This window comes from Diadema antillarum, unplaced genomic scaffold (genome assembly GCF_040938485.1).
Source record: "Diadema antillarum isolate AM-2024a unplaced genomic scaffold, OU_Dant_1.0 seq00000454_RagTag, whole genome shotgun sequence".
NCBI lineage: Eukaryota > Metazoa > Echinodermata > Echinoidea > Diadematoida > Diadematidae > Diadema > Diadema antillarum.
In genome coordinates, this window is record NW_027271426.1 from 1,113,728 (window position 1) to 1,257,906 (window position 144,179).

Below are 144,179 nucleotides of genomic sequence, written 5' to 3' on the forward strand. Positions count from 1 at the left end.
GCGAAAATTTCTAGGTTTACAGTAGTCACTTCCACAGCATCAGTTAGATCAACCTACAGTCTTGGGAACACTTCAGTGAAATAGCTGACACTGCCATCAGTGCCGATGGGAATTCATCGGTCAATTATTAATCAGGGTGTCAAAAATCGCAATATAAATGAGAAATTATGGTTTCTATGATTAAAGGTCAGTTCCACATTCATTACAGTCTGTAATCGTCCAGTGGAGCTGTCGGCCATGCATCTCCTGAGGCTAGCGGCTAACCCTGGATGCAGGAGAACCCAGTGGCAGTGGGCGTATCCGTGGTGCAGACTGACCAAACGTGAAGCAAGGGACCAATCACGTGGCCAGTGCCGGGAGCTGAGTCTGTCATCATGGCAACAGAAGACAAAGGCAGTCATCTTCGACCTTGGTGGAGTCCTAGTGGCCAAACCGTATCCCATCTTTGCAGGTAAAGTTCAGGCTTACTGACAAACTTATAATGTGATGGCATATAGTGCACTTTCTATGTCATTTGTTGTTGTTATTAATTATTATTATTATTATTATTATTATTATTAATATTATTATTATTATTATTATTATTATTATTATCATTAGCACTATCACTATCATTATCATTTTTATTATAATTATCATTCTATTATTATCATCACTACTACTGTAAAAGCTGAGTTTTCGCAAGGGTTTAATTTTCATAAATTATGCGAACCATTGTCGAACTGTGAATTTAATAACACGCGAAAATGTTGCCATGTGCTAGGATAACTACTGTAGTAAGTGCACTTACAATAGCCCCGGTGTCAGTTCACAAATTAACAGCATCTTGCGAAAATGTCTGCTTAGCGCTACCTCCTCATTCGTGAAACTATTTGTATGCAAAAATGGCAGCTTATACAGTATTATCAACACCATTACCATCGATTACATCATTTTTTGTCAATGTATAATAACTGCAACTCCTCCTCTGCAAAGTGATTATTCCTGTATCAGTGAATATTTCCTGCATTTTATTTTATGATGAATACATCTCTGTGTTATCATTTCAAACTAGAGCAATTTGCGTGTACAACTGTATAAATAAATCCACTGTTGATGGGGATACCTTGGTTTCTCATGCATTCACTTTATATGCCATTAGAATAATGCCCTTCATTTACATTTTGATGAAATCCACCAATCTTGACTACATTGTACTTGCCAAGGATAAGCCACAACTTTTAAAGGGGAACTTATCCTGAAATTATACATGCGGCTTCAGCGAGTGCAGCAATAACAGGAAAACACATCAGTGAAGTTTGAAGGAAATTGGATTTTAACCATTCAAAGGTTGAGAATTTTCGTATTTTAAGTACCGGTACTAGATTCATGTGCGTCATCACTGGCAAAGAGAACTTATTAAAAACAATTTGTGACAATAGCAGTGGAACAGTAGAGAGAAAATGCAAAGACATTTTCCCTTAAAAGAAAATAAAAGTACAGATTCCCAGGATTTATTACTGAGATATGAGGGTGATGAAATTCCCCTGCCTTTTTCGATAAATGGAGACCGTACATGTAGGTAGAATAAGAAGTTATGAATTTTCATCTTTTTCACTAAATCCATGTTAAATGCGTCATCACTGTATGAGAAGGCTTCAATAGTACATGCAGAGACTCCAACCCAAAGCACCTTCTGATCTGGAGATTCTCCTGCCTGAAACCCCTAGCAAACGGGAGATTCCAAGTTGATGTGTGCGAAGCGCGAAGTTCTTAGGGTTCTACATGCTCCCTGGTGCTATCTAAGACTTATTTTTTCAACATACAATAGCAAATAAGTAAGAAATCCTTTCCAACGGGAGACACAGAGCCAGGGCGGGAGAAATTAAATCTCAAGCGGGAGAACGGGAGATTTTGCAAAAAATGGGTTTTCGGCGGGAGATCTCCCGTTGATAGTGGGAGAGTTGGAGTCTCTGGTCCATGATGGCAAAGTACTGAAACAATGTAGAAAAATTATGAAGAGAATTACACAATATGTTTTATGTGAAGTACAAGTACAAGTACATACAGTGTATATTCCCTGAAGGCTTATTGGTGATGAGATATATAATATATTATACAGTATGATGGTACTATCAGGTAAATAATATTCCCCCTACCTCCACTGTTATCACTGTATGAACAAAACAAAACAAAAAAACAAAACAAAACAAAAATGTACTTCCCAAATGTGTTAAAGGACAAGTTCACCTTCACAGACTTGTGGGTTGAGTGAAAGCAGAAATATTTGTAGAACACATCAGTGAGAGTTTAAGGAAAATCGGACAATCCGTTCAAAAGTTGTGAATTTTTGAAGTTTCTGCTCAGTCACGGCTGGATGAGAAGATTACTATAGCTTGTGATGTCACATGTGTACAACGTTATAGAGAAAGAATAAAGAAAATGCAACATGTTTTCATTTTTCTCGCATAACAAAAAAACACTCGACTTCTCTCTTTCAGAAGGCGGGGGGGGGGGGGATAATATTACCCTTAACATACGTCATAACAACTAAAAAAATGTGCACTTTTTTCAAAAAATAAAGTTTAGTGAAATTCTCTTTTTATTTTCCTTATATCGTTGTATGCATGTGACATCATACACTGTAGTAGTCTTCTCTTCCAGCAGTGACTGCACAGATACTATAAAAATTCATAACTTTTGAACGGATTGTCCAATTTTCCCCAAACTTTCACTGATGTATTCTACTAATATTGTTGCCTTCACTCAATTCACATATGAAGGTGGACTTGTCCTTTAATGACTCTCCATCAGTAATTTCGGTTTAATTTTTAAACTTTATAGGGTCTGTGAGATGTTGCCTGCCAGTTGATTCCTTAATTTGAAAAAAAAAAAGAGAGAAAAATTGCATTGCCAATTTTTCTCTCACCTGCCATGTTCATGCTACCTGGTATCAGAACCAGTGTGCTGTAAAACCAGGAATGTCCGCGTGCATTTAATTTCGCGAATCTCGTGAGCGCCAAGATTCGCGAAATTGAAATGCACACAAAATTTCTGGTCTACACTATATGCATTGAACGCCAGTGGCAATTCGCAATAATTTCATGCCACAAAAATGCTGTTAACTCCAATTTACGAAGATTTTGTGCCGCGAATATATCATGTTTTACAGTAATACACACTCCCCTCTCAGGAAGTGAGTCATTTAGATTTACTAGCACACCTTGGGGTGCCAATATTCTTGTTTTTTCACATTCAGCAATAAGTTGTGTCAAGATGCTTTTGATCTTCAAGGCAGGAATTTTTATGCCTCCGCCACGAAGTGGGGCCGGAGGCATTATGTTTTCGGGTTGTCAGTCCGTCTGTCCGTCCGTCCGCTTTCGTTTACGCGATAACTTGAGTAATATTTACTGGAATTTTACCAAACTTGGTCCAAGTATGAAGTATGATAGGGCAATTATTTGACTAGATTTTGGGTGAAATCGGCTAAAGGTCAAAGGTCAAGGTCAAATCATGAAATTGTATCCGTTTACGCGATAACTCAAGACTGGATAGAGCAAATTTCACCAAACTTTGTTGGAGGATGATGTATGATGGGACAATTAGTTGATTAGTTTTTCAGTGAAATCGGACAGAGGTCAAAGGTCAAAGATCAAGGTCAAATCCTAAAATTTATCTGTTTACGTGATAACTCAACACTGGATGAAACAGCTTTCACCAAACTTGATCCAAGGATGATTTATGATGGGACAATTAGTTGAGTAGATTTTTGTGACATTGGCAAGAGGTTAAAGGTCAAAAGGTCAAGGTCAAATGCTACAAATGGTGCAATTTCCCCCATATCTATGCAATGCCCAAAGGTATTTTCTTGAAACTTGGTGTGGACATGTACTACTATACTGCGTAAAGATTCTCCAGAGAGAGTTTCATGTCATAAGGTCAAAGGTTAGGTGAAAATGTTGCAATATCACTTTTCTCGCAAATGGTTCAATTGATGTATCTTCGTGGAACTTGGTACATACTTATGTACTGACTGGCAGAGATTATCTAGGGAATTTAGGGGTCATGGGTCAATAGTCAGGGGTCAAGGTCAACTCCTCAAAATTTTACTATTTCCCTCATCCTCTTATACTAGTAATGCAATGCTTGCATTATTAGTTTCAAAACTTAATATATGCATTACCTAATGGAGATTCTCTGGGAGTTTTCCAGCCAGAAGGTCAAAGGTCAAAGGTTAAGGGTCAAAGGCCAGGTTTCAATCCCCCCCCCCCCCCAAAAAAAAAAAAAAAAAAAATCCATTTTGTACCGTTATTACACTCTTTCTTCATACCTTGGAAATTACTCAATGCATAAACTTATAAAAAGGTCTGTCAGAATTCAAGTAAAAATTCTCAATTCCCCAAATATGTACCTTCACTCTTAGAAAATTAAAGCAAACCCAGTTCAAGACATTTCTGACAAACCTGTCATTTCAGTATTTTACCAGTTATGTGAAACTGTCATGGATCACACATTGTGAAGACATTGTACTATACGCCTATTGGGAGAATTATGCATTATGGCGGAGGCATCAGTCGCCATAGCGACATTTCTAGTTTGTATTTATGACCGATCCCCATCGCTTCTAGGTAATTGCCCATCAACCCAGTTTTACGAGCTTGCTTGCTAAAAGCATGTTATCCTTTGAGGAAGTCAGCTTCTGACAGATATCCTTAAGTTTACCAAACAATTTGGGATTTTGAGGATTTGCATTTAAAGAGTTGATTACCTAGCTTAAGTGACATTTGCTGTAAGTGCAGAATATTTTGCTACAGTGTGTGTGGAAATTTGAGCACGTTTTTGGTGTGTGATGCCGCCATGCAAACAACAATCTTTAGATATTTTCTTTATTACATAGAGATGGACTGCATAATTACACTGTCATGAATTGTAATACTTTTGAATATCGGTACTGTAAAACATGATATATTCGCGGCATGAATTTTTCGCGAATTGGAGCCGACGGCCTTTTTTGCGGCATGAAATTTTTGTGAACTGCCACTGGCATTCAATGCATATATAGTGTAGACAAGATCTTTCGCGTGCATTTTAATTTGTGACCCGCTACAACAAAATGATCCTAAAGTCGGGTGAGGTCGATTATTTGAAAATTGCATGACACAATTCCCTAATCTTTCTGCTTTAAAATGATATGTAACACATCTTATAAAAATAATCGGCTGTGGAGATATCGATGTTTAAAAGAGAGCATGTCGAGACGTCTGGGAAATCACTGTTTCGAGAAAAGCGGCCTAAAAGTTCTCCTTGCGACGCAATCACGATCAAGGGACACGCCGTCAGTATTCACCTCCGGACAACAGAAGGTAAGCCCTAGCAACCCCCGAAATGCTTATTCAAACACAGCGTCGGCGGTCTCCTCACCGACCAATCAGTGACCAGGATGCCAGGAGAAGCGGCTGGGCATAGCGCACCCCGCCAGCACGCACCAGTCGACTGGGCAGTGTGCGAGCTTCACGCTTCGGTTAGCGGCAAGCAGCAAACTGACCAATGAGATCACTCTGGTCGTTGTTAGGGGCGGAGCCTATCTGTGGCGCTCAATCCAAATGTTTGAACCAGTTTCTGCTTCGTTGAAACGCCAAAAAACATGGCCCAGAACAACGCTATTTTTTGGTCTTTCCTTTCATCATTTTGCTTCAAAATTTCGACAGACAATAGAAGACATGTCAGACTCTAATTGTATGTCAAATTCAGAAAATGGTAAGTTTTGACCAATTTTGATGCTCTGACTTCAAACTCGATTTTCACGGCTTTGACCGTGCGCGACTTTAGGACCATTTTGTTGTAGCGGGTCACATTTCGCGAATCTGGGCGCTCACGAAATTTGCGAAATTAAATTCATGCAAACATTCCTCGTTTTACAGTATATTTTCTTTAGGTCAATTCGGATCACTTGACCAAGTGCAATATTGTAGATCAGGTAATTGTTTCCACATTCATCATAGTTATCTCATGAAGATATGAAGTCCCCCCCCCCCAATCTCCAATATTTAATTCAAACAGAAATTTCCAAGATGCATTCCCAGTGGTGGATAAGCCCAAACGTTTACTGATTATTCCAGATATATAGCACCAAGGAAACTGCCCCCCCTTTCAGATGGTAAAAGAATCTCTCTTGTTATCATGACTTTGATATTGAGATATTTCTTGCATCTGAAAGCAAATTATTGTAATCATGAGTGTAGACTCTAGATTTTCAAATCGAGGTCTCAATTTGCAGTGTGCACTTCCCGTCTGATCTCCAGAACATGACAGGAAGGGGAGCATACAATTGTAGCTCAACCCAACTTTTACTTCAGTCCAGAGGCTATGCAAAATGTAATTTAATCTCCCTGTGCTGCACTGGCTTTCGCAAGCTTTGCAATTTTGATGAACAGGTCAGGAAGCATGTTGTACGACATGTACATGTACGTGTACTGCTAAAACTCAGATCATGATTGCAGGCATGATTAATAAACATGATTACGAGAGAGATTCTTGGTGGAAAAATGAGCGAAGAAAATGGGATTCCATCGGGATTCGAACCCGAGACCTCCAGATACTTGCCGGCTGCTCTGTCATCTGAAAGAGCTTCATTCTTTACATACGAGCATCTGATCATTTGTTAACTGAAATCAGGATTACAATCATGATTCATGGAGATGACTACAAGCTGGATTCTTCTTTTGTCAGAAAGAGCTCTAAAACACTTCAGCAAAAGACTGATTCAATGCACAAGATATCGTTTGCACTATCTATTCACTATAAAATAATGTACATTCTGATGCATAGAACACTGTGCATGGGTTGTGCGTTCCTTTGTGGTAGGAACAAGCAGTGCTATAGACTTAGATTTAAAGTGTGTTTCCTAATTAAACCCTAATATGTGTGCAAATCTGTTGAAATAATTTTTTTCATGATTTGTTGCTTCGCCATTTGTTTTTCTTTTCGTTTAATGATATCTGTTGCCTACACTGATTAGCAGACAAACTGACCATTGTGCTGATCAGTCAAAAGCAGTAATGACCGGCCTTTTTGTCAGTCAATTTATGAACGCATGAAAATTCAACCAAGGCAAGAAATGAGATTATATTCATACCCCATAATGTTTTGCTGTAGTGCAAGGTAAATTTATAATGCATTGCTTCTATAATGCACACTATGTGCCAATGTTAATTTGTTTGCAAACGTGGTCGGTTGAAAGATATTGGATGATGTGAATAGACCCAAGTATGACCGATACAAGAGAGAAAAAAAATCATTAGATTAAATGAAAAATTTTCATCATAGATAAAAAGCCTTGAGCTGGTCAATAGGAACTGAAGAACGTCATGTTTTTAAATCATTTTGCATGGTATTTTTAGCAAAACAGATAGACAGTTTCAAATCTAAATGGACTGGCTGTCATTGTTTGACATAATGAATATAAATCTAACAGCTCTTCCAGCAGTGGCTTTGGTTCTGTTTGTTAAAGATGGAAATGACAGCACGAGACTGACGTTGATTCCGTCCATTTGTGTTTGTCCAGAGTACGAGGCGATGAAAGGAATTCCCAACGGGGCAGTGAAGGACATCATCGTGGCGGCAGGAAGCGCCGGCTCTTTCAGACAGCTTGAGCGAGGGCGCCTCACGGCGGAAACGTTTGGGGCGGCTTTCAGCAAGGAGGGCAAAGAGCTGGTGAGTCACGTGTGGATGTGCGTGCTCAGACCCTATTAAGATCGAATCGATGTTGATAGGGGCTGATATAAAGGCTATTGGAGGATGTGTTACAATTGTAAATAGAACCCTTCCCCCCTTTAAAAAAAAAAAACTGCAACAACTGTCCTTTTAGATCTCCACCCTAAATGAACTCTTAATGTATGTATTATTGTCCAGAAGCAACTACATGTATGTCCTGATTATGAAATATCAATTAGCAAGTGCAGTGCCTTTAAGAATTGGCCACAGAGAACCAACAAAATGCATTTCTTTCCTCCATTTTGTTTTTAAGATTTTCTCTTCGTTTGGCATATATATGCATCAAGTAGGCCCTATGTCATGCCCATTATAGTGTGTGTGTGTGTGTGTGTGTTTAAGTGTGTTTGTGTGTGAGTATTCATGAACATGTATTTTTACATTGAGTTGAATTTTCGCAAGAAGTAGTGTCCATAGAGTACATAATGTGTACACACAGTACAATGTATAATATACCCTGGTGTTCATATCTCACAAAATATTGTCACCTGTAACGTAACCGCAATAGGCGTGGCTTTATCACACCGAAGCTGAAAGTAGTGGGCTACTGTGGTTTGTAAATACAGCCAATGTGTGTGTTTTCATTGGCCACAAATTGACAATTATTTTGTAAGTGGTTAATTTTCTGGTCCAGGAGTATCAGTCCGCTTGGGAAATTAGCCCACTTGGGAAATTAGACTGAATTTTACGCATCAGCATGCATACTTTGCATCATTATCTGGCTACCAGCTCAGCGTCTGGTTTCGAAAGTGGTTTCTCCAGTTTGATGGGATCAAAAAAATTTGGGGCTGATGGAGATGCAACCCAAATCACATGCTAATTCACAAAGTGGTGTGCTATTTCACCGTACTGGACTGATATTTTGGAGGAAATTTTCCTGATCAAATAGCTCCTGTTTGTGTCTTCATCGCATAAATAGCAGGTCAATTTGACATCTGGCTAATTTCCTAACCACAAAATAGTGCGCTGTTTTGAAAAACTTTGGTCTGACGAAAGACAGGCCTGATGTATGATGTCCCTTTATTATTTGAAAGTGATAACTTTTCTCTCGGAGAAGGAATTAATTACAATTGTATACTTATTTCTCATTCTGTCACTGTTGGTTGTGAGCGGCAAACTCAGTCACTTTCACCATGAAAGAAATACAATCTTTACAAACTATGTACGGATGGCATAATATACTGTCGCACTACAGTTGGCTTGTACATACTCTGAAAAATAGCATTATGAAAGGTGTTGCCAAGAAGTCGAGCAGAATACTGAAATTCATTGTATAGTATGTGTAGGTGACCTCAACAAACTGTTGAGCAGGAAGGTAGTGAATGGCACGATTGCTTCCTAGTGCCTTTAAAAAAAGAGAGAGAGAGAAAATAAAGGATAACATACACGTCGAACAGCCAAAGAGGAATGGTGAAAGGAGGAATTTTCAGGAATCTGGAACTGAAGATGAGATGCACTCGTGTAGAGTTCATTTACAGGATTTTTGTTGTTGTTGTTGTTTTTAATGCCAGTAGCATCATATAAAGATGAATGTTGGTTTCTCTTGTAGGCTTCGAGATGTGATTTTGCCTTTAAGATCCGTAGCCAGTGACACCAGTAATAGAGTTACTTGCTTTGTGGGTGAAAAACTCCTCTCTTGGGAAACTTCCTTCTGATAAATGACAATGATGGATGAAAATTGCCACAGCATACCTTTGTAAGACATCGAAGGCAAAAAAAGAAAAGAAGAGTTTTCAGAAGGGCTCAAAATTCACTTGCAATACCTCGAAGGAGTCTACCAAGAATCTTGTTTGGCTGATGTGATGTGCCACGATAATGAGTTGTTTTGGAGTACAGTATTTTGAGATCTAAAGTGTAAAATTGTTATACGAATGTAGTGCTTTCCCTGTTCAGCCATTGGAAGGTAGACCATTAAGTGATGATTGATCGTGCCTTAAATAGTAATCATATTTTCCAACATGCTGCAGGTTTTTCACTTTAATAGGGTGGAAAGATCAGTGGATACTGCTGTTGCCCGATTTGCCGATTATCAATAATCAATTAAAAAGAATTAAGTATCAACAGTGGTTAGGTGTGCTCTGAGACTGTAGTAATTCTGGGGAACGTTTTCGACTTCCGTTTTGCATTTTTGCCATTACCTATACTGAAATCATGGTAGCATAACATTATTTCACACATTTCTTATGCATTTACATTGCATGTGTACATTTTGGAGCAAAAATTGAAAGTTCTGCAGGCATATATATGAGAATCATGTTTCCCTTTGAATAATGCAAAGTGTTCTTAATTTTATTCTTTAAATTAGGGCTGACTGTTTTTCCCCCACAATAAATGTGTTAAATTTGCCGAAAAATTTCCCCGTAAAGGCACATTTTGTCATGTTGCATTGGATGTGACTGTAGTGCTCTCTTTGTTTGCTTAGAATTTTGTAAAAAATGTAAAAATTGCATGCCGCTTATGGTTCCCTGATTTAAGACCGCAGACATGACCGCGTCTGCAATTTGTCAGACAATGTTCCAGAATTGCTCGAGTTTGCTAGATGTGAGTGAGTGTGGCAGCGCTAGTAGTAACCGGTTTGTTGAGAAGTACAATATCAAAACGGATGTGTGAAAAAACAACCAAATTATAAAACACTCGAAAGAGCTGATGTGCACCGGTCAAGTTGAGGAAAACCTTCGCTTTCTATATCAAAATACATTGTCTTGTTCACAATAGACCTTGGTAGCACCTCCATTCTTATTATAGGAACTCTGTCACCTTCGTCATCACGTATTGCAAAGCTTTTGGGATCTATAAAGGTCATGCTGCTGTATGATATAGACCATGCTTCCTTGGTGTGGAAGGATTGTTATTTTTTTGTCAAGATTGACATCTTCGTGTAAAGGCCTTCTTGCGCAAAAGGTCATACTGTTCATGGACTTTCTGACAGGAAATGCAGTGCACTCGGGTGTGGGGGGGGGGGGGAGGAATTGCCAGCAATGTGAAGTACTATTAAGATTTCAGCTACTTAATTTATTAGTTGACTGTCCTTCGCACTATTAAACGCACTGAGTATGAAGGTAAAGATATTCAATACTTGATAGGGAAATTTTCAGTTCATTATGATGGAAGATGGAACAGTTGGGGGGGGGGGGATCACTGCCTCAAGATCATTTGTGACTGTGCATCACAAAACCAACAACAACAAACAAATGAGGACTCAAAACAAGTGAAGCAGGTCAACCTAGTCAAGGGCAATTCCATGAGATTGGTGTCATGGGGTGAAAAAATAAATTGTTACGTTGAAACTTGCCACCTATTTTATTTTGTTCAGTATACGTCTGGGCATGTGGAACAGCCATTTTTTACACTAATATACCTCCAGAATGGCAGATATTACACTTTAAAGTCAAATTACATTTTCATTGAGAATTACATTGGAAATGTACTTGAATGATTAAGTTGAATCCATAGAATATAAAAGAATGGTATGGATTTGATTTGTTGATTTTTATGATGTATTGGGTATCAGTTACTAGTTGTCAGTGAGGAAAAAATGATCCGTATCCCCATGAATTGGTAGAATGCATACTGCCAAACTGCTAAAACTAATGTAAAGTGAGTAACGAAAATACTCAAATAGTTTCATATCTTAATATTCCCTTGGATTTAAAAAGTGCCAATGGAAATTCTCTTCATACTGCCTCTACCTAATATGAAAAATGGTGAAAGAGTTGTGTACATGCAGTTGTATTATAATGAGAGAGGTTCAAAAATTGTAACGTGAGTAACAATGTAACGTGAGTAACAAGGGTGTAACGTGAGTAACGACAAAAAAATCACGAAATACAAATATATTTCTACACCAATGACAGCAAAATTTTTTTGTGTGACTTGAGTAAGCTGAGGGAGCATAAAGAGAGTATGGTCTTGTAAATAACCTTACATGACCTTGCTTGAATTGGTTGTTATCTAATAGGCTAAACACAATTGCTATCCAAAGAAAATCTTGATTGGCAAGCTAAACAAACCAGATGTGGCTAATAATCATGGAAATTATATATTTTTTTTTTGATAAGTTCTAAGCCTTATATTATATCGTTCAGATATCAGCTATGGATAACTTTAAATCCCTTTTAGAGCCAACTTGATTTTTTTTTTAATGCTTAAGGTTGTAATTTGTACAATTTGGGGTATTGGTTAGTGGAGCAATCATAAGACAAATGGGAATTAATGTTGCATCTCGATGCAATTTACAAATGAATTGTAAGCATAATAGATTAACAAAAATCTGTTATATCTGATGTAACTTTGAGCAAGAGTTGGCATTGTCTCTTTTTACAATGCCATTTTTATTTTTTTTTTGAGTGGGGGGGGGGTTAACAATAATCATTTTCTGGCAGCTGGTAAATACACATACAGTTTTATGTGTGTCTAAGACATTTACAAGAATTGTCAGTGTTACAGCTTTTCATACATTATTCTCTGGGATTATCAACCCCAAATAATATGACAATTGCTTAACTACAATAACCTACTCAAAGTTAGAATTCACCATTACCGGTACCAGAAGATACAAGAATATTTTTGGGTTAAGAGGTAGATCAGTTAAGACTGTACATAGCAGGGCTGCCAAACTAGAGTGAGAATTTGGAGTGAAGTGTGAGTAAGCAAGCGACTAATCGAAGTGACAGTGGTGGGGAGGGGGTTGGGGATGGTGTGGAAGGGGGTTGGGGATGGTGTGGAAGGGGGTTGTCTCCCCTCCCCCCCCCCCCCCCCCCCCCCTTTACACTGGAGTGAACTTCATCAATTTTGCATTTTAACTGGTGGATTTGGTGCATACTCTAGTAAAGATTTCAACACATGCCATAGAGAAGATTTGCCAGTGGGAAAATCTCGAAAGTTTGGGCATGGGCATAATTGCATGTTCGGATAATCACGAATTTTAGGGACATTACTTTTTTTTCTTTTTACATGCTGTTTTGGGGGTTAAGTGTGAGAATTCTTTTATAAGAGATAGTTAATATTTGATGAATTGCGTGAGTCTCATGCTAATTGCACGAGAGTTGGCAGCCCTGACATAGAGAAGAAAGTCCACACTGGTAACAGTAGCTGGATGAAATTTGTAGACATATGTACTGTACATATTTCTAAAGTAGTTTACAATTTATGAAATCAAGTGTTCCACTCATGATTAAGACTACTTACATTTAAGTTCCTGTGAAAGGGAATAGAAGGATAATATTTTAATTCACTGCATGAACTAGTATCTACTATTTTATATTTTCTTGCATTCGGTTTATAGTGGTTACTCGGATTCTGATAAAAGTAAAGTATGTGGAATATATGACCGTATGATAGTGGGAAAAGTATGAAAGAGTGCCAATATTGTTTTATTTTAGGGACAAAATATCTGTAGAGGTTAGATATATCAAAAGTATTTAGTTTCCAGCTAATTCTCGTGGTCAGTTATGTGGTAGTGATTATGAGCTAATATGTAACGTGAGTAACGTGTAACGTGAGTAACGACGATTTTGCTATCGCTGTCAAATATTTCCAATGCTCTCAAAATTTTGACCCCCTATATTTGAGTACCCCAACATGAGTTATATAAATCATACAACAGTTGTTTGAAATACTGCCCAGTATGAGGACACTTTTTGAATAAAGGCATGTTGGCTTTTTATGTCGTCCCAAAAAATGTAACGTGAGTAACGAAAGTATTTTGTCTTTATTTCCGGTATGGATGTGGTTAGTAAAATTCTATTAATATTGCATGGTAGACTAAGGACGTGTGCATCTATTGTACAACAGAGAGTATGTCAAACCTTCCAGTATAAAAAATATGACAATTACAATATGCAGAGACGCCTAAAAAGTGTAACGTGAGTAACGTGGAATTGCCCTCAAGCTTGAGTTTTTCATGTTTTCTGAAAGAGCAATTCTTCTATATCACTCAAAAGTTTATGATCACAAAACAAATGGGAAATTGCATTTTTAGCAGCTTTTCTAAAATAACGTTTTTGTAGAATAGTGTAATTTGGTATACATGTCTTAGGGGATTCTTTTCATTTCTTGAAGATCCTGTAAAAATTCTTCACCTTCAACACCTACAAACTTCTGAAAGGATGGTGCTACTGCTTTGAAAGTTGGTATTTGTCATGGACAGAATGTGTTAATATAGCATGCTCAGCTTAATCTGAGTATCCCATCATTGTTCTTGCTATGGTGTATGATACAGCCCATTTTGTTTTTGTTTTTGTTTTTGTTTCATTCATTGCACAGAGCATGGCAAGTGCTTAAATAGACTCTTGATACTTGAGAACCTATTTTTCTCAGTACACACTTTACTACAGTGTGTGTCTTCATTCCAGTATTTAGATACATGTACATTGTAGGTTAGGAAAGTCCACTTGTATTGAGTTATCATCAAAGCTTAAAATCTTCTTTTTCAGAATGTGCCATTATCTTAAAGTCAATACCTGGTGATTTTTTTTTTTGTTTTTGTTTTTGTTTTATGATGCAGGGTCACATTTGCTCCTTTTCTTTCATTTGTGGCATCATGGCTCTTGTTTCAGAGATCACACACACACACACACACACACACACACACACACACACACACACTCAAAAAGAAGTCCATACCTAGAAGATAAAAAAAAAATGGTAGATAATATGAATAGAAAAGTGATAGATCCTGGGCATCACATGCCAAAATCTAGAGAAATTTGAGAACATCTAGTTACGGTTTGGGAGAGTTGTTTGATATGTTTGATATCCTAAAACTTGTGGTACTCTAAATTTATAGCAGTCTCGTGAATCAAGCAGCAACCTGATATAAGCTGTTATTTTCGCGAGGGTTTAATATTTCGCGAATTTCGCGATTCACAGTTGGATCGCAAATTCAACAACACGTGAAAATGTCTCCATGCGTCCTGTTAATAGTACATTAACGTAAGTGTCAGCGTCAGTTCGCGAAAACAACATCTCGCGAAAATGTCTATGGCCTCGTCATTCGCGAAAATATCTGTAAGCGAAAATAACAGCGTATACAGTAATTGTACCAATGTTGAAAAAAGTTCATCCCTTTACATTTTGCTTCACTTACTAAAAGAGAATGTATGTCTGAAAATTCCAAACATACCCTTGATGACCCCTTCCATATTTTATTCTGTCGTTTCCATGATGCTCATAATTCTGCAGCATTTTTCCCATTTCTGTAGTGCAGGCGCTCTACTTTAAAAAAAATATATCCAATACGTACTTTGTGGTAATCCAACCACCCGACAATGTATAGTAGATGCCTCAGTTTTTTGCTTTTTTAAAGCCTTCTACCATTATCTCAGCTTTTTAGACATTTATGTGCAGTTATTTATTCAGTAGTGGAAGTCATTTTCAAGACTTTTATAATAGTAATGCTCATCTTTACCAAATTTAATGTACCTTTGTGACAAGTGCTCCATTCATGTGCTCTAATGGTGCATTCAAACTTCATATTTAAAGCCCATTTGTTTTGGGGAGCTTTTGGTTTAGCATAAACTTAGCCTTTATGAATGGCTAACCTTAAAATTTTTAATTCACATGCTGCTCTTTATTCGCAGACCTGTATGACAAGTTTTAGATTTTGTGGTATTCTTTTGTCTACGTTTTTACTCTTAAAACTGCTGCAGCTCGGAATCGACTCCAATTTCTCCGACCTGCTCCCCTTCTTCGAGTCCCGCATCACGAGACCATTCCCCGAGATGCTGGACGCGGTCCGCTGCATTCGCGGCGAGGGTCTGAAGACGGCCGTCCTCTCCAACATCTGGCGGTACGAGGGCCAGGAGCTGGCCCCCCTGCCCATTGACCGGTCACTCTTCGATGTGGTGAGTCATATTTGTGAGGACTACTGGCCAGTGCTTTCATTTTGCATCATTTGAGACCCTGGGCACCGTTTTATGGAAGTTGTCGGCTCTGACAAGTTTTATAGCAAAGTCAGCTTGTCTTCAATGTGTATATAAAAGGAGCGATCATGCTTTGATAAGAACTTATACACGTTGTATATATCTGATGAGTCAGTTGACAGTAAAGAGGCTGTTTGTTTGTACAAGTGTGTCGTGTAGCTATAATTCATTTGAAGTGTTTCTTCGTTCAAAATATGTACTCTTGGCTTATTCATATTTACAGTGAAAGAATGTGATATTTTGTGTGGTATTTCAGAATTTGAACACAATATGCACTGCTAAAAAGCCTCGCGAAGTAAGACATGGAATACTGTACCATTATTTTTGAGTGGGGATTTAAATTTTGCACAAAATACACATGTATGTGAGCTTTGAGTGTGAATTGTGTCTTAAAATACCATCCAACACACTGCAGTGTACTTCTGACATGATTGGACACACTTCCTCTCCTTTCTCGGGAAATATGCACATGCACAGTGCTTACCTTAATAGATAGGTGTTCTTTTCGGGTATTATATTTGGAGTGAGAACAATACCAGCTGAAATACTGCGGTATCAATTACCCCGCAGTATTTCACACGTGACAACGGTGATGAAAAATAACTGTGGTATCTTATGCCACATGTGGTAACTCTGATGTGACAGTATACAAATGATAACTGCTATGAGGGGCACAGTTAAAATTATGGGCCCAAGGTTCGCTTCGGGCATAGTTATGGTTTTCACATCACCAAGGGCCTACATAATTTTAACTCTGCCCCGAATATCAAGCTGTCATTATTTGTTTATATACTGAAAATGTTGATTCCGAAATATAGATACCGTAGCATTCGTAATCAACGCTGTTCGACAGCGTGACGGTCGTATCATTGATACGTACATAATGAGTGACCTATGTGTATGGGGTTGCGACTGTCTGTCTCCAAACGTATTTACAGGGCACAGTTAATCAACTGTGCTCCGGGCACAGTAAATCATGACGTCATTTTGATCAACAATGGGGCACAGCTATTTTCATGACCCCCTTTTAACCAATCAAATGAGAGGATTCTATATGAGGTATATAATACCTTCTGTTAGGTAACAACACCACCTCTCATGGTGATCCTTTTCATACCTGGCGTGCTATGTTTGACTTCCCTGCCTGTTTATCTTATGGTGATGTGAACTAATTTAGCCTCTGGACAAACTGGTGGTTATGCTGATCATGAGTACAACAGGATATCACACACTAATAAAACAGTCAGACCTGTTTACAGGGACTGCTCAAAGGAAGCAATATATGCAGTCTTTGGACACAATGTTCCTTGTGCAACCATTTTTTCTGTTTTTTTAAATAATTTTTACAAGGTTTCTATCACATTGTAACAAACATACAATGTGAAAACTGTAGTTGTGTGCTGTGGTACTGTGTATTCTGTTGTGCATACACAAACACCTGCTCTCAAGTGTTTGAGAGTTTTACAGAGTTCATCCTGTACAGGTCATGCAGAGGAAGGATTCTTTACACAAAAATCTGCCATTCCACAAATTATTGGGAGGAATACGGAGGGGGGGGGGGGGGGGGGGGTCAAAACCCCAGGAATGTTTGAGGACAAAAAAAGTTTGAAAGTTTTGTGTTCAGTTCTGTCCTTATTTGTCAAAGAAGTTTTAATTGATCTACAAATTCCTCCTCTTAAATCAGTTTCTTTAAAAGGCTTGCAGACTTTCTATCATGCTTCTCAACATACTATAAAATGAGGAATGTTTGCAGTTGCATGCATTTTAATTTCGCAAGAGCCCAAATGCATGTGGAAGTTCCTGTCTAATCTATACGCATTGAATGTGAGAGGCAAATCACGAAAATCTCATGCTGCGAAAAAGGCCGTGGGTTCCAATTCGCCAAAATTTTGTGCCGCTAAAATATTGTGTTTTACAGTATTTATGCCAAAAGATGCATTTTGCAATCCAAAGATCTCCACTTTTAAGTGAGGATCATATTCTAAATTCAAAGTTCACTGCCTCCTTTTATATGTCTGATACAACCACTCAATCATAGAATTCAGCCCTCAGGTGACTTTCGGCATAATTTTAGTAGCTGATGCAGAGCTTAAACACATTTTCAATTGCAACTCAAATTATATCCTTGCTTGCCTAAGAAAAAAAAAAAACACTGTTTAATATCACCCAGGATTTCCCTTTTTACTGCTATATCTGTCTTTTTTTTTCTTTTGAAATCATCTTACTGATAGTCTTCGTAAAAAGTTATTTATGGCTTGACATGTTTTTAAAAAAGAATCTTTTCTGTCATTCTATCTTTTCCTGACATGTTATTTTTTATCATGTTCAGTATAAAATTAGAGTAATTTTTTTTTATTCTTTTGTTTTTGTGTGTACATATACTTGTGTGGTTGTGAGTTTTTGAACATCGCCTTTCAAATATCTTTCTATTGATTGGTATTAGTTTTTGATATCTGGAATATTGTAGAATGATACAATCTTGTACTCTGTAATGAGTTTGTAAGCATGTGCGCCATGTTTTCAGTATTCAGAACAGCTGGATCAGACAATACACAAAAGATATTAACTCTGATTCCAATGTGTTTACTTTTGATAGCAGTGCAAATACTAGGTGTTTCAAAAAACGTTTCCCACTTTTGATCATTAATAATTCTGAAACTGTTCATTCGATAAAACTGTCATTGATATGAGTAATAGCTGAATAGTGTACAATTTTGTTGGAGGTAATTTGAATGTGAAAGCATAAATCAGTTTCATTAAATCTAAGATTGATTTTGAAGTAAGGTTTCAGATTTTGGTCAAATTTTAACCCTCTGTACAAAAATGAACTTTACACAGAAACCAATGATGTGTATGTGAGTGTGTGCTGACAATGGCCCTGAACAATGGACATGCCTGAACCACCTGTTGACTATGCGTCAGTCAGTCTCGTGCTCCCAGGCACATGAATGCTTAATCAATAATTCATGTTGATTGCCCTGGGCACTGCTAGTCTGGATTTATGCACGGTAAAGGGTAAAATGCATGCACATGGAAAAAGTAAGCACATGTTTCCATATGTGCTTGCAAACACCACATTTCATTCCAGCTGGCAATCATTTTCAAATTTTGCTTCATATATCACTAAATTTGGGATTTTATAATTAAGCATAAATGATCTAAAGTTCCTCATTTTTATAAAACTGTCTATGTATACTAATTAAATAGTCTGACAAATTTTCGCTTTTTGGATAAAAAGAGATCATTTTTGGTAAAGAGTTCAGCAGCATTTATCATTGGGGGGATTTGTTTCACAGTAGATTTGTTTAAGGCTCCATATACACAAGAGCGTATAGTCTAATTGATTTTCTTTGCTTCCTGTCACCATGTTTACGATAGAACAGAAGGTATTCATTGTAATTTCGTTTTTCAGAAGTAGGGAGAGCACTGTCGCGACTCAAAGACAGTATCGGCAGGTGTTTGACTTTACACAGATACTGCCAGAGCCTGAATAAAGACTAGTTGTGACAGTGGAATTTCTCATGAGTGAATAATGAAGCATTCAAACCCTGGCCATTGTTCAGGACCATTGTCAGGGTGTTAACCACACACTCCCATACACACCCATTGACCCCTGTGCAAAGTGAAATTTTGTACAGAGGGTTGAAAATAGAGCAAAATCTGGAACCTAACTGTGAAATTAATCATGGATTTCATGAAACTGATTTATGCTTTCATATTTAAACCACCTTCAACCAAATTGTACAGTATTCAACTATCACTCATATCAATGACAGTGTTATCTAATATATAGTTTTTGAATTATTAAGAATCAAAAGTGGGAAATATTTTTTGAAACACCTAGTACAACTTGCACATGGCATAGGAACATGACCATGCACATGTTTAAAATCATGTTAGTGCTTGTGCTAGTACATTGTAATTAATACAAGTATTGTGAATGTTTGCTTCATTCAAATGATCGTTGAATTATCTTGATAGGAATGTATACATCGTACTTTGTTGTATTCCGGGCAGTTGTCCATGCTTTTGTGTAGATTTGTAGCATACTTGTTTTCAATGCAGAAGTGCAAATTTTGCTTCCTGAAAATGAGTGAATGATACCAATTTCTCCATCCGTTGCTGGACTCTACGATTGTGAATTTAATCACCTGCAAAATTGTTGCCAAAAAAACAACAACCAAAAGCATAGACTTGCTAAATATATGGTGGCTACAATACTAAACGATATGCCCCCCCTCCCCCCCCCCCCCCCCCCCAAAAAAAAAAATACTATCAGATTTCTGCGTTGATAACTTCCTATATGATAAATGTCTGAATGCTATTTCAGGATCAAAAAAGTATGACATCTTTTCTACGTATTGCAGAAACTCCATTTAATTTGCTGAAGTGGTCACAGAGAAATGTGAATCGTTGTGAAGCATGTTGTGGATGTGATCCTTCCATGTTTAGTGCTTGGATGCTCTTGGAACTGCATTCTAATGCATGAACACAATGGACAGAACTTGGAGCGAAGGGATTCCTGACACGCTCTACAAAAATCCTCATATCTCTTTGACCACTGAAGCAAATCGGATGGGTTTTCTGCAAGATGTGGGCAATAAGTTAAATACAGTAGTTTCGTATCCTGAAATTGTATTTGGATTGATTCACTATTTTAATGTCATCATTGCGGAGGGTACCATTGTAATTTTTTGGGGGGACGTACAGTATTCTATTGTGAGGTGTGGTTAGAGTGAGGTGGTTCATTACGTTGCCACATACACGAGAAGGCAAGAGCCAAGAAAGGACAGGCACTGAATTTGTTCTCTGCTACAGGTTTTTACTTTGCCATTTTTTTTTTTTCGACGAAAAGTTTTGACATCCATGTCATACATGCATGGACTCTTTCACAGTATGGTAATTTTTGCACATTTCGCAAAACATGCACCTAGCATGAAAATTAAAGCATGCAAACAGTTTTGCTTCATATGGGATACTAGTTCATATTCTAATTTTGTGGAAATGAAACATGCGATACTCACTTCAGCCAGCCGAGTGCAAAACATTGCTCCTGCGAAAGTATCCACTTTTGCAGTCCTTCAAGACTTTTCCACTCAGGAAATTTACTGCCATAAAACTGTTAAAGGGGAGATCCAGTCCAAAAATTGAGTTAGTCTGACAAAAAAAGAGTAAAATCTAACAAGTTCATTGGTAAAAATTTGACTGAAATCGGATGAAAAATAAGGAAGTTATGAAATGTTGAAGCTTTGCTAATGTCTGCAAAACAGTTCCTTAAAATGACAGATTTTTTTCCCCACCATCAATCAAATAGCAGATTCATAATACACAATATGTACCTTGTCCCTGGAGCCTCTTTGTGAGGTGTCTATAATTTAGTACTCTACATGATGTGCAAGAAGCTTTTTGAATAGTTGATATTGCAAAATTTGTAAGTCTCGCATTTGTGAGACCTAAAAAAAAAAGAGATTTTCTCTTAGATCTGAAATTACATGCATATTCTCTTGTAATGACTTTTTCCTCCCACCAAACATTAAAAAAAAATGTGACTTGCCTTCCACAGCATGAAGTGTCTGAGCAAAGAAGATGTCATGTACCTGACTTTCATTATACGCTCTCTTTTTTTTTTCTCCAGCCCTAATGGACATTTTGGCAAGGCCATCATTTTTTTTCGTGTTTTTTTTTTTTTCCTTTTCCCCTGCCAATTCCACACCCAAGCAACTTGCCCATCAGTTTAATACTTGGGTAGTTTTAGTTTGAAAAGCAGGGGATAATGGACATGTGATGTGGTGTTGTAGTTCTCTTGATCTTCCCTACACATGTTGCATCCTTGACTACAAGTATGTACGTGTCTGTCAACAGGCTTAAGTTAAAATTTTCACACCTCCCCCTAACACACACACACACACACACACGCATACACACACACATATTTCCTAGAGTACCGGGGTGTCAAAAATACAATATAACAGATACTGTGTGTTTGAGTGCAGTCATTAAAGGCTACTTCTAGCGAATTGCTCTTGACTATTTTTTTTTCTTTTTTTACTGTATGCTTTCCATTTTCTGTCGGCTGCCATGGCAACCACCTCTTAGAAGTTTGACGATCCCTCAATCTGCATTTTCCACATCACCACACTTGAAATTCTGTAGGCAAAGTACCAGATACCTGAGATTTACCGACAACCCCCCCCCCCCACTTCTTTTGAGAACAAATGACTAAAATATCACAAGTTAGATTTTATAGTATGCACTTTTCTTTGGTGATGATTTGATTGACAGTTGTACATCCGGAGGTATAAATGGACATAATTCCTGCTGTGTGTATGATGTTTCTACCACAGGAAAAAAATAAACAAGATATTTTCTTAATTTTTTATACAGTCATCCTTGCCTATTTAAGTTGAATCTGTTTGGACTGAAGAAAATTTGACTTATAAATGAGGTATTAAAATCAATAGAATATAAAGAGAAGCGGATTGGAAAAGACCTTCGACTTTAATAGGCGATTATTCGACTGTGTCCGAGGTCGATTTAAGCAAGGTTAACTGTATGAGGTTTGACAATTAAAGCTCCTCTTCTCACATCTCCCTTCACTGCAAGTACATGTATGAAACTGACTGTGAATTAAAGTCAATACACTGTACTGTAAAAGTGGGCATTTTCGCGGTGTTGAAATTTTCGCGCATTTCGCGCAACCAGAAACTAGCGCAAAAATAAAAGCACTCAAATGTTTTTGCTTGCCATTTATGTTCCTGTGCGCGATGTCTTGATTCCGCGGAATTAAAAACACGCGAAACTCTTCTTACCCGGCCAAGCGTGAAAAATTAGTCGCGCGAAAATATCCACTTTTACAGTATATGCCAATTTATTTTGCTTTAAACCTAGAAAATCATATAGTGCACGGACTGACAGGTGAACAGTTATGCTGTGTGTAACATTCACCAACAGACTGAAGCTGAACATTCACTAGTATCTGCCAGCATCAGCATCTGCATTATGTGTTTCTGCATTTCCTTTTACCATTTTGTTTGTCCAAGATTATTCATTTTTTAAAAACAAAATAAAGCTTTGACAGTGATGTGGCATAACACTTTAAAAAATTCCCATGGTATATAGTCTTTTTAAAATACTTCATGATCGTCATTCATATGGCATTGAAACTCAGTCTTTAAGTACTGTTCTCAAGTGTAAATATTTTCAAAATTTGGGTCGCGACCCGGGTCGCATACATTTGATTCACCGGTCTCACTGTAAAAAATTTCGAAACGTGGGTCGCGATTATTTTGAAGGTGGTGTGCATAGTACATGAATAATGGTATGCTGACTACATCACAATGCCAATTTGATATGCCATTGCCTCCCACAGCTGCTAAAAATAGCAAGAAGCACCACATGCAGTGCATTGTGGGATATGGATTTTTACTTCTTCTTTTTTTGCAGCACTGTTCTCACTGTACAACTTCACATCCATTGCAAGCAAAAAAAAAAATGCACAAATTTTGTGATTTTTCTGTTCAAACAGTAAAACTTATTATTTATATTTGGGTTGCAATCCTTATTGTAACCGGAAATAATGCATCATTTTTAATGCAAAGAGAATAGTACTTTTATGCCTTCTTTCAGGCACATTTACAGAGGAATGGAAAATGAATGCAGGGCAATTGATTTCCCATAAAGTGAGAATGTTTGTAAATTTTATGCTTAGATTAGTTTAGATTTGAATAGTAATCTATCAAATGAATCCTATTGTCACCTCTTCATGGAGTTTAGAGTGATGGTACAGTTCCGATTGAGATGGGGTTTCAGGTTTCCAGCGTTTTTTGATGATGATTCTTTTGAGATAATGAGAAACCTCTTATGAAATATGAAAGAGCATGAAGAGAGTTGGCATATAATTCTGATAGGAATTCAAAGTTTGTTTGATGAAAATTGGCTGAGATATGCAAACCAAAGTGATCCTAACAAAAGGTGGGACCCACCTTTTATAAGGGTCGCTTTGTTTTACTTTGTTTTAAATATCTCAGCTATTTCAGAACTGATTTTCATCAAATAAACTTCAAATGAATTCCTCCTGGAATTGTATGCCTTTTAACATTACATAAAGTGGTTTATGATTTCGTGCAAAAAAGTTAAAAGCTGAATCCTCACCTCGACCAATACTTTACCATCATTAAAAAAAAAAATCTTCTTTGGTCTATTGAAAAAAGAAAAATATGCTACTTGGCTTTTACAGTCTCTAGTTTTCTCAGCCAAGTTTAAAGAAGACTGTCAGTTGATCTGCAAGAAGGGTGTAATGTATATAGATCCTCTCATAGGGCTTGTTTGAAGTTTCCCTTCACTTCAAAATCAGGGGGAAAAAAAGCAGGGTGATCCTGCAATGAATGTTTCATTTTCTGCTCCGGAGAATTTTTTTTTACTGGTAAAAAAACCCAAAACAAAACAAACAAGTGCACAGACAAAGCCAAAAGCTGTTGTAGTACATGTACCTCTAAACTTCAATTGTAGCAGATTCAATATTGTATTAGTGTCGTTTGAAGAACCACCCGAGGTGGAAGATTTTGTGGGGGTTTAAACAAGCCATGTCGGCATATTAAGTACTCTGGTCGTACTTCAGATGCAAGAGGGTGATTGATAAGGTGCTTAGTTTCTGTCCCTTGAGGCAGAAACAAGGACTGTCAGCAGATAATGCTCACTAATCCACACTCAAATACAGACTCATCTTCATTTTTTTTAACACTTTTAATAAATATGTCCTGCAAATCCCTCTTCTCTGGTATGGGAATGTGAGCAGAACAAAAAAAAAAAAAAATGACAAATGGCAAGTAGCTTGCCATTTTTTCTCCCCTTCTAAAACTTTCAATTATCCATATTATGCTTTATTTCCCGAAGCTTGCCAAGCTGATTTTTATTCATTCGAATGTATTTGATTTTACTTTTGATGAATTCTCCAGTCCCTCTTTAAGGAATCATAGAAAATTAATTGCTGTGAAATTATGAGAAGCAAATCTCACATCCATGTGTGACAGTGTAGAGTGCAATCACACGATTATGTCAAAGTAGATATATTATAGTTCATAGCATTTTCCTCTGTCAGTTAGCAACAGGGCTTCCATGCTCATTGTAAACCTTGACCTCCACTAAGCAGCTTATTTCCACCTCTGTTCATATCTATGCTCGAAGGGATAGTATATTTTTGGTTTGAGATGGGGCATCAGGCTTCCACCTTTTTTTGTGTGTGAAATAGTGAAAAACCAGAGGCGTGAATTTTCTTCAATTTGTCTCCCTCTTCACATGAAATTTGTAAGATCGCAACTGCTGATCTGTTAATTTAACAAACATGTTGGAGAAAAGGAACCACGGGACTCTAACCTGTCATCTACTGCTTTCCGGGCAGCGACACTACCACCAGGCTATGGAATGGTTGCCAGCAGTGGCATGATGAACTTGAAATTGAAATACTTGTGTGAGACTGTCATCACACATTGTCAAGACCTACAATCTGTACCATAGACCTACTGTAGTAGGAGAATTATGCATGATGGCGGAAGCATACCAATCGCCATAGTGACATTTCTAGTTTTTCCTCTCTCTTTTTTTGTTTGTTTGTCATGAAGAGCCAAAAGTGTGTATGTGTGTGTGTGTGTGTGTGTGTGTGTGCTGCAATGCCCCACCCCCACCCCCATTCCACATACCCTACCTCATTCTACCTGTTTGACTAATGATGATGATGATGGTAGTGAGGACAAAAGTGATGTTCAATATGCTCACAGTACACACATTTGCTACTGGTTTGCAGCGTCAATAACATAACATAAAGGAAAATATTGCAACCATTTAACCCCGACATGAGAAAAAAAAAATTAACAAAACTCAAAGAATTGCACATATTTTTTTTCCTATGTATCTTCTGTTTGTTTACAATTTGTTTGTTTTGTGTTTTTTTTTTCATGTTACGTATTATTCTATCCCATCTTGAACAAGTATATCCGTCACTTCAGAGTAAATTTCTATAATTTTTAGAAAAAAGCTTTTCATCTAAAAACCTCTGAGAAAGCAGTGTTAAGATGACACACCAGGCTCTTAGCCATGCTTTAGATCGAGATTATACCCATGGGGCTGGCGTGGACTTTTGCTTTTATTTCTATTCCCGGGGAGGATCCGTTTTAGACTGTGATATGATGGCGGGATGAATTTGTGAGTGTGGTGACCTGGCAAATTAAGAATGAGATGACAAGGGTAGGATAATACCTACTCAAGGCATCCCAAATGATTGATGAACACTGGCACGCCTTGCTGTACTCTCAAAGAGTTCGTCTGTATGCGTGCAAATCCCCAACATGATCATGCATATTAATTGACAATGACCTGAGAAATGCTTTGTTCTCAACTTCAGTGCAGTTTCCTTCAAACCTCTTACCCAGAATGAACAAAAGATTTTGTTTTTGTTTTTGGATTTTTTTTTTTCCAAAAGAGGATGCATTTAAGATTGATGCGCATTTTGTGCAATAAAAAAAAAAACAGTGCGAAAATAAGAACACACGTTATTTTTTTGCTTGTGTAACACTATTGATTTTATGGTTTTATTCTGCAGAATTTGAAACATGCAAATATCATCTTACCCACCTGAGTGTAAAAAAAAAAAAAAAAAAATTACTTGCACAAAGATTTTCATCTTTTACCATAGTGGAAAAAATATGGCAATGGTACCTGAAGCTGCATCAAACACTGATGAAGAATTATGTGTTTTTTTTTCTAAATTCTTGTATGTAACTTCTTTGAATGCATGGAGCATCATGGTAAAGTTAGCGAAGAGTGAGAAAGAGAGGTTTGCTATACTGAAGATTAAAGGACAAGTCCACCTTCATATGCATATAAGGATTAAGGGAATGCAGCAATTATTAGTAGAACACATCAGTGAAAGTTTGAGGAAAATTGGACAATCCGTTCAAAAGTTACGAATATTTTAACCCGTTGAGGACGAGTCCCGAGTATACTCAGGCAAGCATCTACACTGTATGGGAAATGCGTGTTGTAGCATAATCAAACCGTCCTCAACGGGTTAAGTACGATCTGTGCAGTTACTGCTGGAAGAGAAGACTACTACAGTGTATGATGTCACATGCGTACAACTATATAAGGAAAATAAAAAGAGAATTTCACAAAACTTTACTTTTTGAATAAAGTGCACATTTCTTCGACTTGCTACTGACGTATGTTAAGGGTAATATCATTCCCCCTGCCTTCTGAAAAAGAGAAGTCGAGTGTTCTTTTTTTATGCGAGAAAAATGGAAATATGTTGAATTTTCTTTATTCTTTCTTGATATCGTTGTACTCATGTGACATCACAAGCTATAGTAGTCTTTTCATCCAGCCGTGACTGAGCAGAAACTTCAAAACTTCATAACTTTTTAACGGATTGTCCGATTTTCCTCAAACTCTCACTGATGTGTTCTCCTAACATTGCTGCATTCACTCAACCCACATGTCTATGAAGGTGAGCTTGTCCTTTAAGTGGGCAGCTCATGGGGGCTTATCATGTGCAGGCTGCACCCTGATAATCACTTTGCTTGTCGTTTTGGAAACTCATCGGCTGGTTGCCAGTTTGGGAGCCTCATTGAGCCCCAGCAGTGGCTATTGCAGACTGATCAGGGATATGTCTCATCAAACTCGTCTTGTGTCTCGAAGGAGCATGAGGCGGGGGAGGCACACAAAATGACCAAATCCCCTGAGCTTCCAAGAGATTTGAATATGCAGCGGTCATCACCATGTTCAACGTGGCGTGTTGGCAATAAGTAGAATAATGATGGCACTTTTTTCAAATAGTACACCAGGCCTTGCTTTCACACGGGTACTGACAGTGCTGAATATGACCCATAATTTTAATGATGTACCAAGAGAATCATGCTTCAAATTAAGCATTCTTGCTGTATGTGAATGCAAGCTGGAATCACAGACGGTGATTTGAAATTATAACTCCAATCATGTTACAAATGACAGTCCAGAGGTGTTTTCCAATCACGTTTCGCTGGAATTACGAAGCTCAACAGTTGTGTGAATGGATTGACCTCCAGTCGTGTTTTGTTGGGTGGAGCATATGGTGTTGACCTTTCAACCACCTCTACAGAAAGACTGCATTCTTCAAATGCTCGCGCTGCAACTTCAAAGCGCATGCTACTTACAGCTCAAGAGTGATTGATGATAACTCAGAAAGGAGCCACACCTCCTTCCCCCCCCCCCCCGAAATTCAAAATGGCAGAATCTGCAAAGCCTTCCTCAGTCGCGTGAAGAAATGATGATTCAAATCGTAATTGCAATTGCGTTTGTAATTCGGCATTCGTGATGGCGTGAAAACCTCCCCAGCAATTCAGCTGTAGTGGAAAAGGAAGTATTAAAGACGAGTATGGAGTAGTGATGTAGCAAGTCGTTTGTATGCAGAATCCTCAAAAGTGTGACAGCAACGGTAAACACACCAGGAGCTGGCTGTAGTCAGTGGTGGATCCAGGGCAGGGTGCACCGGGCGCACGCCCCCCTTTTATTTTCTTCGTTAAAACAAAAGACATAAGAAGAAACAATGGGGGAGCGCATGCGCCCCCCCCCCCCTTTTTAATTTTGTAAAGGCGCCTCCCCTTTACGGAATTCCTGGATCCGCCCCTGGTAGTGGAAGGGAAAAGGCTAATATGTTTGTTTCATAAACATCCTGGTATTATGTGCCGACGTAGTGTTTGAGTTCGTCACCTGTAGCCCGAGGGCAGATTGTTCGTTGCAACCATTATGGAAAGTTCTGGAAAATGCCATCCTGTCATAGAACACTTAGTCAGATAGAAAGGGAAGCATCACTTGATGAGCCATGCTACCATTATTTTTCTGCTTCACAAAGATCACAGTGTGGGGTTGCATGTATCTAAGAGTAGGTTGAAAGATTAAGGTGTGCTAATGGACTGAGTGGCTATGCATACTTGGAATGAATCTTCTTTGCAAGAGTGGCATTAAGGTACCACTTTTTTTTTTTTTTTTTTTAATTCCCAGTAGACAACCATCTGTTTTTAACTTTGTTTAATGAAGAAAAGTTATGAAAACATATGAGTTAGCACTATTAAAGGGGCCCTGAAATCCCTCGCCATGTCTTTTGTTAGTCACATTAATATGACAGAAACATGCAAGTTATGCTGAGTCGAGGGGAAGGTGCATTCCAATGTCTTTTGTTAAACATTTCAGCACTTTAGCAATAATTGACAGATGATGTCATCTCAAGAATATGAATATTGATTGGTTTGGAAGGATTTTTTGTGGGCATTCCCAAGTAATCTGAAGAAAAATAAAAGAAAAAATCATCAAAAATATATGGATTGTTTCTAGATATTCGTTTCACCGCAAAAGTGATGTTGAAGGTATTATAAATCAACACAGATCAACATGCATTTGGATTTCAGGGCCCTAGTGAAACCTACAGCAGTAGAATTTTGAAGCAGTATGCAGGGTTTGCGGTTGCAGCAGGATGGATGCACCATTAAAAAGAACCCTGACTGAAATTGAAAAGGGAACCAGTATGTTATGTCTGTAAAATTCATTTCCAGATACAAGTGTAAGTACATGTAATGCATTTTATTTTTGAAAAGCCCCACAGTATGAAGATGTAAAGGGTACTCTGTGTTGTTATGGGTATTCATCCACTTCTGTCACTTCACAATGCCAGCTAAGGGTAATAATAATGGCAGGGCCCTCTAGTAGAGCAGTGGCAATACTGAAGAGGCTACCCTGGATAAAGAAGACCCTTTGATTGTTGTTGTTGTTGTTGTTGTTGTTGTTGTTGTTGTTGTTGTTGTTGTTGTTGTTGTTGTTGTTGTTGTTGTTATTGTTGTAAGTTGTTGTCATCGTCGTCGTCATCGCTGTCTTCATTGCTGTCGTCATCATTATCATTGTCATTATTATCATCATCATCATCATCATCATCATCATCATTACAGAAGTACATTATGTGTTGTTGACTGTTGCTGTTGCTGTTCTATTCGTTAGTTTTTATGTTGAGAGAATACCCTGGTAATGATTTTCTTCATCGAGTCTCTGGCACATACAGCATGGCATATTTTACTGCATTGATTGCTTGTAGCATTGTGTAGATATAATCTTATGAGCATACATATTAAGCGTACATTGTATTCTTCAAATTCATTAAATTCTTCCATCGAGATGTTTTCATGCAACTGATTGACAAATTGCCCTACATCAGCATAATTACGCAGTACCCGTTGCATGCAGTAAGGATTAGAACCGACACTTGCTGTCGGGCAGAAGTTCGGTGGTCTAGTGGAGATGATGCCTGTCCAGAGATCAGAAGGTCGTAGGTCCGAATCTGCTCGAGTATCGTACCCCCATGATTTCTTTTATCATGGCTACGTACTGCTGAAAGACTGATCAATTCAGTGCCTCAATACATCGATGTAGGGCAATTTGTCAGTCAGTTTCATTGTATTCTTGCATTCAGTGTATTTTTGACATTCAGGATCCAATTGTTATGATCGTCTTCTCAGATCATTGAGTCATGCTGTGTGGGGTACGCCAAGCCTGACCCAGAAATCTACCACCTGTGCCTGGAGCAGCTGGGCATGGCAGCTGATGAGGTGGTCTTCCTGGACGACCTGAAGGACAACATCAAAGGTGCCAAAGCGGCTGGTATCAAGGCAATAGAGGTGAGAGGGAGAGGTTATCCCGTTGAGGACGAGTCCCGAGTATGCTCGGGCAGGTGTCTGTGGGAAATGCATTGTGTAGCAAAATCAGCCCGTCCTCAACAGGTTAATTTAGTCTCTCTTTTGTGTGTGTTTGTGTGTGGATGTCATACATTGTAGAACCAATGAGCTATTCGCAAAAACTTAGTAAGCCCTGGGGATGGTGTTACGTTCATGTTGCATGAAGTATTTTCTAGATGTTTTGTTGGCTCTGCTGCCTCATTGGTGCTTTTTCTGAGGTTTAAATCTACCTTCATATTTTACTAGAGAATGTCTGATTTACGCTTTAATTAGGAAAGTATGTACAAAAGAGTATGCTTATTGTAAATATTGTGTTGTCATTTTGCCACGTGAGTACAGGGCTATAGGCACTAACTTGTTTGCCTGATGTCCCGTTTGGGCCACTAAAATCCTTGAATTTGACATTTTGGTGGCCTGAAATAGAAATGCAAAATTAAAATTAGGTATAAAAACTTATACCACTAGGCCACTGCTAATGTTGAACCATATGGAATACACATACCCTTTAGTGTGTAGTATAGGGGCATTGACTTTGTTCAAGAGAAGAATATAATGTAGAATGGATCACTTTCAAGTTTGGTGTAAATGTGAGAAAACAGTCAAAGTCTGAATAATGTGAATGGATGGTTTATATGCCCCGAGACATGCGATTTTAATCTCCTGTAGGTGGACGACACGGAACAAGGCATCAGAGATCTCCAGAAGCACCTTCAGTTCCCCATCCAGGGTTTCCAGCCGGGGACCACGTCCGTCCGCAAAGGCCTGGAGCTGGACGAGGCCAGCCTGAAGGGGTACCTGGCCTCCCTGGGCGTGGCGTCCAGCGATGGCGCCCTCACCGTCCGCAAGTTCAAGCACGGCCAGTCCAACCCGACGTACTTCCTGCGGTGCGGCGGGCGAGAGCTGGTCCTGCGGAAGAAGCCGCCGGGAAAGCTGCTCCCGATGGCCCACATGGTGGAGAGGGAATACGAGGTGATGAAGGCACTGGGTGGGGCTGGGGTACCTGTCCCTCCCCTCCTGGGACTCTGCGAGGATGACAGGTGAGCATATAGGGCTTGGGACTTGGATGGATAGATATGATCAGAGGTTCTGTTGTATAATGGTGATTGCAGATGACAAAAGATAAGAAAAGAACTCTTGGTCTCGTATACCCAGGGGAGTCTTCCATTATCACCACCCCAACTTTTGCATGATGTCCTTATTTTAAGGAGAATAAAACTCAAGTATATGATCATATGTCGATTAGGGAATGAACCCATATTTACTAGTAGAACACATCAGTAAAGTTGGAGGAAAATCGGACAGTCTGTAGGCCATGACTTGATCAGAAAACTCTCAACGCTTTGTGATGTCACATATGAACAATCGTGGAAAGAAAATACTGTAAAGAAAAGTCAGCATTTTTTAACTTTTCTAGCATAGTGAAAAAGCATTTGACTTACCTCTTTCAGAAAGCAGGAGGAACGATTTTATGCTAGCTGTCAGTAACAAGTCAAGGAACTCAGTACCTTTTATAAAAAAATGAAAGTTTAAGGAATTTTCTTCTCATATTCTTCATTATATCTTTGTTCATATGTGACATCAGAAACCAGTAGTCTTCTCATCCAGTTGTAAATGGCTTCACTGAAACATGTAAATTCTGAACTATTGAAGAAATCGTCAGATTTTCCTTAAAGACCTAATAAAATGGTTTAGGCGTTTTTTTCTCAATAATGTAATAATATTAAATGTTAAATTCTAAGTAATTCTATGGTTGTGCGGGTCTTTTTACTGTTCTGAATTTTGTTCTATATTTGTTAACATAATGGATGCAATTTCCTCGGTTTCGGAAAACTTGCTATACTTTCGCCGCATGCGGCGCACTATCACTTCTAAATTGTGATGACGTCTAAGAACGGAGTCGTTCACGACCAGTACTGTCTAGCCGTAGCCAGCGAGCTGGCAAGGCTATGCTAGCGCGCGCAGCGCAGCGACAGCCGGCGGCCGGCGGCTGCACTGGCTAGCGCTGGCGGGGGAGCGAGCTAGCGAGCGCATAGCAGGTGCTGCGCTGCACTATTGTCATTGGCTAAGCCTTTAGACAAAAGAATATTTAATGAACTGTATCGGATTTAATACTGCCAATAATACAGATTACAACTGTGGTACGCTTGGATATCCATTATTTTCGGCAAACTCGTGAGATAGGCCCCACCACTGCGTGTCTGTACTAATAGATACTACGGCGACTCGCCTGTTTAAATACTCATGAATTCAGCCCCACCGTGTGGCGTTCATCTCGGTAGGTAAGCACGGCGGTGGGGCTGCCTTCCACAGTCAATACTCGTGAATGCGGCGAAAATGACTTCATAATATGGCCCTCGACTAATTTAACGGCCAATTTAACCATACAACCCTACCTACAAACCCTAAACCCAAGGAGGACCTACCCTTGCTTGCTATATAAACGCACACGGGTACGGTGCACGCGCACTGCGGTGGGGCCTATTTCACGATAGCCCCACCACCACTGCGTGTCTGTACTAATACTACGGCGACTCGCCTGCTTTATAGGCCTAGACCTACTCGTGAATCCAGCCCCACCGTGGCATTCATCGGTAGACCAAGCACGGCGTTTGGGCTTCCTTCCACAGTATGATTTTTAGCATAAAACAAAAACTACTCGACCAAAATTGACGATCATTCTTGGTATCGTTTTTCTTAGAAAATGGCGCATCTAAATTACTGATAACAAATATTGCAGAAACTGACTATGGTATGGGAAACTGGTTAGGCCTTTTTTTTTTTTAGCTCACCTGAGCCAAAGGCTCAAGTGAGCTATTGCGATCGCCCTTCGTCCGGCGTCCGTCGTGCGTCGTGCGTCGTCCGTCGTCCGTCGTCCGTCGTGCGTCGTGCGTAAACTTTTTACATTTTCATCTTCTTCTTGAAAACCCCAAGACCGATTTTCATCAAACTTGGCAGGTAGCATCCCTAGGGGGTTAGGAACTCAATTTGTTAAAATGGGCACCATACCCCACCCAGGGGGCCCCCAGGGGGGCCCAAACCCCCCAAAATTAAGGAATCTGTAAAAATCTTCTTCTCTAGAACCAGAAGTGATAGAGCTAAGTTAATACTATGAGTTAGTACATTGATGACTGTAGTTTCAAGTTTGTTCATGGCAGAATCAGGGGTGCCCCCCTTGGGACCCAGGGGAGGGGGGTGGGGAAGGGTTCTAATGGGGCCTAAATTGTACATTTTCATCTTCTTCTTGAGAACCCCATGACCCATTTTCACCAAACTTGGCAGGTAGCATCCCTAGGGGGTTAGGAACTCAATTTGTTAAAATGGGCACCATGCCCCACCCAGGGGGCCCTCAGGGGGCCCAAGCCCCCCAAAATTAAAGATTCTGCAAAAATCTTCTTCTCTAGAACCAGAAGTGATAGTGCTTAGTTAATACTATGAGTTAGTACATTGATGACTGTAGTTTCAAGTTTGTTCATGGCAGAATCAGGGGTGCCCCCCTTGGGACCCAGGGGAGGGGGTGAGGAGGGGTCCTAATGGGGCCTAAATTGTACATTTTTATCGTCTTCTTGAGAACCCCATGACCCATTTTCACCAAACTTGGCAGGTAGCATCCCTAGGGGGTTAGCATCTCAATTTGTTAAAATGGGCACCATGCCCCACCCAGGGGGCCCCCAGGGGTCCCAAACCCCCCAAATGAAGGAATCTTTATAAATCTTCTCTAGAATCAGAAGTTATAGAGCTGAGATAATACTATGAGTGATTACATTAATGACTGTAGTTTCAAGTTTGTTCATAGGAGATCCAGGGGTGCCCCTCTTGGGTAGGGGGGGGGGGGGTGGTTGGAAGGGTCCAAATGGGGGCCTGAATTGTACATTTTCATCTTCTTCCTGAAAACCTCATGATGGATTTTTGTCAAACTTGGCAGGTAGCATCCCTAGGGGGTCAGGATCTCAATTTATCAAAATGGGCACCATGCCCCACCCAGAGGGCCCCAGGGGGCCCCAATCCCCCCAAATTAAGGAATCTTAAAAACAAATTGGGCCTTTATTGTACATTTTCATCTTCTACTTGAGAATGCCTGGTCAAATTTTGGTAGAGCTGTGAATAATTTAGGTTAGTGACTGCGTGAAAGGTGAACTTGCGATACTCAGGTGAGCGCTAGACCCGCGGGTCTCTTGTTTTTTTTAGCCACGACCCACCTTGTAACAACATATCCCCCAAATAGGCGTTAGAGTGTAGCCTCTGTTTTTACTACTACCAAAGATTCTGCTATTACTACTTACTAGTCTACTAGACCTAGTGCCGTAGTGGTAATAGTACTACTACTAGTAGTAGTACTAGTAGACTACTACTACTAGTAGACTACTATAACTACTAACATTGTTAGTAGACTGCTACTAGATCTACTACTAGACTACTACTAGTAGTTTAACTTGTAAGCGCCGGCCGACGGGCCAGGCCACGGCCGGGACGCTCCCGCTTGCTTGCTGCGGCCGGAGTAGCCGCTCACTTTGTGAGCAAGCTGGGTCTGTTCTTCTAATCTATTTACTAGACGAACAGTTACAACTTACAATGTCAATCATGTAGAATACAGTACACGTATATCATTTCTAACGTTAAACTATATGGGGCATACCAGACATACCACTCTGTATTTCCCAGGCGATCGTTTCCGTGAGGTCTATTCTCGGGCTTGGTGCCATGTTCTTTATACGCTCTTGCACTGGCAGCAAGGGAGATGCAGCCCCACGATAACGTTCTGGTTCATCGGCTGCCTCTCCCTCCCCATCTTCCCCTTCAACTTCATGTGCCTCCTCTTCTTCTCCGCTATCGTCAGAGCTGCAGTCTTCATCATCATCATCAATGTCGAAGTTTACCCATATAGGGGAAGACATTATGCTCGAGGTACCAGGTATCTGTGCAAGCTAACTTAGTGATAATGTACGTGGTAATGCGTACATGTCGACAGTCAGTTGGTCGACCGGGAGCGCACATCCCGCGGGGCCCGGGCCTGGCCGGGCTAGCTATCGTGTACGCGCGTGTACCAAGTTAGTAATCTGAGTGCTTGTGCTGAGCGGCGTCTGCTAACTTGAGCACAACTCCGTGCTTATACGTCATCAATCGGTTCAGGGGTGTTGGTCACGTGACTATCTTTTTCGCAAAAGCTGTAACGGGGTCCTCCAAAAATGTGATATTTGGGGGAGTTTCTAAAAGCGACAAAAACCGGAACGACACTGATAACATATTTACATTGATAATCATGACATATATTTTACATTTCTTTTGCATATTAAAACATTTTGCAAGCATTTTATTAGGTCTTTAAACATCCATCGCTGACGTGTTTAACTAATATCAATCCACTTGTGCGTGTATGATGCAATCTTGTTGCCAGTGTCCTGGGAACGCCGTTCTACGTGATGGAGTACGTGGGTGGCAGAGTGTTCGAGGATCCCACCCTGCCCGGGATGAGCGTTGCCGAGAGACGCGACATCTACCGTGCCATGGTAGACGTGCTCTGCAAGATCCACTCGGTGAACATGAAGGAGGTGGGACTAGGGAACTATGGAAAACATGGTGAGTGCCTTTGCAGGAATATGCTGACTTCACCATTCCTCTTTCCTCTTATCACCATCACTCCATCCTTCATCATTATCATCATTTGACATCCATTTTTCTCACTCTGTGGTTCTAGTCTTTTTATTCCCCTCATGGTCTTTAGTCTAGGCTGCTCAGTCTATGATATCCATGTGGATGAGACCAGGGCCGTGTGGCATAAAAAGATGCAATCAAACGTAAATCAGACAATCAAACATAAGTCGGATATGTATCAGCCAATCAGAATTTAGTATTCAGAGACTTATGTTTGATGTTCTGACTTATGTTTGATCCAAACTTTTATGCAGCAGGGCCACGATAATTTAATGTCCTGTGGAGGTGTCTCTTCTCAGCCCTCGCAGGGTTCACTGTTAGGTATTGAACTACTGACCGAGAGGTGTGTAGCCCTTTTGTAGCCAGTGGCCTTCAGCTCTCCCCACCATATACGCATAACACACAGAGACTCCAACTCTCCTGCTTTTGGCGGGAAAAATCCCGCTTTGAGGCCATTTTCTCAAAAGCTCCCGTTTTCCTGCTCGAGTTTGAATTTCTCCCGCTCTAAGCCTTGTGTCTTGTGCTTCAGATGTATTTTCTTCTTCTAAGAGATTCAGCATTTTCCCGCCCAACATTACTTTCATCGTAAATGTTTAAAGATATGGGTAAGATAATACCGGAGAGCATCTACAACCCTAGAGCTTGCAGCACCCTTCAGCAAGCCGTGGACTCCAGCCGCGAGCAGGGGACATTGCACTTCACGCTCATGATGTGGGCTACGTTTACACAATATTGTGTTGGCCCATGTTCGTACAATCAGAGTCTCCAGAGGTTTCAGGCAGGAGAATCTTCCATTTTGATTAAAGATACTTTGGGTTGGAGTCTCTGTACCACCTCAGTCTTAGGGCAAGGACCCAAAAGTCTCAGTATTTTAAAAATCATAAATGTCATCTTCTCTGGATCCAGAAGAGGTATAGCCAGGTTTTCAGGTTGGTTGGATTATTTCTGTGAAGTATAATTTTACATGGCAGTGGACCAAAATTAGAGACTCAGTAGTGTTGGGAGTCATAGGTGGCCCGATTCATTCGCTGTCCGCCGGGGTACATTCGCTAACTGCAAACAGCACAGGTTAGCGAATATATGCATCAAGGCATACCCTCATCGGTATTGGTAGACTCCACTTGAAATTCTTTGGCTGTGTGTGTACTTGCACAAAGATCGGTGATAAAGCTAATTATACAATTCGTTACAGGGATTCTTGAATATATCCAAGTCGGGCCAGCCTTGCCCACTCCGTGGTATCCCCATGCTTCTGGTTTTTAAGCCCCCAAGAGAGGTATCTGTATAACAAACTGGGGAGCATGGGGTCCCAAGGACGTTTGTTGTAAATCCTTCTAAATCGTAGACTCTTACGTGTTCATCATTCAATTCCTGGAGCATATTTTTTTGTCTCTGTCTTGGATTTCACTTGTCAGTTCTCTCTCTCTCTCTCTCTCTCTGCTGTTCTGTACTGGTGATTTATTGCTGAAAACATTTAGAGGTAAAAAGAATGATAAGGTCTTCTTGTCCAGTGCTGAAAAAAAAAAAAAAAAACATGATTGTACTTGTTAAACTCTTTTGTCAGATTGAAAGGAGAAACGCATAAAGCAAGACAAAATTACAAATTTACTGCAGTCATGATCTGGATATTTTAGCAAGTTGAAGTACAGTTGAACCTCTCTTATCCGGCCTCCCTTTATCCGGATCTCTATTATACGGACGCAATCTCGCCATGATTTTTTTTTTTAAATAATTACGGGAGGAGAGGGGGATTCCCAACTCCTTGAGAACTCCTACACAAACACACATGAATTACATAAACTTGATACATTTCTTAATAATTATTTAGGTAAATCATCCCAAGAATTTATAAAAGAAAATTATTTCATTCTTGCAAACACGAACCTCTATTTTGGGGTCTGTTACTGAGTGTAACAATGAAAAGGTTGCAGTATACACATTACTACATGTGGTACTACAATGGGCTACATCAGTACATGTGTGTGTATATGTACATGTATAAAGCATTGAGTCTCCCGTATCCGGCCAAATCCCTTATCCGGATGAGCCCCGGTCCCGACATGTCCGGATACGAGAGGTTCAACTGTAATTCATCTTACAGCTAAAAGACTCATGTTTGGGACCCCCCCCCCCCCCCCCCCCCCCCCACACACACACACACACACACACACATTTTTATGATCTTGTCTTGGTTATTTGAGAGTTTGATCATTTTTTTTTCTTTCTTTGGTGAAGTCACGTAACGAAAAGCTTTTCATGTTTAAGAGTATACGACGTGTATGTCGTTCACCTTTGGAATATTCATAAATATACAGAAACTTGGGTGTTAGTGTATCAAGAGACAGTTTCCCTGATGAAAAATGGTGTCTCGAGTGTGAGGCTGTGGTAAATCCATTTTAGCGTCTGAATCAAATCTTTCAAGCATTAGATCAAGTCAGAAATGGATGTGTCATTATTATTAAATCAGAACATGAGGTCTACCTACTGTGTGTACATCTGTGTTAATGCCTGTCAGATCTTGAATGAGGAGCTGCCCTAGAATACCAGGTGTGCACATTTCTGTGCCTCTTATTTTTTTTTTTTTTTTTTTGTCATTCAGCTGTGTGCAAACCAACGTGAATATTAAAGGATCCCCGTCTGCATATGATTAGAGATTGAAAAGTGGTGATCTCCTATGATGGATGCCTTCTTCAAAAGCAGCCACACATCAGTACCCACAGGCCGGTGCCAGTGAGATTATAAAGAGCTATATTTGAACTAGAAGACTGCCACTGAGAAAACACTGACAAAAAAAAAAAGGAAAAAGAGAAAAGATTTGCAAAGGAGTTGTTTTTTATTGTACAAGTATCAAAGGACTTGTCCTTTTAGGTGTAAAGATTTTAAGCAAGCACTTGCTTTCCACCTCGTAGATTATCCCCGGCTTGCTATCAATTATGCTTGTCAGTACTGTCTATATATGTGACCCTGCATCACAAAACAAACAGAAAGTCGCCAGACATGAAATTGTAGTTAAGAGCATATTCTGAAAGAGCAGACTTTAAGCTTTAAAATGATGTACAACTCAAGTCAAATGGACTCTCCAACCTATCTAAATATTGGAGAGAAAGCACACACTCAGGAAAAGTGTGAACTGAGAAAAGAGGCTCTGAAATACAGTGTCTATTCAAGCGTTTAAACCTTTACCAGCTGTGCTAGCTGTGCGATGAATGGGACAAAAAGAAAACATGATGTAAACCAGCGGAGTAACAACAATGAAGGGATTATCAGATGTAACTGAAATTGAGCATGCCTTATTAACACATTCTGTCCATAATTAATGCCAACTTTCAAAGCAGTAGCATCATCCTTTCAAAAGTTGTAAGAGTTGAAAGTGAAGAGTGTGTACAAGGTTTTTAAGAAATGAAGAGGGGACTCTAAAGGCACACCTATTCACACTATTCTACCAAAAAATGTTCAAGATAAACTGCTAAAAAACACACTTCCTGCCCGTTTTATGATTCCAAATTTTAGCATAATGTAGAAGAAGACTTGCTCTTTCAGAAAATATGAAAAAGTCAAGAACGGCTAGGTTGACCCATTTCACCTATTTTCAGTCTTCACACAAAATCAGTGTGTGCGACTTTTTGTTCGTTTTGTGATGCATGGTCACATATTGTCTGTTTAAATGTTTTTTGTATGTGCTATTACTCCCCTGTAAATTTAATAATTTCTGTCATTTAATGTGATCATTTATGCCCTGTTTGCCAGAATTATTATGGAAAGGAATTTTCATTCTAATTCACATTCAAACTGAAAATTTGGCAGCAAAGTTTGGCAGCAAGTCCCAGGGTCAAAATCTTGGCAAGGCAGTCTTTAGAAGAATTGTAATTTTCAATATTATTCCTTTTTGTCAGTCTGCAGCTACACGTGTACATGGTGCAAGTCCGCATTCAGAGCTGCTGAACATGAATCAAGCATTTTTTTTTTCTTGGCATGCATTTAAATTGACCGTTATTAATTGCTCTTATTTTCATGCTCGTTGTTGCTGAATGACGTCAACATTTTGTTACAGTGATGATTAGTACTGCATTTGGACTGAGAGAGTCACTTGCACTGATTTGATTACTATTGCTCATATGTATATGATGCTGTCTTTCATACTCCCCATGTCCCACATGCTCTGACAAGATATTTGTACTTTGTGTTTTTTGAAACTGTAATGTAGACAATTACTGTACTGTGCAGTCAGTAAGATTTTGTTGTTGTTGTTGTTCTAACACTGTTTATAGGCAAAAACAAAAATGATAATGATAATGATAATTGCTGGCAGTGAACAATTATTTTTGCCCCAGAAATTAAACGCTCGAATCATCAGTCCCATCTTCGCATGTTATGTTTCATATCGCATGGAATGTCATTCACAGGCCTTGGAGTAATCACACGGCTCACACACAGCATCGTGAATATCACATGGCAAAATGTTCCCCCATTCACAGTGAAAGATATGTCTTGAAGGCCACTGTCATTTGATGGCTTTTTATGTAGTGGTCTAGGTTGGCAGGGTGCATGAAGCTCACATGGCTTGAAGCTGGCAGTCACCTCTGGCATATACAGTATGTCCACAAAAAAAAAAAAAAAATACAATCAGATTTCGCAATGATAACTTCCAATGTGATTAAACTGTCTGAATGCTTTTTCAGGGTCTTCAAATACAACATCTTACAATTTAGCTATATTTTGCAGAAAAATCCATTCAATTTGGTTATTAAAGTATTCACAGAGAAATGTGGATCATTGTTATAAAGCTTGATATGGGTCTGATTCTTCCAAGTTTAGCACCTGGATGCTCTTGGAACTGCCTATTAATGTGGGAACACAATAGACAGAACTTGCAGGGAATGGACTCCTGACATGCTCTACGAAACCACTAATTTCTCTCTGAACACAGAAGCAAATTGGATGGGGTTTTCTTTAAGATGTGGGTAGTAAGTTATAGTTTCATACCCTGAAATTGTATTTGAATTGATTCACTATTTTTAAAGTTATCATTGTGGAGGGTCCCGTTGTAATTTTTTTTTTTTTTTTTTTTGGGGGGGGGGGGACATATGGTATGTAGACTAGAATGGCCAAGGTTTGGTGGAGCACCTGGTTTGGTTTAGCTGCACATTTGTCATATAATTACCTTTTTAGCCACAGCTGATGGAGGGAAGAGGAGAGAAGAAGAAGAGATCTCTAGAAGTGATGGACAATTCTTTTTTTTCCAGTGGTTCAGTCTTTTCCATCCCTTTATTTAGCTCTTATTGTCGTTCTTACAAAGTATGCATTGTTTCTCTTATAAATGCTATGCATTCAGCCATACTGTACATGTATTTTGTGCTACTGTAAAACCAGAAAAGTTGGCACACATTTTGATTTCATGAATTTCACGAGAGTCGAGATTCACGAAATTAGAATGCAGCCTGCAAAAGTTCTTGCCTACATTACGTGCACTGAATGCCAGTGACAATTCGTGATAATTTCATGGCAGGAAAAAAGTTGTCAGCTCCAATTCACACAAATTTCATGTCGTGAAAATATTTTGCTTCACAGTATGGTCCTACTTAACTTCTTTATTCATATGCTTTGTATTATGTATTGCCTTTTGTTCAGTAGAAATGTAAAGTGATCCAATTGAATTTAATCTTGATTAACTGAATATTAAACAGTAGAGTGTACTAAATTATTTCCTTAGAGATGTGTAATGAATGAGACTTCCAGTTATGATAAAGAGTGTTTAATGGGTGTGCTTACAGTCACATTATTTGATTTCCAAATTCTGCTGTATTCTTTTATCAACCCTTTGATTGACTTTTTCAAGGAAATGGATAAAAATCACATGAGATTTCTCATCTATTTGTTAGTAACATATTATTATTATTATTGTTATTATTATTGTCATTATTATTGTTGTTATTATTATTATTATTATTATTATTATTATTAATTATTATTATTATTATTATTATTATTATTATTAGGTGATACGCTTTTAGCGTATCACCTATTGTGTTTGTCAAAATCTTCCTTTCTTTCTTTTTATTCTTCTTTCTTTCTGGCACATTTTGTGTCGTGAATATCTCAACATTGACATGACGGAATAACATGACATTTTCAGTCAACATGTCTCATGACAATATCTAGCCACAATAAGGTTTTCATGACAGTAACGTATCTATGACGTCATCTAGGCGCCATTTTGTGATTTTCGGACATGTTACATGATCGATCATAACTTCATAACTAAAGGACATTTCTGTATCAATTTCGGTGGACATAAAGTTCAGGTCACGCTCTATCTTACTTTCTAATGCTAATTACCAAGGACATCTTTACGCGCGCGTTCGCGCGCGTCAAACTTTTTAAAGGCTCAAAACAACTTCCCAATGGGAAATCTCGAAGTTTCAGACAATTTTAACCGTTCCGCGCGTAGGCGTCTGTCCGCGTATTTTCGCGCGCAGTGCGCGTAAGCAACATGAAAATGCACATTTTTTGACAGATTTGGATTCCTGATACATTAAGTAACAATATCCATTGATTTTTGATCAATTTTGACCTATAACAAAGGAATGCGCTGGCGTCAAAGTTGAAATTTCGTGTGCGCGTCTATGTGGAAATATAGCGAAAAACATGTCTTTGTTTATTTCGCCACAGCTCTTTAAAACGTCAGGTGACCCTATGTTTTTATTGCATATTACAAAAGCATATGAATTGAAAATAACGTTTCAAGTACCAATATTTCCCTAAATACATTATGACGTCATCATATCATCATCTGAAATCAAAAAAGTGGAATTAATTTTTTTGAGGTACTGTTTCTGACATTCATTTGCTCGTATCTCTGTTGTTTAAGCTCAATATTATCCCAAATTCAGATATGTTGTACTTTGAACATTTGCCTTTCAGGTCCAAGTCATGGTTTGAAATTTGATGACGTCATCATACCTTAAATTGTGATTAAAGGTAAAGATGCAAAATCGGACAAGTTTACGTGTTATGTCTATGGGAGGTGATTTTTTTAAAAACCATACATTGACTTGACAACGTTTAAGCACCTTTATCTCAGATGATTTTGCTTCATTTCCTCTGAAAATTAAGTATGTTGTAGCTGTGACAATAAGCTGCAGTAATCATGCATTTTATTCTTTGAAATCTCCTCATCAGGTTGACAATTTTGCAATTTAAAACTGAAAATGAGAATGGAATGCGGACGAAACGATTCCTGATTCATCTTTCACGTACATAAGTTTACGTTCCTCTAATTTTCTCGTCGAGACGTATGGCCGAGTGGTTAGAGGTGTCGTCACAGAAACGTGAGGTTGCACACGTACGGGTTCGAACCTCACAAGAGCACGAAAGAAAATAATAACTTTTTTTTTACTTTTTTTCTTCAATGGAGTACTACACCTTCGTCCATGTAGAAGTCACGTTCGCATGTAAACACACCTATACGCACACACTCACACAGTATCCCTTTGTTTATCGTTGGAGACTGCATTGCTTCGACTGCTGCAAAATATTGCAGGCTGGGCTTTTCAAGCTGATCATGGTATATTGTAACAAAATGAAATTTGTTCATATCAATTCAGTAACACAATGTAGTCGTGGTTACTTTGTGCTGATTTTATACATGTAAGAAGCTATACATTGTAAAAAAAGGTATTTGAATTGTTCCTTTAAGTCAGTCTTCTGTATTGATGATTATTTGTCAATTAGTGGTTTTTGTGGAGTTTCAGATAATGATAAAAAGTATGTATGATAAGTGCAGCGATACTTTCTACAGTTAGTTCAAAGTTGTGTTACAGAGGTTTGATACATACATTTAGCATTGTGTTTGTGTGTCCACGTGTGTATACAGGTTGGCCATATGGCACATTCTAGACAATAAATCTTAATTAATTAGCAAACGCGATCAGCTATGGAACTGAATATGGTACTAATGTATGATGTTCATGATTCTCATTAAACTGTGACGAGTTTAAAGAGATAGCTTAACTGTGTGTAAAAATAAAGCAATAATAAGGAAATTTTAAGGGAATTTGATAACCATGCCTATAATAATTTCATACAGGTACTAATAGCTGCCTCATATTCGTGTGATTGATCGTCATGTCAATAGCAAACTGACAACGTACGATTAATATATTATACATTAAACAACTGTCTTTCAAATCCATATCGATGTTTTCTAGTTTGATGACGTCATCATACTTTAAATTGTGATAAAAGTAAAGACACAAAATCGGACAAGTTTACGTGTTATGTCTATGGGAGGTGATTTTTTTTTAAACCATGCATTGACTTGACAACGTTTAAGCACCTCTATCTCAGCTGATTTTGCTTCATTTCCTCTGAAACTTTAGTATGTTGTAGCTGAGACAATAAGCTGCAGTAATCATGCATTTTATTCTTTGAAATCTCCTCATCAGATTGACAATTTTGCAGTTTAAAACTGAAAATGAAAATGGAATGTGGACAAAACGATTCCTCATGTATCTTTCACATACATAAGTTTACGTTCCCCATATTTTCTCGTCGAGACGTATGGCCGAGTGGCTAAAGGCGACGTCTCAGAGACGTAAGGTTGCGGGTTAGAACCCCACAAGATCACGAAACAAAATACTTAGCTATTTTACTTTTTTTCTTCAATTTTGTATTACATATTCGTCCATGTAGAAATCATGTACGTATATAAACGCACCTATACACACACACAGACACACACACACACGCCATATCCCTCTTTTTTGTGTGTTGGAGACCACATTGCTTCGACTGCAGCAAAATTTTGCAGGTTGACTTTGTCAAACCGATCATAGTATGTAATGACGACGACTGAGGTGTTGTACTTTGAACAATTGTCTTTCAAGACGATGTCATTGTTTTGTAATTTGATGACGTCATTACACTGAAAATTGTGATTAAAGGCAAGGTATCAAAACCAGCCGATTATAGGTCTTATGTCTGCGGGACGTATTTTTCCCAAGTTGCCAGAAATGGCATAGCGACCTCAGTCGTTACAAGGCCGCTTTTCCGTCTAGCAATGCAATAGATGTTCACACGGCCACGTTGGTTGAGTGGGCATTGACTTTCCCCCTGTTATATCTATACATTGTTTTTTTTTTTGTCTTACCATTTCCGTGGATGACCCGTGGCCGAGTGGTTACAGAAACGGTTTCGCATGTACGCTCAATATAACTTCAAGGTGCCTATATCACATTCTTTTCTTTGTCGATCACAGATGACTGTCATCTGATGACCACAAGCGTATCACCTAACTCGTCCTCAATGTGACGAGTTTTCATGTCTCGTTTTTTATTCTTCTTTCTTTCTGCCACATTTTGTGTCGTCAATATCTCAACAATGACATTACGGAATAACATAACATTTTCAGTCAACATGTCTCATAACAATATCTAGCCACAATAAGGTTTTCATGACAGTAACATATCTATGACGTCATCTAGGCGCCATTTTGTGATTTTCGGACCTTGTCACATGATCGATCATAACTTCATAACTAGATATCATTTCTGTATCATTTTCGGTGGACATAAAGTTCAGGTCAGGCTCTATCTTACGTTTTAACGCTAGTTACCAAGGTCATCATTACACGCGCGTTTGCGCGCGTCAAAATTTTAAAAGGCTCAAAACGACTTCCCAATGGGAAATCTCGAAGTTTCAGACAATTCTAAGCGTTTCAAACATTTTCTCGCGTGCGCGTCCGTCCGCGCAATTTCGCGCGCAGAGGGCGTAACCAACATGAAAATGCAATTTTTTTGACTGATTTGGATTTCTGATACTTTGAGTAACAATATCCATTGATTTCCGATCGATTTTGACCTATAACAAAGGAATGCACTGGCGTCAAAGTTGAAATTCCGCGCGCGCGTCTTTCTGCAAATATAGTGAAAAAACATGTTTTTGTTTATGTCGCCATAGCTCTTTAAATCGTCCATTGACCCTATATTTCTATTGCATATTACAAAAGCATATGAATTGGAAATAACGTTTCAAGTACCAATATTGCCAGGAAAACTCATGACGTCATCATATCATCATCTGAAATCAAAAAAGTGGAATTAATTTTTTTGAGGTACTCTTTCTGACATTCATTTACTCGTATCTCTATTGTTTAAGCTTAATATCACCCCAAATTCAGATATGTTTTACTTTGAACATTTGCCTTTCAAGTCCATGTCATGGTTTTGAAATTTGATGACGTCATCATACTTTAAATTGTGATTAAAGGTAAAGACGCAAAATCGGACAAGTTTACGTGTTATGTCTATGGGAGGTGATTTTTTTAAAAACCACACATTGACTTGACAACGTTTAAGCACCTTTATCTCAGATGATTTTGCTTCATTTCCTCTGAAAATTAAGTATGTTGTAGCTGTGACAATAAGCTGCAGTAATCATGCATTTTATTCTTTGAAATCTCCTCATCAGGTTGACAATTTTGCAATTTAAAACTGAAAATGAGAATGGAATGCGGACGAAACGATTCCTGATTCATCTTTCACGTACATAAGTTTACGTTCCTCTAATTTTCTCGTCGAGACGTATGGCCGAGTGGTTAGAGGTGTCGTCACAGAAACGTGAGGTTGCACACGTACGGGTTCGAACCTCACAAGAGCACGAAAGAATATAATAATTTTTTTTTAATTTTTTTTCTTCAATGGAGTACTACACCTTCGTCCGTGTAGAAGTCACGTTCGCATGTAAACACACCTATACACACACACTCACACAGTATCCCTTTGTTTATCGTTGGAGACTGCATTGCTTCGACTGCTGCAAAATATTGCAGGCTGGGCTTTTCAAGCTGATCATGGTATATTGTAACAAAATGAAATTTGTTCATATCAATTCAGTAACACAATGTAGTCGTGGTTACTTTGTGCTGATTTTATACATGTAAGAAGCTATACATTGTAAAAAAAGGTATTTGAATTGTTCCTTTAAGTCAGTCTTCTGTATTGATGATTATTTGTCAATTAGTGGTTTTTGTGGAGTTTCAGATAATGATAAAAAGTATGTATGATAAGTGCAGCGATACTTTCTACAGTTAGTTCAAAGTTGTGTTACAGAGGTTTGATACATACACATGCCGTCAATCCCTCGTTTGAGGCGAGTCCCCAACCGGGGTGTACCCAAAGTGGGGTGCGTATATTTGTCGTTTGGGAGTTGGGAGTCGAAGTACTTGTACCAGGGAGGTGGAAGAAACGGCCCTGCTTGTCCATTGCAAATAAACTTTCTGCTCAGGCGTGACAAACCTGGAGGCCAAGCCAGGGTTTGATGACTCCAGCAGCTGTCGTATTACGTAAGAGCATGATAAGGATATCTGCCTGTGGCAGACCATTCAAAGTGAACTCAATTTTCTCTATCCTTTTTAAAGTTTTCAATTTTATATTCTATTGAGAAATTCTATGGTCATCCATTTTACATTTCGAACGAAAAAAATTGACCCGTAAATAACGAAAATACAGGAATAAGAAGGAGAGCATTGCCAGTTTGCCGGTGCTATTTGGCAGTGAGTTACAACGGGGAGGTGAGACTACTCCCTGGTTACAATCAGCCTGCTGACTGGATCGTTGAGAAAGCAGCTGTCGTATTACGTAAGAGCATGATAAGGATATCTGCCTGTGGCAGACCATTCAAAGTGAACTCAATTTTCTCTATCCTTTCTAAAGTTTTCAATTTTATATTCTATTGAGAAATTCTATGGTCATCCATTTTACATTTCGAACGAAAAAAATTGACCCGTAAATAACGAAAATACAGGAATAAGAAGGAGAGCATTGCCAGTTTGCCGGTGCTGACAATGTGCTATTTGGCAGTGAGTTACAACGGGGAGATGAGACTACCTCCCTGGTTACAATCAGCCTGCTGACTGGATCATTGAGAAAGAGAGAGAGAGGGAGAGAGAGAGAGAGGGAGAGCGAGGGGGAGAGAGGGAGGGAGAGGGGGGAGAGATGGGGGAGGGAGAAGGGGAGAGCAAAATGGAATGACAATAGTTCCGGTCACTACAGTACAGGCATGCTCTGTTTGCATACGCTGAATGTCTACACTCACACACACACACGTACACACACACACACGCACCATGGAGCTACATGGCCCATGCCAAAACCAAAACAATCTCCTCCTCTCGCGGTGCCCCCCCCCCCCCCTCCTGTGGCGCTGTGGCGATGACTGATGCTTAGATTAGGCCAGGGTCAAGAAACAGGTGTTTTATATCTTTGACTTTAAGTCATTGATTGCCAAGATATGCACTGGCATTATTTACTGGGGTGTAGCCTCTTCAAACGAGAGATTTGCGTCATGATTTAGCATTGTGTTTGTGTGTCCACGTGTGTATACAGGTTGGCCATATGGCACATTCTAGACAATAAATCTTAATTAATTAGCAAACGCGATCAGCTATGGAACTGAATATGGTACTAATGTATGATGTTCATGATTCTCATTAAACTGTGACGAGTTTAAAGAGATAGCTTAACTGTGTGTAAAAATAAAGCAATAATAAGGAAATTTTAAGGGAATTTGATAACCATGCCTATAATAATTTCATACAGGTACTAATAGCTGCCTCATATTCTTGTGATTGCTCGTCATGTCAATAGCAAACTGACAACGTACGATTAATATATTATACATTAAACAACTGTCTTTCAAATCCATAACGATGTTTTCTAGTTTGATGACGTCATCATACTTTAAATTGTGATAAAAGTAAAGACACAAAATCGGACAAGTTTACGTGTTATGTCTATGGGAGGTGATTTTTTTTAAAACCATGCATTGACTTGACAACGTTTAAGCACCTCTATCTCAGCTGATTTTGCCTCATTTCCTCTGAAACTTTAGTATGTTGTAGCTGAGACAATAAGCTGCAGTAATCATGCATTTTATTCTTTGAAATCTCCTCATCAGATTGACAATTTTGCAGTTTAAAACTGAAAATGAAAATGGAATGTGGACAAAACGATTCCTCATGTATCTTTCACATACGTTTACATAAGTTTACGTTCCCCATATTTTCTCGTCGAGACGTATGGCCGAGTGGCTAAAGGCGACGTCTCAGAGACGTAAGGTTGCGGGTTGGAACCCCACAAGATCACGAAACAAAATACTTAGCTATTTTACTTTTTTTTCTTCAATTTTGTATTACATATTCGTCCATGTAGAAATCACGTACGTATATAAACGCACCTATACACACACACAGACACACACACACACGCCATATCCCTCTTTTTTGTGTGTTGGAGACCACATTGCTTCGACTGCAGCACAATTTTGCAGGTTGACTTTGTCAAACCGATCATAGTATGTAATGACGACGACTGAGGTGTTGTACTTTGAACAATTGTCTTTCAAGACGATGTCATTGTTTTGTAATTTGATGACGTCATTACACTGAAAATTGTGATTAAAGGCAAGGTATCAAAACCAGCCGATTATAGGTTTTATGTCTGCGGGACGTATTTTTCCCAAGTTGCCAGAAATGGCATAGCGACCTCAGTCGTTACAAGGCCGCTTTTCCGTCTAGCAATGCAATAGATGTTCACACGGCCACGTTGGTTGAGTGGGCATTGACTTTCCCCCTGTTATATCTATACATTGTTTTTTTTTTGTCTTACCATTTCCGTGGATGACCCGTGGCCGAGTGGTTACAGAAACGGTTTCGCATGTACGCTCAATATAACTTCAAGGTGCCTATATCACATTCTTTTCTTTGTCGATCACAGATGACTGTCATCTGATGACCACAAGCGTATCACCTAACTCGTCCTCAATGTGACGAGTTTTCATGTCTCGTTATTATTATTATTACTACTACTACTACTACTACTACTATTATTATTATTATTTCAATTCTAGTTAATTAATTGTCTCACTCACTCAAATAGTCATGGGTTTATTTCCGAAACAATCAAAGATTGAAATTTTTCAAGTCACCTTTAATGAAATGAAACAATGTACCTATCGATACCACTTCACAAATCTGTGGTGTGCAGGGAACTACGTGGCCAGGCAGGTGAAGACGTGGTCCAAGCAGTACCTCGCCAGCAAGACGCACGAGATCGAGTCCATGAACAAGCTGATGGAGTGGCTGCCGCGGTACACCCCCGAGAGGGACGAGACGACGGTAGTTCACGGAGACTTCAGGTGAGCCACCCCTTCCCCTTCTTGGAGATAAATCCTCTTTAGCGAGGATGAGTAGTTCCTACGTCTTTCTTATCAGATCACAATCATCACACATTCCGGTGTTTTTCTTCTCATTGCCCGGACAAGACCCGTATGAAAAATAAATGTCCATCCCCTGTTGGGGAGCATTGATTTTTTTGCCTGCACTATAATCCGATGAGTGTGTGATCGGTGTGGTGCTTCCGTGTTTGATCCTAGCATTGACGCTTGGAGTGAAAATACGCAGCCGACGCCAGCGTGGCCGTAGGCGGGATCAGTGGACTTTAGAAGAGCAAGCAAACAAACTCTCAACTAATAGTTACAGCGGCATTTCAAAAGAGCGTTGGATTCGACATAAATGTCAGGGGGATCTACTTTTTATATCTTATTCATATGCTTTTCAATTTTGTGTATTCCCACTCAAATCCCTCAACAATGAAAACAAAAATACAGAAATTATACATGCCAATCTGTTGTTAGACAAAAGGACAAGCATGTAGCATGCAAGTGGCAATGTTGTGAAGAAGTTAAAAATGGACTCATCTGAAAAATAAGCCAAGATGATTTGTTTGATCTCATAAAAGCTACCATTAGAAAGCTGATCAGTCTAGTGTGGTGGTATAGAAATAGGGAGAATGAAATAGATGCAGAAAGTGTTTAAAATTTCTCTACATACTACATCTACTTTTTCTTCCTTTTTAAACAAGAAATTTGAATTGCCATTATCCTAACACTCTGCGTAATGGAAGTCTTTAGGCATTTTCACGTGAACCTGATTGTAAAGAAATATCTTAGCCGAAGAGATCAAAGTGAGATCCATTGTAATATGAGATGAGAACTTTGAGAGAATTCCTTGTTTTGCTATCGTCGAGAGCACAAACCCCTTGTTTAATTCTACTTTCAAAAAGTGTAAGAAAAGTTATTATGAAATTTGATCACGGCCACCACGAGTTATCGTAATGTCAATTCATGCGGTAATGCATGGTAATTTTGACACGTTCACAGGGGCATGCGGGGTAAGGTAAGGATAATGTGATGTTAATCATGGTACTAACTCTCGTCTTTGTGGATGTTGGTAGATCAGATTAGTATTGAACACTTGTATGATTTTTCTCAGTTTTGTAGAATTTTATCCATGTTCCAGTCATATGGGATGCATGCATGTATTCATTTTACGAGTAGCGTATATCTAGTTTTGACATTCTGAGAGATTAACTAATTTGTCTCTAAGGAGTTCCTCAGAATTCTTCCATTGCACATTAAGAAATTGAAGAACAGTAATACTGTTAAACCAGAAATATTCGAAGCATGGAATTTTCATGAATTGGAGCCGACTGCCTTTTTCATGGCATTAAATTTTTGCGAATTGCCATTGGCGTTCAATGCATAAAGTGTAGACAAGAACTTTTGCATGCATTTTTAATTTCACAAATCTTGACTCTCCCGAAATTCACGAAATTGAAATGCACACAAAAATTTATGGTTTTGCAGTATGGATCTCCTTTCATGAATGACATTTGTATTGTCTTTTCGAGTGATATAAAAGGATGCAAATGTTTAGCTTTGTTCTGCTAGTTATTTACTCAAGAAAATGAGCTGACCCAGTACTTCGCCAAAAACTCAACAATTAATGATCAGCTTTTTGTATGATTTGATGTGATGAAGAACTTTGTTGATTACTATAATTGATATGAAATTAATGAGGTAACATGAGAAAAGTTAAGTGATATCCCATACATAAATTGACACAAATTGTCAGTTTAAGTACCTTTAATGGGAAATGAAATGCATCTGAACAAATTTCCATATTAAGTTACAAAAAAATGTATTTGTACAAACAAAATCTTGAGTAATATATAACTTATATAATTCTTTATGTAATATATATATACACTGTTATATATTTACTCAAGTGTAATATTGCCATAGATTATGTCTCCCCATGTTTATATCCACATTCGTTTGTGGTAAACTTCAATGTACAATGTCTGTCCATAATATATTCAGAACTGAAATTACCTTTTGTTTTCTGCTGTCCTGGATTGGAGCTGTTCGAAGAAACATAAATTCTTTATAGATAGAAAAAATCACACTACAAATATGTTGACTAAAAATAGTATTAAACATAGTTGTCAGAGAAATTCATTGTAAACATTGCTGTCATCTGTACCACAGATTGTTCTGTTTTCAAATCATCAGCTATTTGAGATAATTTGATACATTGTCGTTTTCTTTTCATCATCGTGCTTGAATGAACTGTGTAGTGTGGTTCTTGTAATTCAGTACATTGTATATTATGTAATCTATTAAAACAGTTTCCTGTTGCCTAATATTTTGTATCTTTCATTTCCAATTAGAAGACATTAATGTGAATTTATGTATTCATCATGTCCTACATGTCAGACAGGTTATTTCTGGCTACATGTATCTGTTTTAATTCAGCATTTCTACTGCTGAACATCATCTTTCAGTTTGTTTTTAAATGTTTCGTCAAATTGGACAATTTATATTGTTTTATGCTAAAGTGACTAGGTAATGAACAACTTGCATTTTTTACATAAATAACTGATCTTCTTGTGGTTATTTGTGATGTAATTACACTTAGAGGGATGGTATAGTATTGGGTGAGGTGATGATTCAGCTTTTACGGTTTGCAAGATATTTAGAAACCATTCCATGAAATGTTAAAGAGTATATGATTCTAAGGGGAATTGATAGCTTATTTGATGAAAATCGGTGGACTGAGATATCCAAAACAATGTGAAAGAAAGAGATCCTAATAAAAGTCGTGGCCTGTCACATGTTATTAGGATTGCTTCTTTTTTTTTTGACATCTCAGCCATTTCAAGGCCAATTTTTATCAAATAAACTGAATTCCAAGTTCTTTCAAGTTCTTTCATATTTCATAAGAGGTTTCTAATTATCTCATAAACACACACACACACAAAGTTGGAAACCTGCAGCCCCATCTAAACCAAAACTGTACCATCCCTTTAAAGGTAACATTTGTCACAAGTTCCCATGAATGTTGTTATCATGGATTGTTAACTGGACTTTGGTTTAATGTGGACAAAATCTTGAGAAATAGGAGAAAATATTATATTGCTTGTATTGATTAATAAGAGGCCTGAAATGGAGCATTACTCCCACTTGTATTAATATAATTTTTATATGATTGCGTGCAATATGTTGCAGTTAGTAAAACTGATGTTCTGTTGACTGTCACAATGATGCTTCAGAGGACAGTAGCATATTAAAGGTGCATAGTCCCGCTAGTGTAGAGGGCGCTGTTGATGATACTGCCGATCACCGTCAGCATTGATAAGAAGATTACCCAAGTTGAGCTGTCATCAAGAGTAAAGTGCGTAGGTGTTGCTAAGTAACGTTGCCTTCGTTGTCTTCTCTGCGCAATGCACAGTCAATAGTAATGCCAGGGTGCGTGCATATGTGCTTGTTATTATGATATCACAAAAGAGGTTTGCTAAAGCTGTCATCCCCCTCAGCCGAATCATGAGCCGAATCATGAGCCGAACTGTGATCAGACCACTGACTACAGTGAATCGGACTTCTTCGGACTTGGGGAAGTGGGCCAAAGCGTAAGCGCTAGAGAGGAGTTGATTGCGTAGGTCTCTATAGGAGACTTGCGCCGTGCGCCCGCGCACGCATTTGACTAAAACACCGGGACCATGCACCTTTAAAGTAAATGATTATGATGTTGGTAAAATAACAATTAAATGGCATTGGCTTGCTAACTTCTCTGATGATATTGATGATAAGAAGAAGTGTATGTAATAGACAAGTACATGGTAAGACTGCTGATAGTATATGATATCATCATTATTACTTGATCTAGGAATACTGTGGTATTGTGGATGGAATGCTGTAAGCTCTCAAATAGGGAACCAGTGGTTCAAGTTGTTCCTGATGCGTGTGTTCATGGGCAGAATGTCAGTAATATCCACAATATTCATCTTGACCCAGGGGTACAGTGGGTGCCTTGTAATTACTGGCTAGGGGTGAAAATAATGGCAGGGCCTCTAGGGATAAACAGTACACCACATAGTTACACTAAAGAAGCTACCTTAGGTAAATATGAAAGTAAAACTTATTGTTCCTGGGAAGACAAGACCAGCTGGTATCTACAAAATGTCAAATGTTCAGTAGAGCAAAAACATGGCGGCCAAAGCACTATATCAAATGGGATAGCCTTTCCTTTGACATGCCATGGTGGCTTCATATTTGGGGTAAGACAGCTAGGATTTGGACAGGACATAACTTAACTTATGATCTGACCTTTGATCAAAAAAAGTCATTTCACCGAAATATGAGAGACAAGGTCTTGTCACCCCAGTTATAATCAGCAACAGAATTTATCACAGTCTCATGTTTATATCCTGATCCAGGCTGGACAACCTGATATTCCACCCGGAGAAGCCGGAAGTATTGGCTGTCTTAGACTGGGAGCTGTCCACGCTTGGTGATCCCATCTCAGATCTTGCCTACTGCTGCCTGCCATACTTCCTACCAGACTCTCCCCTGATAAAAGGTGCACAGTCTCCTCCTTAGCTTTGCCCAAATCTTTCACATGTACCAGTATTATGCACACTCTCTATCAAAGATGTTTATGCCTGTTCTGTATGCTATCTTGCCATATGTTTTTACATGCAATAGCTATATGCCCTGCCTGGTTCCATTACATTAAATTTGCTCCTGGGACAATTGCTTCCATGAAATATCTGCATGCTAATAAAGCCAAACATAAATTCTACCCACGAACATTTACAACCCTAACCCTAATCCTAATCCTCACATCAAACTAAACCTAAAACCCTATCACAGCGCTAACCCTAACCTGAAGTCCTTGGAGAAAATAAGACCAGAGCAATTGTCGCTGGAGCAAATGTTGTGTCACCATCGTGCCCAACCTGGCACATTGTTGCTCCTCCACAGAAACACAACTATCCGAGACACAGTTGTACCCTCTACTAATCAAACCCTGAGTCATGGGGGAATTTTGCCGCAGAAATCTCCTTCTTGTCATCGAATTGGCAACACTGAAATTAGCTGCAAATCCTGTACTGGAGAATTAGACAGAACTGGTGAAGGTTGACTAAGTGCACAAAACAAACCCCCAGTAAGCTAGAATGATTGCCAATTTGAATCAGAAACAGTGATCTTCTCAAATGCATCATTCACAAATTTAACAGAGTGATGAATAGGACAGTCATACTGTTCATTGTGTGATTCTAACGTGGAAGTAAACAACAAATATGTACATGTATATATGTGTGTCCAAACTATGGCCGGAATAAACTTTTTGCTTGCTTGTTTCTTTTACGTCTTGTTGTTGTTGTTGTTAGGTTTCCGTGGCGTGGATATTTCCAGCTTGGGTATACCGTCCATGGATGATGTTACGGCAGCATACTGCGAAAAAAGGGGTCTCCTGCCCATCGACAACCTCGAGTTCTACATGGCCTTCAGCTACTTCCGCATCGCCGCCATTCTCCAAGGCGTTTACAAGCGTTCCACACAAGGTGAGATGACGAGAAAACTTGTAGCCCATGTCAAAGTGAAAAGAAATGACTTCTGATGTCGTAGCGCTGGCAATAACGTATGTATCGAGCGAACCAGCAACACCTTCAAAACAATGGGATGCCAGGGTTGTTTGCGGGACCAGTGAAGTTGTTATTACTGTGTGTGTGTGTGTGTGTGTGTGTGTGTGTGTGTTCCACCTGCTTGCACTACTCGCAAGTGTCGTTGACTTTCTCAATATTTTCCAGTTTACGACCCCACCCCACATTGTCCCACACCACGTGCTGTGCAACGTTTCTTTGCGTCCCCCACCACGTGCTGTGCAACTTTTCTTTGCAGGCTAACACCTCTGATGCGTCATGATGTTGACCGCGCCATTCCACGTGTTTGGCCATGTGGCTGCTCTCACTGGTACAAGTGTATGGTTGTTATTATTCTTGATATTCTTTTCTTTTTTTTGTAATCTCTCGGAATCTCTATTTGTTTTTGTTTTTCTTATGCCTGCTTTCACTTGAAGTACCGTAACTGTCACAGCGTGCAACGTAAAGAGTCTTACAAATCCCTTGGGAAATCGTCATGGCATTTCATTCATTCACTTAGTTATAGTGAGTTGACAAAGTAGTAGGTGATTGATATACACTGTATATGTATGTATATATGTATGTATGTATAAAATTATGTATGTATGTATGTATGTATGTATGTATGTATGTGTGTGTACATGTATGTACATTGTATGTACATGTATGTATGAATGTGTAGAAATCATATCATGTGTGAAAGTGGGGGAAAATACCATCCGCCATTATAAGCCAAGCTTCATTTGGATGGTGGCCACAGGAAGAAAGGGAAGTAAATTCATATCCATTCACACTATACTTCGCGTAACTCTAATTCCAAATTCATATTAACGAAAGCATTGACAAGTATAGCGGTAAAAAAAAAACACCAAAGTTTGTTATTACTGTGCTGGATTGTGGTTGATGTTGGTATTATTGTGTTTTGTGTTTTGCACTTGTGTGTGTTGACAGCGAGAAGGGCACTATTCAACTGTCTGAAAGTAAATGTTATTACTTGCCTTTCTACATCCTAACTATTCATACTTTATATGCAGGATGGATGTGACTGTAAGAGTAATAAAGTTACATCTTATATTTGATGTGGATCTGTATATATGCAAAAAAAAACCACACACACACAAAAAAAAACACACACAACACAATAGCACACACTTTTACATAAATACAAAGCAGAAAAATTAGTTTGAGACACATTATTCTATACAGTGGCTGCTTCTGTGGTAATTTTTTGACAGGTTGTTGATAAAAGCAAAATATTATTAAGTAGAGGGATGAAGGTTGAGGTGTGGATTTTCTTCAAATTGTAAGATCTTACAAATTTTACTTTTTAGAGGGAGGCAAATTGAAGAAAATTCCCACCTTAGGTTATTAATACCGTATATACCATTATTGTCAATATTTCTTGACTTCTAGCACTAATATATCTAATTAAAAATGCTGTCATGGCTCAGTTATGATCATCATAACTGAGCCATTTGGTCAATGACAAGGGCTTAACCTGCTTATTCCAAGTCTTCTAATAACTTCAAGAAAATATAATTTTTTGGTCCATGAAAACTTAAGAGAGAAAGAGTCTGATTTAGTAAGTTTTCACAAAATTTACTTCATGCGCTTGATTTTTACTCAGCCATCCACTCTTCTTGTTGTTCTTTGCTACCATGCCTCTGTTGATAGTTAAAGATAACCACTCTCCCTCTCTTTACGAAATCAAATTTTTGTATCAAGAACAAGATGATATGAAAAGAATGATGGAATATAGAAAGAGAGGAGAAGTTAATGACCAACCCAAGACTGCATCTTCGTGTGAAGTTCTTCTATTGTCCGTCAACACCTGCATCCTGACTTCAATTTGTGAAAAGACTGTGGAGCGTGTGAAGCTAGATGAGTGGGTAACGGCAGGTGTGTCTGTTTTCCCCGCATCCGTCACTTGTTTAGTAGTTTCTCGTCACATAATCACATCACACCTCTTTGGGGTTTTACGTCTCTGTCCGGCGCGGTACTTCTGTCGCCTCAGATTTTGTTGGCATCGACTGAATATCGATTCTTCGTTCTCTCCTTTCTGTCCGTTTCTTTGTTTGTCGGCGAAGATGTTGTGATGGGCAGGACGCTTCCTATAATGAAACATGAAACTTCCCAACTGCATTTTGATAATTTTTTTTTTCTTCACTTTCATAGGATTCAGTTTTCATGACTTGCATAGGTGTGAGCCAATAAAGGCTTAGATACATGCACACAGACAGACAGACAGAACAGACAAACACACACACACTCACACCAATAACATTCACACAATTGAGAGAAAGTAAGTGTATTAGCCACAGTCATCGTAAGCTGTCATTGACCCTCTCATGCTCAGTAGCTCAACACATTGTTGACAAAGAAACATGAAAGTGCAAGATTTTGCTACCAGGTACATAAAAAAAAGATATTCATTGACTTCCAGTTAAATGATACTCAATCAGCGATTCAGTTTGGTATTACTGTACAACAAAGTAAAAATGAATTAAATTCATAACATTTCTGCACTTGGAAATAGAAATTGATAAAGGTAACATTTGAGACACACATTTTGTTTTTCATTTTAACAGATGGAATTACCAACCCTCCCTCCCCCCCCCCCAAAAAAAAGATGAAAAAACAGAATTATATTATATCAAATATGAAACCCATCCCAAATTTGATTCTGCCTAATTACCCTTCATATTGATATACCTTTACAACTACAGTGTATGCAAAATATCAAAACCCCTCCATATTCACATTTCCCTTCCCCTTTTGAATCCAGCCCAATATATGCACAGAGACATACAGACACATATATACACACACACAAACACACACACACACACACACACACACACACGCACGCACACACACACACGCACACATACACACACACGAACACACATACCTGCTCAAACAACATTCACAATATCGAAAAAGTAAGTGTGTTAGGCACAATTATTGTAACATCTCGTTGACCTGTTCATCATCAATAGCTCAACACGCTTTTAGACACACACACACACACAAAAAAATCATTCCCCATTCATCGTGGAAGCTGCCAATTTGACACCTGTTTTACCTTGGAGGTGTTGGGTCAAATGGGTGCCGTCACATGTCACAACATGTGCTTTCCCCCCTTTTTGTTTTTCCTTTGCAAACCTTTCGAAAAATACACATTCTTATTTGTTTTGGTGGTTGTCATGGAGTTTGGATTGCATATTAAAGGTGAGTACTTGTCGAGGAGTTTGGTGGATGTGTGAACGTCAGTAGTGAGTCGGAAAGGTACTCTAAGGAATATTATTCCAAAATATTTCATAGTCTTATTACACACTAGAAATGGACTTGATGTATACTGATGAAACATGAGCAGATGTTAGTATGAGACAGTCTTGAATAAAGGCTAATGTTACTCAATCAAATGACATCCATAGGTTTCGATGATGAGGTACATTGTATATATGAGTGTTACTTCATGCCTAGGCAATTTGTACTATTTGCTCACATCTTTGTAGTTTCCTATACATTTTCTTCGGTAAGTTTAACTTTCCTTTCATTCTCCCAATTCCAACTTGTGTTAAGTTACATATTGTCGCTGGGGTGACAAGACCTTGTACCTGATATTTTGGTGAAAATGACTTTCTTTGATTAATGGCCAGATAATCAGTTCAGTGATGTCCTGTCCAAATCCTAGCTTTCTTACCCCAAAAATTAAGCCACCATGGCATGTAAAATGAAAGGCTACCCCATTTGATATAGTCCTTTGGCTGTCATGTTTTTTTGCTCTCCTGAACATTTGACATTTTGTAGATATGAGGTCTTGTCGCCCCAGCGACGATATATGTCTTAAGGAACAAGTTGAAATTAGAACACTTTTTTTGTTTCTTTAAGTATACTTCTGATGCCCAAACTGTGGAGTGACTCAAAAATTCAGATGGAAATCCTAACCACTGTGAATGTCCATCATTGACATGTCCAGGTCAGGCCAGCTCAGCCAAGGCCAAGGCCGTTGGGGCCCTAGCAGAGAGCATTGCTGACCTTGGCTGGTCTTTTGCCACGCCCACTTCCACGCCCAGTGGCCAGGTGCCCCGCCCAGCCGGACAGCCCGCATCCAGGGGCTTTTCCACCCTGTCACGCCCAAGCTGCATCATGCACACCCCTATCAGACAGTATTCTCAGGGGAGTTCCCCCCAGACAGGTAAAGAGGTTGTGAACTTTGACCCTTCACATTTGGTATCAGATACACGTACATATAGCTATGTTACAGAGGAAGATGAGGAAATATCACATTGTGTAACCAGTGCACGCAGGGACTTAAAGATGCAACTTGGGGAGGAATATATGATTATCAAAACAAGTTAGTCAGAATTCAGAGGCTTCAATGATCACACTGCATGCTAATCTACCAAGAAATTTTGCTTATGACATGCTGATTGGCATAATTGCCAAATAGAAACATGAAAGTAATGATAATAAAAGATGATGATGATGATGCTGATGATAATGATGATAGCAGTAAAAATGTAATTTTGAATATATGGCATTGACTATAATGAAGATAATGATGACATAATAGACTGTAACATTTAGTGCAAAAATGAAAGAACTGTCACTTTCATCAAGAAATACGTTATCGAGTAGAGACGATAAATGTTGTACAAGTCTAATTGTTTGGATGGTTTGCAAAAGTTATGGACCACTGCTTGGTACATGCCGAATTTATCATCAGGGGTTAAAGTCTTGATTTATCTGCCACCAGGACTCCTGGCCTGCACCCCCTCCGCCCTCCCTGAGAGGGTACAAGAGCTCCATGCCCAACTGGTGCAGTTCCTGGACACGCACATCCTCCCCGTGGAGAAAGAGATGGAGGAGTTCTACCTCAATAGCAGCACGTGGGAGTCACACCCACTGATGGAAGAGCTGAAGGTAATTTGACATGATCATGTGCAATCCGTCATCCAAAGCATTTTGGAAAGAGAGCTGGGTGAGACTTGCATCCTGTCGTACCCAAAGTCATGACAACCAAATGCAATGTCAATGGAAGTTTGAGGTGGTGATTTTGAGAGGGTTTAAGTTTGTGTGTCCCTTTTGCAACCCCCAAAAATTAGAATCCTTTCAAAAGCTGATATATCATAGATGTAGGTGACTCATTCCTATCCTCAGAATAGTAAAACATGAAACTTATCTTGTAATAGAGGGGGAATAACTACCAGTACTAAAAGATTTCCGATTAATTTTTGGGACCCTGAGAAAGTTCCATATGCTATTCTAGGTACAGAAGGGGAGCATCTTCTTGAGTAATATGGGGTTAGTTTTCTATTTCTGTTTAAAAACTCTGAGTTGTATTACAGCAAGAGTTCATACACAATGTTGGAGACAGTATTTTTCAACCATGCAAAATTATATGACATTTGCAAAAGGGGATATACAATTTTTTAGTGATGTGTATTATCTTTTGACATACATGTACATGATTTTCATTGATTTCTTTCTTAAACAAAAGATAAAGCAATGAATACGCATCAGCGATGTTGAGAACAGCAACAAAATGATCAGTCGTGATGATGTTTTAGGGGGTAGCTGCAGTTTTGTGCAACATTAATGTTTACATTATTCATTTTCTTCTGTCAAGTGACTGTGTCATCATCATAATCATATAAATTGTTGGCTTTTTACAAAGTTATGTGATAGTTCATGAGCCAGATGATATGCTTTTATTGTTGTCATCATGGTTATCATATTTGATTACATTGTTGTATGTAGTATCACTGTCATCACTATCTTCATATCACAGTCGATGTTGTCGCCACAGTATTTATGATTTACCTCATTTTTTGTCTAATTTTTTCGCCCGGCTACTATTGTTGATTTTTTTTTCTTTCTTTTCTTTCAATGTAGGCCAAGGCTAAGGCCCAAGGGCTGTGGAATCTCTTCCTGCCCATAGAGTCCGACCCAGAGGTCAAGTATGGAGCCGGTCTGACCAACGTGGAGTACGCCCACCTTTGTGAGGTCATGGGTCGTAGTTTATATGCACCAGAGGTACATACAATCTTCTTTTTCTCACTCTTTTCTTTAAGGGTGCAGCTGAATACATACCAGGGATGTTTCACAAAAGATTTAAAGGGATCTTTAAGTTAGGATCACCTTACAATTATTGTATGTCATTTGTTTCCCTATTCACTTTTATTTAATGTTTTCAAAATCCACTTCAAATTGTTACAAAAAATTTACAGAATTTTCCTATGTCACTTCTTTTATTTGTTTACTAATGGCTGCCGGAAAAAGTCTCCAATTTTTTCATTTTCATTTGAACGTTAGAATATCATTGAAGACACACATAGCATACTATCATTTCATGCTGATCTTAACTTAAAGATGGACTTAAATCCTTTTTGAAACACCCTCCAAAACTTTGTTATTTGAATTGTCCGTATGTGTTATTTGAAGCAGATATAACAAGCAAATATGAAGTAGCAAGTTTGTCTTGCCCGCCTTCACAGTACAATGTAACAGTTGTGCTTGCCGTGAGAGATGATGCTGGGACAAACATATGGTGAGTTTGTGTTCTTCCAACACTGACATCTAGACCGAGGGGGATTAGCTTTACCCCACCCACTTTGTAGTCCTTATATTTTTATCATGAACTCGTACTCTGTTACATCTAGACTTAGCATATCAAGTCTCTTTTCTCTCGACATGAATTGTTACAAAGAAGGGATAATATGGAATATCAGTTCGATTTTGAATTGTATTTCATCTTGTTTTGGTTCGCAATCATGTATGATGTTGCTTTATCAGTAGTTATCTGTGTACATGTAAAGTGTACATGTACATCATGCTTTGTTGAATCATTTGCAATGGAGCCTTGGGCTGTGAAGAAAGAGTTTTTATTGAATGGTTGTTATTATCATTCCTCCAGATCTTCAACTGCAGCGCCCCCGATACAGGAAACATGGAGGTCCTGGTGCGATATGGGACAGAGGAGCAGAAGAAGCAGTGGCTGGAGCCGCTCCTAGCGGGTGAAATCCGCTCCTGCTTTGGCATGACAGAACCCGCCGTAAGTACCCCCTCCCATCCCATCCCATCAAGGGGTAGCAGCTGACCCTTTGGCAGGTTTGTCTGACTTAGATTCTCTGCCAACATTGTGTGCAGATGGCATATTTTGTAATAAGACATATTGTGTCGAGCTATTGCTTAAAAGTAGTCAATAGGGAGCTTTAGATTTTTGCGACGGGGACGTTCAGAGGAAAAAAAAACGGTTATGAGCATGTGCAAAAATGGGTATCAAAGTCGATCTATTTATAGCTTGCGTCGTCTGAGTTTTCACTATGCATTCTAGGCTGTTTTTACGTCCACTCAATTCACGATGTAGAGAGCTACTTCATGCACCAATCATATGGGGGCACCATTTTATTTTTTTATAGGTTGCGTCCTAGCGTAATCTAAAGCTACTTTTCAGCACGACGCAGGGAGAGAGGAGAACGTCCAACGCACTCGTCTCAAACGTCAGCGGCGTAAATCTAAAGCTTCCTATTGATTTGAAATGATGAACTTTTGAGGAATAATCATGTTTTGGGATGTTTTGATCTTCTGTTTTTAGTAGAGTTGAGGTGACATACACTATTGTACAACTGTAAGTTACTAGTTTTTGCATTGTAAGGTCAGCTTGAAAAATTAAAAAATGCTGTCAGAAGTCCAGAAATTTAAAAAAATCATGATTTATTCTGGATCCATTCAAAGTTTCAATGACTCTCTGAAGGATTAGGGTATAGCTAACTGATCTTCATGTAGACTATAATGTGATTGATACGTATGTAGTGTGAACATTCCTAGGAGCTTCCGTATGTCAGATTTAATTTCATCCTGACATGTTACCTGATGCATCAAAATGAATAGCAAATGAAAAAAATAAATTCTTGTCAGTAGCATTTTCCATCATTTATTAATTGTAATCAAGAGGCACTGGAGTGAGGCGCTGTTTCTCAAGACATAGTTTCTTCTCTCGCTCAGGTTGCCTCGTCAGATGCCACCAACATCTGCGCCGACATCCAGACCCAGGGGGACGAGCTGGTCCTGAACGGGCGGAAGTGGTGGACCTCGGGTGCCATGAACCCCCGCTGCAAGGTCTGCATCTTCATGGGCAAGTCGGACACCGGTGCCCCGCGGCACCGGCAGCAGTCCATGGTGCTGGTGCCCATGGATGCGCCGGGCGTCACCATCGCGCGCCCGCTGTCGGTGTACGGCTTCTATGACAGACCAGAGGGCCACGCGGAGGTGGTTTTCGACAACGTCAGGGTGCCGGCTGGGAACATGATCCTGGGAGCGGGGCGCGGTTTTGAAATTGCGCAGGTGTGTAGGAGACAGAAACTGTGAGGAGTCATCTTCATTATCTGTATTCTCACGTGCATCCAAGCATCCCAGAGAATTAGATGTTGGCACTCTCATCTTTGCCAAGGATTGGTTAATTCTGTTTGTGATACGTTTACTTCCAAATCAATTGAGAAAATTAATGCATGTGTCTTGTAGATACAAGTTAGTACAATGAACTAATACAGAATGCATGAGCATGTTCTGTAGTTAAGCACAGTCTCTGGGGGGGAATATACAGTAACTTATGGAAGCCATGACTAAAGCACCAAAATACAGATCATGCTAGGAAACCTACTTTTGCCAGGTTTTTTCATTTACATTCTTTGTTAATTTCTGGAGAATGTATCGCAGAGTCAAGAGATGTTATTGTCGCCACAAGATAATATCTGTGAATGTTGATTTTCGTCTTAAAACTGCAAAGTGATTTCAGTGGCGCTGTTGTTTCTGTAGGGTAATATTGTGGATCCTTCCTTCTCAGTGAGTTGCATTGATCAAACAAAAACAACATCAAGCAAAAGCACAAATCAGGAATTGATTAACATTTCTAAACAAATTGCAAAGTTCCCATTGGTTAAAAAGAAGGTTCCTTTACAGTAATATGTAGGCTTTAGGACAGACACACACCCACACGTGTGATGTGGCAGATCTGAAATTTCATAGTCTTGTTTGAAGTATTCTCTGATGGATGAAAGGTCTATCTGTCTGTGTTTGTTTGTAGGGTCGCCTTGGTCCAGGTAGGATACACCACTGTATGAGGCTCATCGGAGCAGCAGAGAGGTCACTGGACCTCATGGTACACAGGGTGAGTCGGCAACGGTCAATACTCTTCTTTCTTACTTTCTTTTTAAACAATATGATACATTATCATCTATATAGAGCGTTTTAGCGGCGCATTAAAAACGCGTATTGTAGTCCGCTCAATTTTTACCGTTCAATATCAGAGCATATTGAACGAAACGCATAGGCCAACGTAATAATTCCCCATAGGCTACCGTTGTTACTTGCTGTTCAAGACAGCATTATTGAAAAAGGACATTATCTGACTCGCTGGTTTTTGTCGAGCCCACCAGAGGTGAGGGGAGACTAAGGGATCGCCTGCGGCGTCTGTCCGTCCGTCGTCCGTCCGTCCGTCGTCTGTCCGTAACGCTATAAAAACGTGAATAACTCTGTACTCTGGGCTTCAATTTGAATCAAACTTTGAGGGAAGAGTGGTCATACAAAGTTGTACCTATAACCAAGTATAAAGGTCACCTCAAGGTCACGGGCAGGGGTCAATGAACTTTTAGGGCCCAATGTTAAGTTTTTAGGGTGCGTTTCGATTATGGGCCATAACTTTTGATCCGTAAGTGTATTTGTGACCAAACTTGGATGGTAGATGTACCTTGGGGAGTTGATGGTCACCACAAGGTCAGAGGTCACAGGCAGGGGTCAATGAACTTTTAGGGCCCAATGTACTGTGCACTTAATTATGACTCCTAACTTTTGATCCATAGGGCCATTTGTGAACAAAATAAAAAAAAAGTGTTGTATGTTTGTGGGCGAGACACATAACAACACTTGCCTTGTTTTACTCTATCATTAAACCAGACGACGAGCAGAGTTGCGTTTGGCAAGACCCTTGCAGAACAAGGAGCCATCCAGCAGGACATTGCCAAGTGTAGGATAGAGATTGAACAGGCCAGACTACTGACCCTCAAGGCAGCCATGATGATGGACAGGGTGGGGAACAAGGTGAGGATTTAACTTTATTAAATCATTTATTATTCATGAAATAATTTATTGCCTCCGCCAAGGGAGGAGGTTATGTTTTTCATTGGCCTTTGTTTGTTTGTTTGTCTGTGTGCAAAATAACTATTAAAAAAATTGGATGAAACGTACAGGAAAGGATGAGAATGACACAAGGAACAGATGATAAAATTTTGGTAGTGATCCGCAATTTTTTATGGATTTTCGATATTTTGGCAGGTGGGGTCAATGAACTTGGAAATTCAAGCTGCGCATTTTTGAGGTTTTCATACGCGCAATAAAGTGTGTGCTCAAGTTTCTGCTAGGGTGAGGTGCCGCGCAGCTGGAAGCTGATGATGTTACAAAAGGCTGCTATATTTGGGAAATCTGCAATTTTTTTTTTCAGCATGCATACAATGTAGGTATGGTTGGAAATCACTGATCTCATTTGGAAAACAAGATCAGTGTGGTGGAAATGAGCTGCTTTGCTCTCAGAGTGCTTCTCTAGCTATTCATTTGGTTATTAGATTAACCACAGTTTGAAAGATTTATATTGTATGACTGATGAATGAATTGTCTGATGTTTGGCTTCTAATTTCATTAAATCCACCTGTCAGTGTAGGTCAACATCTCCTTTAAAAACATGTAATGAGTATAATTAAGCTCTAGAGATACTGGCAGCTTGCAGTAGGTCTGTTTTTTCTTTGATCACTGTATGTACGATGTATGTGCGTATGTATGTATGTATGTATGTATGTATGTATTTATATATGTATGTACGTATGTTTGTAGTTATATATTCATGGACATAGTAAATCAATGATTTAATAATAATGATAATAAATACAATTTATAAAGCACTTATTACAAAGTTTCTAAGCATTGTTTTATTTGCTCATTATTTTCATCAAATTAATTATGCATTCATTTCTTCATTCATAATATGTATGTGATCATTTCATTAAGTCTGTTAGTTGATCAGTTATGAAGAGTCTCATTGTAACACAATAGCAGCTCTTTCAGTGTTATTGAGAAACCTGTCATTCTTCCAGGCCATGTAAATGTATGGTTGAACACATCTCAAAACAAAGTCAGGACAAGGATAAACTAGTATACAAATGTACAATTTCACACAAAAGTGTAGCATTTGTCATTGTCATTACATTATTTTGCCACATGATGCATAAATCTTGTTGCATAGTATGTGTCTTTTGGCCAAAATACTGTACCATCTAGATGATGGTTCCAATGTTGATTTGCCCTTTTTTTAATGAAAATGTAAAAATTTCTTTTGACAGGTTGCTGCCAGGGAGATTGCCATGATCAAGGTCGTTGCCCCCAACATGGCCCTGAGCGTGATCGACCGCGCCATGCAGGCGCACGGCGGGGCCGGCGTCTGCTCGGACTTCCCCCTCTCCCACTTCTACGCCATGGCCCGGTCGCTCCGGCTGGCCGATGGGCCGGACGAGGTCCACAGACAGGCCGTGGCCAGGATGGAGCTGAGGAAGGCAAAGCCCACATGAAATGATTGGTTTCGATTTGAAGCCACACCCTTCTTTTTTTCTGTCTCACTCTCTCTCTCTCTCTTCTCTCTCTCAGTTAACAGCACAAACCAGTGATACATGATTTTAAGTTTGTCTACTGCTGGTGATGTATTGCTCTTGAATCAGGACAATATAAGAAAATCTTAAGACAATTGGTGGTAAGATGGATGTGATGAGATATTAAGCCTGTCTTTAATTTCTTAGGAAATGTAAGGGCAAGCTGAGTATAAAAGTTGTTTTAGGGCCTTACAGGGTGAGCTTCTCAAATAAACCACAAAGCTCTCCATTTACACCTTTTTTCTCTCTTTTTTTTTTACAGTTATCATCATATGCCTCAATCCACATCACAACACATCACATTTGATGATGACAATTATGATTTACAAGTCATCAGTTGAGAAAGATCAGGGCGTTAAGGTGCCGCTGAAGTTATAGATTATAGGAACCTGAATGCCCTTATTTTACTCAACTAACGAAGTTTATACATGGATTTATGATGTCACCGTTTACAGGTGGGAGTGATCAAGTGTAGATTGATTCTTGTTGATTAACGTAAAGGAAGCTTGGACAATTTCTTTTAATGGCATTGAAAAAAAAAAAATATGCAGATAGAGTGTTTGAGGAATAGCTAGTGTCATCACACTCAACTTTACACAGCACAGGAAAATCATGTTTGTGATTCTTCCCACCCCTCCCCCCCCCCCCCCCTCCCCCAGCAATTACTGTAAAAGTGGAAATTTTTGCAATGTGGAAATATTTGCACATTTTTCGCAATATGAAACTAGTGCAAAAATAAAAACACTCAAATATTTTCCTTGCTGTATGTCTTACCATTTTATATTTTGGAATTAAAAACATGCAAAATTCATCTTACTGGACCGGTTGCAAAAACGTTACGTGTGCAAAAATGTTTACTCTTACAGTAGTTTTTTGGTTTTTTTTGTTTTTTGTTTTGTTTTGTTCTGTTTTTTTGTTTTTGTTTTTTGAGGGGGGTGGGGGGGTGGGAGGGAGAATGGGGGAGGTTCATTGGGGACAGAGAATGCTACAGTAGGAGATAGGATGACTATTGATATGAAGATACATTGACTATTGGTATGAAGATATGTCGTGACAGTATGTGTAGGCTACAAGCCTCTCGCCTTTACATGTGCCTTTCCTGAAAGTGCTTTTCAAATTGGACAAGTGTGATCTTAAGTTTTTGAGCGCTTGGAAGGTAGACATGTCTGCAAATGTCAATATTTGTCGACTTCAAAAGGGCTTGTTGACATTTCAGGAAATTAAAGAAATAAAAGAACTGTTTAAAAATTTTGTCACAGGATGGCACTTTGCCAGTGACAATTTGATCAAAATCAGATTAAAGTTAGGGAAATTACGACATTGCGAAATATCGCTAATTTTTGCCCAACAGTTCTCAAACAGGTGATATGAAAATGCAAGTGAGTGAGCTGATGATGACATCTCCTTTGCTCTTTCTGTTCAGACTTCCTTTTAAAGGACAAGTTTACCTTCATAGACATGTGGGCTGAGAGAATGCAGCAATATTAGTAGAGCACATCAGTGAGAGTTTGAGCAAAATCGGACAATCCGTTCAAAAGTTATGAATTTTTGAAGTTTCTGCTCAGTCCCGGCTGGATGAAAAGACTACTATAGCTTGCGATGTCACATGTGTACAACGATATAAAGAAAGAATAAAGAAAATTCAACATATTTCCATTTTTCTCGCATAACAAAAGAACACTAAACTTCTCTCTTTCGGGAGGCAAGGGGAATAGTATTATCCCTAACATACGTCAGTAACAAGTTGAAGAAATGTGCACTTTATTCAAAAAGTAAAGTTTTGTGAAATTCTCTTTTTATTTTCCTTATATTGTTGTACGCATGTGACATCATACACCATAGTAGTCTTCTCATCCAGCAGTAATTGCGCAGACACTTTAAAAATTCATAACTTTTGAACGGATTATCCGATTTTCCTCAAACTTCCACCAATGTGTTTTGCTAATATTGCTGCATTCTCTCAATCCTTATGTATATGAAGGTGGACTTGTCCTTTAACTGATCCAGAATTGCCCTTTTAGGAGCCTGGATTTGAACAAGTGTGTACAGAGAGTTTGAAAAAAAGAGCCTTACTTTGAGCTTACTCAGCCTTCATGATTGTGCCATTGGTGTATGGACTCTGAAATTGTAATTACTGTCAGTTATCTATTAATCTCGATTACATTACTGTCAATGGTTTAATCTTTATAACATTACAAAGCTCACACAGGTGGGTGGTGATGTTGTCTAAAAATAAAATGGAAAAAAAAAGGAGTATGTGATATTGGTGGGCCTTGAAATATTTTGTAGTGGCCAAAGTGGGTTCAAGTAGAAAAAGTTTGAGAACCATGGGCCTAGCACATCATTTTAATAGTAGAAAACCATAAAAAGGCTTATGATATGAAACACAACACGGGAGTACATATGTATTTACCTTGTCGATATCAAGCTTGGTATAGAAACAAAATGATATAATTCTTTTTCAATCAGTGATTAGAGATATTTCAATATTTACGCCGTCAATGGCCTAATCTCATTTTTTATGACAGTCAGTGGTCTAAGGTTTCTACCCACATAGTGGTATGTTAGTAGTGACTGGTCCTTAAAGAAGTTGGCCATGTTATCCATTCATGTAGAGGTATGTCATAGCTGGAATGCCAGTAGTACCTGGTCTGTTGGAACTTGATATCAGGTATTTCATGATTCACATAACATGATATGTTGAAAGTGCCTGATTGAGTGCAAACTTGAATTTTTTTTTTTCTACTCCCATGTGAGGTAGATGAATAGTGATGTACAGAGAAATTTCTTACCCACTTTGAGGTAGCCTAGCACATCATGTTATTAGAAAGCGAGAGGAAGGCCTTATCATATGAAGCACAACATAGCTCAGTATTTACCGTGTAGATATCAAGTTTGGTATAGAAACAAAATGTTGTAATTCTTGTTTAATCAATGATTAGACATATCTTAATATTTACGCTGTGCAATCATACCGTCTGTGATCTCATGAAAATAACGTGTTTGAACCATTATCTGATCTGTTTGTCAGTAAATGAGGTATTTGCTAGTAACATAGTGTAGATATTCAGTGCAACGCAATGCATAATTATATTATGTACATTTGTTCATGTCCTTGAAAGCTTGCACATGGTTCCTCAGTTTGTGCGGGTGTGACTGCATTCAGAAATATTGTAGTATTACGCACTCTTGGCAAGCCCCTTGAAAGCTAACTAGCCTACTCCTTTTCCAACTCAGAATTAAAATTTGTTATTGCTTTGACTGTTTTGTGAAGCAGCAGGTTTTTAAGATTAAGGAAATTGGAAGAAATCATGTTATATTATCTAGCAACTAGTAAGTTTTTGTAAAATTATGTGACAAAGAAAAAGAAAGAAATATGTCTAAAATGAGGAAATGTCACTGAGAAGCAGTACAGTAAAAAGAACAAAAATTATGTTGTACATGCGATGACGAAAAATTTATTAAGTTTGTATTTGTTTCTTTGATTCACATGTCAAGCTCTTTCTCAAATCATGTTAATTAAAGATTATTACTGTTAGTAGGTTTGTTTCCTTGTACGAGTTACATGTAGATAACCACATGTATTTTTGTGAATGCAAGCAAGCTTTTGACATGCTGCAGATTTGATGTTGTTGCTGAAAAAGAAATCATTAGACACTGTTGTCATGGTAACTGCTTCCGGGCAGATGATGCATCACTTAACATAGCCAAGGCTGCCGGGAAGGGGGGGGGGGGGGGGGGGGGCTTGGGTTTTCCATGTTCCCTGTTGCTGTTAAAAACTGCAAAATAAACATTCTGGCAAATGTGTAGATGTATAGAGTATGTCAAATGTTCTTTGCATATAGGGTAGTGTGGCGTTTTCAGTTTGTGATTCATAAATAGACAGGAGCAGGTCGACAATAGCAGGATGATTAAAAAAAAAGTAGTTGTAATTTCTACAGTTATTACTATTATTTTTGTGTATTGCATATGAATATTGCCTGAAGGAACATAAGTATTGGAAAAAGATATAGTAGGGGGAAGAAAAAGTTATTACAAACCTTTTTTTTTTTCGGGGGGGGGGGGTGTTTTATTTATTTTGTTTTTTGCAAACCAGTTTTGTAAATGGACAGTTGCTCCCTAAGAAAGGTGCAAATGATATCAGAAATCCAAAACAGAGAAAGGGACATTGAATAAAGTGAATTATGAGGTGATGCTTGTGGGATGCTGCAATTCAATTCAATTGAAATTCAAAATACTTTGGTATATGTTTGTATTTACCAAAGAGGGGGGAAAAAGAAATGGAGTTCTGTATTCTAATCTCATTTAGATGTGCATGAAACCAAGCCATTGTAGTCTTTGTATGAAATGCACAGGTTATCCATATAGAGAATGTAGTAGTGTCCTTGGATGTCTTGTTCAGTGTTCCGGAGTCATTGGTTTTGTTGATCTGTTTCTCTCACACACACACACACTGTATAGATAATGTTCGCTATTACACTCACAAATTTTGACTAAAGTGCGATGAACTTCACCGATGACCCCATTAGCCTTGTCTGGTGTTGGGTGAGGTTGTCAGTCACGCTCATTGCATTCCATTGTGACAGGAAAAGTTCTCGGAAATTTCTCATACAGGAATACAAGATCACCACACTGGTCTTACATGTACATGCTTTTAATAGCAGGTACAGTTGTACATTTTATGTGCTATTTTATTTTATTGGAGTATGTACTAGTCATATTTTGTATGTTTCTGAGTCAAACCACATTTTATGTGTACAGACATCTACAAATGACTTCCAGTGTTGTTACCCAGTTTGTACTGAATGCCTAGTTCAGAGCAAGAAGGACTTAGCTTTCATGTACTCTATATTGGATGATTTTGCACTTGCTGCCAAGTCTGATGAAAGAAGGTGTGTAGCATGATTGTGCGTGATATGAACACCCTGAAATTCAGGGAAGGAAAGTGGCGAACAAAGTTCTATTGGGTTGGCTTTTTTGTGGTGATGTGTTATAACATGTTTAACATTCCTATGTTGCGAAGTGCTGAATTCTGTCTACTGTTTCTAAGTCTGCAGTGATCCCTGTGACCTGCTACTACCCAGTAATTGCGCCAAGTGCTGCAGTGTGTTTTTTATTTTGTAAAGTCATTCCAGGCGTCAAATTTTGATCCATGTGACATCTCAATTCAAGATGTCCCTGTCAAAAGCGTATCAGTCCTTTCTCTCACTGATAAGATCGATATAGGGCAGTGTGCATCCAGAAGACATAAGCTATTGCAGTGATGTTCAGAAACGTATTGTGTCAAATCTGTCAAACAGCTGCCCTTGTCTACGGTGACCACTTTAACGAATATTTCAAGAGGACACTACAAACTCTCAAAGTTCTGGATGCAACTGATTGACAAATTGCCCTTCTTTGACACAAATAAGCACCGTTTTTTTCAGTGTTTTAGGAATAGCCATGCAAATTCTAATGTTTAACTCGATGCAGCAAAACATCAATTTGAATAAAGTTCTGGATGACGGTCAAAGCTCTTGTGCACAAAGTTCTGGAGGCTAAAACAACCTAGCGCCTGCTATTACTTGCATTACAAAGAATCTTTAATGCAGAACAATGCAGTACTGTAAAACTAGAAACACATCTGCCCCATGAACTTTAATTTGTGAATTGACCTAATGGCCTTTCTTGCAGCATAAAAGTTTTACAAATTGTCACTGGCATTCAGTGCATTGTGTAGACAAAACCTTTCACTGCATTTTACTTTCACGAATCAGGGCTCCTCGCGAAATTCATGAAAGTTTCATGCACGCGAACATTTCTGGTTTTACAGTACATCTTTCCTAAATAATGTCTGTTGAAGCCTACTCTTATTAACCTTTCTCTTTCTTTTTTTGTCAAACTAACAAAAGATATCTGAAATACTTTTAGTTTGTTCATACATTGTAGTGATTGCCATTTATGCCTGTGCTGAACTATGTATTTACCAGGTGTGTTCAGTTTAATACTATAATTATATTTCCAATTGCTGTCTACAGTGATGCAAATGACACGACTGATTTCTGTAATATGTGAAATGCACTGAAGCAGATAAAACTTTGATTCGCCTTGTTCATAATAAATGATCATGAAAATTGATACATAATTGGAGCCTTGGAGTGAATTTTGCAAATGATGTAAATGTTATTTTTGTAATGGGTATGTGAATACTGCAAGATATGTGAATTATTAAAATCTAATTATATCATGATTGATTGGCTGCGAGTATTTCTTCGTGTGCATGCACTCATTGGCCCCGTATTCACAAAGGTGGTTGAATTTTTCATAGTGCATGGTTTATACAAATTTCTTCTGCATAAGTCCATGTGGCAGATTGCAAACACCATTAGACATCCCAAAATAACTGTAACAATAATGTGCCTACGTGGAAGGCATGCCTATTTCACACTTAGTCCACAGACTAAATTTAAACCATGATTTTGATGTACAACCATGTTCCTGGATATGGGTCATTATGTCATGACCATCACAAGTAGGCATCCGAATCGTCAATAACTACAGAATTTTTTTAAATTTCTTCACTGGCCTCTAGTGATTGGCTAATAATTTACAGTTTGGATCACAGTGAGTTGGAAAAGTTTTGTGTTTGTGTGTGCATTGGTATCATAGTGACAAGCTAATACCGTAAAAGTGGATATTTTTGTGATGTGAACATTTTTTCGCTTTTCGCACAACACGAAACAAGCATGAAAATAAAGCATGCATTTTTTTTTTGCTAGTTATATGTAATATAATTTGTAAATCTTTGATCTAAAGGTAGGCATATTGTAGGAATATAACTGCTATAATGTATTTTTAATTCTCTTCACATTCAGTAGTCCTGCAGCGTGAGTGAACTTGCTGTTGTAGTGCAAACCAGTTACATCTAACTGTAGAATGTGCTGCCAAAGCCATTTGCAGTCATGGCAGTGGTAAGCTGAGTGAAGTGCTTGCTCAACTGCCTTGACTGCATGCGAAATTAAAACTCAAAATTCCTCTTACCTGGCAGAGCATGAAATTTTGTGTTTTCACAGTAACTGTAATGTAAACATACCCACATAAAAAGGAGAGGGAAACGAAAGATGAGACTTGTTCTAACAAAAAAAAAAAATACTGTGTTCCATTATTTTTTTTTTCACTCATTGCTTCTATTCTGTTTCTTAGCATGGCATGTACATTGTTTGTGTCAACACACACACTCACATAATACATTAAACACACACACAAACACAAACACTGTAAAAGTGGAAATTTACGCAGTGTGGAAATTTTTGCCCATTTCACGCGACCAAAAACTGCCATGAAAGGAAAAGCACACAAATATTTTTGCTCGTCATATGTAACATTATTTAATGTTTTGATTATGCAGAAGTAAAATACATAAAATTCATCTTACCCAGCACAGCTTGAAAAATTGTGCAAAAGTTTCCACTTTTACAGTATTAATAGCATGGTTATAAGGGGATTGTATAGTTTTGGTTGATATTCGGCTTCTGGTTTCCAACTTTTTTTGTGAGAAATTGAGAAATCTCTCATAGAATTTGAAAGAGCATACAATTCTAAGAGGAATGCAAAGTTTATATGATGAAAATTGGTTTTGAAATGGCTGAGATATCCAAAAACAGAGGTCCTAATAACAGGTGGGTCCCACCTTTTATCAGAACCACTTTGTTGTTTTTTTTGTTTTTTTAAATATCTCAGCCATTTCAAATGCGATTTTCATCAAATAAACTTTGAACTCCTCTTAGAATTGTATGCTTTTTAATATTCTAATAGTGGTTTGTAATTATCTTGCAAAAAGGTAAAATCTGAATCCCCATCTCAACCAAAACCATAATACAATCCCTTTAAAGGTGCCAATGAGTAAAATAATATACAGCAATGAGGCAATAGAGGGAGCTCTTCTCTCTAATCTCAGTGAAAGATTACCATTCACATTTATTCCTGTTCTGAAGCTACAAACATATGTCTGTATTAACAGTTCACACTCTGTGTAGTTGTGTACGTTTTGTTATCCATAAGCACATACATAGAAACATATCATAGAAAATATCTCAAATACATAGTTACCTACATTATTCACACAATCATAAAAACTATATTATATGCAACAGGTTGATATAAAACCGCTTACTATATACAATGTACACATTTAAAGACACTATACACACAAAATATGCATATCAAGAATTACACCAATTTCAGTTGTCCAACAACAGATTCTACCTTTTTTTTATCTCTCTCAATTTGGCTTGTTTGTTGAAAAAAAAAGGCATCAACATTTCTATGTGTATATTACAGATCACACTGCCATAACATGCACAGTAAACGTTACCCGCGTGATTCAAACTAGTGTAAGAGAATGTTGTGCTATCGTAACTTTCCTTTGTATTACTATAGTTCATCAGGGGTCCGTTTCATGAAAGTCTTATGCAGAGACTCCAACCCCAAGCACCTTCTGATCTGGAGATTCTCCCGCCCCAAACCCCTAGCAAACGGGAGACTCCAAGTTGATGTGTGCGAAGTTCCTTGGATTCTAGATGTTCTCTGGTGCTATTTAAGGCTTATTTTTTCAACATACGATAGAAATAAGTAAGAAATCCTTTCCACCGCGAGACACAGAGCCAGGGCGGGAGAAATCAAATCTCAAACGGGAGAACGGGAGATTGTGCAAAAATGGGCTTTCGGCGGGAGATCTCCCGTCGAAAACGGGAGAGTTGGAGTCTCTGCTTATGGGAGACTTTTCGCTCCTAAGACACACTTATGAGAGACTTCATGAAATGGATTTCACTTCTCTACATACAAATGTAGCTACATGTACATACTGGCGACTTTGGCCATTCTGAGATTTATGTGAAGACTTATATGTGATGACTTCATGAAACGGACCCCTGCTTCTTTGTCACACATACCACTTTAACAATACCCATAAAATTTGAGTGTAGTTTACAAAAGTGGGCCCTCTATGTTCGGGTATAGAAATGTCACTGAGAACCCACACTGCCATTCCACAAACAGAGGTAAATTACTAGGTATATGAATCTAAAACTGGATTAGATTTGGGAGATAAATAAAGAAGAAATAGAGAAGAAATAACTGTGGTCCCATATGAGTACAGAGCAGAAGGTCAATGTACAACTGTACTATTATAGAGCTATTTGCTTCAAATTTTTTTGCAGCGACTGAGGTAAGGTGAAAACGAATCAATAACTTTCGATCATCACCTATGACGGGGCCCAAAAAGGGTATGCATTCGGGCACACATCAGCAAGCATACAGTAACTTGTAGTTCCAAAAAAGGCCTATCATAAGAAATTTATCTGGGCATGGGGGCACCGAACTGCTACAACTAATAAGACGATGATCGCTATGTTTTACGTGAGGGGCCCCGACTGGTAATTGGCTCCCATTTTTAATAGGATTACCTACTTCCTTCTGCCTCTAATATCACTACCCCATCACCATCTCGATGCATCTATTTCCCAGTTGTCATTCTCATCATTACCTTTGACTGATACAAACATTTATATGTGTGTGGGGGGGTGGGTGCACACGCATGTGTACTGCATCATTGAGAAAAACAAGCCTAATGTTGTGCAGCGTGAATATCTTAGTCATGTAAATACCCATGAGGTCTGACATACTTTCACACTTTTGAACCCGTCAGCACACAATTGGAGCATATGCAGGTTGTCAAACTATTTTTTTTCCCCCGTCAATTACACAACCTGTTCAGGTACAGTAAATCTGACAAATCTAAAACTGTTGATCTAACACAGTTCTTCTGGCTACCTCACAAAATACCTGCATCCAACAAACTACAATGTATGATATAAGCTCACAACTTGGATGAATTATTGCTGCTAGCAAACCTGGCAACCCTGAACTTGAATAAAAAGGAACAAGGCGGAAATAGAATTTGCAAAAAAAGTATGAATTTTCATCAATATCCCAAAACTGCACTTTTAACAGATGCTGACAGAAATTTGAACACAACGTTGAACGAAACTTCTTCTCTGGAAAAAGAAAAGAAGAAATCTGTATCAAATCAGAAAAGTTCTGCAGGTAAGGGCTAGGAGTTTTGAACAGCTGTACGAGTCAATTCATACATAGAACACAACCAATTCAAATGAAATTGCATTGGTGTTGCATCGGAAATGAATGAATATCTATTCAGAATGTAGCTTGAAAATGCAGTGTGCACTCGACAAATGAGTAGACACTTTTTGGTCTTTTGCGTAAAAATGCACATGTCGTTTTGTCGGTGTTGGGCATTCAACACTTATAGTAACAAACCATGACAGACTCACACAGACAAATAACCATTCTCTATTTTAACAGACTACAATTAGACTCTGGTGAAGTCTACACTGTGTACCTCTAAATGATAAACGGCTAGCACAATAAATACAATTTTCATAGGCCTACAATCGGCTGTTTCCACTGGCCAAGTGACTCAATTTTGTCAAACAACACTGGTTCCGTAGGTTTACAAAATGATACGCCAAATACAAAATGTGGTTGTTCCCATAAAAAAAGAGAAGATATGAATGTTGATGGAACATTTATCAAGGTGTCTTCTACAAGGACACTTAAAAGTTCAATAACAGCGATTAAATCATCATCCTCATTTGATTTCCACTGAAGCAGATCCATTTTGTTTTGTTTGTCTTTACCTCCAAGAGGGAATGGATGACCCACGTATTACCCTTCAATCCCGTTTTCTATCACCGTCCTGAGGGCCGTAATATTTTTTGTGAACTTACACTCGTACTTTAGTCCTCATCTGATTTCTCTTGTCAAGCTACAGCACTTATAGGGTTTGTCACATACAATGTCACAACTGACTGACAAACTGCCCTTCATCGATGTACATGAATAATGATACCCAAAGATATTACTACCGCCTTCCATTCCACTATGATGACCCAATACGTCACTTCACCAGTCAATAACCTCTACCCATACTCTCCACCTTCAGTGAGTCACTATGTGACATTGTAAGGCTTTAATAGCTCCCATACAGACAGATTGATAGCAAAAGGAGTTAATTACGATCAAGCACGGCGCCCTATGCCAAATAGCCCTGTCAAAATTCACACTGATAATCACCCATGAAGATGGATGCTGACAATGTGTCTGCACATCATCCTGACAAATAGTGTCTGGAAATGAAAGGACTAGATTTGGAGTCGATAGCAATTGTAGCCCAACTCTGATGAGGAAATTACTGAATGACACAGTTCAGAGCCTCTTTCAAGGCCTGTGGAATGATGAGCATATCAAACTCTTAAATCTGACACTTATTTCATGATTTGTTCCTCATCATTAAAAAACAAAAACCCCACACAATTTCCAATTTTGTTAATTGCTGAAAATATATAAGAGCACAAAAAGAGAAAACAAAGAGAAAACATGAAAGAAATGGTAAATTTTCTGCCAAGTGTTGGGCTTGACACAAAGGTTACATTTCAAATTAACAAGAGGTATCATTAACAGAGTGTGACCTGCATAAAGACACACTAAAGGAAACACAAACTGCATATCATACTTGTGTGGTGCGGAAGGGTGTGCCCTTTAAACTTCCACAAAACTCTGTGGCACAGTGTTAACCTACAATTGTAATCCTCCACCAGATTCTACAATGCCCATAGACTTTGCATAGAAACAACGAGGTGCTGAGTAGCAATGGGGTTAAGAAAAAAATAAAATGTAACAGGGAACAGTCTAAAAAGAGGTAGATTGTGAGGGGGTCCAGTGATGAAGCTGATACATGACCAGCGTGGAATGTTACACTCTGGAAGATTGAACAACAGTAATTACAAAGAAAGTCTACACAAATTATTGTATTATACATGCCAAACATTTCCAACTTGTCAAAAACATGTAGCACAGACACATAAGTTCATATTCATGAAGGAGGTTTAAACCAGTGCATGGTTTACGCAATTTCTTCTGCGTAAATGTGCGTGACAGATTGCATTAATATGCTAACGGACAACCAACGGAAAACATTTGAATACAAGGGTCAAAATCTTAAACCTGATACAAGCTCTTACGGGCAACCAATGAAGGCTGAATTTTGTATCCGTTGGAGTCCTTTCAGCTGAGAGTCTGGAACTCCAATGAACAAACCATTATTATTATCCAAATGACTAAAAATAAATGCATGCACCGGTTTTTCTGTAGTTTAGTTTTAACAGCGTGCAAATATTTCATGGGAGCAATTGTCGCAGGAGCAAATGTCATGGAACCCTTTTCACATGATGAGTTCCACTTCAACCAAGTTAAGTCACTTTGTCAATGTGCTACAAGCTCTCAGACTGGTAATTACCTGTCCGAGCGAAGTCTTGACAGATCTTTGCACTTTAAAGTGCCCCTCAAGAGGACGTAAAAAATGCGCCCGGGCACTGATTGTGAAAGGACCATTAACCACTCTGATTTGCCCAAGAGGCCTCACTGTCAACATTCATTACACATACCAGAGAAGTTTCTCTTCACATAAAATTGTGAGATGTTATATTTTCCTTCAATGCACAGAAACACCATATCACACATGTCCAGTAATGTACATACATACAGCATTGACGGTGGAGTGCATTTAACAGCACACATAAGATCATTATAGTCTTTGTGCAAGGCACCTTCTTATTTTCTTCCCCTACTATACTAATGATTGGTAACCATTGTTATATGTGGTACACAAGGAAAGGAATAGAAAATACCAAATATCAAAAACATCCCAAAGTACTACACTGGAAGATGATACGTGTGCAGAGGTAACTTTATGTCTCATATGTGTTTCTCTAGATCAGTGGTTTTACCATCAAGGTAACATCTACTACATCAAGGCAACATCTACTCATTGGCATGCTTCCTGTGTCCATGAACACATCATTATTGACCCTTTGGCTAGTGATGGGATCAAAGGTCAAGATCAAAGGCTAACAGAGGTCAAGTCTTCTCAGAATCACAGAAAAACACTATGTAAAAGTGTCTACAGTAACACTGACCTGCCAGCGAAAGGATAGTCGTATAATGACAAAATGACAAAAATACTTCTTCCTTACATAGCAAATCTCCACCAAGAAGTGATCATACTGTACTTCTTTTCATTTCATAGTTGACCTGGTCTTGGGAATGAACTCTGTGCTTACATTGACTTCATACCACACTGGCCAGTCTACTGCTATATGACGCAAATATACTAAATCAATCTACATACGTACTCTTGTGTCCAGATTTCTACTGAGTGCCCACTTATACCTCTGGGTAGACATGAAAACTGTGAATTTAAAGCAAATACTGATGGAAGTGAGAAGTCGGGACATGAACCTGAGGCCCTCTCACTGAAAGCACACACAATGCAACCTCTAGACCACCACGCCTCCAGTGGAGTACAGGCCCATTGAATGGGGCAAAACGACGCAAAGAGATACTTTTACCAGTCTCACTGGCTTGTCATTATACTGGGGAAGAAACATACACAAATGTCAATCCTTGTATACAAGATTGCAAAAGGTGCTAGAAAATGTACAGATCCGAATGTAGACATTTTCCACTGAAATTTACAGAAACCTTTACGCAGTTGTCGAGATCCTCAGCTTATAGATCCTGCAATGCTGTCATTTGATAACAAGCTATGCTGTAAAAGTCAGTGCTTCTGTTACCATGGTTTCGTGTGAGAATTACAGATAGTTGATCCATTTATATATAGGTGTTGGTGTCAACATTTTGCATACCTCACTTCTGCACACAAATATCACACAAGGGTTAAATGAAAGTACATTATGGGCACCTCTGGCCAGGCAGTGAATTTCTGCACAGTCTGCCATATTTATATTTTTCACCTCGAAAAAGAACACAATAAAAATATTACTATCTACTTAATATATATTTTTTAAAAAGGATGAACACACAGTCAGACATCTCTGCTTTGGCTTCATTTGTTCATGGAATGCAGCTTGCTTATCGCAGTTTGCTTTGAGTTGCACTCTATTTGTTATATCAATATACTCTGATAGTCCTCTTTTGAAGGTTCACAATTTATGCTGCCATGCTGTGGGCACAATATATATGCACTACAATGAACTGGTTAAAAGTGACTTTTCCTTTTTGGTCGTATGCAAGGTTGGTATTTTGGCGGATTTTAAACTCGACACATGTATGAACAGCACACTGGGAGGGCAAAAGCTTAATGTATTATCCCTTCAACTCAGTTTTACACTAGTTGCCTCTATCTTTTAGTGACAAATATACCACTAGCACTGTTGTTTTGCTTGTACAGCATACAGAAACAACACAAATTATAATTACTGTTATGAAGAGAACTGCAGCAGATACGGACTAGGATTTCTTTATCTCTCCCCCCCCCCCCCCCAAATCCTCCCAGTAAGTCAGTATTGTGAATGATTCACATCAGCACTGCTTATCATACAGGCAGGCACACAGACTAGATACTTTGCAGTACCTGGCATGTTCAGCAGCACCCAGGGCCAGTCGGGCCACTTATAGGTGACATTCTATTCACTTGGTGAGTGATGCATGCATATCTATCATTCAACGGACATTTTGTCTGGGTTAGTCTTTGTTCAAGGATGTGTGTTACTAATACTTTTAAAATGCTTTGCGATCACATGGAGGTCTGGTGTATGAAGACTAGATGGTATTCTGTCTTCCAGCTTACAGCATTGCTGCTTATAAGCTTTAAAAATATCCAACGAATTGTAGCCAGTCTGTTTCTATGAGATTTGTCTGAGTGACATTTACACATAATGCTGACAACAGCACTGAACATGATATCCAGTCATCACTTCATTCATTCCTTCATATGCTACATTCTTTTCAGTAAAAACATTTACTCTACCAGCCTCCTTGAATGTTCAAGGGGTTACCTGAGCTACTGCCTTCACAAGATATCCTCCACAATCTATCCGTATCATGACTGACAAAAATTTCCACAATTTGGCGCTAGCTCATGCTTTGACCATCCAAAACTAGTATCCTCTTGGCGGTCTTCATCCACAAAACAAAATGTCATCCTGAATATATCACCTCTGTGCCATACTAGAGAAGCTCTGAGGCAGATGCTACCTCTCGATATCAGACATTCACATCTTGTGGCTAGCTGTCTATCTACTACATCTCACATAGACCCCATTCAGTCATCTTTCTTCTCGAGGCTTCTCCTCATTAAGAAAAAAAAAAGAATTCAGCTTGATCATGGCTCAGTGTCAACCGCACCCACCGCCGGTCTTCCTCTCAGCGCTGGACATCGGATCTTGGATCGCTGGCGTTGCTGCCAGCGGCCATCTTGCCCTTCATGATGGAGGCTAGTTTGGGGTCCCGCGGGAGGGAGCGGGTCCTGGTGAGGCTCTTTGGCTTGAGGGTGATGGGCATGGAGCTGTGCTGGACGGGCGCCGCCTTCTTCGCACTGCCGCTCCGCAGTTTGCGCATGCCCACGGTCAGGTCGGTGACCGTCGCGTCGTCCGCCGCGGAGCCCACAGGCGACTTCTGCTTCTGCAGGGCGTGGGCAGGCGGAGTGCTAGAGCTGCGACGGACGCCGGGCACCGTCTTTTTCGTCAGCGAGCTGCGCCGCCTGGCCAGTGGCATGGAGTTCGTCTTTGCATAATCTGAGGTGAGGTCTGGCGAGCTGGAATACTTGTTGTCCGATTCCTTCGCCAACTTCCGTGCGGCTGACCGCCGCTTTGCCGCCCTCTTCTGGGCGGGGCTGAGTATAACGTTGGGTCCGTTCTTGATGACCAGTCCGCTGGTCATTGGGGCAGAGTTGCTTTTCACTTTGCTATCCTTGCGGCCAAGATTGCGGTTGATGTTGTTATTGTTCGAGTTGGCATCCAGCGCATTTTGCGATACACCGTTGGGACTTGAATTGTTCTCGCTTGCTACCGAGCTGCTGTCCTTTGGATGACTGTCCCCCGCATTCTCGCTCCTACTCTCCGTGCTCCCCGATTCACTCTCGTGATCACCTTTCTCTGTGACCTGCACCGCGTCCTTGTCCATGTCGTTGGGCAGCTCGCTTCTATGCCTGTGGGGATTCAAGAAGACGACCAGGACCGTGATGTTGTCGTTCGAGCGGCTGTCTTTCGCCATGGAGACGAGCTTTGTGGCCACTCCGGAGAGGTCGCTGCCAGACTTGATGTAGTCCATGATGGTGCTGCAGGCGTCCTCCGGCGTCACAACGTCCCAGAGGCCATCACAGGCCAGGATGATGCACTCCTCGGTGCCGTCAAGAGGTAGAATGGCAGTGTCTGCATCGCTGGAAACGTATGGCTTGTAGTCCGGATCACCTGCAAATGTACAAGAGAGAAGTGTATGAAAATTCATGGCATTTTCACATCTTTGATGGATGCTCATCAAAACAGATTCCCTCATTTAACCACTGTAAGATCAGCTGTGATAAACAATGGTAACCCACAAATGTCCTGATGTATGGGAGAAGTGTGTACTACATTAAATCTTGGCTATTAACACTCTACTGCTTTGTAATACTTTGTACTAAATCTATTGTGAATTATTGATGATTCACGTAGAACATTTTCTTGAAGAGTATTGGTGGAAGAGCAAAAATAATCCTTAAGAGTTTATGAAGACAAAACAAACTATACACTTCTTCCTTGCTCCATAATTTGTTTTTATCCACTGCAGCCAGCAAAAACAAACAAAACAAAACAAAAACTGTGAAGGAAGATTATTTGACCATCAAAATTTTGAATCCTGTAAGTCTACAGGTTTACAGACAATTCACATTCACAACTTGAATGATTTGCACAGCATCTCAAGCAGACAAGAATGTATGTTTGACATAAAGACTGTATGTGATAAGCTTTTACTCTGTATGTCTGTAAATCTACTTGTCTATTTCTCTTTGGTTATGTGACTGTATCAATAAGGATGAATATTAGCATAATGAAAGAAACTACCGACGAAATTCAATGAAATATGATCTAGCGACAGTTCTGCACTTGAAACAGAGAAACATTGATTAGAGGAGCATACAACAGTGCATCACCCAAGCATTTCACATGAACGTGATTGACAAGCAGTTTTTGACAGCATGCCCCCGCCTTCCGCAGTGAAACGGTGTGAAAGATCAATGTCCGTTACTAGGAAAGCTATCTCATGCATCAGCTGTGCTCTCCACTCATTAGCCTGAGCAAAGGTCAGTCCTCAAGGACGCCGGCCCTTGAACGGCCACGGCGGTCCAGCCAAGGGGCGCTGCACGACTTTGACGCACTGCCAAGTGAATGATAAACTGAACTCTCTCTCTCTCTCAAAGCCTGGCACTGCTGCAGCGAGGAGTGCGAAGTTTGGGATAACCATGGCAAAGACAATAGAGTACCAGAGTGTGATGTCATCACCATTCATCGCCATGGTAACTAGTTCTTAACAACCTCACCTGGCCCGAGTGTTCATGCACGCACCTGGTTCCAACCAAGCTGTAACAAAAGACCTGGGCATCATTACTTTGGTACCCTAGACGAACTCATACAACTTCTTGCTACAAACGTACTTAAGGTGATAGTCCAGAAAGCGTAACGCACAGGCACTTGTCCATTCAGTGTGTTTGACAATTTTTGAGACAGAAAAATCTGCTCTTGCAAAGCCCTAACATTAACCAGAAAATCCCTACATTGATTGGAAGAGTGTGAACCAGTGGGTTAGAGTTCAGGACCATATTAGTCTGCCTATAATACTTGTAGTTTAGCTCCATTTCACACCTGAACAGGCAGGCTTGAAAGAGGGGGGGGGGGGGGGAGGGGAGTAGCGTAGCTACAATGCCACATTGCATGTAGCTTGGTTCCCAGGGCCAGTATGGGAGAGTAAATGCAATCACACAGAATTCTATGTTTAGACATGACAATGAATATCAGGATCTCTTTTATTGATTATTGATTATTCATTTATTCATCTCTCCCTTTTTTTTCTTTTTTCTTTTTCTTTTTCTTTTTTTTTCTTTTTTTTCTTTTTTTGTTTTGTTTTGTTTTGTTTTGTTTTTTTTTTTTTGGGGGGGGGGTAAATTGAAAATAAAACAATAAGAAATGCAATGCCATACTCACTACCATGAGTAGTGATGCATTCACAGAAAATTCTTTGTCTACTCATGATAATGACTGCCTGGATCTGTTCAAGCAACATTCTCATGGTTTTTGCAAAATCACAATAACTACTAGAACATTAAAAAAAAAATAAAAAAAATCTTCACCACCATGTATGAGACAGAGGCCACACTATGTACAATGAACAATTTACAACACTGTGCTGTACAAGTTAGCAGATACTGTCTTGTGCACTATCCCAAACAGTAATACTTTTCTTTTACTTCTACGGCATTCGTACATTTGATAGCAAAGTGCGCAATGGCACTTTTGTTTTTCAGGGAAAGTCATGTGATATGGCAATCGACCAATTGAGTAACAAGAATCTGTTAAGGTGCTGTATGATAGTACATGCATCTAACCACTGATCTCTATGGGAAGTATCTGGATATCTCATTGGCCAATCCCTCCGAAGCCACCGTGCCGCCATCTTGTTACACACATCACCCATACATTTGTGTATGGAGCTCATCGACATCACATGATCTTGGTGACATTCTCTGCTGAAAAATGCCTGCAAGTCCCTAAAATTGTGTGCTGGTAACATGACAGCGTGGCGGCTTCGCTTGTTTGTACAGCATGAACGGACAAATGAGATATCCTGATAAGTCCCACTGGCTTGCTGAGATCTGTGCATTCGACTGACGGCCTTTAGTCCCAGAGACTCCAACTCTCCCGTTTTCGCCGGGAGATCTCCCGCCGAAAGTCCATTTTTGCAAAATCTCCCGTTCTCCCGCTTGAAATTTGATTTCTCCCGCCCTGGCTCTGTGTATCCCGGTGGAAAGAATTTCTTACTTATTGCTATTGTATGTGGAAAAAATAGGCCTTAGATAGCACCAGAGAACATCTAAAACCCTAGGAACTTCGCGCTTCGCACACATTAACTTGGAGTCTCCCGGTTACTAGGAATTTCGGACGGGAGAATCTCCAGATCAGAAGGTGCTTGGGGTTGGAGTCTCTGTAGTCCTACCTATTGATCTTGAGACAGCCAAGCTGCCGTTGACACGCCATGCTCCAAACCACACCACACAGCCTCCTAGCTCCTCTATCCTCTTTTTTTCATCCTGGGAACAAAATGAGAGAGAGAAAAAAAAAAAAGAGGTCAAATGTGCACACATACTGATAGGAAACATCATGCGGCACACAGAGTTACACATAGCATTTAAGCATCTACACAGTCCACTCTTGATTCATCATTGAATTTGTGCATTCAATCTGCAGGACCCATTTCACAACAAGACCAACTTATCTCTAAATTGGTAATAAATCCACCAATCAGCCGTTAACAAAAATATTTTTAAACTTTACAATTGCCATTGTAATTAAACTCATAATGACATTTATTGTAATGATTGCCCCAGAAAAAGATTATGAATGTCACAGTTATGAAAACTTAATGAGGCTCTTGATGAAAGTGGCAATTGACCCATTAAATATTCAATCACCTATAAAAGTATATTGCTAATGGGAAAACAGCTCATAGAGTTGTAAACAAACAAGACAAATCCAACAAAAATAACCATCTCTTTCCACATGAGATACATCATATAACTAGAGAGGGGCCGTCAAAGGCGGCAGACCCACGCCTAAGTACAAAGTCGGGGTAAACATAATGTGCATTCGGTCATCTACCAGAATTCGGCCACTTAATTGCCAGTGTGCTTTATCACCAGCCACTGAGTTCTACCAAAGATCGTACACTGAAGTGTACGATCTTTGGTTCTACAGTCACATCACACGCAAATCACATAATTACACATACGGTATTAACACTCATTCACGTACAGGAAAGTCCTTAAGTCTCCTCCAAAAATCCATCGAAAATCCCAAATTCCACCGTCAAAAGTGCAGAATCGGAGCTTTTCCAAGCGCGCGCGAATTAAGTCCAGTTTTAAGAGTATTGTCTACGCGACGGGTCGCGGAAAAAGCGCTAAAAATCGAGAAATACGCCGTTTTCTTGCGGGATATTTTGATTATAGCAAGCCGAGAGTGTGATGATATCAAAGGTCGTATGAGTGTACGATCTTTGATGGTATCCACAAAAGCAAAAAAGAAAAACAAAATTTACGTACCCCCTAGGCAATTACCCCTATGATTAGTGTCTACGGGAATTATTCAATGCAAGGGTTGAATGCAAATGTCTACTGCACCAGTATTCGGCCACCAACGAGCGCCGCAACGTCGCCGGTGCAATTTTGCACCAACAGTGTAGAGCGCGATGCATTTTCAGCGGCCTTGCACACGCATTGACATTGAGCACGCATATCGTGCAGTGTGACTGCGACCGAGCAAAATGCTCCTCCAACGAAAAAAACAATCAATGTTAATTTGAAAAATCATCAAATATCAAAGGTCGTATGAGTGTACGATCTGTGATGGTATCCACAAAAGCAAAAAAGAAAAACAAAATTTACGTACCCCCTAGGCAATTACCCCTATGATTAGTGTCTACGGGAATTATTCAATGCAAGGGTTGAATGCAAATGTCTACTGCACCAGTATTCGGCCACCAACGAGCGCCGCAACGTCCCCGGTGCAATTTTGCACCAACAGTGTAGAGCGCGATGCATTTTCAGCGGCCTTGCACACGCATTGACATTGAGCACGCATATCGTGCAGTGTGACTGCGACCGAGCAAAATGCTCCTCCAACGAAAAAAACAATCAATGTTAATTTGAAAAATCATCAAAATACGGGCCAGTTTGTGATGACGGAGAACGAACTTTCATAAATCTAGAAGGACATAGTCCCTCAAATAGGCCTAAACGTAAATTTCGGAATTCTTACGAACATTTGAGCAGCGAAGTCGGATCGTTGGGGAGTTTATGTCTTCGTATGGTAGCGGAAAATCGCAAAGTGAGAAACGGGAAATTTTCGAAATGGTCACTATACCATGGGGTCAAAACTTCAAGGTCACACAGAATTTGCAAGGGTCAACCGATTATCACCAAAATCTAATCGATTCTTTCCTGTCATTATCCAAACATTCCCTGAACATTTCGTGCAAATCCGTTTACCCGTTCTCTTGTTATCTTGTACACAAACAAACAAACAAACAAACAAACAAACAAACAAACAAACAAAAAAACAAAAAAACAAACAAACAAACAAACAAACAAACAAACATACGGAACCCTTTACATAACCCCCTGCCGATTTTCATCGGCGTGGGTAATTATGGCACATCAGTGAGGGTATTAGTTAGAATTACCCACACAAGGTACCTTTGGAACAGTCTAACGTGGCAGATACGTTCCAACAAAAAGAGTAGGTCATACAAGAAAGACGAGGAAAGATTTCATATGCGACTTGGGCACACACCTCTCTGTCGGGTTTGTGAGGGTCCATGATGGTGACCGCCTTCCCATCTCGCATCAGCACGGCCTGGGAGTCCCCCAGCCAAGCCAGGTGGACGGTGTCTGGTTCTACTACCACGGCCACGCCCGTGGTGCCACTCCGCAGCCCCTGCAATATTTGCAAAAAGCAACCAAAAATGCAGGATAGGTAGGGTGGGATGCTAAAGATGACTGAGCTTTCGACAGGTAAGCCAGAGTGACCAGGGAGAAATGGCAATAGAGTGTTGGATGAGAAGATACAATGGGAACCATGGTGATGGGCCACACCCATGCCTGGAAGCGAGATTCATTTTGGCAGTGAGGTGATGACGAAAAAGATGAGCCCGCTTTCTGAAGCACAGATAGCCATAAATATAACACTGTAAAACCAGAAATTTTCACATGCATGAAACCTAAACAGTTGCAAATTTTGTGAGGAGCCAAGATTCGCGAAAGTAAAATGCATGCAAAAGTTATCGTCTACACAATACAGTGAATGCCAAAAGGTTCATGCCGTGAAAACAGCTGTTGGCTCCAATTCATGAAGTTTTATGATGCAAATGTTTTTAGTCTTACAGTATCATCCTTTGTCTATGAGTTTGTTCTTTGTCCGTCACATATCAGTAAGGTCACTACTTGGTCAACGTATCACCAGATGTTCTGGCTCTGCTGTTGTTGCTGAGAATAGACCATCAATACAACTGACACAACTTCTAGATAAACTCAAGAGTTTATCTTGAGGTTCTTTTCAGGGGAAATATATTCTGAGCAAGAGTTACTCTACCTACAAATGTATGTTTATAACAGACGCAACAGCTTTAATTCATAAAAGATCTTAAATTAGCAGTCTTTGAAACATATCCATCACCTGATCAAAAGATATTATTAATGACTCATGTGACTCTATATGATATGATATGATATGATATGATGACATTGAATGAACATCACCTTCTGTATCATTAGCCTAATTGTGCATTTTATATTGCTGATCTTCAGCCTTTTTTATGTCAGCTTATACTTGGGCAAGTTTCCAAATGGGTTTATTTGTTTTTTGTGAAGTTGAGTTGATGCAAAGGCATTTTTATCTATAGTGGAGTTTTCCATCAAAGAATAACTTCTATATTTAAAGACCATATAATGTGGTGAGACAAGGTTGGCACGATAGAATTGATTTTCTTTAGCTGCCTACCGGGGTACATTTGAAAACCACGACTGGCGCTATTCTGCTAGAATAGAATAATTACCAATCAGCACATACATGCATCAAAATGTAAGGTACCATTCAACTCTAGTAGAGATTCTCTGGCTTTGTGTGCACTTACAATGTGCATAGAGATCAGAGATACAGCTATAATTTGTATGGGGGACGCAATACGTTAAAGGACAAGTTCACCTTCATAGACATGTGGGTTGAGTGAATGCAGCAATATTAGTAGAACACATCAGTGAGAGTTTGAGCAAAATCGGACGATCCGTTAAAAAGTTATGAATTTTTGAAGTTTCTGCTCAGTCACGGCTGGATGAAAAGACTACTATAGCTTGTGATGTCACATGAGTACAACGATACAAATGTATAAAGAAAGAATAAAGAAAATTCAACATATTTCCATTTTTCTCGCATAACAAAAGAACACTCGACTTCTCTCTTTCAGAAGGCAGGGGGAATAATATTACCCTTAACATACGTCAGTAGCAAGTCGAAGAACTGTGCACTTTATTCAAAAAGTAAAGTTTTGTGAAATTCTCTTTTTATTTTCCTTATATAGTTGTACGCATGTGACATCATACACTGTAGTAGTCTTCTCTTCCCGCAGTGACTGCACAGATACTTAAAATATTTGTAACTTTTGAACGGATTGTCCAATTTCCTCAAACTTTCACTGATGTGTTCTACTAATATTGCTGCATTCTCTCAATCCTTATGTATATGGAGGTGGACTTGTCCTTTAAGGAGATTCTGGAATATAAAGAGTCCGGCCAGCCTTCCTACTGCATGGTATCCAAGCTACCAGGTCTCTAATGTTATATCAATGATTACAGATTCGAAGATATGAAGCACTACTAAATAGACATCACATTTGAAAGTATGAATGAGAACCAGTATGACAAAGCTGTATTTGTAGAAATAAGAGAGGGAAAATAACTGTATTCTTGGAAAGATGTGTGAGAATTTCTCTCACCATGCTATACACTGTTGTGTTTTTTACACGAGTGATACAAAATATCTTTATGACACCAGAAAAAAAAATGGACGTTTTCTTTGAAAACGAATGAGAGAAGTTGTTTCTCTAGAAAAAAAGTGATACATTTGCATGAAGTGATATCTCCAATTCATGGAAAGACAATTAACCCTTTCTACGCCAAGGACTTTAGATTGTGTGTGCAGCACTTCCGGGTTTTCTGAGCAATTAGTGCTCCAATGGTTAATTTGACTTAAAAAACGGGTTCTTTACTTCTCTGCTGGCTTTCTGGATAAAGGCCTCGTCGGTCTCATTGAAGGCTTTCTTCAAGGCGTTGGTGGGGCTCTCCGTGAAGTCTGGCTGGAAAATGGTGTGCAAGTGAAGATGTGCTGCCGCGTAGTATGACGCATCCACGCCACCATGGCCATCGTAGACTGCGTAGAAGGCACGTGGCTTGCCGTCGGGATTCTGATATGACAAAGCAGGCCAGACGAAACAGGTTATCGAAAGAAATTCATTCCAACACTCGGTCTGTTCTATTTCTCTTACTTGTACATTGTCAACCAATAATTAATATGAGATTTTCAGTGTAGACATCTTATAACTATGACTGAACATCTGCGTATAAGTGCTTGAGACTGAGACACAAATCTCTGTTCTACTGCTCCTACACAAGCTCATATGGAATTACATCACTTTTCAACGTGGGAAATGGTCACCATCTCTAGATACTTGAGGCATACAGTACAACTTTTCAGAGTGGGATGAAATATTAGGTAGCATTGGGCACCAGTGAAAGATGTACACTAATTGTTTTGTCAAATATTCACTTCAGCACAGTCTTCTTTTGACATTGATTTGTGTGATAGATGGAGAAAATGATGAGGGCATTACACACTGATATAGTGTTGACGAATGACAAAGGGTGGTATCATCGGGCACACATACCTCCCAGCCAATTTCCTCAAATCTGTGTTAAATTTAAGGCCAGCATTCTTACTGCTGTTATTGTTGTTGTTGTTGTTTGTTTGTTTGTTTGTTTGTTAGTTTGATAGATTCTTGGAAATGATGCATCATCAGAAATTATCAGAAATCTTACACTCCGGAGAATCTGATAATACAGTATCAAAATCAGAAAATCGATGACCCGTTTCTTTACTAACGAATTAGGTGTTCATGGCAGCTGCCCATGGGTTACACATTCTATGGGGTCATGTATTATGTGTATATTATTTATACTATTTCCACAGATTGGCTATTTCACTCCCCTTCGAATACAGGCAGCATTGCGTGTATATATTTGGCATGTGATGTGCGGCTTGTCTTGATCAAACCACAGGAAGAAATTAATCATCCAACTCTGGGACCTGGCTTGCTTCACTCCAGTTCATCGACCCATCACTCGCACGCTGGAAATATTACAAGGGGGAGGGGACTTGAATGATTTCCGGAGGCAGGGGGCCCTGGTACTGTACACGTACTGTCAGAAGTGCCATCAGATTCAAGTAACAAATCCCTTTCGCTATGCGGTTTCAGTCTCTGACCTTGTACACGTATGAAGATAAACCACATTAGGTAGTCAGTGATAGGCATGTTTGTGTTTGTTGCATAGTGCCGTTCTGTTACAAGGAACACGGCTATAATAAACAAAATTTGATACTGAAAGAAAACTGCCGGTGCCCGAGGACTTCATCATAACGGGAGTCACCTGTAAAATATACATCACTGTTGCTAATGCATGCACAGCAATATAATTGTTTCCCTCCCCCCAACACACACATTTGGAATAATACTATCAATTGTGATACTTACCAGAAAGAAATATTAATATCCAATGCAACAATCAAGGCAACAATGAGCTGGAAGTATATGAGTGAAAAGCGTGCACACCTATCTCACTTGGCAATACCAAAGATTTGTTCATAAATGGATGGGGAGGGAGGTGGCATCCAGAGCTCTAGTGTTGGTCAATCAATACCAAAGTATTAAATGCAATGACTTTAATCTGCAAAAGTGGGCAACCTCATGAAAATGTAAAATTTCTCCATACACTTCATCATGATATGGGACTACAGTTGTATCCTCCGTAACACTGGCTCCAGAAGTTGATGGCACCATCACTGACCACCCAATCTCAACTGATGCATTGCATTTGATCTGTTTGGTAACAACATTTTACACTAAAGAGAGGAAAAGTCTGTCACATACATTTTGTAACATTTTGATAAACATTTCCGGGGAGCAGGGTATGGTGCACCCTTCATTCTGCATGCATGACAAAATGTTTCCTCTCCCTAACAACATTAATCTGGTGGGCGGGGCTGTTTGACAGACGACATGTGAGGATTTTCTTTTTTTTTCCCCCCTGTGCAGTCACCTTCAATCTCGACTTGAACATGGAGGTGACGTCTTGCAGGACGACGTGCTTGTCTTCCATCTTCCGCCGCGTGTTCCTGATGGCCTGTAGCGAGATCTGGTGAATCCCCGGGCTGGTCTCCACGGGCGGCATGCTCGCGTTCCACTCCTCGCATATCCTGTGCACCGTGCTGAAGACGAACCGGGCGAACCCGTTGGCCTCTACCACTGTGAGCCGGTGTGGGGTAGGAGGGGGGAGGAGAGGGGGAGGAGATGAGGAAGAGATGGGGAGGAGGGGAGACAAACAGATGGAGGAGAGTGAGGACATGGTGGAAGAATAATACCAAATTCATATATCCTATGCAAACACCATAACTCATTCTTTCTGTATTCGAGAGTTGGTTTCATATGTGGAATGATATTACACAATTAGTGACAAGAAATCTCCCATTTATCATGTTTTTCTTTTATCACTATAAACTCAATTATTATCAATGTATTTTACAGTTGAACATGTGTATGTATTGTATACCAGTAATTGACACCATGTATCTGAAAGATTCTTCTTCTCTCATGCATCCTACATGTACAACTATGTGAATAGACCACTCCTTGTTGTCACCCCTGTAAAACCCTGACTTGCAAACATCTTGCATCACTTAATAACCTCTCTCACTTCTGCACAAATGAATTGAAAGTGCTTTTTTCATTAAAAAAAATTCCTAGCACACTCTACACACACAATTGCAGTCCACATTCGCTTCTGAACTGCTCTCACCTCTTATCTACTGTAATGTACAAAATGTACCTCTACTCGTCTAGTGTGATGAATGGTGACAACCTGGCTTCCTTGCAATATATCAAGACCACGCCGGATCAGCTGGCAGAAGTTCAAGTCATCAGATGTCTGATGTGATTTTCTCAATGACTTTCTCAGTGCCATCGCTATGTAGTAATCACCAATGTACAAATTCAATCAAGGCTCAGCTTCTTAAAGGTACATCCGTGTATGGTACCATTCCTGTTTGTTTTGATTTTTTTTCCCCCTTCCAAGTCTTCTGTATTTTAACTGAAGATGAGGCATGCTATCACAGTATAAAATCTTTGTTTGTAGTATTTTTTCTTGAACACAATAGGCATTATTCTTATTTACCTTGCACTAAAGATGCCAGTACATGGTGTACAATTGTCTTTACAAGCATTTACAATGTGATCAAAGTATGATTGCTGTGAAAAAAAAATGTCAAAATCAATCTTTCAAGCACTGTGTGTGTGAATTTATAAGCACGCAATTGAAGATAATTTCAAATAGAGTAGCTACAAGTACATTTTGTCCCTGAAAAGACCTAATTCAGCTTAGGCACACACACACACACACACACACACACACACACACAAAATGTTTCAAAAGGAATTCTACATTTGTTTATAGACAGACGTACAAAGAAACTACAAAATCTTGTAAGTTATCCTGCTTTTCAATTCTTGTTTTTACCCTGGACATAACCTGGGTCTCCAAGTATATGACTTTTCCACAAATTTTAACATGTTCTACAATCTATAATCAGCAATGTTCAGGTGATGACAGTCCATTGTTTAAATGTTTACTATACAGTCAGAGTTGTTGCCCCTGGAGGTAAAATAGGCAATAGTGACACAACACTGGGTGAAAGACAATAAGGCATGTTGTATTCATATGACTCATCAAGAACACTACACTACATGTACAAAGTATGCTTAGCCTCCGTCAAAGGCTCTCTAGCTGCAGTAATTTTCAAGAGAAGCAGGTAGAGAGTTGTCACATACAAATGTCTGTATGGATGGAGTCAAGCCACAAGCGAGAGGCAAGCCAGAGTGATACCGCCTTCTGAGATCTCTGAATTTTGAACTTACTGTACTGTATGCACTGTTATATTCATGTACAGATATTTTTGTGAATGAGGGTGGGGGGCAGTGTCAAATCAAATGCACATGTAGTTTGCATAAAATGACAGGTCTTGTGGTTATCATACTTAACCACATTCAATTCATGATCATGGAGCAACACCTCAATACAACCACATAATCTTCATGCAATTATACCACATAGAATTCATGGCATCTGGAAAATACAAACTCGTGTATTTCTGGAATTTATAATGAAATGCAGAAAACACTTTCAGTATTAAACCAACGGCAGAAAATACAAATCCTGGAGTGCGCAGAAGTTTCATCGAATGATATAGGCCTATTGAGTGCCTCTAGCAATCAAACTTTTGCAGTTTTATATTCTATCTGCAGCTCTTTGTGAAAGAAGATTGTGAAAGACATGTACCTTGGAAAAAAATTACCGGTAAAACATTGAATGAGAAAACACTCAGTATCTTTTGTGACTATTTCCCTTCCACTTCGCAATACAAATTGTACAGTGAGAATGCACTCCTCAAGAGAGAAATTATGTATGTCGAAAGAACACACTGACACAATGGTAACAGATTTGTGAAATTGTGAGCAATTATGAATAATGGGATATGGGGGGGGGGGGGAAGAAATAGCCAGTGAGAGCCGGCATGTGATTGGTGCAGAGTTGAACTGTTGTGCAAAAACTTATCTCTTACAAGGTCAAAATACCAAGGGGAAAAAACAAAACACAACCCTGACAACGTGTGCACTCATGAAACTCACAATAGGCAGGCTGAGAATAATTGCTTGTAAATATTTCATGGCCAACCTCAAACAAAACCAAAACCAAAACCAAAACAGAACATTGCTCCCATCAAAATCAGGCACGATGCCTAATGTGCAATTTGACTGCACAGGATCATAATTATAGGCTGGTGCTTTTCTCTTTCTGCTTTGGTGCGACAGCACAGGTGGTTGCCATGGCAACAAAACACACACAAAACTTGAATAAACCTGAGAACAATTAGCAACCAGGGTCTGAATTATTACTGCTCCGTCAACAAGTCCACATTTATCTAATTACACGGTTACCCACAGTGTGCCACTTCCGTTTGAACTGCCTTGACTGGGAATGTGAGTCGAAAACAGATCACGTTTGGACCTTATTTTCCTCCAATTTGTAATTGCTATATTTTCATTCTCTCTAATTTAGTCCATCTTTGTCATGGATTTGTGCAAGTGCTTCTATCAAGTAAACAATGCCTGCTGAGATAATCAACTTTCTGAGCCCATTTTGCAATCAGGATTACTGCAATGTATAGTACACATTATTAGGGAGATTATTCAATGACCACTGCTTTATACCACCCATTCCCTTTAAAATACGAATGCACTTTCACAAAATTATTTAGCAGTCAATTACATTGCAGCTTCAGTTCAAGCGTGGAACCGCAGAATCACGTATGGAGCAGCTAATTAATGCATTCATCATCATTTAGGTGCAATTCTACTGAATGTGAAATACGCTCCTGGAGATTGAACATACATACACAGTACATGCGCACCGTAATGCATTGCATACCCACTCAGGTGGCAATCACATTTAGGTCTTTGAAAATGCAAAACACAAACATACATTTGTACCTGGGCAAATCTAATGATCTACACAGGGAATCTTCTTGTACGTTTCCATGTGAACGGCACAATCTTCTTGGCACTGTAGTCACGTCTCACATAATATTTTGCATTTTCAGTATTGCTCGGAATGAAACTTACATTTTCCTTCCTCGTCTCTCTCATCCTCGTAGCTGGAGATGTCTGATGCAAGGACAGCTTCCACCGTTGCCTTGGCGATGGCGGCAGCATAAAGTGGAGGACAGTGGCTGTACATAAACAGAGCAAAAACATTACAGGCTTTAATAGATACCACAGCAACCTGGAAATGATAATAATTTTTTTATATTTATCCAACACTGTCCTTGGTCTTTTTCTTCTCTGCTTTCATTTCATCACCAAATTGGATTGGACGATATTTATATAAAATGTGTAAATGCATTTACCAATCATGTATGTAATTATCTCAGTCTCCACTACCCCCATAACAACACACACAAACACATGCACACTTACACACTAACACAAACAAACATTCAAACAAACAAATATCATTACAAAATAAAAAAGAAGCTAAAATATTTTCATGTCAAACAAATGTGATTGACCAGGAGCTGTAAAGGAAAAGTTAGTATGTTTGGTGCTGAAATAAAGGTACTTTGTATCATGTCCTGTATCATCACAATTCTTTGAGGAAACCAGACAATGAAATTATTAAACAGCCTTTTAAAGGCTGATTGGTGAGATAAGAATTGCAACAATGCAATTAAATTCAATCACACTCAGGCATCTGAGGATACGTCTCTCCTGTTTCATGGCTACCATCCACATCTTGTTTGCCATAATATATAGCATTTGTTGGTTTTTCTTTCGAGCACTACTGTATACGCTATAATTTTCGTGCACATAAATTTTCGCGAATTGCCGCTGTCACACATTTTCGCGAGTGGTTAAATTCGCGATTGGGGGACCAGAGAAAATACGAAGTGGCAAAGAAAGTGTGAATTTTCAACTTACTAGCAAATAAGAATGATACTAGTTATACACTGCATGAAAAAAACTTACCAAACTCTGCGAACTAGTAAGTTAGAATTCAACATTTTTGAAGTGGTTAAGTCCATCGCGCTAGATTTCTGACGAGTGGTCCCCTTGCAATAATGGATTGGCTCTCTACAGTATTCGTAAGTAGACGTGGACGTGCGTAAACAAGCTTAGCCAGTATGGTCTGTTCGGTAAGCCGTGACATGGTATACTAGTACTGAAATGTTCGTATCATCAGGGCAAGGGATTCATTTTGGAAGGTAATATTTTCGCGTGTTGTTAATTTCGCGAATAGCTCCCGACTCGCGAAACTCGCGAAAATAAAACCCACGCGAAATATATAGCGTATACAGTATTTATAGATTTCATTCCATGCTTCTTCAGGGTGCTGCATATTAACCATCCTGGACACTTCACAAGACAGTAAAAGGGCACATTTCAGAGAAACAAATTGGCTGCTGTTTCAACGAGACAATCTTGAGCTGCCATTCAAAGCTGCATTTGATGACTATCACAACCTCGGGTATCCTCATACCCTGTGCTACATGGCGTGTGTATCACCCCTAAATGTAATATAACACTAAATGTAATATTGACCCTAAATGTACTAACAACCCTAAATGTAATACATTTTAATGCTCAATGTAATAATCAAGTCAACCCTAAATGTAATAACAACCCTAAATGTAATATATGTCAACCCTAAATGTAATATCGACCCTAAATGTAATACTTTTTAACCCTAGATGTAATATCGACCCTACATGTAATACATCTTAATGCTAAATGTAATATCGACCCTAAATGTAATACATCTTAACGCTAAATGTAATATCGACCCTAAATGTAATACATCTTAACGCTAAATGTAATAACAACCCTAAAAGTAATACATCTCAACGCTAAATGTAATATCGACCCTATTCAAATGTAATACATCTTAACACTAAATGAAATAACAACCCTAAATGTAATACATTTTAACGCTAAATGTAATAACAATCCTACATGTAATTCATGTCAACCCTATCAAATGTAATACATTTTAACGCTTAATGTAATTACGACCATGAATTTAATACACCTCATTAAAGGGAGTGTAACCAATGCAAAATATCGGGTAAAAGGGGAAGGGAATAAAAGCCGTTGGCTCCAATTTTTCAGTTTCATCCCAAGAATGTTTTTGTTTGTTTGTTTGTTTGTTTTTTGTGTTTTTTTCCCCTGTGAATTAGCATCAGTCAAGTTTGAGCTCATTCTAATAAACATGATACGCATTGTATAACATCCTGACTGAGTAGTACACTACAACTACAGTATGTATGTAATATAAAAAGGGAGATTTTGTTCATTTCTCTTTACCATCACACTATGTCATGCATCAAGCTTCCTGGCATCATCCCATAATACTTCCTACAAATATGTACCCTACTAAAAAAAAAATAAAATAACAAGAATAATTCTTTTCACGATACTGACTCAAAAATACAATATTTCACACTATGGCCTGAAATCAATCTTTAACTACCTGTATAGTATGACATGAGCTGCCATAATACCTAACAAAGAGCTCTTTTGGTTTTGTTTGGCTTGGTCTAGTTTCTATCTTTTCTATCTGTAGTTGTCTTGCTTGTTGTCTGTGGTAACAATAAGGGTCCCTAGGATGATTTTGCGCTCAGGCCAACCTTTAACGCCGTAATATCTGGCAAGGTACCTACCTCATTTCATACTACTAGGTCATCACTGGTAGTGACAGACACAACAAACACACAAACCCCCTGTCTACATAGTCCCCATTCTCAGCCTCAAATCATCGTACTAGATGGTGTACTTTGGTGACATAAATGTCTGTCATATGTGCATCACACCTCTCTTAAAGTGCAGGGTAATGAAAACTTGGCATACAGATGCTGGGTAAAACCCATCCCGTGAAGAAAACAGAAGTTTGTGAAAATGTGCTACATGAAATTGAATGCCTAGAGATATAAAAACCTCTATCGCAACTTTCCAGGCATCTGCTTTCCTACCTATTAGAAGCATGCAACCCCCTTGTTATATTTCATCTCCTCTTTTAAAGGGATGGTACAGTATTGGTAGAGATGAGAATTGGGCCATTAACTTTTTGCGAGATACCATGAAAACACTTATGATATAGTACAGAGCATACCATTTTAATAAGAGGAATTCAAAGTTTATTTGATGAAAATGGGGTTTGGAATGACTGAAACATCCAAAAACAAAGTAAAACAAAGCGATCGTAATAAAGTGTGGGTCCCACACTTTATTAGAATCACTGTTTTTTTTTGATATCTCAGCCATTTCAAAACCAATTTACATCAAATAAACGTTGAATTCCTCATAGAATTACATGCTCTTTCATACTTCATAAGAGGTTTCTCATTATCTCACCTGAAAATGTTAGAAACTTGAAATTAGGTCTCAAGCAAAACTATACGATCCCTTTAAACCAGGAGCAGTTAATTTTTTACTTGCACCAATCACTCTTTACTGTACATACAGTACATTGTACAGTTGTACTTCATCATCTATTGTCAGCTGTAATGACCACACATCCGACCAAATCCCAGCATAGCATGCAGAGTGAGCTGCAACAGGGATTAATTCTTCACGGTTCAAGTACATGTACTCTAGAAGCTTAATGCACTCTTACTAGTCATTTTCCATTTTTACTCCCACAGAATTCACACGTCTATATCTCATTTTCTGTTTCCTAGCATACACAAGACACTTTCAAACTCCTATCATTCACCCTTTGGTCTGACGGTAAAATTATGGAGCACAACATGTATTACAGTGAGTAGATCTTCTAGGCTTATGTGGTATGACTTCATCCCACCCACACATTACAACCGTCTACTCAATTAGCTTACCTGTACCACAAGACTCGAGACACTTCCCTGAAGTGGCAGATGCTACCTACATGACAGATTTTAGAACTGAGTAATCGGCTTGTGTGATTAATTATTGCATTGACGGTTTAAAGGGAGGTACTCTCTAAAGCAAGTGCTCTCACTTTTTCTTTGTAAGAGTATTCTAATATCAGGTTATCAAAGTTTACTGTCGAATATTTTTTGGGGAAATATAGACACAAACTTGACCATGGTTCAGCAGTAAACACTGATACACCATATATTTGGCAAGGTTTTCATTTTCACAAATTTCGTGAGTTCAGTGACATTCGCGAATTTAATAATGCTAAAAAATATTAAGTCTGACCTGGATATGAATGTGACTTGTATGCAATATAATTCTCCATTCACAAAATGTGCTCCCATGATGGTGAATTTAACCACTCGCAAAATTGTCAAGAAGTTCCGATTCGCGAAAAACTTAGACTCGCTAAATAAGTGGCAGTATACAGTATACTCCTTGCAGTGAATGAAATGTAATATCCCTTGCAGAGCTGTGTAAAAAAAAAAAAAAAGTTGCCCTGCAAATAAAAGACCCTTGATGCAATTATGTGTTACACTGTACAAGCATGCTCGTGTGAGAGTAGTGGGAAGGGGGTGTATCTTACAGCTATCCCACTGACGAGCAACTGACTCTAGCCTGAAAATGCCGCCACGGTCGGCTGCTTCTTGCACTGGTACTATTGATCCATAGCCTGTAATGAATCCCTCGTAAAGGTGCTCCTTATGTTTACCCCCCTTGTTGAGATAATCTTCCAGGGTAGACGTTTGCACACATGTACATGTATAACACATCTTGCGATCACCATGCCCTTAATAGCAAGGCAGCTTTGATCTTCTTTGTATGGCACGGTTGTGATGTAATATGGGCTTTCACTCTCTTGTTGAAGGAATGGCTTCGTGACTATTTTTGGTTGCCCCCCTGCATTTTTTTTTCTTCCCCACCAGAAGTGGTGACAAATTCCTCTCCCAGGTAAAGTAATCGCAGCAGAGTAGACCGACATGGGCTTTCAAAACTAACTTGCCCCAGGTGGGGGCACTCTAGGATTTTAGAGGGTATGTCATTGCCACAAGTTGTACCCATACTCTTTACATGTATAAAGCCGTGGTTCTATTAAAGTGAGTTAAACTGTACAAAGCATTCTACCATGACGTTGCAGAACCAATGTGCCATATCTTCTAAAATCACAGTTAGGATATGATATATTACAGCTGCTGCTGCCAATTTGCATCTTACATGGACTTCGAGTGACTGTGAAGCATTAAAGTCACTTGCTTTAGGGTTCAACAAAGACAAGCATTAACGCCACAAGATATAATGTTATGATGCCCTGACAGTCACATTTAACATCTTCTTGTAAACTCAGCAGGTGCAATATCTACAAATGTACTTCATGTCAACTGGATATATTCCCTGGTAAACATACATGTATGACCCCTTTTTAAAAGATGCATTACAACAAAAAATAACACACTATAACCCTATCTTCCTTTCTGTATGAAAAAAAAAAGAAAGTGGTAAAAGGTTCATGTAAATATACTGTACTGTATACGCTATAATTTTCGCGTACATAAATTTTCGCGAATTGCCGCTGTCACACATTTTCGCGAGTGGTTAAATTCGCGATTGGGGACTAGAGAAAATATGAAGTGGCAAAGAAAGTGTGAATTTTCAACTTACTAGCAAATAAGAATGATACTAGTTATACACTGCATGAAAAAGACATGCCAAACTCTGCGAACTAGTAAGTTAGAATTCAACATTTTTGAAGTGGTTAAGTCCATCGCGCTAGATTTCTGACGAGTGGTCCCCTTGCGATAATGGATTGGCTCTCTACAGTATTCATAAGTAGACGTGGACGTGCGTAAACAAGCTTAGCCAGTATGGTCTGTTCGGTAGCCGTGACATGGTATACTAGTACTGAAATGTTCGTATCATCCAGGCAAGGGATTCATTTTGGAAGGTAATATTTTCGCGTGTTGTTAATTTCACGAATAGCTCCCGACTCGCGAAATTCGCGAAAATAAAACCCCCGCGAAATATATAGCGTATACAGTATATGTTTCATAGATAACATGATTCAAAATTCCTATTTTGACCTCGTTATCGGTAATGGCACAGTGATGCATGCTCACACTCGACTGCATACTGTTACGGACAATTCAGATCTAGAATTCAATGAATCCAGAAGTACACAAAAAAAATCCATTGACGAGTAGCGCCACATGTCATGAGCTTTAACAAGAGGGCTTTGGCATACTGCATTAAGCACAGCTATGCAATGCTCTGGTGACTGCATTGTATGATGTATTTAATGGGTTCGCAGCCAATTAGTCAGTGACTACAATGTAGATGAACATGATGGGTCTTTTGTCATGAAATGTTCTACAATGGGCAGTATATTCTTGTATATTCTCTTGTTTAAAAAAACAAAAAAAACAAAAAAAAAAACATCAACAACCAAAAAAAAAATAATAATCCCAAACATATAAAAGGCATGATACATTATCACACCAAATGATAGGAAGATGACAAGCCTATTACATTGCTGGAATAGTGGCTACCACAGAAATGAAAAGTTGTCCCCCATACAGGTGTACCAGAGAGTGTTCTACAGTACCTCAGAAATGCTATTTCAGGGGCGTTAGTGGTCCCTTCCTTTAGCCTGGAGAGGTATAAATAACCTTCCCCCAAAATAGCATTTCAAACTCTCTGGACGGAACATACTACAGATGTGTATATTCCCTCCCCTGCCAGTAAACGTCTTTATAAAGTGTACTACTGCAGCGTGAAAGTTTGCCATCGCAATCTGGAAGGTGTAAATTGCTATGACCAAAAAAAAAAAAATGTGTGTCAAAGTTAATTTGGGGAAGACTTCTTCTCCAAGTTGTGATTTCATGAAAATGTTCCTACTATCTCCTTTCCACCCTCTTTTTTTTTTTAATTTTTGGATTGTCTTATTTCTACCTTTATTTAATAACTTGAAAAGCAATTGCTATCATAGTATACAAATGTATGCATGCACTGCGGTTGTTGTTGTTACTCTTGAATTTAGATTAAATTGTTCGACGTTTTATCATAGGAATAGAAGAAAGTGCATTTGACTGTGTTTCCCTCTTGAAAACCTGTCATGATGCAGTACCAGCATCAGCGCTGATTTACATACAGATATTCAGGCAGGTAGGTAGATGCATCACACATACACATTGTACACACACACACACACACACACACACACATTGAGTTTATTGTATATGACCAGTTATGCCCTATATACATTGTATACATGACAATGAAACACCAGCCATTGGTATTTAGCACTGACCTTTCATTCACTGCAGCTATGGACTGCAGCTCAAGCATTAATCAAAATGACATTGAACTTTATAGATCGGTCTACCCACTGCAGTAATATGCATACACACAAAGTATGCAAATATGCTCTGTGTGTGGTATTTGTTTCATTGTGTATGTAAAGTGTAGACTTGTATACACAGAAATGTGTATCACGTATTGCTGCACTACTGTACCAGTATGTGTGTACATCTATGTGTTTCTCAGCAGTGTCTGTCTGTGCAGAGCTGGCTCTACCTGCACATCACACACAGACCTCCCTGGGCAATATTTCCATTTGTTTACCATGGTTACTAGGGATATGTTTACCGGTCTCCTTGGCAACCAACTGTAAATGAGGAAGGCGGTGCAGCCTGTATGGTATTGACAAAAGGCTTTAGGGGGCTGGCCTGTCCTAGTATCCTAGTGACTTCGTTTTTCTTCTCCCCAGGGTAAACGGGGAAGTGTTTGTAATGCATCCTGGCCACCGACCATGAGAGGTCCCATCTGATGAATTATGAGATCAATTTACAATTTACGGGGTTATGGCCTGTTTATTTGTCCATAATCGTCACAAGGATAGGGATGCTGCCCTCAGTCAGACATGGAAATTAATTCTAACGACTTATCTTTAATCACATGTACGGTGTATGATGTCATCCATGCTTATAACAGGTTCTTCGTGGTAAAATTATTGGTAACATCATTTAAAACGCCATCTAATGTCTGGGCCAGTACTGCATGTGTAGATTTGGTAAAGCCCAGCTGTGGGTGCTCTGAGAAACTCAGCCCCAAATTTTGCTACTAGAGGTTGATCATGTAAACTCTTGTGTTTTCAAAACTGCATGTATATAGATAAAACTATTCAAACATGAATACTGTACATAACTTTACTTACTGTGCATTAAAGGGATTGTATAGTTTTGATTAAGACCTAGCTTAAGGTTTCTATACATTTTGTATTGAGATGAGAAACCTCTTTATGAAATGTGAAAGAGCACGCAATTCAAAGAGGAATTCAACATTTATTCTATGAAAATTGGTTTTCAAATGACTGAGATATCCCAAACAGAGCAATCCCAATAAAAGGTGGGACTCACCTTTTATTATGTACAATCGCTTTTTTTTTTATTTGTTTTTCGATGCCTCAGCCATTCCAAAACCGATTTTCATTAAATAAACTTTAAATTCCTCTTAGAACAGTATATTTTGTACCATTTCACAAGTAGTTTCTTGGTTCTCACAAAAAGTTAAAAACCCAATCCTCATCTCCACCAATACTATACCATCCCTTTAATATGTGCTGAAGCTGCCAGAATGGGCATTGATATTAGATCTCAGTATAAGAATGTAGAGTGGGTTTTCATTGCATTATTGATATTTTTTTTTAAAGAATTTGTGACGTTTCTATGTCAATATACATACTGTAAAACAGGCATAGTATTCTTCTTGCCCTGGTAAACCTTTGCTCCCTCAAGTAAAAGAGGCTTGCCCTACCTACATGTAGCAACAACTAATGAATGCAAAGTGAATTCCTACTTAAGAATCTTAACTGTACAAAGCAGGTGAATAAAATGGTCCATTGGTAAACCACGTAATTTGCTGAATTTCTAGTAAGCATGGAAATTTGTAATAACATTCACTTCATGAAATCTGAACAAATACAGTAGCTACAGAAGCAGGAAGTTCTCACCAACAATTTTGCACATACAGTCTGTAATTTGTATGATCTACAAATTGCATTAAAAAATTGTGTATTACAGGCTACACAACATTTCATTTGATTTCCTACTCAACTCCTTTTACTGGTCCCTTTCTTCCTTCACCCTTTAATTCACACCACACACACAAGTCAATACAGTGTACGTACATACTACAAAATTGTATACACATACATGTACATGTACACACACACAAATACAACACACACTCACAATAACTAAAGGTCACTGGCCCCAAGTTCATTCTCTCATCCCCCAAGAAGCGTATCAGAATACAATCTGTTCATCCAATCAGCATTACAGGGTCCAAGCTGGTGAGGTCAAATTAACCTGAATTCCCTTCCGTTTCAACAAATAAATTATGTCTCCACCCTAAAATTTGGCTCAGTCTCAATAAAGGATAATTCTTCACGACTGAAACACAGCTTTCTAGTACATATATTGACAGTACTTAGTTTTAAAGAATGATGGTATAATTTATGACCAGGCTTTTGTCAGAGCACACCATAAAGTGAAAAACATATAAAAATTCAAAATGTAAACTTCAGGTGATATCAATGTGCTTTCCAAAAATGCATGATTTTACTTCTTGGGGTCCTTTTTATACACAGTCCCTTTCAGTATGGACAGTTACTGATATCAATCAAAAACTATGAAATAATGCCTATTGAAGAAAAACACATTCGCTTGCAAAGCTCTACAAAGTACAAACACTTGTAACACTGAGCCTGGCGGATACTGAAGACACTTGGAAAAGAAGTATATAATTAGAGTACAGGTGTAGGACCTACTTTAATACAGGTGTATGACCTGAAAAAGGAGCATTATAAAATCATGTAGCTAAACATTATGTCTTTTTAAAACCTTAGGAAAATAGCACACACACACACAAAAAAAAAAAGATATTGTAACATTTCACTGTTGCAGGTTTACATGATACTAGTGAATCGATGGCATGCACACAAGGTGAGTAGATAATAGCTGTATTAATAATGGAATATATCGCATTAGTTGTATCATGCATAAGAAAAAACAACTAATGTCACACTTCTCATTCATGCAATATGTTTACATAAAGTGTATGTTCATATTGGAAATGTGACCACTTGAGAAACTGGCTCGCATTCTTAGTGATGATAATTATTATTTACCATTTTCGGTTTTATGGCTTTGCTTGTATACACAGCACTTTCATGTCTAGCTGGGACCAGGGACTGGGTGGCATTCACTGGTATTTGGCCTTTTCTTTTGTCTCCACAATACGGGCAGGATTATGCAAGAGCTCTAGGCAGGTTAGCATACAGTAGGACAAAGGATCAGACAAGAGTGAGTATTCAGAAAAAAGGGTGAACCCCAATCTTGTTCAGCAGATTTGAATCTGGGATATAGTGTACCAGGGGAAGACACGCTACAATATGCTACTAGTACTCTGGTACAGCCATGTCTGGTAAAGTTTATCAAGGTGGGGTATGGTTTGGAAACCACTATATACAGTGTAGTAAAAGTCTGGGAGCTTTCTGTTCTGTTGTAAACTGAGTCTGATATGACGTGGATGAAGGCCTGCATGACAAAACATGGGAAATCATAAAAATATAATTTGAAGAATTTTCCTCATTTTCCACCTGAGACAGAATTTGGAGAAGAAAGGACATGTCAGATTCTAGTAAAAAGTCCTGACCACAAACAAGGCCATTAAAGGGCTGTATCATGCATGGTTTACTTTGACATAAAGCCACAGGGCCCTTTGTCAGACATGCAGGCTGCTACCACAAGCAAAGGGTATAAAGACCTGGTGTATCCTTCCTTCAGATCAATACATGCAGTCGAAGGATAATCCTTTCTTTGAATGCCAGCCCTGCAGTCTACGCAAAACGTGTTGTGCATAAAGAGGGTATATCCGCTTCACCATTGACAACCTGGAGACAAGGTGTTGAAGTCAAGGTGTCAATGTGGAAATGGTTTAGGGGTGCTCTTATGCAGCAGAGCAGACTGGGGTACACCTCCAATGTAATAATTATCTTTCAAAACATTGGGAAAGGGGGACACAGATCCTGGTTAAATGACGTATTGAGGAGATACCCTCATGACGTCAAACACAAATGTATCACGCTTGTGTGGTTTACAAAACAAATGAGTGGGTGGCATCATTTATAGTGACAGGGCATTTACCCATCTCTGAATACTACTCTCTGTAGTACATGTATGTACCTACAACGTAGTATGTCAATATTGGCTGCCTATTACCTAATATTTGTTAATTCATTTTCCGTATATTATCTATGCCATTGGTGGTGAACATCTCCCACACTGCTTCACAAAATACAACAACAACCAAGCAAAAAAAAAAAATACTAACTCTACTTGAGGTACATGTATATCCTGGTCAAGTTACATTACAGACATCATTCAGGCATATTCTTGCCACCTGGTGCACCTCCAATTTCATATAGGGGTCGCACTGTCTCAGGTCACGTTGCATTTGTACATCCCCTATATGTGTACACTTTTTATACTTAAGCTGTATGTATGGTTGAATGACACAGAATGGTGCGTTTTAAGAAGTGTGTGTATCGCGTACTGACGTGTGCACTATTGCAAGGATAATGTTCAGTGTCTGCCAGCATTTTCTATGAGTATGAATTACATGTGTCTGTCCATGAGTGCTCCAATGGTACAAGGTAACATGTGAAAATAAACATTCTTTTTCTGTCTACATGAAGAATGTGATGATATGTGACCCTGCACCTCAAAACAAACAAAAAGTTGCCATACATGTACATGAATTTTTAGTTAAGACCATGTTCTGAAAGAGCAGACTTTAAGCTTTAAAATGATGTATAACTCAAATCAAATGGATTCTTCTAACCTATCTAAATATTGGAAAGAAAGAACAAACTCAGGAAAAGTGTGAACTGAGAAAAGAGGCTCTGAAGTACAGTGTCTATTCAAGCACTTAATCTTTACCAAACCGTGATGGCTGTGCGATGAATGGGACAAAAAACAGGAAGTAATCCACCAGAGTAACAACAATGAAGGGATTATCAGATTAAATTGAAATTAAGCACACCTCATTAACACATTCTGTCCATAATTAATGCCAACTTTCAAAGCAGTAGCACTATCCTTTCAAAAGTTATTAGAGTTGAAAGTGAAGAGTGTGGACAAGGTTTTTCAGAAATGAAGAAGGGATTCTAAAGACACACCTAATCACCCTATTCTACCAAAAATGTTCGAGATAAACTGCTAAAAAAACACACTTTCCTTTCCGTTTTATGATACCAAATTTTAGCATAATGTAAAAGAAGACCCGCTCTTTCAGAAAATATGAAAAAGTCAAGTTCGGCTAGGTTGACCCATTTCACTTATTTTCAGTCCTCACTCAAAATCAGTGTGTGCGACTTTATGTTCGTTTTGAGGTGCACGGTCACATACTGTATACAGTGTACACTATAAAGTGAGTGATTTCTCTTGAAGATTAAAAACAGAAGAAACTCTACAGTATAAAGCATCTTATTCCTTTCTTCCATCTAATAATCCTGAAAAAAAAGTGACACATTGTCTAACAAAGATATACAAGGAATGTGAATGACAATAGGGACCTACAGTACATGGTTATGAACATTTGCAAACTACAATGTACAAATTATAGAAGGCCATGCACTAACAATGCAAATTTATATACACTGTATCCACACTAACCTTCATGCAAATAAACATTTCCCTGTCACTGAAATTAAAAACTAGGTTGAGTCCTTGACATGCCATTTAGACAGAAAGAAAAAAAATCAAAATTTCCTACCATAATTCTTTTAAAAACCAAAACATTCCTGACTACAGCCTACTGCACACAACAAATATTGCGGTGGGATGAGTTACTAACTATTTTGCCAAACATACAAGCTGTACAGGGTACTGTACTAAACTGTAGAGAGTGTAGGGGAAAAACCAGGATAGGATGGCTCTGTGCAATAATAGAGGCAAAGCTGGTGATGGATCACTGACCAACCACTAATGTTTTGTGTCTGTTACCATGGCAACAAGCAGGTTGTCAAAGCAAGGATCCTTGTTGTTGGGCCATGTTGCATCAATTGTAACTACAGCATTTCAGCATCGCGTGCAAGAGATCACTTGCAAAACATCCATTCATATTAGACAGAGAGAGAAAAAAAAAAAAAAAAACACCCAGCAACCATGATGATATTGTTTTGCATCAAGGTACCCCATCTCTGTAGTTTCTAATGTGCTTTTGTCAACTTCTAGTGAAATGTCACTGAAATGTCTTTAGAAGTACCAGGTAATTCTGAAGGAGGAAACACTTGAGTATCATTAGGTCGCATTTCATATTATACACGAGATACATGATGTACACGATATGTACAGTACATGACCAAACAGATCATGTTAAGGGAGAATGCATGATTTGAAACAATGCCAAAGTGTGATGCATGTCCTGGTAGTTTTAAAAAACAATGAATTATAGATCCTTAGAATACAAGTCCATGCTGTTGCAACAATGTTTAAAGGGACTGTACAGTACTGGTTGAGGTGGGGATTAATGTTTTGAACATTCTTAAGTGAGATAATGAGAAACCTCTTATGAAGTATGAAAGAGCATGACATTTTAAGAAGGATTCAACATTTATTTGATGAAAATTGGCTTTGAAATGGCTGAGATATCCAAAGAAGTGATAAAATGCGACAGGCCACGCCTTTTATTAGGATCTCTTTGTTTCACCTTGTTTTTGGATATCTCAGCCATTTCAAAACCGATTTTCATCAAATAAGCTTTTGATACCCTTTCAGAGTTGCATACTCTTTGACATCTCATATAGAGTGGTTCTGAATATCTCGCAAAGCATTAAAAGCTAAATCCTCACCTCGACCAGAACTGTACACACCCTTTAATAGCTTTTATCATGTTGAGGGAAAAACTCTCTTTCTCTCTCTCTCTGTAGAGGATGCACCAAAGGTGCTCCTTGAGAACTTCTCTATTGAGTCACACTGAGAGCAATTAGAAAAAAACACTGAAACTGACTGGGATCGAAAGTTTAAATCAGACCATTTTGACTACAGTGTGAAGTCAACTTGAATGCCTCCACCTTCTCATGCGATCACAGCATTATCATTAGATTGTAGAATACCGGTATGCACTGTTCTTCCTACCATACAATCTTCATTGGATTACTGTACACACTGTTATTTCCGCATACAGATATTTTCGCGAATGAGGAGGTCATAGACTAAGACATTTTCGCGAGATGTTGTTCTCGCAAACCGACTCAGACGCGAACATAAATGCGCTATTACCCTAGCACATGGAGACATTTTAGCATGTTGTTAAATTTGTGATCAACTGAGATTCGCGAAATTTGTGAAAAATAAACATGAAAAGTCCTGGTCAAATTTGACTTCTTCCTAATCACCTGAATAATGAAATATCTCTAACCATTTACAAATCCTTTTTTTCATTTCGTTAATCATTTATTTACAATCTGTAGTTGCCACAGTGAATGCAGTCGAACATGGAAACTACATTATGGGTCAAGGTCATTCAAATACATGTATGACCTGCCAACCAAACAAAAAAGGGGGGTTCTACTTGATTCTGCACAATTGAAATGAAGACAAATTGTAGCTACACATATGTAGGCCTACATTGTACATACTGACTCTACAGATGTACATCCCTTAACAACCATGACAGTCTGTGCAAACATTCGGACTACAGATATGGCAGAGGGTTGTAATGACTCAAGTTCTGAGCCCCAAAGATTAACGGTCTGAATGCACTCGGTGTTCAGGAACACTTTGTAGTTCATTTGTGAGTCATGCATTACTCAATACTACGATTTCTTGTCTCTGTGTGTGTTCTGGAGTCGGGACCCAGCTGCACTGCAAAGATGTGGATAGAGCTGCATATTGGTGAATTTAAAGGCACAATCCTTCTTTTGCAAGCTTTATGTTTCACCCTTCACAAAATTACCTAAAGTACAGTAGTACAGCAGTAATACAGCTCTGTCTATTGTTCACAGAATTTTGTGATGCAATCATCTAAGGATTTCATAAAGTAAAACCTGATATTCCTCTAATAAAATTGCACCCATGGTACAAAATATAGCTTCCAATTGCCTCTAAGAATTTGTATTACAGTAACATCTTTTACTGACAAGAATGCCACTGATGATACAATGTATTACAATTGTATGTGTATGCTTCTACATATTACATCATGATAGGGAAAGGGAATTGCAATCCATGCATTTACTATAATACGCAGGGGTGCACTGTGTACACTGTGCAAAGTCTTTCATTTCTGGTGATGTTTATTGCATCTTCTTATTGTATACTTTACATACTATGATGTAAATTGTGAAAGTGTTCTACAAATTATCAATTTGGTGAATACTCTTGGATAATGATTTGAAAGATTTAAATGAATGTGGCTATGCATTCTGGTGTATAGGCACAATGTACTTTGCATCATTCCAAGCCCTGATTACTTTTGTTTACAGTCTCCATCACATTGTACACATGAGGGCTTCTACATTGTACCTTTAACCCATTGAGGATGGTTTGATTTTGCTACAAATACGTATTTCCAATAGACACCTGCCCGAGTATACTCGGGACTCGTCCTCAACGGGTTAAGTCACACTTTAATACCGGGCTTGCTCTGCTGCTTACAGTACGCTCAAATCACTTCTAGCTTTAATTTCAGGCCCTAGCTCCTGGTGAGTCATCTAGATTTGGCATGCAGCTTGTTCCTATAAAACTACTGCATCACTACACCTACTGAAAATGTACATCAATTATCAGAACTATAGAGAGTACTAGTAGTAGATGGCCAGTGCCAATATGAAGAAAACTGTCAGAAAACAAGGTAAATTAACATATTTTCTTTTGGTTACTTATAAATGAATAGACCACTTGAAAAAAAAAAATAAAGGAAAATAAAACCTAACATTGTAATGCATGTGGATTGAGTAAATGTAGCAATAGAAGAAGACATCAAGTTTGCGAAATGTTGGACAACCTGTCCAAAAGCAATGAATTTTTAAGTTTTGGTGCCGCCATCACTGGATACGAAGACTACAGTACAACAGTTTGTGATGTCACTGCAAAACAATGATTCATACATACACTGTACTTGTGGTACAGAAAATATTAACGAGAATTCAACATATTTTCATCTTTCTAGCATAATGAAAGAGCACTTGACTTACCTCTCTTCTAAAGCAATGAAGGATAATATTACCCTTAACATGGTTGTCAGTAACAAGTTTAGGGACTGCATACAATATGGTGTATAGTACTGTAATTTTCAGAAGAATAAAATTTGGCAGAATTTTCCATTTGATATATCTTCACTGTCAATGTGTTCCACTGACTATGAATATCATATTCCTGTATTCACTCAATCAATGTGTATATTTGAGTTTCATTCCCCTTTAAAACACAAAAAGAAATAAGAACATTATGGAATGTACCATTATAGTTTCACATGTTATTTTCACCAAACAGATCTATGCATGTTGAGATATGCAAAACATTAATCCACAATTATGATAACCCAACTAATCAAACAAAACAAAAAACGACGAAAGGTGATGATGTCATGGTCTCGCGTCTCCCACTGACCTGTACACACAAATCTTCCCTAGAGATTACTTCTTTTCATATCCAATGAAAAAGATTTTAATGAATGTGTCAAATGATTGTTTAGTTGTAATAATGTAACAACTTGGAGACTTCGCCTTCGAAGGAAGAGTGGCTTGAAGTTGCAACCTACAGACACAGTATGCATTCAGTGTATTAACCAAAAATATAACTGATATCTGGTGTGCAAATCGAGAGGGAAATTTGTGAATCTAATGACATCATACAATTTGTATGATACATATTGTACACATCGTTTACAGTACGGTAGTTTGCACATTTGGATGATTCAAAAGTACTCAACAACACTGTTTTGGAAAAAAAAAATTATACAAAACATGCTTTTCAATCTGAATCGACACTCTTGGCAGAACAATATGTACACTGTATTCCATAAACTGTGGGTAGGGCCGACTAGATTAAATATTTATTTGAAAACAATAAAATGACCACCACAATATTTGTAACAACTAACTGTTACAAGTGTTCGTTTTTGTGTGTTTTCGCATTTGTTTTTCAGATTTGTAGAAAACACAAGTGTACACTTGAGAGTAAAAAAAACCAACAACAACAACCAAGATTTGAAAACAATAAAATGACCACCACAATATTTGTAACAACTACAAGTGTTCGTTTTTGTGTGTTTTCGCATTTGTTTTTCAGATTTGTAGAAAACACAAGCGTACACTTGAGAGTAAAAAAAACCAACAACAACAACCAAGACTTCTAGTTCAAGTAGGACCAATATTCTCAACTGCATGCACAGAATAATTAGACAACTCTGACGTTACTGTAAAAAGACACAGCGGCACTACCTCGTCTATGGAAAACACAAGTCACAATTTCCGCATCACACTGTTTATTCATTATAATATTACCACTGTAACCAGGCAGCATTGATTACAGGGCCAATAAAGCCCTCTATCCCGTGCTTCTCAACCTTATTTTGCCCGAGGCCCTATTTATTTAGAGCTGTAGAATGGTATTGGTAGATTGGCATATTGGTAGGGCCCTATCTAAACTGGATTTCTGCTAATTATAAAAAATTAGACGATTTCCAATCCCCTACCTATCCTAAATCCAAATATTTCCCAGTGACCCAGGCGAAAAAAAAAGACAACAACAACAAATACTACACTTCCTCCTTACTATGGACGCAAGAGCCGAATGTCCAACTGAGTATTGTGAAATTTTCTTAAACTTACTTCAATCCAAAGAGATATTCCATGGTCCATTCTATGCACTCGCCTTCGATCTCATCCGGCGTAAGCCGATAGGTTACGAGCCGGAAAGGCAGCGGGTCGTCTGCAGTGATCGGCCCTTTGTGTTTGGCTGTGAATTCTTCAAGAAACAGCTTGAACTTTATCAGTTCGTCTGAAGTCCGCTCCATATTTGTCTGTTTTCTCAGTCGCTGTAGGATGACAGTGATGGCTTCTGCAAGCACGATGGTTCGGCAAACGAAGCTGACTGCTTTTGCTTACCCTCAGAGTGTCTTTCTGTGCTGGATGGTCATGTTCTCGACAATTTTTTGTGTACTTCAGTAGTCTGTAGCAACAATTTTATGTTGCGGATAGCTGTACAAGTGTACAATACACACAACTCGACTCATGAACTGTACTGTCTGTGCGTGCATGTGCACGTATTCTCGTGTCGAAGCTACTTGTCTAGTCTAGCTGCACAAAATCCCCGTTGATATGTCGCACGCACGCTCGCTGTTCTCGCTCCGCCGCTGGTGGTGGTGACTGCGGACCATCGTGAAGCGCGCCGTCTAGAGCCTCCAGCAGGAGAGCTTCGTGGTGAACGCCGGATCGTGAACTCTGCGCAGTACTAGTACTTTGGGGGAGGGGGGGAGGGGGGAGGGGGAGGGGGGAGGGGGGGAGGGGGGAGGGGGGAGGGGGAGCAAACATATCATTTTGCCCGGTAAAAAAATCCAGATGTGGAAAATTTCCTTGCTTTTTTGGTAGAAAAATATCAAAATATTTCACCCAAAGTGTGCACCAGATTGGTGAATTTCAATCCTTAAAATGCAAAATTTCATGCATCCGTGCTGTCCTTTGATTTCCCGTAAATTCAGTACACTCTAGATCGACGAAATTCCGAATATTTCAATGGAAGTTATACACCAGCATATTTCATAACAAGTTGCTGCCATAGCAACTCTTGCTGGAATGGCAATTGTCATGGTAATGACATGAATCCAGCTTCCTGATTGGCTGTTGCTACGAGAAGTTGCTCTTCTGGCAAGAGTTGCCATTAGTATGAAACGGGGCTGTCACTTCAATGAAAAAAATTAAAAAGTTCCCTCCCGTGGGAGGGGATATCTCCCTTCAATCAACCATTTCCCCGCTTTCAATTGCAATAATTCCCTTCATAGATTTAGTAAACATTTGGGATTGACAATTTCATCAAATCCATCCAATATTTTGGTGTTTACGGGAAAATGCATAAGCTCGCTAAAATGACAGGGGCGTCGTTCCTGGAGAGCAAGGGGGCATATCTTGCTTTTTTTTTGAAAGAAAACTGTCCAGATATTTCACCCATGGTGTGTGTCAGGGCCGGCGCAGTGTTTTCAAAAGTGTGGGGGCCCACTTCCGGGTTTCATGAGCTAACAAGCAAAAAAAAAAAAAAAAAAAAAAAAAAAAGGTCCTCAGCTCATCTCTCCCCGTCCCCGTCCACTTCCGGGTTTCTTCAGCTAACAAGCAAAAAAAAAAAAAAAGGTCCTCAGCTTATTCTCTCCCCTCCCATTTTAGTGCCACTTACGTGCTTGAAAAAAGTGTGGGAACCCAAAGTGATGACACCTTATGTATTCCTTTGGTGCACAAAAAGTGTGGGGCCCCGAGCCCCCACGGCTGCGCCGCCCCTGTGTGGTGCAGGACCTGACACCTGATACCAGATCACTGAATTTCAGTCCTGAAAGTGCAAAATCTCCCTCGCATGAGAGGGGGAATAATTAGGCCTATTTCATCAGAGTGTGCACCGTCACTTTATTACAAATTCAAATATCATACAGTGCACAGTGTATGCAGTGAAGTATATATACACGCTGAGCAAGAGCTGAGATACCGCGATTTAAACATTCACATTTCCGACTGTAAATATTTTTTTTTACCTTTTTGATAAGGAAAGAAATTATCATTATCAATATTATCATCATAATCTTCATCGCTGTTGTTAGTTCGTCCGTTCATAAAAAGTAATGATACTGAATATACCTCTGCCACAACTCAAGTAATCAGCAAATAATATTTTGGGTTTATGATGATATTCAATAGGCAGCTATTTACAAAAGTTTAAAGAAGAAATCCATTCCGAACAGTTACGATCAATAATATTTTATAAGAAAGAGGGAAAAAAATCCCCCACAAAACAGAGCAAAAATGATCAAAATTGGATAAGAAATAACAAAGTAATTTAGATGACATTCTGAATTGTCAAACCATTAAAACACTTCTCGACTAGTCGTTACAAACATTCAAATCAGTAAGTTGATGAATGACGTCATGCTGTCACAATTTCTCATGAATTTTGTGTACAGAAATGACAAAGATTTCATATTTCAGCTGTATAAGTACAATTTGGCTTAAAGCACCAAAAATAAAAAAGAACAAAAAATGTTAACTCTGATATATTTTGCTACGGGAATAACCTGCTTTTACCTGTTAGCTATATAAAGATAACAGTTTTTTCTGAATTTCATGTTATGAAATACATGCCATGAGGACATGACATCATCAACTCGCTCATTTGAAAATTCATATAAGGACTTGTCTGGTCAATAAAATTTCACATGTTTTCCGACAAAAATGTGAAATTTCAAGCTATCATATCTCCCTTAAAAAAAAATATTTCTCATTTGTATATCCAATTTTTGTCTAATCTTTTGGAACGTTTTGGAAGGTTCTAGGGAATTCTCTCTCTCTCTCTCTCTCTCTCTTTCTTTTAGAGTTTATTTATTTTTGTGTGGATTTCTTCTTTGATAATTAAAGAGGACGAGACATTTATATTATAGAGCTATGTAGGAGAGATAGGGAGGGAATTAATGAGTTTTACAAATATAACATAGACCTCACATGAGTCCGTGCACATTGTGAATAGTCAAAAGTAACGCTTGTCATGCACACATTCGCATGCAATCAATGCAACATATTTTGTATTGCAATGTTCTTGCTAAAATTTCAGGCGAACGTTTGTTTAGGTGTGCTATAGGCTGCTGTACATCACTACATGATTAAAATTAATGTTTTTCAAGAAACGATGGAACTTCACAGGGGTGTATCCAGGATTTTTTCTGGGGGGGTCGTAACCAAAATTTTTGGACCTTTACCTTTGCGAGGGAGCGGAGCGACCGAGCGGGGGGGAGGGTGTGGGAGGGGGGGTGTCCCCCTTCCACGGTAGGGAGTTTTTGAATTCTATATCCTAAAATGGGGCAATTTGGTGCATACAAAAGTGACTTTTTCGGCATGGCAGTGCAGCTTAGAAATAAGGTAAATTATGGCATACTAAAACTAAGTTATGAAATTTACGAGGTTTTTGACAATTTGCTGGAACACCACCTGGTCATTTTTTTTTTCCTGTTGTAGGCCTATATAGAGTAAAAAGCCCTAAAAAAAATGTCTTTTACAAAAAGTGGACCTCTTGAAAATTTGGGGGGGGGGGGGGGTCGTACGACCCTCCCGACCCCCCCCCCCCCCCCCCCTTGCATACATCCATGCTTCAGAGATCCATGAGCAGGGGCGTATACCTTTTTAAAGGGGGGGGGGGGGGTAAATTTGGGGTAAACAGGCCTACAATGGATCGAGGCACCGAGGCGGTTATCCCCCACCCCCACCCCCCGAAACAATGAAGACGTCATGGATACGTACTACTGCACGTACCCATATTTTCCCATCTTTCATGTCATCTAAGAGATTTCTGTTTAATTATTGCTCAATTCGGGACAATATGTGAAAAAGTGCGAGGAAGCGAGGAAGCGACTCTAAAGCACTAAAGAATTTTCACGTATAAGAATTAACAGCCAAAAAGCGAGATGGACATGTTGTGATCGTAACCCAACTCTCAAACATATTCGTGGATTTATTTACTCCCAACAATGACTTATACTAGAAATAAACGGTTCCATATAGTGATATCTAAAAAGGAAGTCTTGCCCTCAAACCCATCTCGTATTGAACGGAGAACTTTGCACGGTCCCGAACTGTACATAAAATGATGTCCAGTACTTAGGAGCTGATCCGCTGTCAAAATTGGGGGGTGGAGCAAAACTTTGAGGATATCTTTGAAGAGAGAAGTGACTGAGCATATAATTTACTATTACAGGAATAAAGAGAAGGGAGTAAAGCATATAACCCCCTGCCACATTAGGGATTTTTTGCAAGTATAGGCCTACGCATATCAATTACAATGTATGTGTTTTTAAGCATGCTGGGTGCAATTTCAGTCTGACGGTTTTCAGAACCTTGTGGGGACGGGGGGTGGGTGGGGGGTGGAGGCAAAAAAATGGAGGATACGTGCGAGCATGGACGGTAGGGTCCATGGTGCGAGGGAGCGAAGCGCCAGAGAGGCCGATCACGACAGGGAAGTGTTTGGAGGAGAGATATCCCCTTCCACATTTTAGGGATTTTTTTTTGGAATAAGCATAGCAATATTAATATGTTTCTATAAGCATGGTTAATACGTGTTATAACAGTTACAACAATACAAGTACATCCGATAACATGTATAACTTTTTATATTAGTAGTATGTAGAAGTGAAATGATAATGAAAGCAGAGATCTTGGGGCGACATGTTTTGTGGTCATCTTTGCTATGGACGAGTCGCTTACCTAGCGCCTGCCAGTAGATTTCACGCACCCACACAACACACCAAAGATAGCAGCCTAACCAGGCAAGAGGGCCAACGTATGGGGGGGATTGGTTCGCTGTCGTATACTTTACTTTACATGCACAGCACTACAGACTCTACAGCGCGTGTTGAGAAACGAAGCGGTTTCAGAAGGTGAAACAGCGGCGGAAAGGCTGGTCGGTAAGGACGATGTGTAAGAATTTCTCGAACTTGATGTTTCTCTAAATGTAAGTGAATAGATTGGGGGTAATTTCCCTGCAATTCTATGATCGTTAAATTACATCTAAACGTTACTAATATACAGTAACGGCTAGACTGTAGTCAAGTTTAGACAGATCACTGCCCCATGCATGCATGGCCATTGGGCATGGCTGGGCATAGTATGGTATGGTCGATGGTCTACACCGTTAATGAATATTTGTTAGCATGGACACGACGCAACATTTTACTTCGTCAGTTAGATATCTAATTGATAGTGACTAGATCTAGTAACTTTAACACTTTAATAACATTGGAGTTTACACATCTTGTAATCATTGCTACAGCCGTACATCTTTCCATACATACCCACCTTGGGTAACCAAAAAAAAAACAAAATATTAAGTTGGGTTAGGCATAAATTTACGTGTAACTAGAGGTGGGAGTGGAGCTAAATGAATCTAAATTTTAAGGAATATCTCTACTAGCTCGCTCTACTAACTGGAAGAAGACAATTTTATCAGTGACACTGAGTGATAGAGAGACCGAGAGGGAGAACATTGAGAAGGATGGAGAGCAGGAGTGTGCGTGTGTGTGTGTGTAACTGTGTGTGTGTGTCACTGTGTGGTATGTGCACTGCATTTCATGATTTTACCTCACATTTTCGCGTGTGTCCATGAGTCAAGACATCGTTAAGAAGCTGGAGAGCAGTGGAGCATGTTAGAATACCCAAAATATTACCTGTAATTCCTGAAAGAGTCATTTTGACATCAAAACTGTGAGTGGCCCCTACAGTAGGCCCTAAGCTAAGCCTAAATCCCTACCCTGGATCAAATCAGGGGCTTACGTACGGTAGCTGGTTCAGGGGTCATGCAGTTTTGTCTTTTGATCTAAAAAAAAGAAAAAATTGCTCTTGTCTAATTGATATTTTAAATTAGAAATCTACCCTCTACCTTCTGAATTTTATTATATTCTCACAATGACACGTTTCAGCTTCTGTACGACTACAAACGATGTCAGTTAATACGATGCAACTTTGGCCATAAATGCTGAAATCAATAGATATCACCAAGTGCACGGTGAGATGACAAATGCCGCGTCAAAATTCATGCACTTATGTCCGTGACAACGGATACATGTGTATGCCTGGCTTACAACCACATTGTGCTGAAATTAGCCAGCAAATGTGATGAATTGTCAGTAAAGTGGATATTTTCGCGTGGGTAATTTTCCGTGCTTGGGTGGGTACGAGGAATCTCGCGTGTTTTAAATTCCGCAGAATCAATACATAAATAAGTACAACGACACATGTTTGGCAAGCAAAAATATTCACATGCTTTTACGAAAATACTCTTTCCAGAGGTCAGTACTTCACCCGGAAGAAGAATATTCGTGCTAGTTTACAAGGTCTGTATTTCCACTACGTGCTCCTTAACTGTGGGTTGAGTGCAGCAAATTCTCTGCAATAGATGCCATAAAGTTCTTTTTTTTTTCACATAAAGCAATGGAAATTTATGAAAATTGAGTCAAGCAATCAACAAACTTGCCTCTTTTTTTTTTTGCCTCCACAGAACAAAGCTATAAAGAGTTTTGTACAAAAAAAAAAGAAAAGAAATTTATGAAAATTATTCACATTCATGATCCAGTTTGCTCCTTGTAGTCCAGCCAGAAAATGCCATGTGAGTTTTATATTCACTGCTCATATTGGCAAATATTTCTTATTATCTCTATATAGGACGTTTTAGCGGCGCATTAAAAACGCGTATTGTAGTCCGCTCAATTTTTACCGTTCAATATCAGAGCATATTGAACGAAACGCATAGACCAACGTATTAATTCCCCATAGGCTACCGTTGTTACTTGCTGTTCAAGATCACACCATATTCAATTCTGTCTCGTTTATTGCGTGAGCGCTTGCTAAATGCGCAAACAAATTGCTACTAGTGGGCGTCATTTTGTTACATTTCACAAGCGCGCAAACATCTTGCTAGTTGTTTGTTTCATACGCAGTTTTAGGGGCTTCCCCTTTTCAGCGCTGGGATGGGACTGCCGAGTCAACTTCAAAGACGAGTAGAAGCCGGGTAATTTTGTGCAGTTTTTGCTTGCTCTACTTGATTGTATAGATGATAATAATTATATTGGATGGCCTTGATTCATGGAATACCAGGGAATATTGCACTTGTTAGGGTCAATATTGCACTCATCTTCGATTCGTGCAATATTGGCCCTAACTCCTGCAATATTCCCTGGTATCCCATTCATAGCCATCCAATATAATTATAGTAAATATAGTATTTGCCCCAGTTTGCTTGAAATATCATCATCTGTTGCTTTGTTGCAGCCGTTTCACTTCAAAGAGAATAGCTTTAATCAGGGTTTCCTTTGTTTTTTGGGTAGGATAACTTCCACAAAGATGTGTGTGTGCGTGTGGGAGTGAAATAGCTGGGTGAGAAACTGAAATTTGCAGTTACATGTGTATTTGCATAAAATATGTGATTATATGACTGAAGTTCAAAATAGTTTGCTCCGATGTGTGGTCTACACATGCTTTGCATGTTATAAATCTGTAAGGCAACCAGAAATTTTCGCATGGGTTACATTGTATTTCATGAATTTTTGCGAAAGCCGAGATTTGCAAAATTAGAATGCACTGTCAAGTTCTTGTCTACATTATATGCATTGAATGCCAGTGGCAATTTGCAAAACTTTCACGCCGTGAAAATTTCTTGCTTTACACTTACAGTATTCTTCACAGAAAAAAAAACTTTAACAGCCATATATTTATCTCTGTACAGTGGACTCCCATTATAACGAAGTCCTCGGGACTGGCAATTTCTTTCGTTATATCGAAATTTTGTTACAACCGAACAAATAAGCAATTAGAATGATAGAGTGAGAAATGTTGCGGCCTGAATTTTATTTCATTATAACCGTGTTTGTTATAATGGGAGTGCACTGTACTACAGGAAACAGTGTGATCTAAAGTGTAGATTGTGCTTTTCCATGGCCTTGACATGACAACTGCATGACCTGACTCCATTGGGGTAATGGGTTAATGTACTATTGAGGACTCTTCATCAACTTTGACCTTTTCCCTCACATGCAACATACAACCTGTTGATTTGCATTTTTCTGTCTTATTTAGAATGAAACCCAAATATTATTGTGGATCGAGGGAATGCAGCAATGTTAGTAGAACACATCAGCAAACTTTGGGGAAAATCGGACAATTACTTGGAAAAATTAAGTCTCATTACCACCATCACTGTATGAAAGACATCAACATTTGTGACATAACACAACAATAATTTAATTTATGTGGAGAAAATTCAACATATTTTCACTTTCTAGCATAATTAGAGAGCACCTGACTTAATACCTTCATCAGAAAGCAGGAGGAATAATAGTACCGTCAACGTGTGTGAGTAACAGGTCAAGGAATGTGTACTTTTCATTAAAAAAAAAAATTGTTGAATTCTCCTTAAAAACATCATATCATTGTCCTGCAGTGATGTCTATAACTGTATAGTAGTCTTCTCATCCAGAGACGATGGCACCAAAACTTTTAAACAAACTCACAACTTTTCAAATATCAGATTTTCTTCAAATCTTGCTGATGTACAAGGTGTACATATTCTACTAATATTGCTGCATTCACCCAGTTGACATATTTGGATTTCCTTCCCATTTGAGAGTACGGTACATTGTATGTCAGAATGATGTGAAGTTTGTGCACAACCAGCTGCCTTAAATCCCATTGGTACCTTTGGACATGGACAGTGAAGTTAAGGGTTGCCACTACCGTTTGAGGTACTGCAGCGTTGACAAGTGATGTAGGGTGCCCCACCCGTTCCCCCCACGGTAACACAGTCCGCATGCCCTAGGGCCGTGCAACTTGACGATGCAATGAATGTTCACACTCGACTGTACTGTTTTGTCACTAGTTTAGACAGGGTCTTGATGTCTTAGTCAAGTTTGCCAGTGCCTTGTCTTAACTAGGGTAAAGTGCAGTATAGCTGAGTATGCATCACAAACCGACGCTGACTGCGACAGATACACTCGATGGGCTGGACGGAGAGACACCCATAAAGTTAGCAACCACGAGAGAACATCATAGCTAAGGACCCTGCAACGTGTGTGTGTGTGTGTGTGTGTGTGCTGGATCTACTTAAGTGAATAAGGGTTTTATACCTTTGCAACTTCGTTGTGTGATGAAAGACCAAGGTGTTTATCTAGGCATATATGGATTTTTCTCCCCCCCCCCCCCTTAGACCTCGTAATTACTTTGTAAAGTTATTTTATGAAATGGTGATATGGATCCTAATCAAATGACTTGCTGAGAGCAATCACATGACCAGTCTTTCATTTTGCCTATAAACATGCCCAGCGGGCAAGTTTTTTCTCATGACCAGTGCTTATGACTGGTACTAATAACCACTTTTAGATATCATTTCTCATATGTGCACAAGACTGTGGCTTGCTGTAATTACACTCACTGACATCACAACTGCATGCTTTAGCAGTGCGCACTCCATCAGTTAAAGCGTGCACTTACTGTAAACTGTATGGCAAGTTGTGAGTGAATGACATCATGAATTCACCATTTGCATATTAAAAAGGATGTTCAAGAACTGTTTCATGAAAATTAGTGAAGCTTCATAGTTTTATAACTTCCTTAATTTTCATCCCATTTTGTTAAAATTTTCATCGTTGGTGCTTTGACACTTTTACCCTTTCTTTTCAGACTTACAAAAGTACAATGTACTTTCAACTTGTCGGGAATTCCCCTTTGTTTTATCGCAGAGGCTGTGGTAATAAGCGCATCAGAGAGTTCCACTTTGTAGTAATGTCGTGCATACCATCAAATTAGTTTGACCTCCAAGCTCCTCAAACACTTTTGAGAGAAGGCTTTAAGCTTTGAAACCGATCCAAAATGACCTGGCTCCCTTCCAGAATAAAACTGTAACTTTGATAGTGAAAATGCCCTCTGAAATTGTATAATCTAATCAAAGGTCAGCATAGATACAAGGTGTATTTGCAAATTGTTTTCTCGAGTTAAGTATCCCAAATATCGACAACCACCTCACATTTTCATGAATGAAAGTCAAGCAAATATTTTCAAATTTCAGCTGTTAACATAAAATCCTCAGATCGCTAAATATCAGCAGCATTGCAAATTCTTCAATTGAGATTAAATGGAAAGCAAGCACACACAAAAATGATGCACTGTAATGTAAAGTAATCTTTATGGCATCAAATATTTTTGAAAGGAAACTTTTTGTTAAGGATGTCCTCTGCAAAAAGATATAATTGAACAAGCATACAGGTAGACCAACACATGTTCAGTACATGTAGTGAATACACATTAGAACTCAGAAAACAATGGGATGGGAAGAGTGTAGTAGAGAGAGAAAAAAATGGAGTATAAAAGAGTGGTGTTTCTTGAAAATGAAATTAATGAATTCTTGTGTTGAGTTGTTCTGCTGGTAGAGATCTTGGATGCTTCCTAGTTTATTTCTCTGTAGTGTCAAGATCAGTTCTGGTCCAGTGAGGTCATTGTCTCGCAAAGCATTTCGTCACCTGTCAGACTGCTACTTCGGGAAGTGGAACCATTTCGAATTGTTGAAACATATGTCGAGTTTAATGGAAGCAGGACAAGTCTCATATTTGGGTTTTCCATTAGCACTCCACTTTGTGAGGGTGTTCCTCCTTCAGGTGTACATTGTGCAGGGGAACCTTACAAGAAGGTTGAGGACCTTATAACAATTACCTTGTTATGTCAGGATTCTCACTATATCAGGATACAAAAACGAAGAAATACCCCATGTATAAAGAACTGGGACCTACAGTTTCACCTCCTATTAGGAGCTTTTCGTTATTGTATATATCTGACTTCTTTCATGATGAGGTATCACTGTACAATGTATATCTGACTTCTAGACAAAAGTACATTCTGTGGTTCTTGCATGCTCCTTCGATATCTGGAAGAGACAGTCTCTAATGCTAGCACAACTGATGTTATTTTACCTTTTGTGTGAAGCTGCATTCAGGGTTTTGACAGCATTCCAGATCTGTTTGACCTTTGACTCAAGCTGGGTAGGAGGGATACCTTTGACTTTGTGTCTCATTTCCATTCTCCAGCATCTTTGTCAGAGGACTGCCACACTAAAAAAAAAAACGTGATAACAGGGTTGATTTATTTTTTCTCTTTGTGCTTTTAAGCTCAGTTGAGAACATTGTCAAAAAGGGTTATCAGTCATTCGCTCAAACGTCATATTGAAGTCTTTGAAGTTGGGTGCCAGGCTGACGGGGGAATTGAGACGGTGTGGTGGCATTATCTAGACCGGCAGGTGTTGCCTGTGCTGGTACACTGCAGTTAGATTGTGTGTGTGTGTGTGTGTGTGTGTGTGTGTATGTGTGTGTGTGTGTGTGTAGAGTTGAGAGAAGACGTTATATCCTTTGGGGTAGAGTGGATCACTCAGAAAAGCATCAGCAATAGCAGCCTTCTTCTGGATGATTCAAGACACCACCTGTCAAGAGTCACACGTGCCTCTGTGGCCCAAAACTGATGGATTTTTTTAAAGTGTTCTTCTAGCTCCTCTGCACAGTGGTTCGACACAGATGTCTACGGCGTTAATGTCAATGCTCAGGTTTTCACAAATGATTTGTGCAGCTAGAAATCAGGTAATTGAAATAATAACTAGAGGTGACCAAACTTCTGTTTAGAACACACTGTAGAGTGCTGTGTACAGTGTTCAATAGAGAGTGTCTACTTGGCTGGAAATATGTACTTAAGGGAAAAAACATCAATATCCTTTTGTCCTGTTTTTATTGAGTAGATTTTTATCTCCGGAACACCTCAGTCTTAGAGAATCTTCATGCCCATCCCCAGCAGGTGCTCATGTAGCCTTCGCGTGAGTGCATTTGAATGTAATTTTCAAGATTTTAGAATGGATGTAGTCCCACTTGGTAAAGCAGTATTTCTTTCTCCCCCCCCCCCCCCATTTTTATTGAGAGCATGATGGTTCTGTAGCTGGTTGAGTGTCTTTTCATTTTGTTTGTTCAATAATTATGAATGTTTGTTGCCACAGATGTGGAGAGAAGAGGCAGTGATGTTTGCAATCATTGTATCTGGCAACAAACGGACAGACCAGCAAACAAAACGGCATTGGTGTGTGAGTAGATGATCTCAGTGTCAAAATAACGTGGCCACCTTAATTCTTGACTCCTTTCAGTGCGTCATGCAGATATTGTTGTCTTCTGTTTTAAATAGTCTGTGTTGTGCACTGACATCAGAGATTTTGGAAGTATTTGAGCATGCCTTGTTAACATGCAACAAATTCCTTTCTGTGCAGAGTTGAGGAAATAGAGAGTGTGAATTGTCTGCTATGGATAAACTCGATGGCACGAGTCCCCCACCATCAAAGAGACACTGTTTCCCAGATGACATCCCACCGAGCAGCATCACGTTCGACAGCGACATGTGGGACTCGAGCAGCTTCCTCGTGGATGATTATCCGGACATGATGCACTCCATGGAGTCAAGCCTGGGCCAGGCGGGAGCTGACTCCGCCGGCGGTCTGCTTGGCTTCGACTTTGACCTGCATGACGACGCGGCCCACTTGCACGGAATGGAGAGCGGCGGGACGTCGACGTCGTCGTTTCACGACATTGGGAAGATCGGGGACGCGGAGGACCTCTACCTCATGGATGAGGAGGTAGAGGATGAGGGGAGTAGCCACGGCAACGGTGAGGCGGACAATGCATCCAAAGGTGACGATAACTCTCAAAGTGATGGGCGGGTGGAGGACATTACCGATAGACTAGAGGAGCGGGAGGAAGAGATGCGTGGTGAAGAAGGAGGAGGAGGAGGAGGAGAAGATGAAGATGTTGGGGAGGAGACTGAAGATAATTCCATTGCAGAGCAAGAATCAGCAGGAGATGGAGACTGGAATCGAGAATTTAATGAGACTCTCAGCGATGCCGAAGAGGGCAGTAGTGGTGACAATGAGAGAAGAATAGTAGCAGGAGGAGGAAGAGGGGGGATGGGGAATGAAGAGGGTGCTAGGGATGGAGACGGAGATGAAGAAGAGGAAGAGGAGGAGGGGGAGGAGGTGGAGGACTGGGATTCCGACAGCGACGGGGACCTGGATGCCATGCTGGACGAGGCGCTGCCCTCGGAATACAAGCAGGCCAAGGGTGGCGAGGAACAGCAGAAGAAAGGCAACAAGAAGGCAAGAGATGTGTGGCGGAAGGTCGTGACCCAAGGGGGCTCTCTACCGGAGGGACTCATTGGAGTCAAGGAGAAAATGGTACTAAAGAGTAAGTATTCGTAACGAACATTTCATTCAGTATATCGAGTAATTACATCTGTATGCACCCATGCTTTGTGCTAAGTAATATGCTCTTCTCCTTTGGGCTGCCACATGTCAATGGGAAAAAAAAATGTGTCATTTACTCAGTTGATGAATGACAAAATGCTTTCAAAGGCAAATTTCAGTTCAATCGAAATGATTATCAGCTAATTATGATAGAACATATGAAATGATATGACACATGGTTTTTTACCATGTATTAACACAAAACAGATGAAAAATGTTTCTGAAATGTTTGTTTGATATGTGAGTGGATGAATGGTGAAGACAAGCAGCGAGCTGCTTGAAGGCAGCATGTATTGTTTCTTTGGATTTCAACGGCCACCACTGACTGTGTTACCCAGAGCATGGCCAGGAGCCTCTGGAGGGTCTACCGGATGGTTGGGTGCGCATCAGCCACCAGTGCGGCATGCCCCTCTACCTCCACCGCCCCACCCGTGTCTGCACCTGGTCCAGGCCGTACCTCCTGGGTTCTGGAAGTGCAAGAGTGAGTGTCACAGGTGTTTCTGATGTAAAGCGATTGATGTAGGATGCAGTGAAACTGAGGACACAAGGCATGTGTCAATTGTTTAGCTAGAATGTGTAACCTCAATACTACTTTAATATATATTGCATACAAATAGATTGTACATTTTACTATGTGAAGTGACACCTGATAGGGGATTGACCAATAGCAGCAGTCATATTAACACTTTGTTGAGGAGACATACAAGCAATTGCTGTTCCCAGAGATAAATCTAGGACGCATAATGCAAAATGCAACAGTTGATTGCCAACCTAAATACAGACAAAACTTTATGGATATCAGTTGCATATAGGCTAATGAAACGGGATAGGAACCTTGTGTAATCTTTAATAGACCTTGGGCATGATATACAGAACTTCTCAGAGATTTGCCACGTCAGTGATTAAAACTTGACTGTTACGAGCTAGGGACTGCTTAACTGAAATTCCTTCAGAATATACTCATTCTGGTATACATGCATAGAATCTATTATTGTGATTGTTTTTCCATAGCCTGATTGTGAGTACAGATTCTTATATATCTTTATTGAACTTATCGTAGAGACACCATGTCCCCGTGGCCGCCATACCTTGCCTGCACTATAGCCGAGCCCTGGAGAAGGACAAGGTGCAAGCGCAGAGCAACAGTAACCAGAAAACAGATAAACCAAATAGCAAGGATGCCAAAGAGGCAGTGGAAGGTATGTCCTAAAGTCACAATCTCCGAGCTAAAAAAAAAGATATATATATATATATTTTTGTGTTTCTTACTTCAGTTGAACTAGATTCACTGATATATCTTGTCTACGATACATGCAGTCAGCTGTTTCTTTGTCTTGTACTACCTTCATTCTCTAGCTCTGCCACTGTTGTATCCAAAAACTTCTATGTTTCTGCAAGGTACAAATTGTATGGCCAGGTTAGTCAAGTAATCAAGTATTGGGAAAAAGCCACAAACTTAATTTTCCTCACGTGCCCAATCAGGTAAACAGTTCATAGACAAGGATGGTTGTCAGGAAAGGAAGGTAATATCCCAAACAAAGCAATGAATTCAAATTAACAAGCAGTTGTGTCCACAAAAGTTAAATGTTTTTAGTCATTTGTTTTTATTACCACAGGCACATTAAATGAGCAAGGGGCATTTTTAGTATGAATTACAGTTAGTCATGTGGGCATAAGCGTCTTTCACAGCGTACTTGATCGGCAGTGGTCCATCTCACACACTCAGGAAATATAGCTTGACAGATACACCTGTGGTTTACCTCCAGTGACTAGCAGTTGTTATCAAACTCTATCCATGTGGCATGTTTTGTCATATGACTGAATGAATTAATGAGTAGATGGATGGACGGATGTATAGGTGTTGAATCGATTAATTATTGAATGAGTAAATGAATGAATGAATGAATAAATGAATGGATGAATAAACAAGTGAAGGAAAGAAAGAATGAACGAATAAAAAATGGTAAATGAATGAATTGCTCACGAAGCCAATGAGGGTGTAAAAACGTACACTTTGTACAGAGAAAGTGGGTGCTCACTTCTCATGTATACTATGGTATGTACCATCTCAGTGGAAATGAAAGTTACATTAGCTATGTACAGTTAAGACACCATTTGAGTTTTAGAAATAACAAGCTAACATACTCTTGTTATTTGTGACGTGTCTTAACTTTGGTGCATAAGAATTGTAAGGACATACTTGTCCCGTTTAACATTACTTAGTCAGTATTTGCATGCTTTTTTTCTCTCTCCAGACAATGCTGATCCATCAAGAAAACTTCAGAATGGTGTTGTCGATGGAGAACCACAGGGTGATGTGACTGAGGTCACAGATCAAGGGCCAAAGGACAAGGGCCAGGGGTCAGAAAACAAGAATCTCCCCCAGAAGAACAGCAAGATTCATATATGTGAAGACGACTCGGTTGGTAAGTTATCTTCTTAGCTTGGGACAGAACATGTTTCTTTGTCCTTTTTCTGTACAGATTTATTCCATGGTGGTGCAAACCATAATAAGGAGGATTTCACCCGTATTCCTACTCTTTGGTGAAATTAATCAATACAATCTTTGAAATGGTTGAAATAAGATAAGATCTTGACTTGTGCCAGCAAAGAATGCATAAATTGCAAGAGACAAAGATGATTGAAATATTTTTGGCAAGATATGTTAGATTAAGTTTATGGACACCAAACATTCTACTTGTGACTTTGTTGACAACAAGTTAAATCATTTTCTGTAACCTATAATCTGGGGTCAATTTCTTGCGAGCATATACCAAATGCCATTGAAAATACTTGGGCTTGATTGAAGTAGTAAGTTTTTAAGAGTTCTCTTTCTCTTTCTTTAAGAGGTACTCGCATATTACAACCACAGTATTTTGAGTGGGCCCCATCACTTTTATTTTTTCAGAATATATAAGTTTGTGTGTGTGTTTTTACATCTTCAATGTCAATTATATCATTGTATGTTCTGTTCGAAAAAATGAAAAATAAGTTTGGATATGAATATGATGTTGGTCTACTCAGATTTTAGGACAATTGTATCAATACAGCAGCGAGTTAGACACAGCAATATAAACAGGCGGCTGTTACTGACTGGCAGACTCACTGAAAAATAAGCATTTACTTTTGATCTGACACTGATATTTCATTTCAATTTCTTCTGAATGATTGCAGATGGGAAGGAGCTCCATGAATATTTAGAAAGACTATTTAGATTTGAGAAGATTGCCATCAAACGATTCAAGTGAGTATGAATCTAAAAGATGCATTTTTTTTTTTTGGTGGTGGTGGTGGTGGTCATTTCCATATACATGTACCACTGCATAATATGTACATATATAATGATGGTATATTATGTTTTAGACTGTTAGTTAATGAAAACATTTTGAATGCTGTTCTTCACCTTAAAGCTCTTGCCTCGGATTTCATGTTCCCTAACCTTTTTTATACCCCCGCCAAACGAAGTTTGAAGGGGGTATATAGGAATCAGCGGACGGTCGGTCGGGCGGTCGGTCGGGTGGTCGGGCGGTCGGTCGGGCGGTCGGGCGGTCGGTCTGTTGCAAATCTTGCGTCGCGAACTACTTCCTCAGTTTTCAACCGATTCCCATAAAACTTGGCACAGATGTGTGCCTTGGGTTGTAGATGTGCAAGACATATTTTTTGACAGTACCCAAAAGTACGTTGCCATGGTAACGGCATATTATGGGCAAAAATGGGTACAAATCTTGCGTCGCGAACTACTTCCTCAGTTTTCAACCGATTCCCATAAAACTTGGTACAGATGTGTGCCTTGGGTTGCAGATGTGCAAGACATATTTTTTGACAGTACCCAAAAGTACGTTGCCATGGTAACGGCATATTATGGGCAAAAATGGGTACAAATCTTGCGTCGCGAACTACTTCCTCAGTTTTCAACCGATTCCCATAAAACTTGGCACAGATGTGTGCCTTGGGTTGTAGATGTGCAAGACGTATTTTTTGACAGTACCCAAAAGTACGTTGCCATGGTAACGGCATATTATGGGCAAAAATGGGTACAAATCTTGCGTAGCGAACTCCTCCCACAGTTTTTGATCAATTTTTATGAAATTAGGTACAGATGTTCATCTGAATATGTTAATGTGCAAGACACATATTTCCGCAGTGGCAAAAAGTGCGTTGCCATGGTAACGGCATGTTATTGGTAAAATGTAGGGCAAAATGCTTCATGGCAAAACTGCTTCATCAGTGTTCTTCCAATTCTCATGGAATTCATATTGAATGTTTGTCTTAGGATATAGGTCAGCATGACACATTTCTTGACAGTGACAAAAAGTATGTTGCCATGGTAACAGCTCACATATTATGAGCCAAAATGATGGAAAATTTTGTATTGCAAACTACTTCCTCAGTTTTTGCCCAATTTCCATGAAACTTGGTACAGATGTGTGCCTTTGGTTGTAGATGTGCAAGACGCATTTTTCGACAGTACCCGAAAGTACGTTGCCATGGTAACGGCATATTAATGGCAGAAGATCAAGGAAAGATCTTGCGGATTTAACTACTTCCTCAGTTTTTTGACCAAAGCTTATCAAATGTTGTTTTGACCAAAGCTTATGAAATGTTGTTTGACGGGGGTATAACCAGTCGCTGTAGCGACATTTCTAGTTTGGTTTGTTTTACTTGTGCTAATGTCTATCGTACACTGAACATTTTAATATCTTTACAGATGAAACACAATCTCAGATGCTGAGGTGGAGATGGTGATAATATTGCACAATCAAAACTATTTTATTATTGTCATTAGTATCTTGAGCTTACATCTTATTCTTTTCCAGAACATGGGCTGCCAGAAGAAAGCATACAAGAGCTTTGAAAACAAAGGATAGACCACACTTTGTGAGTGACTTTTTCCCGTGCAAAGTTTAACTGATTCATGCTATATATTCTGGTTCTGTCATAAGCTGTTAATGATTGATAATTGCAGCATATCATGAACCCTCCTTTAGTAGTCATAATGATAATGTGTCTAGTGAAAGGAACATTATAATGACAAAATGATGACCGAATATTGTTGAAACTGGCGATGCCGAAGATCTGAGCAGAACAATGAACATTACCTTGTGTTATCCTTTAAAAAAAAAATACTCCTACAAAGTCTGGTAGATGTGTATGTGGAATTATTTTGATTAGAATTAGTACTATGGATCTATCTTTGACTCCAGTGACATAATTTATAGCTTGTGCTTCCACATTACATTGTAATCATGTTTCCTCTTTTTTTTCCTTTTTTTTTTTTTGGTGGGGGGGGGGGAGGATACTCAGTGAGTGTTTTACCTCTGTTTTTTCACATTGCATTGTGGTGTGATTACATACCGTTACATGTCTCATTATTTGCAGCCCGGGGGACCGAAGGTGATTCGCTGCCAAATTCCTGGCAACAAAGGCAGGGGTGAGTATGCAATCATCACCATGACAATGTATGTGGTCAAAGGTCAAGGGTCAAAGACCAAAGTCTGATACTTCGTCCTTCCTTCATCAAATATGTAATAAATCGTGGGAAAACTATTTTCTTTATCTCCATACTCAGATGAGATCACTCTCGGTTGTAATGTGTAGGTCAAATGCCAGAGTCTGGCAAAGTCCAAAATGTAGGTAAAGTTTAATTACAACACAAGGCATTAACATCAATACCTCACTGTAAGCAGGGAGGTGAGAGGAAAAGGAGTGGGCACTGGATTAGTGTCTTTTGAACCATCCTCGGAGCCGCACTCCCCAAGAGACCACTCCACTAACTAGATTACTGCCGCTTGGCCGCACAGTGCACATGCGCAATCCTTGTCAACAGGCTGGTGGGTCTCACCCCTCCCTGGCCAGAACCTGGATTACTCCACGTGGTACTGGTGGGTGGTGTATACTGGTGCATTACTGGTGCATTACCCATTGCTGTGCCTGCAAACAACACTGGTGCATTGTGATGTGCAGTGAACTGGTTGCATGGTCACATTTTGAATTTTGCAGCTAGTATTCAAGGTATTATAACTTATGTGCATTTACATGTCCATGTACTATAAGATTTCTTGGGAACAAATGTACTTTGCATGCTATTAATTATGGTGAAATAACTTTTACATGAAATGGAAACAAATTAACCCAGACTTAAAAACATTTAATAATAATGATTAGCAGCACCAATAATAATATACTGATTGTAAGAATATGAAGGAAACATGAACAGCTGAGTAGTGGAACACAGGCCCTAATAATGTCTGATGATAACAATGATTTTAATACCAAGCTAGCACAGAAAATACCAACCACAACAGCAACAACCATCATAAAAATACCCATTCAGCTTTCAAATAAGAATAAAACAAAAACAGAGAGACAGACAAAAAAAAGCGCCATGGTGAATATCTTATGTCAGGCATACAGTGATACAGGACATGTGAGATAGTTCAGGTGAACTCTCATGTTTTCACCATACACCAGGCAAGGAGGCAAGTTATTTCACCAAGATTACACGTAGGTCCTATAGTAGTCTCCATCATGACCACTCTGTTGTAGATTCGAGCCCTCCTGCCTCAATATATCCCCAGCATACAACAAAAAAACATTCAAATAGTGTTTTCATCCCCTGGAGAACTAAAATTGCTCACTAAAATATGTTAGTGGGACCAGAAAAAAACATGTCTTGGCGGATGTACGCAAGTTTCCCAAAAAATATGACAAGAGAACCAACACGAGCGAACAATGGAGTGATACATCAGACTAAAGAAAAACCCCAACATCTGCTGATCTACAGGTGAATTTCGTCAGCACTAGTCAGGATTTACACTTGACATTGCGTCGTAATTTGATTAAGACAAGAACAAAACAATGGCTATTGTTAAAGGGGCATAGTCCCGGTAGTGTAGATGGCGCTGTTGATGATACTGCCGAAGATTACCGAAGTAGAGCTGTCATCAAGAGTAAAGTGCGTAGGTGTTGCTAAGTAACGTTGCCTTTGTTATCTTCTCTGCGCATCGCGCAGTCTGTAGTAATGCCAGGGTGCGTGCATATGTGCTTGTTATTATGACATCACAAAAGAAGTTTGCTAAAGCTGTCATCCCCCTCAGCCGAATCATGAGCCGAACTGTGATCGGACCACTGACTACAGTGAATCGGACTTCTTCGGACTCGGGAAAGTGGGCCAAAGCGTAAGCGCCAAAAGAAGTCGATAGCGTAGGTCTCTATAGGAAACTTGCGCCGTGCGCCCGCGTACGCATTTGACTAAAACACGGGGACCATGCACCTTTAAACAGTTACATTGTCAAAACTCAACTTCTTCTCGGCCGATTTTCAAAATTTTTGTACCTATCGAGAGCTGAATTCTTAGACTAGCAGGTCCCAAGAGTATATGCCGTGTGAGCCTGCATAAAGAATGTAAAACCCTCATACACGTCCTTGTGAACACACACAAGTCAACTGGCCTGTCCATACTCCTAACGATAGAGGGCCAAATCACCGCGGCCCCGAGGATCGAACATCAAACAGCAGTGATAACGATCAGACTGACCTCGTTACGTAAGAGGTCGTTTACTTGTTTGTTGGGGCACTGATCCCTTGTAATCCTGCGTTGAGTGATAGGGAAAACCCTCAGGGCAGAGTGCCCACTCCTTTTTGTCTCACCTCCCTGCTGTAAGAGAAGATTGAGTACAGTATTATGAATTTTATTTTAAGAAATAAGAGTAGGTGACACTCTTCAGCTTTTGAAGTTAGGGCAATATCTATTTGTGTGTAGAGAACAGATGTGATTAAGAGGGTTAAATTTCATAATTTAATGTTACTGTTTAGATAAAGGGATATTAGAGGGAAAAAGGCAATTGGATAGTAGATAACTTTTTAAATGAAAACTTGGAGATATCACTTTCTGCCGCTGTGCTTACATTCTCTGCCAGAGTTTGTCATCAATGCCCAGGACAAGACACCAGTGTGCATCCTCCACGAGTATTCCCAGCGTATCATGAGAACACAGCCACACTACATCTTTGGAGAGAGCAGTAAGTTTGATGGTGCAGATCATCACTATCATAATGATAATGCTAAGATGATAATGATTGTGATTACAGAACATTACAAAATAAATCATACCAGTTACACTGTCCCTAGGTAAGAATAACTGTACCAGTAATTGCGGTGATACAAAGTTTGTAATAATGGTTAAGACTTTTATAACTGTGATCATAATCATATTGTCAGGAAGTTTGTGAGGGTTTATTGATGGACATGGTGATGAGGATAATGATGGTGGTGATGGTGATGGTGGTGGTGATGATGATGATAGTGATGATGATAGTGATGATGATAGTGATGATGATAGTGATGATGATAGTGATGATGATAGTGATGATGATAGCGATGATGATAGTGATGATGATAGCAGTGGGGATGATGATGATGGAACTAATGATCCTGCAGATAATGACAGTGATTGCTATTGTCTTGTCAGTATGGTGATGATAGTGATGATATTCATGATGATGAAATATGCATGTATGCTGATGCTTACACAGCAGAATAATTTCATGATCTTGAATCGCTCATATTTCCCTCTTTTTTTTCCCCTCTAGATAATGCCAACGCCCCATTTGCAGCTGTGGTAGAGATCCAAGGCACAAAATATGGCCGGGGTGAAGCTAGCAGCAAGAGATTAGCCAAAGCTGAAGCAGGTAGTGTTGAAGTTGAATAAAGAAATTCAGGTAGATGTATCTACACACACAAAGACCTCAAGGAATGTTTTGCATTCATCAAACTCTATTTAAGACATTCTGAAATGATACACTCGCATAGGTTCTAACATCTTGAATACTCTTTTACAGTATTCAGAGTTTTTTTTTTTTTTATGCCTCCGCCACGAAGTGGTGCCGGAGGCATTATGTTTTCGGGTTGTCCGTCCGTCCGTCCGTCCGCACGTACGTCCGTCCGTCCGCTTTCGTTTACGCGATAACTTGAGTAATATTTACTGGAATTTTACCAAACTTAGTCCAAGTATGAAGTATGATGGGGCAATTATTTGATTAGATTTTGGGTGAAATCGGCCAAAGGTCAAAGGTCAAGGTCAAATCATGAAATTGTATCCGTTTACGCGATAACTCAAGACTGGATGGAGTGAATTTCACCAAACTTTGTTGGAGGATGATGTATGATGGGACAATTACTTCATTAGTTTTTCAGTGAAATCGGACAGAGGTCAAAGGTCAAAGATCAAGGTCAAATCCTTAAATTTATCTGTTTACGTGATAACTCAAAACTGGATGAAGCAGCTTTCACCAAACTTGGTCCAAGGATGATGTATGATGGGACAATTAGTTGATATGATTTTAGTGACATTGGCAAGAGGTCAAAGGTCAAAAGGTCAAGGTCAAATGCTATAAACGTTGCAATTTCCCCCATATCTATGCAATGCCCAAAGGTATTTTCATGAAACTTGGTGTGGACATGTACTACTGCGTAAAAATTCTCCAGAGAGAGTTTCACGTCATAAGGTCAAAGGTCAAAAGGTCAAAGGTTAGGTGAAAATGTTGCAATATCACTTTTCTCGCAAATGGTTCAATGTATCTTCGTGGAACTTGGTACATACGCATGTACTGACTGGCAGGGATTATCTAGGGAATTTAGGGGTCATGGGTCAATAGTCAGGGGTCAAAGGTCAAGGTCAACTCCTCACAATTTTACTATTTCCCTCATATACTAGTATATGCAATGCTTGCATTATTAGTTTCAAAACTTATTACATGCATTACCTAATGGAGATTCTCTTGGAAATTTCCAGCCGGAAGGTCACAGGTCAAAGGTTAAGGGTCAAAGGCCAGGTTTCAATGCCCCCCCCCAAAAAAAAAAAAAAAAAAAAAAAAAAAAACATTTCGTACCGTCATTACACTCTTTCTTCATACCTTGGAAATCACTCAATGCATAAACTTATAAAAAGGTCTGTCAGAATTCAAGTAAAAATTCTCAATTCCCCAAATATGTGTACCTGTACTCTTAGAAAATTAAAGCAAACCCAGTTCAAGACATTTCTGACAAACCTGTCATTTCAATATTTTGCCAGTTACGTGAAACTGTCATGGATCACACATTGTGAAGACATTGTACCATTCGCCTATTGGGAGAATCATGCATTATGGCGGAGGCATCAGTCGCCATAGCGACATTTCTAGTTTCATGATGGCTTTTCATTTTTGACAACTCTCTCCTTAGATTGTATTTCTTTAAGTTGAATGCAAACTGCAGTAGACTGGTCTATTCAGTTGCATGTAATTGCAGTGTGTTCCCCAATATAGATATCCAATGCCAAGTTGTACAGAATCAAAATTGGCGCTCACAACCACAGCAAATACTGAGAAAGCGTTAAAAGTCTCTGGAATGTTAAGTGTTGATTTGAACCCAATTTGTATTATTAGAAATATATGTCCACCTTATGACTCTCCTTCTTTTCTCTATCTTTCTGTCTCTCGTGTCCATAATGTCTCCACAGCCAAAGCCACACTGGACATCCTGGTACCTGAGCTGATAGCCGACAAGAAGCCGAAGGCGGAGACAGATACTGAGGTGAGATCTGAGGCTCATGTCAGGATTCTTCTTCTCCATCCCAGATTGATTCTTTTCTTGTTGTCTCACTCTCGGAAACTCTGTGCCGTCATAGTTAACAAAACAGAATCGCTCAATTTGCTCAGTAAAGCTTTCACTCTTTTTCATAATGTACAACTGATTTTGTTATCACATCTTAGCTCAAATGTTACAATTTACTGTAAAAGTGGTTTCTTTCGTGATGGTTTTATTTTCGCGCTTTTCGCGCTTTGAGGTTCAACCGCGAATTTAACATCACGCGAAAATGTTTTGAACTCGTCGCTTGTTACAACGCTATCATTACCGACCGCGAATTTAAACACACGCGAAAAAGTCGGCACCGATGGAAACCGCGAAAGTTTCTGTACGCGAAAGAAACCACTTTTACAGTATGTGCAACAGCAAAACAAATATCCCACATAGGACCGTAATGTATGATCTACTGCCGATTAACTTGCGATGACAATAAAATTATGTAATTATAATGGTACTGATATGATGGTATATGTAATCATTCATATCATAGATATTATCATAAAACATGAGGAGTACTAGTAGTGTTAGTGATCAAAGGGATCGTATAGTTTTGGTTTAGACCTAATGTCAGTTTTCTAACATTTTTTGATGAGATAATGAGAAACCTCTTATGAAATATGAAAGAGCATGTAATTCCATGAGGAATTCAACGTTTATTTGATGAAAATTGGTTTGGCAATGGCTGAGATATCCAAAACAGAGCGATTCTAATAAAGTGTGGGACCCACACTTTTTTACGATCGCTTTGTTTTGCTTTGTTTTTGGATGTTTCAGTCATTCCAAACCCGATTTTCATCAAATAAACTAAGTGTTTTCTTAGTATCTCGCAAAAAGTTAAAAGCCCAATTCTCATCTCCACCAAGACTGTACCATCCCTTTAAAATATGTATTTTACAAGTCACCTTGTTTCTTATGTTTCTTTTGTATCTATTTTGTTCCCCCAGTACTTTGATCACGTTGCCATCGATGACAGTCGCATCTACGACCTGTGTTTGAAGGCGGGTCAGCTGACACCCTGGCAGGTTCTCCAGGAATACAGGCAGAGGTGCGATTTGTTCTCTTCTGTCTCGAGTTCTATGAAACAGGTGGTAGCCTTTGTTACAGGATGCGAGGGGATGCTTTACCGAAACAGTTGTATTCGTTGGTGTACTGGAGGTGAAGATGAAAGTTGTTTCTGTTGATGCAAGTGTGCTTGCATAATCAATATTCTCGTGGACACACAGGGGCACAAGTGAAAAACGTTTTCTTTGTAAAATATCGTGAAGATTACATAAGTCAGAAAGAGAGCTTTAGGGAAGGAACATTTGCAGTAGCTCATTATCAGTCAAGAAAGGCCTTAAATTGATTCATTCTAGAGTAATGTCTAGATTTTGGAAACCAGCCTAAAATATTTGTTTCCATATATTTATCGATTGAGTCTAAGTATCTTGTCAAACATACCATGACCATGTTAATACCTCTTACGCTGCATAGTTTTCGGCTATACATTTCTTGCTAGGTGCTTTGCTACTGTTTTCTGTTTTGCCTGCTCCCATGCCACATTGGAATTCAAATGAATCACTCATTCTCAGCATATTCTCTCTTGTATAGAATAGTCTTTACCATGAACCTATAGTGGACTGTTCCAGTAGATGGAACCAGAAACTTTCGCGGCATGAAACTTTCGCAAATTGGAGCCGACGGCCTTTTTCACAGCATGAAACTTATATGACTTGCCCCTGACAGTCAATGCATTGTGCAGACTTAACACTTTTGTGTGCATTTTACTTTTGCAAATTTTGGCTCCTCACAAAATTTGCGAATGTTTCATACACGGCAAAATTTCTGGTTTTACAGTATGCAGAGAAGTATTTTCTAGACAGCAAAATAAAGATGATTTTTCCCACGAAAGACTCCCACGTTAACTCTGGTGTCCCCTTTGCTCTCAAACAGGAGTCATGGCATGGCTGATACGGACATCAACCTAGACATCCAAGTCAAGAACCACCAACGCAGCGAGTACACACTCACCCTGGGACCCCACTGTGTGAAGGTTAGTCCATCCAGTAGGGTAGGGTAGTCTGTGTCTGATACACAGATACTGCAGAATGCCTGGTGACATTGAAGCTGAAATACACTAGTGAAATATGAAGAGATTAGTTACATTATTCTAGCATTGCATAATAGTGGCATTTATGTTATGTCGCTGAAATTGCGCCACTGCCATCACCACCACCTCTCCTACCGCCACCACTTCCCCCTCCTACCACCGCCATCACCACCCCATCTCCTACCACCAGCACCACCGCCCCTCATATCACCACCACCACTACCACCACCACTGCCACTCCTACTACCACCGCTATCACCACCCCTCCTACCACTGCCACCACCGCCCCTCCTACCACCATCAACCACCACCACCCTTCTACCACCGCTGCTACCACCGCCACCACCACACTCCTACCACCCTCAACCACCACCCCTCCTACAACCAGCACCACTGCCCCTCCTATCACCACCTCCACCATCACCATTACCACTCTTTTGAACCCCACCACCATCACCCCTCCTACCACCGCCACCACCACCCCCTCCTACCACCGCCACCACCACTGCCATCACCACCACCTTTCCAACCTCTCTTGTTCCATTATGCTCAAAAGTACTGTGGTCGACTTCAAGGAAGGACTCGTGCTAAGTTTGTTGTGGTAATGTTATGATATGATATGAAAAATTACAGAAAAGTACATTATGATATAATGTTGATATATAATAGATATTATTCATTATAATATGGTGTATATTACTAAAGGACACGCTCCTTACATGCTCTGATTTTGAGTCCCTTTTGCTGTGTTTTTCTTCAGGGAATGTGCAAGAACAAGAATGGTGGCAAGCAACAAGGAGCCCAGAAACTACTCAAGGTGAGGAGACCAGAAACCAAAGCAACTCTGAATTCTTGCCTCTGTTGATGGGACATATTACATAGAGTATATGAGAGGCTCTCCTTGTTTCATTACATAAGCCCTGTTACTCAAGAAACACTTGTCTATTGTACTTCAATCGAAATTTGAGATGTCAAATTTCAGGGACTGTTAAATACAAGTCGGTTGAAAAAGAATAGAAAAAACAACAGAGTATGCTGGAAATAGCGAAATGATGGAGTAGTACTAAGTTGTTTGCTACACATACAGAATAAACAGGGCTTTTGCAATTCTGCTTTCTCTTTTTGCAGGTTGAAGACTTGCTCTAGGTTGATTTTGTCCTGTTTTGCAGCATTTGCCATATTTCTCCTTTCTGTAGCCCAAGGTTTGGAATAAAAGAAAAAGTTCTTACTTTCAGTTCTTACTAGACTTCTTGTCTCACAATATCTCCTTTCCTTGTTTATGCTTTCGTACTGCAAAGGATAGCATTCCTTGCAGAACTGAATACAAACCTTTTGAAAAAAAAGTTGATTGCACTTTACAATGTTATGTACAAAGAGTCGGCCATTCTGAACAGGTTTTGCCTGCCTGCTGTAAACTCACTTTATGTCCCAAACCAATGTTGATTTTTCCCCCTTAAAATGTACATTGGATGCAGATGGTGTGGTGGAACTATTGTATACAGTTCATTGCATTACCAAGCATTTGACATCAGTCAGACCAGAATGCTTTGTATTGGGATGTACCAAGGTGTCAATGATGCTATTGTGCTGCACAGAATGTTACTGTGTATACGCCATATATTTTGTGAGGGTTTCATTATTTCTAACACTACGAGTTAGATGCTTTTCTGGAACTCAACAACGCACAAAAATATTAACTCTAATCCAGACATAAATGTGACATGCACGTTACATTTCTCCATTCATTGGGCCCACTGTATTTCCCAATTGTGACTTTGACCACTCACGAAATTGTTGAGAAATCCCAATTCACAAAAAAAATGAGACTAGCTAAATATATGGTGTATTCAGTATGAAAGTTATCTTGAGTCTAGTTGTTCGCATTGGTTTCTATACATGCTGCAGGAGCTGCATCCAGAGCTTAACAGCTGGGGGGCCATCATCAAGATGTACGGCAAAGGATCGACGGAGCTGAACAGAGCCAAAAGGGTGAGAGTTCCTCCTTGCCATTAAATTGTGCGTTGATTCTGCTTGGAGAAAGATTGCAATCGGATGAAGGAGAAGGAAGGGTTGTCATAGCAACCGTCTTTTACAGGCATCTTTGAAGTGGTGGGATGGCTGTAGATCCATGTCAGAATAAAGATAGCAAGTTCAGTATAGAGTTTGTTTAAAACGTACACATTTTTATTGGGGGGGGGGGGGATGGAAAGGGGGAAGGGGCTTGCAAAGTTCTTTGGACTGTATTGCCCTGAAGTATTTGATTTGAAAAAGTAGAAGGGGAGAGGGAAAACCCACTTACTTATCTGAATATTCAACATCAAGAAATGACATGGAATAGTAGAAAGAAAACAACAAACAAAAGATGCAGAAAAAGAAGAATCTGTGTCGCACAAATCAATATTCTAATACCTTGAGTCAGATCTCAGAGATAGAGACCTTTAATATGTTTAAGTGTAACCTGCATTGAGGCTCTCTCAAGATATTTGAAATGATATATGCCCCAATCTTTAAATCAGCCATTCCCTCCACTCGCTTTGTCTAATTATGTCTCTGAATCTCTTTACCCTAAAATCCCACAGAAAGCGGAGCAGAGCGTGATAGAGCTGCAGGACGGGAAGCGGCACTCGCGGCCAAACCGCAAGATCCTGAACAAGCTGCGGACGGAGATGCTGGCGATGTACGGCGAGGAGGGCTGGCTGCAGGAGGAGTTTGCCCGGCAGAAGGCGGAGCCCGGCACCGCCGAGGAGGTGGAGGCGGAGGATGCCGCGGAGACCGAGCCATCGTAGGACCGCATCCCTTTTTGCCTTCAAGTGGTATCACACAGATAGGGATCAGTGGGTGTGGCCGGTTTGTGCTTTGTGAGGTGGATTAACCTCCGTCCAGTCTCATCACATGATGGATGTGCCCGATTCCTTCTTCTTCTTTTTTTTCGTGGACACGACATTGTTTGGGAGTCAGTGTCTCGGCGACGTTGGTGGTGCTGAAGCTTCATCGGAGAGAAACTTGTGTTTCGTCGAGGATGATGCCAAAAAGTTGTGGGAAATTTCAAAAAGAAAGAGAATGGCTTTTATTGTAGTGATGACGTTGAGACCTAGGTTGGCTGTTCCGCCAACCAATGGAAATTCATCGTCATTGTGTCAGAGGAGACTAACATTTTGTCCAAATGATGCTTAGCTTCAGAAAAATGTTAGCTATGCTGAATAATGACAAATTGTTATGATACCCGAGGAGAATTAAAGTGTGTGATATCTTCAAGGAGAAAATGAAATGTTT

At 39.3% G+C, this 144,179-nt stretch overlaps 3 protein-coding genes across 3 annotated transcripts; 2 read left to right on the forward strand and 1 right to left on the reverse strand.

Annotated features, from left to right (window-relative positions):
• The first annotated feature begins 213 nt into the window (after positions 1-213).
• Positions 214-67,511, forward strand: LOC139732877 (acyl-CoA dehydrogenase family member 10-like). Its single transcript, XM_071643715.1, has 17 exons — positions 214-451; positions 7,544-7,692; positions 15,399-15,593; positions 30,203-30,361; positions 31,085-31,455; positions 35,811-35,992; positions 50,110-50,260; positions 54,682-54,824; positions 55,639-55,812; positions 59,873-60,091; positions 60,653-60,819; positions 61,792-61,932; positions 62,813-62,950; positions 63,904-64,242; positions 64,982-65,065; positions 65,851-65,994; positions 67,287-67,511. Exons 1-17 carry the CDS (start codon positions 238-240, stop codon positions 67,509-67,511), a joined length of 3,195 nt encoding a protein of 1,064 aa, XP_071499816.1. The 5' UTR covers positions 214-237.
• A 14,831-nt stretch (positions 67,512-82,342) lies between these two features.
• On the reverse strand, positions 82,343-115,339 carry LOC139732845 (protein phosphatase 1F-like). The gene is made up of 7 exons (XM_071643685.1): positions 114,976-115,339; positions 97,254-97,360; positions 93,619-93,824; positions 91,515-91,709; positions 89,045-89,188; positions 86,694-86,787; positions 82,343-83,914 (listed from the first exon to the last, which is right to left on the reverse strand). Exons 1-7 carry the CDS (start codon positions 115,158-115,160, stop codon positions 82,869-82,871), a joined length of 1,977 nt encoding a protein of 658 aa, XP_071499786.1. The 5' UTR covers positions 115,161-115,339; the 3' UTR covers positions 82,343-82,868.
• Positions 115,340-127,198: 11,859 nt separating this feature from the next.
• Positions 127,199-143,692, forward strand: LOC139732878 (microprocessor complex subunit DGCR8-like). Its single transcript, XM_071643716.1, has 15 exons — positions 127,199-128,132; positions 128,530-128,672; positions 129,252-129,376; positions 130,439-130,617; positions 131,366-131,435; positions 133,009-133,069; positions 133,571-133,622; positions 136,111-136,212; positions 136,783-136,881; positions 138,690-138,763; positions 139,762-139,862; positions 140,750-140,849; positions 141,667-141,723; positions 142,812-142,895; positions 143,486-143,692. Exons 1-15 carry the CDS (start codon positions 127,199-127,201, stop codon positions 143,690-143,692), a joined length of 2,388 nt encoding a protein of 795 aa, XP_071499817.1.
• Positions 143,693-144,179: the final 487 nt, after the last annotated feature.

What these genes read in the sequence shown, in the direction of transcription:
- LOC139732878 (XM_071643716.1), top strand. Translation starts at nt 127,199, where the DNA reads ATGGATAAACTCGATGGCACGAGTCCCCCACCATCAAAGAGACACTGT. An exon ending in GGAGAAAATGGTACTAAAGA is followed by an intron (nt 128,133 to 128,529) that starts GTAAGTATTCGT and finishes TGTGTTACCCAG; the next exon opens with AGCATGGCCAGGAGCCTCTG. An exon ending in CCAAATAGCAAGGATGCCAA is followed by an intron (nt 129,377 to 130,438) that starts AGAGGCAGTGGA and finishes TGCTTTTTTTCT; the next exon opens with CTCTCCAGACAATGCTGATC.
- LOC139732845 (XM_071643685.1), bottom strand. Translation starts at nt 115,160, where the DNA reads ATGGAGCGGACTTCAGACGAACTGATAAAGTTCAAGCTGTTTCTTGAA. An exon ending in GAATATCTCTTTGGATTGAA is followed by an intron (nt 97,361 to 114,975) that starts GTAAGTTTAAGA and finishes GTTTATGTACAG; the next exon opens with CCACTGTCCTCCACTTTATG. An exon ending in TGTTCAAGTCGAGATTGAAG is followed by an intron (nt 91,710 to 93,618) that starts GTGACTGCACAG and finishes TTGTCATATCAG; the next exon opens with AATCCCGACGGCAAGCCACG.
- LOC139732877 (XM_071643715.1), top strand. Translation starts at nt 238, where the DNA reads ATGCATCTCCTGAGGCTAGCGGCTAACCCTGGATGCAGGAGAACCCAG. An exon ending in AGACTCTCCCCTGATAAAAG is followed by an intron (nt 54,825 to 55,638) that starts GTGCACAGTCTC and finishes TGTTGTTGTTAG; the next exon opens with GTTTCCGTGGCGTGGATATT. An exon ending in CACTGATGGAAGAGCTGAAG is followed by an intron (nt 60,820 to 61,791) that starts GTAATTTGACAT and finishes CTTTCAATGTAG; the next exon opens with GCCAAGGCTAAGGCCCAAGG.